The sequence below is a fragment of the Cyprinodon tularosa genome, unplaced genomic scaffold (genome assembly GCF_016077235.1).
Source record: "Cyprinodon tularosa strain WSP-4 unplaced genomic scaffold, ASM1607723v1 ctg585, whole genome shotgun sequence".
Lineage (NCBI taxonomy): Eukaryota > Metazoa > Chordata > Actinopteri > Cyprinodontiformes > Cyprinodontidae > Cyprinodon > Cyprinodon tularosa.
The window spans coordinates 56635-200179 of NW_024039324.1; the positions used below are offsets into that span (position 1 = coordinate 56635).

Genomic DNA, 143545 nt, shown 5'->3' on the forward strand with positions numbered 1-143545 from the left:
AGAGGCAAAAGAAGTTTCTTGGGATTGGCAGAGAACATTTTTAAGCAGCAAGGCAAAAGAAGTTTCTTGGGATTGGCAGAGAACATTTTTAAGCAGCAAAGTCCATGTTCTATACTCTGCAGCTCAACAAATAGATACATCTTCATTTAAAAAGGGCACCATTTAAGAAAAAACAACAAATCTTCCAAAAATACCATATTTACCTTAAAAAATGAAAAATTCATAGAAAATATATATATATATATATTTCAACCTAAATAGACAGTCCTTAGTTTATGTAATTATAAATAAAATAATTTCTACATTAATTTACAGTTGTTGTTGGTTCGAAGACCTGGTGCTTCCTATTGCATGGTAGCCTAGCCTCTACTAATCTACCAAAGGACAAGGGTCCATGGATAAGGCACTATACAAGGCAAATTAACATTTAACTATAGTTTAATTCTCTGAGATGCTTTCCATTTTTGGTGTTACATACATCATAAAAGCCAATATATCACTAACATTTTCACTGATTCTGCACCCCTGAAATCAAACCCAAGTGGCTTATATTTTTGAAAAAATATATTCTTGAAGTGTAAGACATACAAATAGCTAGATCTAATCTTTGAATAGTTTTTTTGTGCCATGTGATGCAGAAACATGTTGTCTTTTAGGCAACTTTGTTCACAATCAAAGCTGAGCAAAGGTTGTATGCGGCTATAATGTGATGCCCTATTAATGTTGGGTACAGCACTGCCATTAATAGCTTTTCCATAAATATCCAATGGAATTAGAGACAGGGAGTCAAGTTTAATCAGCTGCACTTAAAAGCAATCACAGATAACTAGTTATTATTAAAGGACATGTATTTTTGAGCAAACTGATCTCAAACATAAAGAAAAGATTATGTTAGTTCCTTAGATTGGAATTGTGCTAAAACAGTAATCAACAATTAGGATTATTCTTTGCGCTATTAAGAATTAAACCTTCCCAAATCTATACATCTTTTGTTTGAATAAAAGAAAATATCTTTCCTTTTTGGTCATTTACACATTTTCTTGTTGTCAATAAACAAAAATAACAATATTTTGTATATGCTTTGTTCCAATGGGAAATACAAAACTAGCTTAATTCAACAGATCTCTTAAGTCTGAATGCTAGCAATGCAAAAAAAAAAAAAAAAAAATCTGCAAACTGTCACAACGACTGCTGCAGTATGCCTGTTTTTCCCAATATATCATGATTTGAAAATGCTAACTGGAATGATTGTTTTATTTTGCAGAGATTGATGCATAAAAAATCACATACAGTAAACAGTGGCTGAAAGAAATTATGAAGTAATAGATATGCTTTAATGTATTAGAACACCCATGTCAGAAATGGATTTAATACAAAATGTAAGATAGCCTGTCTTCTCTCTTAAAAGGCAGTATTTGTGAGCATTACGGCCTTTCAAAGTCTTTGGCTCTTTTCACACACTTGCATGTCAATCATGTAAGTGTCAGGCTAATGCAAATCAAAGCGTGAATAAATGTTAAAAGTCAGGTCAAGTTTCCAGCTTGACTGTGAACTGTTGTCAAACCACCTAAAGGGATGGCCTCGTCGTCTGCTGTGTCACACGGATTGAACAAATTCTTCAGTGAGGCTAAAATGCTGCTGACGTCTCAATCCTGGTGTGAATTCTACTTTAGTGTCACGACAAGGCATCCAAGCATCTTGGTTTTATTTCGTCCAACTATGCTTGATCCAAATAGGTCTACCAAAATGAAGGAAATAAGTTGGATTTATTTTAAATACATGAAATATATATATATTCCAAAGATTGTCATTGAGAAACTAATCTGAAGTCTTTATTTGCAAAATATTCTAAATAAATGAAAATAGAAAAAGGATACACACTTATATAACTTAATATATATTGCTTGAGTGAGTGATATTAAAAGCTATGATGATCCCGCTAAAGCAGAGACATAGTGTGTTAAAAACCAGCAGCAGGTGTACTCTGGGCCTAATCCCTCATGGGCATTTCAGGCTATAGAGAGATTAACCTGAGGTGGTCCGGTTCAGCTCCTTTAAAAAAGAACAAGCCCCTAGTCTGTCTTAACTTAATACGGGAAGGTGACGACTAATGTGAAGGTCAACCATCTGCCAGGGGTCTGCAATCAACTTCCAGTCTCCTAAAACCATCTAATAAACCCATGATAATCATCACAGGGTGTTGACCAGTTCATGGATGAATACGAACACCGCTCGAACATTCAGACAGCGCCAGAGCCATCTAAGAAAACAGATGATGTGCTGGCTGAGATGAGCAGCAATAACAGTCTATGATTGGAAGGGCGTTTTATTGGATGCCGCCTTAATTCTGCTCCAGCCGAGGCTCATCATATTGATTGTTTAAAGCTTCTAATGCAGCAGCATAGAGAGGAGATTAACAGGTTAACCTGATAGTTTAGCTGAACAGTTTATGGAACATCTCAGGAAAATGGATTAAGGCTTTTTTGGTCACAGAATCAGCTTTGTTTGTTTGTCCTTTTAATACATGACATGTATGATCATGTTTTTGCATTGGGGACATGAAAATCTCTTTGTTCATCACTGTTTTCTTATGAACCTTTGAGGCCTTTTCAGAAGAGCTGCTTTTTTTCCTGAGATGATATAACAAAATGATGGTCTCTGTTTATATTTTACTTAATCATTTTACTTCCACTTACGCACTATTCTGCTATTTTTAAACATAAAACCCCAAGAAGTTTGAGGCTCTGAAATGGTAAAATTTAAGACAAAGATAGACAAATATTTTTTTTTTCTTTTACAAAGCACTGTATCCATTGCACAACTCAAACAAGCTTATTGTTGATTCCCCCAAGGTGCTGTGAATTGGAACAACCTTAAGCAAATCATCTAAAACTGAACATGAATTCACCTTCATTTAAAACTGGAATTTCAATACTTTAATATGTTTTTCTAGAAAAAAAGGAAAATATGTAAACTTAAGCTTTGAATCAAATCTTCAGAGACTCCAACTTCTTTGTTTTAAATACTTTAGAGTTTTTCTTAATTATTAGCTATGTCTCTGTTGATTATATCTATAAATAATATTGAAATCTTAGAGCTTTAATTCACAGTAACTATTAAACAAAAGCTCCAAGCTTATCTTGGAAGAATTTAAAGCTAATTGTAAGCAGAAGAGGATAAATAAGATTTCAATGGTATTATGAAAGGACAAACATCCTTTCATATTGGAGAAAATGTTTCCGTTAAGCATTTTTCATAAGTTATTTTTGCTGAAAACTCAATATCTTTAAAATTGTCCATGATGCATTTCGCAAAAGAAAACGGCCGGTGTAGTTTTCCAACATGTGTTCACAACCTGAAGCGATTTTTTTTGGTTTAACACAAACCCGGCAATGAAAAGAAGAAAGAGAAATGAAAGACAAAGCTACTTCTAAGCAAAGAGAAACCACTTGGCCAAAAAAGGGAGCTGGAGCTACATTTCATCTTTTGTGTGCCAGATTGATGGCCTGTGAGATGGATGGTGTTCTGTAGTGATGTGTGGCATTGTCTTATTCCAAGCCCGCACAAAGAGTCAGAACACTTATCATCTCGGGCTTATGTATGAAGAGAGGGACAAGGGGGTGTGGGGAGCTGAAGAGGGTCCAGGAAAGCAGGGGGTGGCGGAGCACCCTCTGATAAAGCTTGATGGAGATGAGCTTCTTGACAGAGGAGGCAGATGGGGAGAGTCATCTCCCATGGCAACACTGCAAGAAACAACCAAAATATATCATATTCATAGTTTGTGTTGGCGTTCTTGTAAAGATGCATGTTAACTTTTAATAAAACAGTACTTTAATGTGATGATGCTTCTTTTATTTTTGCCTCTTTGCTTTAGCTGCAGTGCAGTTTCCAAACAGGTGGCCTGTATGTTTGTAGAACTTAGTTTAAGATTACTCTTTAGAACATTGTTTTGGTGGGAAGGGGACTTTGAATACAAAGGGTTTAGTGAAAAGGGCCGGTTCACCCACTGTGAGTTTGTATTTGTGTAAAGGAGTGGGGGGTAATCTGAAGTTGATGGATTGGATTGATAAGAAAAATAAAACATTAACAGTTTTTATTTATTAAAAAAAAAAAAAACAAATTGAAATGAATAAAATGCATGCAAATCGGGACAAAAATATAACAAAAGAGAGAAAAAAAATAAAGATTTTCTAAATTCTGCAAATCGAACATGCCTTCTCCTTATTCACCAGTTTAAAGCAACCAAAATCATCTCAATGCCTTGAACCATGTGCCGCCATTAGGGACTCACAAAGGGAGAACTCACAAACGACCATTTTAATGCCCCTCTCTTTGACTTTAATGAATTTATACGTTATCTGGGCCTAATGGACGCTGCGGTGGACGGGGCTGGCGCGATGCCATTACAAATGAAAAGCACTGATTAGTGTAGAATGAGGCGAGAGAAAAAAACGCCATTCATCTTGGTTAGCATCCTCCTGTGCGCCTTTATGGGTCGCTGTTACGTAGAGTCGGGGGTGCTCTGCCCCATTAGAGGGGCAGGCCTATAAAGGAGGTCCGCTGAGTGGTCAGCGGGGCCGGGGCGCTGACGGGGCGTCTGGCCGCTCTGCGCAGCGGCTCTGTGAATACCTCAGCCGGGCTTGACTCCTGAATAACCTTCTGAGGTGCCGGGAGCTTCACCCCGGGATGACCCCTCACTCTGAAAAGGGGTTTGAGGAGGGAGTGGGGGGGCTGCGGGGGGTATCCAGACCAGGACTCACACTAGCAATTAGGTAAACACAGGAGGAATCCCCCACGCCCCCAGGGGCGGAGCTAGATGGGGGGCCAGAGGTGGCCACGGCCGCCCTTAGCCAATCATTGGCCACCCCCACCATTGTTTCCCCCCCCTATAATACAGATGGTGGCAGCAGTAATACTCTCAAGGAGAATATTTAAACTTATAAAACATTTTAATTTTTCATTTATTAGCAATTATTTAAACTAAAACACATCAAAATACTAACATTAAAGTTGATATATAGAGAATTCATAATCTTTTCAGAACTACATTTTGTGTTGTATGGGATAAAGAGAAAATTATGTGCCTCTAGAAGTCATCTAGGAGTCTTCAGTGAAATCATAGATAAGTAATTACTTTAATAGTAACTTAATATAGATATTAGGCCATGTAAATATTAATTTTATGCAGAACAATATTTGATAATAGTAGGTAAGTAATGACAATGGAAAAGATGTTTGCCTCAAAAATGTTGCCAACTAAACCTTTTATTTAGACAGAATTGATGTTTAAATACTGCATTTGCGTCTATTTGTTAGCAAATACTGTAGGAAAGTATAGTTATTCATATTCAGAAAATATGGATGTAGTGCTCGTTCCGTTTTAGATTGACCCTGAGGTTCTGGCGCCTATCCTTTTTCGGCCACCCCTCAGTTTAAATTGGTTTTTGATTGGCCACCCTTATAAAAATTTTCTGGCGACACCGCTGCTCACCCGAGAGGAAAAAATGCATAAACCTGCGCTTTACATTGAATTTTCTAATTAATTAAGCCCTGCACAGCATGATATTCATATTTCACTCGATTTGCATTGCTCATTAATTAGGAAACCTATGGAAGCCTGGAAGTTCAAGCAACCACATAGTCTTATATGCTAAGCTAAAGCAAAATAGGTAATATTAGTTGAAATATGTTTCCATTGTTTTTGTAGGAACCAATTATTTTTTGTTGAAAATAAATAAAGTTTTTTCTTTTTTGTGCATAATCTAGCTAACTTTATTTTACTTTATTGTTTGATATCTGTTATAAGATTATTATTATTTTTTTTTTTTGTTATTTAGTCATGTTCCTTTGTTTTTGGTTAGTTATCATTAATTTGGGTGAATTAGGTGTTATAAATATTTTTTTAAATTCTTTTACAAGGGTGGCCAGGCAATAACCAATGTACACTGAGGGGTGGCTGAATGCAGATAGGCACCAGAACCTCTGGGTCAATCTACACTATTGCAACAGGACAATTAATGACCAAAAAAAAATCCATATTTTCTAAATAAAGATAAACTATACTTTCCTACGGCCTTTGCTAACAAATAGATGCATATATTTAAACATCCATAATTTCCAGATAAAAGGTATAGTGGATAAAACTTTCAGTTTTGAGTTCTGAGGCGTAAATCTTTTCCATCGTCATTACTTACCTACCTTTATCAAAAAACATGGCCACCTCTGGCCCCCCCCATCTAGCTCCGCCCCTGCGAAAGAGAAACATGGATGAAATGTTTGACTTTTCCTGTTTGCTTGCCTGATGAGAAATAAAACTGAAAAAAAAAAATAAAGGAGTTTACCTGGAACATTTTTTATTTTGCTTGCGTAAAATGAGTCCATGGTGCATCTGTTACCTTTTTTGTGTCATCAAAGCTGGGCCAAAACAGTTTAGTTTACATTGTCTCTGTGTTTCTGTTGTTGTTGTTTTACATTTTAATAAACAAATAAAAACAAATAAATAAAAAGAATTGCAGCAGATAATTGAAACAAAGCAGGAGGAATGTTTCATGACCCACGTATGGATATCGAGCACTGCTGTCATTGGGAGAAGCCCTGCTCTGCCGCGCCCCCTCCCTAACTGGGCCCCCTGGCTGCCTTGCAGAGTTCAGTCACAGAGAGAGAGGAATGCACTGGGATGCGGAGCGGCAACAACTGTAGGAAACCGACGCAACAACTCGCTCACTATGGACAACAATGATCCATATTTACACCTCAGTAAGTAAAGGCCTGCTTCCAGCAGCGGTCCGTCTTCCTATCCACTCTGCTGTTTTGTTTTCACTCGGGAGCTTCGTTTCATGGCGTCTTTCAGCTCAGCTCAGGGAAACTGTCCGCGGACTTTAACCACTCAGTCCTGCCCGTGATATTTTGAAGTCGCTGTCTCTACTAGCAGTTTGACACCCAATCTTGAGTTGTTTTCATTGCGCAGTCAGGTGATCGGTGCTTGCGCCCCGGTCTGGCAAGGTCAGAGGTTGGCACTTTAATTGCGCTTATATAATTTATGGCGCTCGTCGCGCGTCTCTTGCTAAACTGTTTGAGACAGAAACACAATTTATTGGTCTGGGACGTTAGATCCGAAGAGCACCGCGTGTTGCAGCGCGGAGCAATGTGGGCTTTCTGCTAATAAACAAACTTAGGAGTCCCTTTGAGGCGGTGGAGAGGAGCGCGTCCCTCCAGGACGCGGCCTGGTCTGCGCTGCGCTGCGCTCTATGGGAAACATCTCTCTGGAAAACATCGTGATGTGAGTTTGCTCTGTTAAGCAACTCTTGGATCACACTTTCTGACTTTCTCCAACTAATGGCTTCCTCCCCCCTAACTAACCCTTAGTGACTTCTTTAGGATTTTGCAACATGTGGAGCTGTTACTGTATGGCCTACAGCTCTTTCTTTATAAGTTGACTGTCTATACAGTTAAAACGAGTCTCTCATAAATAACCACTGACTCTGATTGAGTCACCAACATCATGTGATGCTTTTTTTTAAAACCCAGAATGGCACACTGATTAAACTATAGCAGTGGAAATTAAAGAGAATGAAAAAGATGTCTGTTAAAGAGGAATATGCTGCATTTGAATTCCTCTGTAACACTATTCAAGTATTTCATTTGGCATTTTATAACATCACTTGATCTATTTTATGGGGATTTTTGTACAAAACACTGACACGATGTAGGCAATAAATGTAAACTGGAATGAAAATGATAACTGTCCTCTAAGGGCAGCTGCTAGTCTTTAGGGATTTGTATCCTAACCTTGAAAGACTGTAAGTTTAACTAATTATTTCCCAAAATACGCCAAACAGAGAATTTCTGTGTTGAGCTGCATTCATTCCACCACCACCATGTTTCTCCATCTGGGTGATCTCCTCAGGGTGACCTGCAGTGTAAGCATTATGCATGAAGGCAGACAACTTTTAATTTTCCCCTAATCTGACCATAGGTCCTTCATGGACTTCCTTGCTGTGTCTGTTGTATGTATGGCTTGTAGCAAAGTGACATAGGAGTTCTTGTGAACTTCTTTCACAAAGTTATTTCTTCCTTGCCACTTTTTCATATTTGTAGAGGGCACGACTAAGCGTTTCCCTGCTGACAGATTATCTCTCCTGGGCTGTGGATCTCTTAAGCTCATCCAGTGTCTTCATGGGTTTCTTTTCTGCTTATCTGCTCTCCGTGTTCAGACTATCCAAATACTGAAATGTGTATTTTTAATAAAACATGTCCTTCTGATTTTACAATTACGCACTACTTTGTGTCAACATATTGCATAAAATCCCCCCAAATACAAGACAAAATGTGAAAACGTTTAAAGGCTACCAATACCTTTTTAAAGGACTGTAAATGTTGCTCTATTGTGTTATGAGAGATATATGAGGACTACTTAGTGAGGCTGAAAATTGTTTCCATCATAACTGCAGCTCCTCTGGGAATGGCAGACATCAGGGTGGGAAACATTTAGAGAAGGAAAGCCATGAAGGAACAGACCAGTCCCCTCTTCAAGAGCGCTGTTTATTCGTTCTTGTCCGTTTCTGATCAGGAATATACCAAGAATCCCACTACTCTGCTTCAGATTTTGGTTGAATACATTTTTGATGCTTACTCTGTAATTTTCCCAAGGGAAAATTATGAACATTTCTGATGTTCGTTTTTTTTCCAATTGGTTTGATTTGCCCAATCCCACAACAGTCAAAAATCATGGTTAATTGTGTATTAAACATTTCCTCACAATATAAATAAAGTGATCCTATATTTCTAATGCATGTTATTTTGCTGAACGCAAAGAAAGCTGGAAAGCAAAACCAGCCGAGAGATAATTTCAAGCCTTTCTTTGTCTTCATCTTGGCTCACGAATGTGATTTGTGACATATTTTGTGCATCGACGGCCCACACACTCAGGCGCATAATGGAGTCATAAATTGTGCTCATTTCACGACTCCATGATGGTCAACCTTTGTAATGTGTTACAAGCGTGAAGCCGAAGGCGTGTGGAGTCAAGAAAGAAGCTGGTGATTATGTGGGGATTGTTCCATGATCTCGCTTCTCCTCAGCTTTTCCCAGACATGTTATGTTACAGCAGGTTTTCACACAGGCCTGCCCGGGGCTTAGTAGTTCTAGAATCAGCATTTTCTTCCCCCTTCTTTCTCTCTGTCTCTCTACGCTTCAGCAATTTTTACTTTTTTCCTCAGTGGAAGTGATTCTAGACAAGCTGACAAGTATCCTCTCGCTGCTTTTTGATGGTGAGAACTTATTTAGCTTGCAGATTTGGGAAGTCACTTCAGAAAGAAGAAGAGGATTAAAAGAGTGAAGGGAGCAAAATAAAAGGGAAACGGAGGCTGTGGGAGTTGGGGCGGTGAAGGAAGAAGTCATCATAGTTGATGTGAACTCTCATCACTTGCCAAGGGTCGTCAATTCACCTCTCCATGCACTCAAACTAGAAAAAAACAAAGTGATACACCCAATAGGTTTTTCTGTGCATGCGTCACCTGTGCATATTTCACTGAACGACGGTTACGGCATCACGTGACCTGAAGAATGTAGGTAGTGAGCTTTAATACTGAGACCAATGCAGATCCCAGAAAGAATAAACCAAACAGGTAGGAAAGGTGTGGCTCACTTTAAGTGTTTGCTCAAGTACTCTGTAGCTTGAGACCTGCTATGCTTCAGTGACAACATGTGTACTTGCACACAATATATACAATGGTTCTTTTTTTTTGTAGTGCTTTTCAATGGGCGTGTGCATTTGTATGTCAAAGTAAAGACTCGGATGTCTTTTTGTGTAAGTACGTGCAGATTGTGAGAAGAGAATAAGGGAAAAATAACATGGGGCGTAAGGAGGCCATTCTCTGGGCTAATTGCCAGTAATTAGTCATTAGCGAAGAAGGTCATTGCCATGATTTAATTCCAGCTTTAATCAAGCAGAGAACCTGGAAAGACCAATAGGCTGCAATAGTATTTATTTTTTTGTCCTGATAGATGTTAGCTATCTCTTTGCTAATAATACTGAACAACATCAATACACGGGTACTTTTTTTTTTAAACATTTCTCTGATCTTGTTGGAATTGAGTTTTTTAATCAGTAGAGCAGCTGTGCAGTAGCTTGATTAAATTTTTTAAATGGACGCATGTGTACATTCATGGCTGCAGCTGCAAAAGAAAAAAGTTTTTTTTAAGGGAAAGCGCCAATTAAACATACATTAGTGCAAAAATTCAATGTAAAAAAAAACAACTAAGAAAGTAGTGGAATAGATTCTGCATGATGGTAGAAACAAATAGCTGACTCTGACCTATTGGTTTCACTATGAGCTCTATCAGAATAGGCTGAAAGGCAATTAAACAAATACCTATTTTAAGTGATATTGTAAGGAAGTACAGCCCCCCCCTCCCCCCATACACTATATAAACCTGGTTTTCTTTATTTATAGTGTTACAGCAAAAAACTAAAATAACAAAAATGTACATTCTAGGTACATACTCAGGCTCCAAAACTCTTTTAGCACATCTGCTGTGTAAGTAGACTAGTTCTGTGGAGTAAGAGTAACAAGTTCAGTATTTTTTCATGTTTACAGACCTGTTCCCACTGCAATGATCTGAAAATGTTCAGGTCGTTGCAGTGGGAACAGGATAGTTATATTGTTTGGGAGAATGAGGCAAGATCAGTGTCCTTGCCACTTTGATGTATGGCATCCTGATGTGAATGCTATGTTATGTTTTTACAGACATTGGCAGGTATAAGATTCTCAGAGTACAACTTTAAGAAAAATTGAACAGTTTCATTTAGGGCTGAAACAATTAAATCGCATTAATCTTGATTAATCGACTATTGAAATAATCGTCAACTAATTCAGTAATGGATTAATCGTTAGCTGGATAAAGAGACTGTAAAACATGCTTTTAGCTGACGGAGCAACTGACTTACATAGAGCAGTAAATATATCAAAATTGTAGTCAATATGCTGTATCCAGAACTCAAGTGTAAAGCTTGAGTTTCACTTGTTTAATTTAATAAAAAGTCTACTTTAAAGAATCTTTGGCTATCCGATTATTAATCAATCAATCGAAAAAATTATCAACAGATTAATTGATTTGCATAATAATCTGTAGTTGTAGCCCAGGTTTCATTAGCCTGGCCAGCTAGACTGACTTACATGGGGCAGTAATAAGTCTGATGAGGCTCAGATTCTGGTCTAAAACAGATTGGACCAATCACAGTATGGGAGGTTTAGGAGTTTATATTTGCACCAGAATTAACCATAATGCAACAGCTGTTTTTTGTAACCATAAAAATGACAATTGCAGCTGCAACAAAGTGATGTTTTAATGATGCCCTTTATTATGTCCTCAATGAGCTGGATATATATTTACAATTTCAACAGCTGGGTGCTGTAGAAACTTTTCTTTAAAAAAAAGACATTTTTGCATCACAGCTATAGTTATCTAATTAGACTTAAACTGGTTCTGCTGAATGTGTTAGTCCGGGTATTCCTGCCTTTGACATCAAGTACTACCTGGTCCTTCTGCAGTGTATACAGTGTAAATAAGTCTCGCTGGCCAGAATACAATATCATTGCATTTAGGCAAATGTGTAAAACAAAAGCGGGGTAGCATATGCTCTATTTGCTTTTATTAAAAACAAAAACCAAGAGTTATTACCATGACTGCCAATGAAAAGTTGGAACAGCTGTTAGATTTATTTATTGTTTTTTTACTTTTTGCACCTCACTTGGAGTTTGCACTGGACTGGAGTATCCGCAATATCCATGTTGAATATAAAACTTTGATTCTTTGCTAGGTCGGATCCATTTAACATGGACGCGCTTGACGTCATATCATATAGGCTAAAGGTTTATGGATTCATCGCGCTGAACTACTGAGGTGTCATTCTGCTCATCAAACTATGGTTTAATCATATAGATCCAATTAAAAAGGGTATTTTAAAAATGTTTTTTAAAAACCTATAAGATATCGATTTAAAACATAACCTAAAAAAAATAGTTATTGCTCTCCACCTATAGCCAACCCATTCATCTGGTGAAAAGACACTTTTTCCTACATGGACATATTTTCATGTTTAATGCTTAATTTTTATGCATTTTTCCAAAGTGACTTACAAATTAGACACGTTACAGTTATAATCAATATGACAATAAGTTCTTTAGAGGAAAATCACTAGTCAGAATCAGTGGTGACAGCAAAGAGATAGAGGGAAGTACAGAAAGAGTAGTAGTCAAGTACAGAGCTATGGGTAACAGTTAGGATAGGACATACTCTTTGAAGAGGTGGGTCTTTAGGAGTTTCCTAAACATAGAAAGGGACGCTGCTGTTCTTGCAGCGCTTGGTAGTACATTCCACCATTTTGGAACAACGCATGAAGCAGTCCGGATTGTCTTAAGCGTGGTGCACTGCCAGACGACAATCCATTGATGACGGGAGTGACCGAGTTGTGACATAATCCTGTGCTAGAGGGTTCAAGTAGATGGGAGTCATACCTTTAAGCACTTTGTAGCATCAGGGACTTGGATTTGATGCGGGTAGCCAGGGGTAACCAGTGAAGATTAATAGACAAAGGGGTCATATTAGACTTTTTGGGCAGATTCATGATTTAACCGCTGAAATGCATCTTTCTATAACCTTCTTCAGGGCAGCTAAGTTGTGGTACACAGCAATATGTGGTGGAGGGCTCCTCCTTTACCACTCTATGCAGTATTTTTGGTTTCTGATTAACGCTTTAAGCCAAATGAATGGGTTTCAAATACTTCTTAAATTTTGAAAACTTTGCTACAATGACCACTTCATCATATTTTGAATACTGTTTTACAAATGCAAAATTCAAGTTGTTTTTACATGATTATTCATGTCCCCCTATAATCTTATTATTACATAAATTTACCGTAATTTCCTGTAAGTATCTCTTACAGTTTTTACTGTAATAAAAACCTTTTTACTCTTGATAGTCAAAACTTTAGAGATGTGGTTTTTGACAGATTTCTTTTTCTTTTTATGTCGATACCCCAAAAATATAAAAATACTGTTAAAGATGTTAACTTCAGCCCCAGCTTGTTAAAGGTAGTTAGAAGTCTTGCTTAAATTAGTAAAATGCTTTTAAGGTACGTCTTTAAACCCAACACTTGCAGGCTACAAAAAAACTTTTCCACATTCTATTTCAAGTTCCTTTCCCTACTTAGCCCTAAATAGAAAGTTACATTTATTTTGGTTCATACGTCCAAATTAAGATGAGTTTACAGCTAGATATCAAAATACAACCTCGTATGGATGATTTTTCATCTTCCTTTAAGGCAAACATGTTTTCTTCTGGGGATTCTTGCTGTGGTGCTTTTCACTCACTAAACCGGTTAAAGGATTCTGATTCTCTCTGAACTATATTTTTCAATTCTCTCCAATACATTTTTCCTTTTTCTTCTAAATAACTTTGTTTTTACAAAACTGAGCAATAGAAAAATATATTTGAGCTCCAAGCATCTTTTCTCATTTCAAACAAACTAAAATTGTTAACACCTGTTTGCATGTATTTATTTTGTATGTGTTTTAAAAAGTGTTTTAAAGGGTTAATTATATAATTATATTACTGTGTTTTAATTGAGCTTTTTCTATACAAGTTGTCTTTTATTAATCTTAACCAAGTAGTTGGGATTAAGCTCCAGACGAAATCACTTCGTCATGTTACATAATCATTACTTCATATTTTCAAATTCACAGCTTATGAAGGAAGAAGAGAAAGTTTGAAATCTTATAATAGAAGCTCAGTTTATACTATTTCAAACTCAGATTTAAGATTAAGGAGTGCAATCTAAATTTAGCCGTGCCAATTATCCTCCTCCCATGTCTTTGTAATCCATGTTACATCTCTGAATTCTAATTAGGGCTCTTAGGAGTTAATTTGACATGTTTTATGTGGGCCATGACACACTAACATAACACAGCATGCTTTTAAGAATAAAAAGATTATTTTAATTTCTTCCTGTGGGGTTCACTAGTTCTATAAAGTGTCTCTCCCCTGGTGTTCTCTCCTTTTCATTTACCTGACTGCTCACTGACTTTCCTGCCCAACTCTTCTTACTTCACGGATAAGTTACCAGAGTCTTTCCTTAAAGTAATGTTTGGATAGTTGAGGCAGGTTCATACAGGTGGACATTGGGGAAAAAAGTTGTTGAGTTACAGAGTAAAAGAGATGCACACCAATCAAGGAACACTTCTTTGGATTTAGAAGAGGATCGTCTGGTAGATGGGTGGGATAAATTAAAACTGAGCAGCTGCAGTTTATAATCAGTGCCAGCTTCAAATTCACTGGCTTGGGTCTGTTTTGTTAACCACAGGATGCGTTTGCATGCCACAATTATTTAAAAGTGCTTCTGAAATTGTAGACAAATGTCTGATTTTGTTTTGCCTCATTAAAACAAACTCATTTTAAACTAGTATTCAAACAAGGATCATATGTTATACTATTGGCTGTGTAATTTGTTTATGCTCTGAGGATTGGCCATGCATTGTTCCCCTCTGCTTTTGTTGTGTATTTTTGTCCCGTGTTTGCATTTAGATTCTCCCTTTGCAGCATCTTTTCTTGTCCGACGTACAGTTTTGGAAAAAGACCATACTTAACATCCTGGAATGGCATAACACTTGTTAAACACACAAACATCCCAATACAGCTCTTAGGAGGAACTCCCCATGCCATCAGTAATACCATTCAGCGCACATGCTGTCATGTTTATTGTCTGACTCGATGGGAGGTTTTAGATGCTTGGAGAAAGATGAAAGACAACATTCTTTACTTTCTGCTTCCATGTTTTCACTTTCTCAACCATGCATGTTCAAGCTGCACGGAAAAACAAGATATGTTACAAAAATGTCCTCAACATATAAAGAAATCCTCTTTGATAGCTATTGAGTTCCTCTGCAGTTACTCTCCAGACTGGAAGACTTTTACGAGCTTGTAATCTGAGTCTTCTCGTTGTTCTGAGAGCTTTTAAGTTTGACCCCCACCACCTCCTACGCTTGACACCTTGGTCATGCCGCTACAACAGGTGTCTCTGCACGGCTATAGAATTATGCACCGAGACACAGAAGCAAGTTGAGCGGCTGGTGGGAGAGCTGATTTGTGCAGCAGTCAGCCGGCAAACTGTTCCTGTGGGATTGATCTCCGTGTAAGGATAATCTGAGTAATCCTATAACTGGCGCCGGTGGACTCCGCCTCCTTTTTCTATGCAGTGCCGCACCCCCTTAGCTTTACACGCCTAAAAAACAGCTCCTCCTTCTCCACATGGAGCCTTTCCTTCCCGGCTCTCTTCTAGAAAGTGTGTGATCAGGGGGTTAACTTGAACACAACTTGAGTTTGTGTTTAAGGCATGTGGAATCCTGTTTCTTTACCAGCGACCGGAGGCAACCCTGGGAGGGAAATGGGTTATGGTCACTGTGAGTAGATTCTTCTTATTCCTATTCTTGAGCATTCTAAGTTGCATTTATTTCTTGATCTTCTTTAAAAAGTGCGCCGACTTCATGCCTACCATTTTTCTCCCAGTGCTACAACCTAATTTTTCTGGTAATAATGTACCAAAGCCTAAGTTTGTGCTTTTTGAACCATTAAATCATTTTAAGCGGTTGTGACAGCTACAAGGCTTTGCTGTTTCTAGCTAGAATTGAGAGCTTGTGATTCACTTGAGGCCTCACATGTGTTCAGCAGGGATGTCACTCAACCTTAAAGGACGCTTCCAGCTCTCTTTGCCTTGTCCTTCACTATCTGTTTAACTCTCAACACTTGTCCTTTCCTATTAGCCCCCTTTCATTCTGGTTTGGCCGTCCGCTTTCTGTCTCCACTGTCTGTCTGCCCGTTGGTGAATGAGCACCTCTCCTCATATTTCTGTCTCCTAAGGTTGGACTATGATGTGTTTTGAGGCCTACTCACTTGTTTGCACTGTTTATAAGCGTGTGTGATTACATCTGAGTAGTGTAGATAATAGAGAGCTATTGTACTCTCAAGTATCTGTTAAGAGGAGCTGGTGGATCACTCCAGTTTACAAGAGTAAACACAAGGGTGTTCATTGCAGTCTGAAGGGTTAAGGGCGTCCTTGTTGATGGTGGGAGGGCAAATTGTTCTGGTCTCATATCAGCCAGAAGCACATCTGGATGTATGACAAAGCTGTGATTACATTCATATCCTTCTGAACTTGTGCATTAGGCGGGACTTAACTGCAAAGTCTACCTCTGAGACACACACAAACACATTGAGAAAAACTAATTTTCTGTAGTATTTTTTTTAAAAATAGAATAATTTACAGTCATGTAAAATTTTCTGACATTGAATCTGACAAGTTTCATTGTCCTTTAAAACACACCATGTTTGCTGAATGTAAAGTTGGTGCAGAAAAGATGAAAAAACATCTCAAACGCCGGTCTCTCTTTTTATCCATGTGTTTTTTTAATCCATTCATTTATTCAAGATTGGTTTAGAGCGGTGGCAGGTGGAGGATGGAAAACCAGCCATCTGTGTCCTGAGTGAATCTCTGCATCCAGCTCATTCAATTCGATACAGTTTATATATATATATAAAAGGCCAATTCACTAACAATGTCATCTTAAGACATTTTACACAAACGGTTAAATCAGATCATACAGTCATATTGGTTTAAAGTTGTCTATCTAAGAAAAATAGCTGAATGCATTGACTCATTGAGTTGGCGGCGTTCCCTCACACTAAGCATGCATGTCGTAACAGTGGAGAGGACAAACTCTCCTTTAACAGGAAGAATCCTCCAGCAGAACCAGGATTTGCCAAGGCTGACTGGGGTTCAAGGAGACAGAAGCACTGATCTATTAATGCTTCATATGTTACAAAAGGTTATAGTTTGCTCCGTTATAACTAATTTGATTCATATTACCTGATGATGAAACCATTATAAGAACTTTTACTATATGAAAACATTGTGTAAAATATTACAGTAGCACAGTATTAAGTAAGAAACTAATTAAGGCTCAAATTATTCATTTAACTTGCAGGTTTAGATTTAAAGTTTTTCTTCCAAATGAGAAGTTCCTTTCTGATTGTAAAAGCGGTGAGTGGAAACCCAGCTGAATTTCTATTGAGGGAAATTGTAGTACTTCAATTTAAGCCAGCTGACAAGTTCACAATCTTACACCGGCTCACAATCCGACACAAGTTCACAATCCTGCAGCAGCTCACTAATGTAGGGTTATTGTATAGAAATAATATAACAGGACATTTTGAAGGACAACTTTTTAAAACTTTGGTATACTTAGCTTTTTACCTTGCCTAGAGTTAGACTGAAACCAGAATAATGTTTGATCGCATTTAAAGGATTATCCTATAAATATAGAATCATAAAAACATGAATCTGACATGGAAGTCAATATGAACTACATTGTACTTTGGTAACAGTGCTGCACTCTGTAAAAGTGGAAAGCACAGATCTGTGCAGTGAAAAATGAAAACATGACCTGCAATTAGAAATAACCAGGGACCTTTATAAAATGGATTGCTTGGATATCTGCATGGACAGCTGACAATATCACGTGTTATAGATGGCGGTAGCTGAGTTTTCTTTTAAACTGTACAATTATTCAAAAATGTTTGACATCCCGCTTTTCCCTAACCTCATATTTTTACTTCGCCACAATTGAACATTGACAAACACTTCTTTGTATTTTACTCTTAGTTTATATACCGTATATACGGTATATATATATATATATATATATATATATATATATATATATATATATATATCTTTTAATTATTCACCGGCAGTGTTTCCACGAAGCACAACTAAACATGCGTTTTTTCATGTCTCTGTCCATCATTCTATTGGTAAGCTGAGAACAGCTGGTATTATGTACTGTAAAACCATCAGTACATCTAACTTTGGTATTTATCTTTACGCACAGCTGTGGTGCAGCTCAGCATCTCTCAGATTGTGTTGTTTTTATTTTTGATTGGTATGACCACTCTGGTGGACTTGAGTGTAAAGCTTTATTTTTCATTACACTGTAGAAAGTAATTCATGTAATTTAACCCTTTTATGTTTTGATAAAGGAGGCTATACACTGCTAACTGGTTACACAAACTTTTATCATAAGCTTGTTGTCTGCAACTATCACATTTGTGTTTTTTTCCCCAACTCTATTAAAGAGAGTTAGAGACCGGATTGCAAAGCTGATGGTGTAATGGCTTCCGTGCACTAAAATAGGCTTTGTGACTCATCTATCTGTACAGTTTTCTGTTGTGATGCTGAACAGCTCAGCTCATCCCATGTTCCTTCAAAGCTGTTTAATCAGTTGTAGCCATCATATTTCTTCTGTCACAAGTAATCCCTGTAGGTTGTGAAGTCCAGCAGTCAAATTGCCCCGCTGAAACACGCTGGGTCACAGCATGAGCTTGTGTTCACCCTTTCGCGGCCCTCCGGTTTAACAGGCGATGACTACTTCCAGGAACTAATTGGAGTTACCTCATCAGGCAAAGCCACGAGAGCGGATGCTTTGATTTGCATGAGCCTTTTAGTACAGCTGTTTGTTTGCTTTCCAAGACTGCTTGGTCAGCCTGTTCCCTGCTAGCTCTTTGTTTAAGCTTCAAACTTTTTTATCACTTGCAAAACAATCTTTATCTTGTCCTTGTCTCAGTCCTGGCCTCGTAATCGATCAGCCGCTTCTGTTTCTGTGTAATATGTCTCCCTCTGGAAGGTCTTTGTATGTGTAATGACGCAGAATGTGGAGGGAAAAAGACTATGAAAAGTGCTTCATACATACACAATGAAATATTTATGTGCTTTTGTCGAATCTTGTTGTTGGTACTCTCTCTAAAAAGGTTTGGGTTATAGAGTTTCTTTGTAGAGGTTTAAAAAAAAAAAGAAAATGCTATTTGTTTGACTTCACCAGAGGGCAAAATCTGGGGTCAGAGAAGTTCACGGCTCAATTTCTTGTGTTTTCACAGCCGTCTGACTTTATTAAGGGGCAAAAAAACCTTTGGTTATTATATACATCGATATAAATAATGGTTACTAATATTCTATTTAGTAAGTTATGTTGTTATACTAACAGTGGGGATAATGTTTGCTTTTCTTCTTTGGATAAATCAAACTGAAATTCACTATGTATGCTTTCTGTGGTGTGTCGATCAGTGGCAGGAGTGTAGCTCTCTCCTACCAGTAGCCTAGATCCCAATACGGATGCATTGCCCAGAACAGGAGCAAATCAAAAGTGACATCCATGTTTCAAAGCGAGCGAGACAGGATCTGATTAAAAAAAAATACACCTCTTTTACTTTTTCAATATTTTAGCAAATATGACAAGATAGAAACAGTTTTCCAGCAGGCTAATGGATTTGTTGAGTTTCACACCAATATAAAAAAAATAAGAATAAGAGACTTTATAAAAGCAACTGTTAAGTTAGTGAAAAGCATCAGTCAGGAAGACTGCATCTGCTTTTAATTTTCTTTTTTTTTATACTTGTACCCATTGCTACCCCATTAGTGGCACATTCCTACTTCTAATAACACATCAGAGCAGAAATAAACATAGGCCAGCTGATGAGTTGACATTCCCACTTGAGAGATTTTAAGTTTGTGTGGGTGTGTGGAAGGGAAGTGGAACAGAGCCCTTCCCCATCCTTCCATCACACACTCCATCCGTCCATCTCAGCAGCTATTGCTTCCCTTCCTCTCTGGCTCTGTTCCACTCTTCGCCTCCCACCTTCTTGACAGCTGGCCTAGTGAGCTGTAGATACTTACTACAGGATAAGAGGATTTAGTGACACAATTACTCAAACATCAACCCCATTAAGGCAGAAAAATAAAAATCAATGGTTTCTGTGGTGCGGTTGTGTTGATGGGTGCTGAGGATTTTATAAAGCTGTTATGTATGTGCACACAGGGTGAACATGTGGGCACAATGCAGAGGGATTCAGAGGTTATTTCTTGATTACAAGCCAGCTCCATGTAATGAGCTCCGCAGGCTATCTGTCTGATTACTTTAGGAAGTTCTCTATTTTTTTTGGCTACACCACTTTCAATTACAGACCCCCCATTTTGCAAACAATCGCACACATATAGGCAGTAAATTCAGTGACTATAAGCCATTTATTAGACAAACCAATTTACACGCTGAGGATTATTTCATCCTTGTTACTAGGGCTTATCTCCTAGACCTTAAGACCAATGTTGCTGTTGAGGCACAGATTTGCTCCTTCTAACCACTGGCTCCCCCCCCCAAACACTCCCACTGTTGGTCTGCTCTGCAGACAAGAGATATTATTAGTTTGGAGGCTATGTCCTTATTGAGTTACCACACAGAAGATCACTCCATCTAGTTCCAAACCAGTAATTAACAGGGCACGGGTTAGAGAGTTTTATGGTGTATAATTTGTTTCTAAGCCTCTGATTACCAGATTGATGCAAGGCTTTTGTAATACTTGTTAATGATTGGTGTCAAATTAATATTCTTGGAGGTACAAGAGAATCTGATATGGTTTTTATACACAAGTTCACTGTAGGTTAGAATCAGACAGCAGCATTTTTTGACTGTCATGATCGGTTGCTGATTTTGTTTGTGAGTTGCATGCCTCCCTGCTGCAGTCGCTTCTGGGAATGATCATTGTGACAAGAATCCTGTAGGTTTAGAACTCCCGTGAACTTGGATTGGGAGTTTGGCAACAGGCGACCTTTGATTGGCGACGCCAGCGGTCAAAGGTGCCCTTCTCTGCTCCGTCTGTCTGTTTGCTCTCAGATAGATGCTCAAGCAGGGCAGTCAAAATGTACACACAGACAACCAGGAAACTGTGTGGCTTGGTCTGTTATGATGGTTTATTTTTTTATTGGATACCTTCCTTATGTTCCAGGTTACAATGAGTTGTTTTTGTTTTTTTCTGTGTGTGAACAGTTTGTGAAACTGAGACATTTATTCCTCTATTATTGTAATTATTTTTTAAGCTATGTCAAGATTGATAACAAATTCAATCACTTTGCATGAAAGATGACAATATTTCAGTTAATTTAGAAATGCTGCTTTCATTGAGTGCATTTACATCTGTCCTTCGGAACAGTCAGATGATGAAGGTTATTCAAGGATAAGCCTTTATGAGCGTCTGAGGGGAAATCTGTTTCTTTGAACGAACATGTTGGCCCTTCTTCCGCACACATACAGATTTACACAAATGTAAACACACGTTTGCCCTGCAAAGCATTTTCACCTCCCTGGTGATTCCCTTTCAGGCATCCTACCAGCTGGTTGGCCATGTGTTCTGGTTCCCTGGGGCACGTAGCCCAGGACTGCTGAATTTTTTAAGCTTGGAACTACAGTTTATGCATATAAAGTGTGGATCTCGTGTCGCAAAAGGACAGCAGTTGCAAACACGAAGAGGCATCCCCGCACCAAGCACTCGCTGATGCAATCGGACATTTACAAACACCGTTCTGCAGACAAACAGCTTTTTAAAACGTGTCCAAGTTTGACTCATCATGTCATGACCTGCTGCTCTGGGTTTTTGATTCTTTTTAGGTTTTTATTTTGTGTTTACCGTCGGGCTTCAATTTAGGTTGTTTTGTGTTTGCTTTTAAGAATTATATCACATTTGTCTTAAGTTTACTCCAGACCCTTCCCTTATCCTTAAATTTTCAGCTAGATCATTCTTTATTTTCTAGTACTTGGTCTTATTCCCCTTTAGCTTTATTTAAGTTTTTTCCCTAGCTTTAGTTAAGTCCTGGTTACTCTTTGTTGCCCCTTTCCCCTGCTTCTATGCCCACCTGCTCCTAATTACCTGATTACTCCATTTGTTTTGTGGAACGAGTGGAGTAATTACGAGTTAATAATGTGGAGTAATTATAAACCCCATTTATGCTATCCTTTTGAAACAGTGCCGGGATCGGTCCGAATACGGTGAGCGAGATACAGTATCTCTAGTGTAAATGGACTGAACTGGAAAGTTGTCCAAACCGCACTAAAGCTGGTACTAGTTCAACAGTAGGGCTCAGCATGGTTCAGTTTTGGCTTGGTTCTCTGGTAGCAAAGAGCGCATCAGCACACCGCGTCATCTCCTTACAGTCAGCTTCCACCTTTGTCCAGCTTAGCAATTCACAGATCTCTTCACCTGTTAACATTAGTTTCCTCTCAGTATATTAACATTAAATGGCATCAAAAGAACGTGGTGTGTCTTGGAATGATGCCGAAACCGAGGCTCTCATTAAAATTTAGGACGCTATTCAGGCACAAAAGTTCCTAAATGTTATGGGGTCCGCTGTGTTTGTTTACGTAATTCCTTGAGAGCTGTAGTATCGGGGACCGCCGATAGGAGGCAAAGAAAGGCTGAATAATAGTGTGCAGGTCTGTGCTCGCTGTTCGCAAGCCCATAGAAGGGCTGCACCCTTTTATAGTTGACACGGGTGTAGGTGCAGTACTCACAAAAACCACAAAAGTGCAGTGATCAACATAAGAGGAAAGGCAGAAAAAAGAAGAAGCAGTTGATCTCCCGAATCCAAAATGGCCGATTGCAGTATTGTTTATTTAAGAACTGATGATTAATCAAGAATAATAGCTTTTTTGCGTGGTCTGCGCTCAGGGGCAGGGGTGGCATATTGCCACAGTGGCACTTTTGCCACGTGCACCCTTGCGCCCTGTGTGATGCAAGTATAAACCAAGATTTACCAATCTTTATGCTTCTGTCACCATCTACCTCACCATTAAAGTTAAAGGAAACTGTCTCTGTCCTCCATCTATGCATTTGGGTTCTCAACCAAAATCCACTAACCTTGACAGATGAGAGTTAGGATCCAACTAACACAAAAAGCTGATATGCGTTTATTAGATTCTTCTCAGGGTGAGATTTTCAGAAAAAAACACCTCTTCACATAAGTGCTCCATTTGCAAAAACAAAAAATCCGTAAAAAGAAAGACGTAAAATTGATTTTTTTTTTATCTAACCATTTTCATTTAAAACAGAAAAATATATTGTGATAGTGGAGCTCTCTGTGGCAATAGCAAACCGATAACGTGCCTGCCCCGCTTGTCCTGAAGGCTGTAGTTTTAAAAACCCATGTATTAAGAAAGTCATGTTTTTCTATGACTTGAAATATTCCAGGCTTAAAGTCGTAGGGAAGCGGCTGTTCCAACCGTTGAATTTGCAAATTCTCTTTAGGGGAACCCGACTTTACACGAGTGAATGAAGTGAATGTGATTGGTCGTTCATCAAAGGGGCGGGATTGTTGTGGCGGAAGATTCCCAAGCAAGTTTGGTTGTGGCCGGTTTGTTGGAAGAACCTTGCTAACCAGTTAGCAACTTAGTGCTAGTAGGTTTTCAATGGAAAATTCCATTGGGACCAAGTAGCACTAAAAGATACTGTCAAGTAACGCTATGGACAGCGGAAACATGCAAGAGGAGGAGAGTTTAGTGTCAGAGGTCGTGGATGAGTCTCCTCCATCATATATTTTTTATTTAGAGGAGGAAAGCAGGAATGAAGTTGTTGTGAAAGAGGACACCGGGGCGGCAGAAGCTTGGTTTGGTGTAGAAGGCTTACAGCCGTACATGTTTGAGCCCTTGCCTCGCAACGCTGCCAGTTGTGTTAGCTCTACGCCTGCTGAAGACACAGACGTCCATCCCCGTGAACACTGGGACGGAACTCAGTGGGAAAGTAAATTTTTCTTATTTCAACCATTGCGTATATTAGCTGTGACATAAGAATCAAGATGCTGTGACTGAAAAAATTAGATTGACAGATGATCGTTGATATATGATTGGCCGAATTTAGGTGTACAAGCTGACTTATAACTAAAATAACGAAAAAACCATCACAAATTTTAAGACAGAATTTTTTTTTTTTTTATAGAAATTTTCTAAATTTTGGGACAATATAGTCTAATAAATAGTACATTCATGTATATGTTTAAGCCAGAGTGATTTGATATTCAAATATGACTTCCCTATGACTTTAATTAAAACAATCATTTTACAACCTGAAATTGTGTAAAACAAAAAAACGACTCGTAGATCTTTAAATGTTTTCTTTTTTTTTTCTTCAAAAAATTTTATATTTCTAAATATATACATTTTAGATTTATCCTACTAAATCTTAACAGCCATGCCTTTAGAGTTATACATTAGGTAAATACATTTTAAACCCTTAAGTCCAAAAACCTTGTATAAATCATACAAAATTTATCAGTTTAATGATGAAACTAAAACATCTAAAAGCAGGGTTGTTTCCTCCTTTCACGCTTGGGCAAGTTCCTCTTTGCAGACATAACAGTGCTGGCTTAGCAAAGCTGTTAAAGTGACCTTCACGCATCACTTGGAAGTGCCAATGAAAATGACAAAAGAAGCCAGTGTGCCTGCATTTTCTACTGATCTGCATGAAATTGGTCATTGGTCATTGAATAAAGGAGGAAATGTATTTAATTTTTTTGTTTTTACACATAAAATGCTTTGCTTGTAATTGCTTTATGCCATTAATAATATGTTCTGCATGTCTAAGCTTAATAAAAAAAGTTTGAGATCCCTGGAAGATTTTTCTCAGTTCCTGGAAAGTCTTGAAGTCAAATATATCCTTGAAAGTCTCCAAAATTGTGCTATAAATTGGTTGAAGTTTTGTAAATGAGCAGAAAAAACATGTGAGTGAGTAGCATTCATTCTAATAAAGCGCTTTTTATGGATTATTATGTTTGAAGGCTTCTGGTAGTTATTTAGCTTCTGTTTGTATGGAGTATATATCAGTGTTGATAATGGCAACACGCTGATAATCCTTTTATGTTTTATTCTGAGCCGTTTGGAAGCACATTTGTATTAGTTTTAGTCACAATTGAGTCATTTCATATGTGAAACTAGTCAACAAAACTCAACGAAGTCAAACTTTGGTTTAATGATGTAGGAAAAATCCATTATTTTTTGCTTGTATAGTCTATCTGTACATATAGTACACCTCCTATAAATGTCAATAAGTGAATAAAAAAGATTGTAGGCATCATATCTTGGAAAGCATACCAATAAAATTATCCGTCTCATTTGTTTAAACTCATCAGTTTGACTCAATACTAAGTAATTACTTGACTCAGCTAATGAAATGCAAAAAAATCCTTTTTTGGGGGGGAGATTCAAGTTAATATAAATGTAGAAGAAATGAACATTTAATTTGTTAATTATCTCCCCCTCCTCATCATTCACCATACATGCAGTCCTTGCCTCTCTGTCGCCTCTTACTGACTGCTTTATTTATTATATGAGGGACTCACATATGTCAAACATCGTAGACAAACTCTCCAGACCTGGAAATGTTCCCAAATCATAATGATTAATTATCAAAACCACTCCTAAATAACTCTGAAAATATACACTAAAGGTCATTGATTAAATCAAACCAATTCTATCTTAATCACAGCAATGACCAACCAGTACAACAAACATGATAGATCCACTGATTATATCACATCAGGGATGGCAACAATGTGCTGCTCCTCTGCTTTTGGTGTCATGACAGCTACTGCTGTAGTGCAACATGCTACCCGGCTTTACACAGCACATATAACCCGACTGGGTAAGCATAATCATAATGTACAGATGGAACATAAACAAGTAGGTAAACTTTGTTGAATATTACACTTTCTGTCAAGCAGAAATATTGTAACACAAACTAAACTTTAGCCTGCAGTAAACTGAATCTTACCTTTTCAGGAATATTTCTGAAAAGGAACCCAGCCTCCAGGTGCTGCTGTGTGTCTTTAGGATGGCTCATATATAAAGTATATACATATAGTATCCAACCATCAAGCTCAGTCTTTTAACATGCAGCAGCTGCTCTTAGGTGGTGGAGGGCGGGGACAAATAAGCACAAGATGAGGTACCTCACTTTAGCTTTTCACTAACAACATGACATTAACTTTGTCTACCTGACAAATCATTAACAACACTGTCATCTAGACTTCATCTTAACATAAATCCATGCACCTCCTGTCATGTTTTACTATTGGAACCGTTTTTATTTTCTTACCGTCTCATTATCGTCATGAACAAAATGTTTTCCTCATAGTTATTTTTGATGAAAACAACACTGGTATGTATAAATATAATGTGACACGGGACGATTTCTCTTATAGAGGTTTTCATAACTTTATGTAGATTCTGTAAAATAGCTTCTTGACGAGACATGCCCATATTTAGTCAGAGCTTCAGTTGAAGCAACTGGAACTGAGACACAGCTATGTGTGAACTTCCCGTTGAGTGACTTTAGCAATAATTTCAGCGTGAAATTATGCTACTACGGTTGAAAATGGTCTTCTAAAGCTTTTAACACATCTTCATCAGGGATTGGAATAATTGTGACGGGTGCTTCATGTCCCTATTTCCGCAGTGTGGTCAAAAATGAAGAAAAACAAATGGGGATTAATAATGTATTCACAACTTATCATAATCTACTGATAAATATGGCATATTATTGACTATTTATTAAATACCTGTATAAAATGGTAAAATTTAGATTTTGTAAGTACACCTCCTCGATTAAGTGTTAGAAACAAGTGACGAACATCAATGCTCTAGAAGTGGAGAGGACAGCTTGGTGCTGGCGTAAACATGAAAGCAAGAAATGATCCTGTCTTTTATTAAAACCTCAGGCGTTTGGATGAGGGAAATCTTCTTGGTACACTCAGTGCTAATTAGCCCCCCACATCCTGTCTAAGTATTATAGCTGAACATGTCCATCACTTTATGACAGCAGAGTTTTCATCTTCTGAGGGGTATTTCCAGCAAGAAAATGCACTCCATCACAAAGCTTAAATCATCTCAAACATGCATCTTAAACTTGACAATAAGTTCACTGTACTTTCTTTAGTCTCCACTGTCATCAGATCTTAATGGAATGGAAAAGCTTCAGGATGTGGTGAAACGGGACATTCCTATCATTGATGTGGCACTTGCAAATCTGCAGCAATCTGGTGATCCAACCATGCAATATCTCAGCAGTTTTTCTCATCTGGTATTATGTGAACGACGTAGAGATTTAGGAGGCTGTGAAGGGAAATCAGAGTCCAACTCAACTTCAGCGAGAATGTACAAAATTAGGGGACCATTTAGTGAAAACTTTGCCATTTTTGTCTAAATCGGTTAATTTTTAGTTCCTATAACCAGAGTTGGACAAGAAACATGTTCAAAGATTAGCTCCAGCCATCCAGCTCGATACCTTAGGGACCAATAACCTCCTTAAGTGAACAGGATAAAGTAAAACTAGGCAGGTTTTTTTTTTGTCTACACCTGGATTGTCCACCCCTGCTTATAACTATAGAACTAAAAACAAACTGCAATTTTACTTTTATTAAAGCCCCTTTTTCTGTTACACATGTATAAATATATTAACAATCTAAAGCAGATCTGCTCAGTGCCTGTTGCATTCATGCCTCACCAACCTGACCTTTTCTTATTTCTTTTCTTCCTCTTTTTTTCTCCGATTCTTTTTTTTATTTTTATGTTTGCCATGACAACTACCCTTTTGTCATATTGTCTGCATACCAGACAAAATCTTTGTGAACCCGAGGGGAATCTTCCATGCACATAAAGAGAGGGGTCAGCTCACAGTATCAGACACAGCACATTCTGTACATTGGTCCTCTATTACATAATCCTGTTGACAGGATCAACATTCACTCCCACTATTGTTTAATTCTTTAATGGTGTATATATATATATATATATATATATATATATATATATATATATATATATATATATATATATATATATGAAACGATGAAAAATATACCTTGTGCAACTTATTCTGTACTCAGACTTTTAGAGAGAAGGAAACATTGCTTAATTTTTGTCTGCAAAGCATCATTCATGTCGGAGAAAGTGTAAAAAAAAAAAAAAAAAAAGGGTGGAGACCATAGTCTCAGTGCTAAACAGGAAGTTGTGCAATACCTGTTCCTTGGCACACAGAGTAGGACTGAATGGCCAGCTGTGTTTTTTAAGTGTCCATGCAGGAAAAGTGACTTCCAGCCAAAGAGACAGACAAACATTAGGACTTTCGTCATATTACTAGCAATGTCCTTTCCTTTTAAAATTTTAGTTATTTTCTGAAATATTTAGTGGGAAATGAAAAGAGATGGGGACTGCATTGCTACCAGAGGTTAAGTATTAGGACAGGATTTCAAAATGCTTGCAAAATAACAGGAAACTTGTTGTTGGTTTTCTTTTTGGGAGTTTGGAAATGCCAGAAAACTGGATTCACATCTAACAACATTTGGGAACAACACTAAAAAAAACATTGTCACCGTCAGAAAAAAAATACTTAACTGTTTTTGGGGGTTTTCTCAGAATTGGACAAATCATCCAGTGTTTTGTGTCTGGAAAAACTTCTACCTCTGTGCAAGAAATGACTTCTTGGAGTCTGTTTTCGTTTTTTGGGTTGCAATCCCTCCAGATAAAATAAAACGGCCCATAACTTTTAAGTAGGGAAATAATAACATCTTTCCAACTATATAAGCGGATAAAGGTGCATAACTGCCAGTGGCTCAAGTTGAGGTCAGAAAACCATTTATATAAGACTTTACTTTGCTTCCAACATTGCATATGACAGAAAGCTCTTATTTATATGCTTTCCAGATCCTTGGATACACTATTTTTCTAGTCATTATTCATGCCTCAGCAGTGGTGAAAATATGATGGGTTTACCGACTAAAGTTTGGCTCAGACTTGTGCATTTAAAAGCAATAATAGTAGTAGCAATATAAAGAATTGAGAATTAATCTGGAGATTTTTGTATTAGGTGGCTACACCAAATATAAACACATTTCAGAATCAGAATCAGATTTATTGCCAAGTAGGTTTGCACTTACAAGCAATTTGACTTGTTTGATGGTGCAGACAAATTAGATACAGAATCTATAGTTATATAAAATATTAAACATACAATATGCTATATACAATATATAGTATATAGCTATATAAAATAAGTCTGGAGATGCTATGTTAGTGTATCTTCTAGGTCCTGAACTGGGGAGGTGGAGAGGCAGTGACAGTGTCACGGGGGTCTCTTGCCCTTGTTGATAAAGCTAGTAGCAGATGGGAAGAAACAGTTACTGTTCTTGTGGCATGAGGTTTTGGTCCTGATGGACCACAGCCTCCTGCCAGAGGGAGAGATGGAAGATTGCAGCCAATCCCAATTTCTATATGATGTTAAATGTGTTTAAAATATGTCATTTTACAAAAAAAAATGCTTAAAAAGTGCAAATGTTTTAGACAGGACATAATGATAAAGTGAAAGTAAAGTGATTCGGAATGTAATCTTGTAGCTTGAAATTTGGATCCTGATGACAGAAAAAGTAAAAACCCTAAATAGTCAATGCATGTTTGGGGATTTAACTTTCTAACTTGAGACATGGAAAGGGAATTTTGTTTTAGTGAAATTCCTAAAGCTCATGAGGTCTCCTGCAACTTCATAGATTGATGTTGTTATCTTGACATTATGATGATCAGAATTCCTTAGTGCGGAGGTTATTCCAAAAGTAAGATTGTCTCACAAATAATATCCTTGGTGGCTTTGACTGTTTTTTGTGCTATCACTCCACCACATTCTACAAACGAGACATAAGATATCCTACATACGTCAGGGGTCTTCAATGTTTTCCTGGCCAAGGACCTCAAAACTGATGCGAGATGGAGCGGGGACCCCCTAATTATATATGTTGTATGGAATTGTTTTATATCAAACTGTTCTACTAGTCACTCTACAGATGGAGTCATGTAACAAAAGTAATGCCTCCCTGGGATGATTTAAGTATTTCTGATTCTGATTCCTGGTTGATGGGACAGGTGTTGTGAATGAAACGGTGCCCAGCTTGAAACAGCTCCTGTATGTACCGGTAGCTGATTGTGTGTACTGATGATGGAAAGACATCTTCTGCTTTCATTTATCTGTTTACTACAGTGTGTTTAATTCATGTTAATGTGTATTCAAAGACAATTCAATGAGTGGGAAAAAATTGCAGGGGGGAATATATATATATAAAAAAAAAAAAAACAGTCTAATAAACCAAAACTTTTGCGACCCCCGTGCAGGACCCCTTGTTGAAGACCTCCGACTTACGTAGTATATATACATAACATTAACTACAACCTTTGTCAGTGCACCCATTATCATGCTCAGAATGTGTGTGTTATGATGTTTGGTGGGAGAAGGCACTGACACACAGGGAGCAGGTTCTGCAGACTGATCCAAATGTTTACATGCTTACAATAGACCCGCCATTGTTCATCCGTTACATTTTGCTCAAGGCAGCTCGATGTTATTCCTTTCAATTCTTTGAATCAACAAAATCAAACCAGATAGTTGCTGCAGCATTGGGATAGCTTGTGGCATTTGTGTATTTTTTTTCCCCATTGTTGTTGTACTTTACATGTATGTAGGCATTTGTTGAAAGTTGTGTGGCCCACATCTATAACGCATGCATGAAATTACACTACATGCCCCGTTTGCTGGCTGACTGACAGTTTTTCTAAGTAGGTCATCTATGTAAATGCCAGCCTGTCAGTTTACATCAATAGATGCAGGGGAAAGTCAGCGCCCTGTGACCAAAATCAGGTGGGCTTCACACAGTGTAGCCATACACATTGAGCACTAAAAAAACAGAAACACATGGCTTCTTTGGTCAACATAATCTTAAGCATTTTTGTCCCAGCAAACCACAACTAATATTAGGATCTCTATCATCAGTTGCTGTACTTGCGGCCTTATAAAGAAAGATTATAAACAGTAATCCTCTGTCTTAAGCTGTTATGTTTTTAGTTTTTTACAACTAACAACAGAAGTTGTTCAAAGAGCCACTGATAGTTAAGAGAACCTAAATCTTCTGGACATGCAGTACTCTCCATATTTATCGGCAGCCCTGATAATGATATATAAACGACTTTAAAACAAATTAATAATTCATTGCTTAATCATAGAGTGAAAAAAATGTCCTCAGCTTTCTATCAGCGGGATTAAGAGTTTTATGTACCCTGTTTACTGTTCTTGTAGTGGCCAGGTACGCTTGTGTCTAGGCATGAAAAATAGGTCTTATTTTTGTCATAGATCCACAAACCTGACACTTCTTTTGTACCTTAATATGTCATGGACAAATAATATTTGCTAGAACCAACCTGCTAAGCTTTCAACATCTATATGTTTTTTAGCAAAATAAAAAAAACGCAAACAACTTCATTGACTTTTAAATGTGTTATTGGAGCCCAGAATATTTATGCTTAAGACTCTTGTTTTAGAGGTTTTTTAAAAATTTGGAATATTGGGGTTAACAGCTGATTTTAAAGCGTTATGAGGAATCATGAAGACTTTTGTCACAGGAATCTTAAAAAGCTTGGTTGCATGTCCAGCTTACTTTTTGCAAACAGTGTTTTAAACCATTTTTTGTAGTCTCACTCACATTTAGAGAATAATTTATTTTCTCAGTTGAAATTAAGACATCATACCTTACTTGAATGTTAGGCTCTATTGTCTTCTCGGTTGTTAGGAGAAACAAAGATAGGCCTGCCTCTGTTCACATTAGGCCCAAAGAAAGAAAGAGAGAGAAATGAATAGAATGTTAATAAAAGGTTTATAGTGGGAAAGTTATTTCCAGCTTTTCCAGATTTGACAGGTATATTTCATTTGATATGTGTTCAGATAAGACTCTAGCGCTTTGCTAAGGGTGTAGAGCTGCTCAAGTATTCCACGACCAGGACAATTTTCCATTAAGTAAATTTAGTAAATGAAATGAAGTATTCAATTACATTATTTATTGAGATCCACCTCTATGAATAAGAATCACAATTTTAATACTAAAATAATGATCATTTATAAATAGTCTTTGAAAACAATAGACAAGAAAACTTGTCTACTTATGCAGAAGGCAAAGATTATTTGAAAAGACCTGCCTTCTCAGCTTAAAAAAAAACAAAACTAAAATGCACATCACAACCCTGTACCTGTTCCTGAGAGTAAACCCCTTTTAACACATGGGAGAGCATGCACAAGCCCATTGCCCCTCATGCATACTCTATTTTAAAGTTGCTGTTTGCATCGCTCATAGAAGCTTTCTTTCCAAAGTAACATTTGCAATTTTTCCACTACGTCAGACTCCCCACCGTTAAGTGGAAATGGGGACGAGCATGTAGGACGGCCTTACGTAGAAACATATCACCAGAATGATTGACTAGTGACTGATTAAGAGGACCACTTATTTTGATGATCCACCTGGAAAAAGAACATCCTCCACTCTACACTCTCAGCCTGCTCCTGGACGTGGAGAAGAGGAAGGAGATCATTGTCGATCATTCCATGCTGCACCAACATGTTCTGCAACAGCCTTTTTCCCACTGCCATCAGATTGCCTAATGTTGAAATAAACTCTAAATCAACTCACAGACTCTGCATCACACTGACAACACCAAACCAAAAAAGAACTTAACTCAAAAAAAGGTTTTTCTACTGCATTTTTCCCTATAAGTATTTGTCTTTGCACTGCTCTGACCTTCCATATCAATGCGTTTTGTACCATGTTTTTTCTTCCAGAATGTTTACATTTTCTGCACTTTATGAATTAGAAATGCTAATTTCCCTGCTAAGCTGCTGCTCATTTACCTGTAAATAGAGAATGCTATAATGCTATAAGGCCAACTGCAAATACGAACCCAACTACCAAGCGAGCACACATGGATACTTCAGTTAAAACAGTTCATGGAGCTAGGCTTTAGCTTTCTAGAGATGAAATACTATATCTGATGTCTGATGGTAGCACTAAAGATTTAACTCATATTGATGTGAACTCTCTGTTCTCTTCTGCTCAGTGGTTTTAGCATCTGTCAGTTTATTGTTTTGGTTGGATGTCCCTTCCATCATCTTTTGCTTTTAAAACCTCTTGTAAACCTGCAGTAGACTGACCGTTCACCCAGATAACGGATAAGCCAGCGGATTGGTAGAGCTAAAGAGAGATGTGTTCCTCGCGAGTAGGCAAAACCATAAAGGATTATAAACTATGTGTAAACAGTAGACTTTGATTCATCATTTAGTAGGTACCTGGAGTCTGAATGAGTTATGATAAATACAAAGCGTCCGGTTCAATAAGTAATTCATGAGGTCAAAGTATGTAAACTTGAGTGGGCTGCTCAGTTATCTCACTGCACTTTTATCTTATCCAGATTCGGCAGGGCCAATGAGTGCGGGCCACACTCACCCCCCCTCCATGGTTGGCATGGTGGGCCACCCCTCAGTTATCAGCACCTCCAGGCCCTTACCCTCCACTATGTCCACCTTGGGCTCTCCAATGAACGGCCTGGCATCGCCGTATCCCGTCATCACATCGTCTCTGGGATCACCCTCCGTACCCCTTCAGTCTACTCCCAACATGAACTTTGGACCAATCAGCAGTCCACAGGTGAGAACATGGGTGGGCCAGAGAAAGAAATCAATCATTGCTTTTTCAAGAGCTTCAATTTAAACAGATTCAAATGTTCTGATAAGCTGCTCTTCTACTTCTTGACTGTTTAAAGTTGTCCTTTTCTGCGAGACAGCATTTTAAAAATAGATAAGGTAGATAGAAAATGTAATATGCTTTGCATTCAATAGACTGTTGATCATGTGCTTTTCATTTGTGGGATATCTTACAGCAGATCAAAGCTTGATATATGGGTCTATCCAGTGTGGTTGGCCAGCACTTCACGGCTCTCCTCTTTCTCCTTAACCTTTCTGTTGACCTTTAAACTTCTTGCCCTAAAGGTAATCTCTGAGTCATGAATAACTGCTCTCATGCAGAGTACCAGTCACTCTATACCTCCAGAAAACAACCTGACAGCCCAGCATTACACTTCATGCATCTTTTCAGATTAAAATGGGGGTCTTAGATATGACAGGGTAGTTACATTGTTTATTCCAGATTATCTTTTATTGATTTTTTCATATTAAGAATTGAAAAATGTGAATGGCATCATTATTTTTTGTCAACCACAAGAGTAAAATAATTTAAAGTTCTCGTTTTGAAATTGCAATGGTTTTCCTTATATTTGAAATACAGATTGGATTTATTTCAGATTGGAATGTGAATATTTGTGAAGATCAAATTTCAAAGTTTTAAAACACAATTAAATAGATTCAGATCTTAATTTCAACGATTTATTTCTTAGTTGTGACTTTTTGTTTACAGTCATTATTTGCTGAAGAAAAAGCTCCTATTTTTAAACATTTAGGTAGCTGCTGAATGCTTACTTTTAGCATTCTGCTTTAATCAGCTTCCCATCAACTCTGAGTTTCTGTAGCATCCCCATAGCATGATACTACCTCCACCATTTTCACTCGGGAGTTTGTCCAGTGTACCTTTTAATTTCCTGTTCGCTATATGTTACATGCAAAGAAGTGGCCTTTCTCCCACTTCTATGTCAAGACTGATGCTCTCATACTATCACTAACCAGCTGCCCTTATGATGAGCTTATATTAAACACAAATGGCATCTGAAAAGGGCTTGTTACACTGGATATTATCAAGGGATGCACGAGTAAAACAGGTTGCTATTTGTTAAAGCCACATAATTTTTTTCTTTTGCCTTTACAGTTAACCTCTACTTTGTGCTAAACTCACAAAAACATACATATATGTGTGTTTTGTGGTATACAAAACATAAAATAGATCAAGGGGTATAAATATTTACTATTAAGTCTAAAGGGGCTGTTAATGGAGAAACCTGCTGTATTATGCGGCTGTTTGCATGAAATAAAGGCCGAACAAGAGTCAGCTGTGGATACAGAAAAACACATGTTCACACGCAGTGACGAATTGAGGCCTGCTTCTCTGGAAGCAGCAGTTGAAGTTATAAATGACTTCAGTCATGGTATGGATCTAGCCTACAGCGACAGGCTGATTAGATGTGTGTACTTTGAGGAGAAGTCTTTTCAATGCTTGTTAAAAGCAAAAGGACAAAGACAGTACATGGAGTAATTTCATGTTACGACTTGCATTTTGCATATTGGTGTGCTAAAAATTGCCTTTCCACATCATTAAAAGATGTGGAAATGTGTACGTACCGTGCTAATTACTGACTCTGCAACCCTTTTACTAGATCTGATTATTCAGGATTATATGACTTTATGTTTATTTGTATTCAAGGGGACATTTAACAGTTTATTATATTAACAATTCAAGTCAATAATTGTTTGAACGACCTCCTCAATCATGTTGTTAAAATCCAAATTTTTCCATTTGATCAACAATCATTTCTTTATACTCTTTACTTTGTTTAGTGCAATAAAAAACAGAATTTGTTTTCACCTTCATCTAGTTAGAACTGTGCTCCAAATTCAGCTGGCTAGTGATTTATGGTGAAGTTAATGAATTTGGAATTTCTTCATTATTCCACTCATGTTGTGTGACCCTCTACATGATGCTGCCACCACCATGCTCAACTGTTTTCACAGGTTTAAAATCTTCCACTTGTTCATCCAAACATTATTCTCGTCATTTGATAAAAATAAGACAGTGTATCTTGCCTGGTCATAAGACTTTAATGGTAGGGAAATGGCTTGCCCATGTATTTAGTAAGAAAACCAGCTTTTTTGTGTGCAGCGATGATGGCACGTGATGAGAATTCTTGGGTTGAGAACAAACTGACCCTTTCTTTCTTTCCTTTGTAAGTGGCAGTTTGAATCAGAGGCTTCATTCTTTTTACATAAAGTTTTAGCTGGTAAACTAAACAACTTAATGCTGCTTTTGTTCATCTCAGCGGAATTGACTGTATGAAAACATATGTAGATATATACATACATATAATTTTTTTTCCAGTTAGAATTTATATATTTAAGCTTGTGGCTTGTAGGGTTAGGAGAAAGAAACTGATACTGTATGGTGATTCCTCGTTTTTTAAACTAATAAAATATGATGATGGTCATAATGTATACTATTTATAATGACTTCCTCCTATTCCACAGATTTTTTCACAGTGTGTGTAAGACTGACCCCTTTAAAAACCACAAAAACTTTAGCCTACACGAAGCAACATGCTCGTAAATGGAAACAAAAAATATTCGGCCCTTCAATAATACATATTGAGAGCTTGTAGTTTCTATCTACAGCATTTTTTCTCTTAGTTTAAAGCAGCACCTCGTGTTAACAACAGCACTGAAAAGGTTCACTTTTCTAGTCTATGTGATATTAATTATTTGTGACAATGCTATTGCATGCTGAAGTAGAATCGCTGCTCACCACTGACTCACCGATGAGCAAACATGCAGGAACTGATGTTACATTTAGGAATGACTCTCCACCTCTGGGGCACCTACACAAGGAGGGGGTGGAAGATGCATGGAAACCCGGGCACCCTGAAAACATAACATGAAGGAAAATCCATGGTAACCTTTCAAGGATTGAAATATCCAGGTTCAGTAGCCCATCAGAGGACAAGCAGAGGCATGTTGTAAATAAGTGATGGGAAGGATGGAGGTGACTTTGTGAGGGACAATCCATATGTCAATCTGAGCTCAATGTATAAATCAGGAGCATGTCTCTTCCAGTTGTTTTGCAGATGTTTGCAAGTTGACAAATAAGAGTAGTGAGGGAAAATGTGGATGATGCAGCTTTGTCAAACAGTTCAAGGTCAGAGGGCAGGATGTTGATAAGAGGCTGAAAATATGCAGAGGTCAAAGGTGGGCTGACTTTTACTCAGTCTTGAAAATGATTATCATCTCAGAGTAATTTCCAGGGGAGCGACGTCCCTGTTAACCTTTTTAAAGTTTTATTAATATGTGATGTCTGAACCTGTTACTATCCTCATCTCAAAAAGTATTTATCCCTTTGCAGATGTAATCTATCATTGCAATATATAAATCCCTTGTTAACGTTCACATTACCTGACAAAAAAAAATTATATCAGAATAAGCAAATAAAAAACAAAAACAATTTTTACTTTAATTCCAGGGAACATATTATATTTCATTAAGGAAAAAAGCAATCCAAAGCAACCTAACTCAGTGTGAAATATAATCGCCCTCACTTGTTGAACCATCAATTAAAGCTGAAGTTCGTTTTTTTTTTTTTTTGTCACACCAGAATTTAATTACTGAGTGACAACTCGAATCAATAAATCACTTGACAATTACAGGTCTGACAACCTGAAATACACTTAAAAGCTTCATATCACTCCTTAATTTAAAGAAATTCAGACATCTGAAACACATCGGTGAGTTTCAGTGTCTATGCCTGAAAAAAATAACAATAATGGGGATCTTGATTATAGCGGTTGGTTTAATTACAAAAACATTCAACAAATTATAAATGCAGAAGCCAGAGAAACATTTAATATGTTGTTAGCATGACCTGGCTGATTTAAGTTCAGCTTAAACAGCGAGACAGGGGGCAACTAAGGCCTCCATGAGAACGATTCCCGGGTAGAAAACACTGCCATAGGAACATAAGAAACATTTTTCTGTGGACTGACAAACGGACCTTTTGGACATCTGGCATAAAGCAAAGTTTTTTCAAATCCCTACAATGCATATTTATTAGTTACAGCAAAACCCTTGAGGAAAGGACTGTTGCAAATAGTTTTAATACATAAGAAATACTTTTTTCACATACACTCTAAAAGAAATTGTAGCTCCAACGTAAATTAATTTCTTCAATTATGAATTTAATAAATTAAGTTGGACTTGTATAAATTACTTGTTGCCAATTGAAGCAGTCAGTTGGAACAGCATTTTCTTTTTGTGTAGCTGCTTTCCTTAGACAATTCAGTTTATCATTTAAAACAGCATTTTCTATTTATACATGTAATTTTTATTTTTATTTTTTGGAATAAATTATGTATATTAGTTATGTAAAACATTTATGTAAAACAAAAAGGAAGAAACTAGGAGAATCTGTCAGGGGGGAAATACTTTTTGACAGGGTTTTACTTTATTCAGATGGACTCATTAAAGATGTTGTTCAGTGTGGATAGCAAGGTTTCTATCAATAGTGTTTTTTTCATTGATTTAAATATCTTTGATTAGTCTTAAAACAGAAAAGTCTGCTTGAGTGCCCTCAGCGGTTGTTGTTGAGTACTGCAGCCCTCACTCCTGTCCTTTTTCAACAAGCGCACACAACAAACTTGTATGACAAGTCTCAAAGCACAGATTCGGTCCCTCCCCCGAGTAAGCATGTGATTGTTTGCTGAGACACTTTCACAACGTGTGTGGGTGGGGAGAGGGAAAAAAAGTGATCTAGCAGAATACAAAAAAACAAAAAAAACAAAGGGGAAGGGAGATAGTGTCATGAGACTGCTGATCTCCTTTCACTTCCTCTGTACTTCCTCCTGTGCTGTTTTGCTCAGTTCCAGCCACCCCAGCTTAAACTATTTGTTCTCTCTTTTCTCTTCCTGCCATCCTTAGATGAACTCGATGAACAGTGTTAGCAGTTCGGAGGACATCAAGCCTCCGCCGGGCCTGCAGCCTTTGGGAAACATCAACTATCAGTGTACGAGCCCCGGGGGGATGTCAAAGCACATCTGTGCTATTTGTGGGGATCGATCTTCAGGTAATATAAAAGGGGACTAAACATCCTCTTAGGTTTAGTTATACTTCTTTCAGCTGTGATCTGGGGTACGGGTTGAGTGCTGGGATATTTCTGATTGAGTCTGATTTCCTACAGGAAAGCACTACGGTGTGTACAGCTGTGAGGGCTGTAAAGGCTTCTTTAAACGCACTGTACGTAAAGATCTCACTTACACGTGTCGAGACAACAAAGAGTGCCTGATAGACAAGCGTCAGCGGAACCGCTGCCAGTACTGCCGCTATCAGAAGTGCCTGGCCATGGGCATGAAGAGAGAAGGTGAGCCTGTGGAGTCTTTTTAAAGAGGTTCTGGTTTTAGAGCTTTGATCATTTGTCTTTACTTTGATGGTCGCATAGTTTAATGATTATTAATCATTGTCAAAATATCGAAACAAACTGTCGATACATATCTCATTAGTTTTCTTCATAAAGAAAAGTTAAATTGGATTTGGTGGTTTTTATAGATTTTACCAACCACCTGTCAGTCCATCCATCCATCCATCCATCCATCCATCCATCCATCCATCCATCCATCCATCCATCCATCCATCCATCCATCCATCCATCCATCCATCCATCCATCCATCCATCTGTCCTTCCCTCCACCCATCCATCCATCTGCCTGTCAATCTACCTGTCCGTCCGTCCGTCCGTCCGTCCGTCCGTCCGTCCGTCCATCCATCCATCCATCCATCCATCCATCCATCCATCCATCCATCCATCCATCCATCTCATGTAGCCTAGATCCTTTAATCATCCTGTAGAAGAACACAGTTCTGTTGGAAAGAAAAATATTAAAACTATGAACGACCTGCTATCACCTTACAATAGGAGTGTACATCCTTCAACTAAAGCTTTGCTCTGCTACCTCATTATTCAGGTTCACCATTTGGTCTTTTTAAGCACACCAGTTATCAGTACTAGTAATTCTTTTCAAGCTGAAAAAAAGCCAATCAAGATTTTCTTCACATTTTATTTACTCAAAATTATCCATCTTCGGCTGATTATCCCTCAGGGTCATGGGGGCTGATGCCTATCTCTGGCGGGCAAAAAGGGAGCACCCCCTGTGACCAAAGAGACACAACATGCGCACACATACACACGTATGGTCAGTTTAGAGACGCCTGTTATTAAGATATTTTTACAGACCATGGAAGGAAGCCAGAGTACCCAGAGAGAACCCACACATGCAAGGGGAGAACATAAATTCTCCAGAAAGCAAGGGATGGACTTTTAGCCAAGGCAACAGTTCTTCAGGCTGTGCCACCATGCTGCCCTTATTTAAAGCCGTACTTTGAACTAATTGAGACCTCTACTGATTTTGGGTAAAAAAAATAAATTTTTTTTAGATATTTGCTGCAAAAGTTTTTCATTTACGGTGGCATTGGGAATTAAACAAACATAAATGGCATCCTGATTTGTTAAGTTTTAAACGATTGTAGAGGATTTAAACCCCAAATCAGGAAATAATTCTGACAAAAAAACTCTTGGGTTCTATCTAACTGATAGATTTAAACCGCATTGGTAAAGGTAGACTGGGCAAATTAAGACTCCTTCCTAAGCAGACCAAATAAAACGTAAAAGGTTCTTAATCACAGTTTTAATTCTAACAAGAGCATGCTTATTCAGCCTTTTTAGTTTTATTGTCATACTTAACCCTCTAACACAGAGGTCCTCAAAATTTTTACTTGACTCATGACCCAAAATATTGCATCAGTATACAAATATATATAACGATCAAATATAAAACAATTAACATCTGCAACCAAATTATTATTTTTTTTTTCCATTTTAAAGTTTTAAAAATTGTTACGAACTTAACAGAAATATGGATTCTTGTAGGTTATTCTAAGATCCCATACTAGTTAATCCAGAATCACAGCTAAAAGGGTTGGATTTATTTGTCTGGTAAACTTCCAAAAAAGTTAAAAAACAATCTGCTGGACTTTGAAGACGTTTCCCTTCCCATCCAGGAAGCTTTTTCAATTCCAATATCAGAATTAACGTTGAGTTGCTTTAAACTGTAGCCCAACACGACCCTGTTTTTGCTTAGACAACACATGTCTAGCTGTGCGGGACCTATTTCACGATAGGCGGACACGATTTTAATGGCATTGTTTTATATATTTATATTAGAAGCAAACTTTCAGCTGTTGTTTTCATTCCAATCCGATTGGATACTGTAAATTTGTATTCCTAATCAAAAGCAACTGAATAAAAGAAAAAAAATGCACAAACATGTATTCATAAAAGTAATCTTGCTTTTATGTTCTTAAACCTGATTTATTAGTTCTTGTACAATTAAAATGTGTATTGTATGTACATCACAACTTGATGTTTTATTCCTTTATATTCTTCATTCAATTTTCTATATTTTGGTTATAAAAAAAAAAAAGTAATTTCTCATAGTTAAATTTCAATCCTTTTGGTATTTTTATGTTACCTACTGTAGCTATAAAAGAAGATATTCAAAGTTGGGAGTTTGAACTTATATGGATGTCTCGTGTTTGTCCGTGTTTGGGTGTGGGTGTGTTTGCAGCCGTGCAGGAAGAGAGGCAGCGTGGGAAGGAGCGTGGCGAGAACGAGGTGGAGTCTACCAGCACTTTTAACGAAGACATGCCCGTGGAAAAGATCCTGGATGCTGAGCTGGCCGTGGAGCCCAAAACAGAGACATACAGCGACGGCAGCCCAGGGAACTCGGTAGGCATCCCAAGAGAGAGTCTTTTAATATGAGGGCAAATATAAGAACGTATAAGTGTGAGACCCATCAGTGAATAAAAAATGTGCTGTTGAAATGAAATAATGAGAATCCCAATCAGTTCATGTTAAAATAAGTTTGAAAAGGAATCTCGGAGCGTTGATATAGGATTTCACAATTAGTTAATCAAAGGTTGGTCCTACAGGTTAAGCAGCTTGTGAGACTAAATCCAATTTAGACCTAATCTGCTCCGAATGCTGATTTTGTTGTTTTGAAATGTGGAAAAAAGTCATCAGATTAAGGAACAGTAGTAAAAATCCTTGCTTTTCATGGTAATTGACTTGTTATTCCAAACTGCAAACATCTATGTATGCTTTCTAGGATTTTTTGTGAGAGATCAACACAGGATAGGTGCAAGGTTGCTAAGATTGAAAAGGTTTCTTAGTATCAACAATGTGAGAGCTGAACTTCACATTGTCGGAAGTCTTCTGCAGTCTCTTACAGGTTTTCCCATAAGATTTTACCTTTAATTAGCTTTATCCACTTAACATGAATGATTAAAAGGGTGCAAAAACTTTTACAAGTCAGAGTTTTTTATGGCTTTATTGTGCTAAGGTTTTGTCAACAAGAATCTCAAGTCATGAGGGGAAACTTCTGGTTTACAAAGTACCAAACATAGCCACAGCTGCACTTGCTCTCTGACTGTGGTCACCACGACTTTATGAGTCACCAAAGGGGCTTTTATGCTCGGGTCTTAACTATATCATTTGGGCTTCCTTCCTGTATGTTCCTCTCCAGACCAACGACCCCGTCACCAATATCTGCCAGGCGGCCGACAAGCAGCTCTTCACCTTGGTGGAGTGGGCCAAAAGGATCCCGCATTTCTCCGAACTCCCCCTGGACGACCAGGTCATCCTGCTCCGAGCAGGTAGGCGTGCAAATAGGCTGATGCACACTGAAAGAAAAACACATATAAACTCAGAAAGAGAGGCTTTCTTTTAAAAACACACTTACACACAGTCACTTCCTGTCTATTTCAAACTATTACCGGTACATTTATTTAAACCAATATAACTGGACTTTTTGTCAAGTCCCACTGGTAGAGTTTGCAGTGCTATCCATACTGCCCCCTGCTGGTGGGAGAGTTGCACACATGCCAGTTATAAAGGCAGTCAATGATAAGAGACGAGACAAAATCAACCAATTATACTGACCATACAAAATATTAATATGCTTTATTTTTTCTGTTCAGGCTGGAATGAGCTGCTCATTGCTTCTTTCTCCCATCGCTCGGTCACAGTTAAAGACGGCATCCTGTTGGCGACAGGTCTACATGTCCACAGAAGTAGCGCCCACAGTGCAGGAGTGGGATCCATCTTTGATAGGTAGGAAGTCCTCAGATATGACCGAAGAGTTATAACTACAACAACTTAGGTGTAGATCACCTCTTCTGTGGCCTCATTGTCAATCATTCTGGTGATATGTTTATGTGCTCATCCCCATTTTCACTTATTGTTAGAGAGTCTGACATAGTGGAAAAATTGCAAATCTTCCTTTGGAAAGTAAAGTTGTATGAGCGATGCAAACAGAAACTTTTAAACAGGGAGTACGCGAGAAGAAATGGGCTCTTGCACGCGATTAACAGGCATTCCCTTTTGGGAGCGGGTGCAGAGTTGTGCATGTGTGTTGTTTTGTTTTTTAAGCGGAGAGGTTGTGAAAATCTTCCACTATACTTTTAAAAATGAGGTGATTTTTAAAAACTGAGCTCTTAAATTAAATAGTGACTGTTATTTTGTTTTGTTTTTGTCAGTGATCTTTTTTATGGTTAATGCTGGGAATTGGAGCAGGGGTCTTATAAACTCTGCCTATGTTGTTTTCCAGGTCTAATTAAGGAGCCATTTGATGACATAGAACTTGAGCAGTTTTTACATGGAATAATATAAAATCACAAATCCTATATTTTTTGATCCACCGGGTTTTGTTTGTTTTGGGTTTTTTTTTTTTTTACATACCGTTAGAAAAGTCAAAAGGATAACTTCTAACTTTTTTACTACTCACGCAAATAGCACCAGAACTGTGGGTCATGAGCTGGGGTGAAATGTCTGTATTGTTAAGACATATAATCAACAATCTGCATCTAGTGCTGTGTTATCCAAACAGAGCGGGACAAAAACTTTAGTATTATTCTTTTTTAAATAACAAAATTGAATAAAAACATTTTATTGTAGATTATTCATGATATTTTAATTAATCAGAAAACATTTTAATACAATACAATACGACAAATGAATAATCTGTGTTCCAGATAGCATTTTATTATTTAAATTCTTATTTTTTTTTTCTTAAGGCCTAGCACCTTTTTTTTTTCTTCAATTAAAAGTTTTTTAAAAAATATATCCAGTTGTATCTGCCGCCTGTTTTTGTGTGCCAGATTTGTACCATCTATGGTCATTGGCCGCTCATATTAATTTTGAGGTCCACTAATATTCCCCATACCACACTGTGGACACATCTTATCTACTGTATACTTCAGCCATGATTTGACAAGTCCAAGTGTTATAGAATAACAGTGATCTATTTTAGTCTGTATACCAGAAAGTACATAAAAGAGTCTGTGCCATATTACACAAATTGGAAGCTAATTAAAGCCCTAAGATTGATTAACAGAATTTGGAAACTACATGTTAATAAAACTAAATCAAGGGTAAATCATGTTCAAGATGTTCTAAAACCTTCAGTGTTACATTTTTATTAAAACAAACTATGGTGTTCAGTCATTATAAATGTGTTGATTTTTTTTTTTATTAAACTTTTAGTTTAAAGTAAACTTTTAATACGAACCGAAGCCTTTTATCCACCTAGAATGGACATTTTTTTAATTCCTGCAGAGTTCTCACAGAGTTGGTATCCAAAATGAAAGATATGCAGATGGATAAGACGGAGCTGGGCTGTCTGCGAGCTATCGTTCTATTCAACCCAGGTCAGTTTGGACTGCGCTCCAAATGCAGCACCTTTTTACACCTGCCTTATTATCACCTTAGAACACTGCATTGAACATGTCTCTATGTGTGACTTTGTGTTGTAGATGCAAAAGGTTTGTCAAACCCATCGGAGGTGGAGGCGCTAAGAGAAAAAGTCTACGCTTCATTGGAGTCGTATACAAAACAAAAGTACCCTGACCAGCCTGGCAGGTGGGAAATGCTATACTCACTGCTCATATTATAACAATAAAGCTGAAAGTTTATCCCTTATGTGGCGAGTTTTTAGCTACTACAGCATAAAAACATTAAATGTTTCGGCCAAAGCAGAGGATGATATTAATTGACTTAGGAGTGTTTCTGTGAACAGTTAGTGATGCAGCATAGAAAGGTATTTGTTTTGTAAAATGTTTTGGTAGAGAAATTATTCCCCTTTCGAGGGACAGAGTGACCTAAAAACTATTCACATGTTTCTTTTCAACAAGCTGCATTATGACCAAACACTTTAGTTTGTTTTACCGGGGTTTAATCCCATAGATCACATTAAAATAGTGCATAAAAAATGGAAAACTATACATGTTTTTGATCATTTTAAAGTGCAAGTTGCCCCAGAGCTTTACTTCTGCCCATATGTAACATTGAGAAATATTCCGAGGAAGGTGATGCCCTGAGGACTGCAGAACATGCAAAACGACTGAGGCACACTCCTTTTTGTCCTTTCTTGATGCATTTCTATTTATTTATATTACATTCTATTTTCGAAATGAATGCTTTTCTTTCCTATAGATTGTAGGTCAAGTTACTGACACTGAACTAGTGTCAAATTATTATACTACCACGCTGGACAGAGGATTTGGACTTGTTTTTATCCAATTACTATTTTTTTTTTACTATTATGATAAGCAAAATCATGGTTTATTTAATTACTTATTCCATTATAAGAAGTCCCCTAGCAAACCACTGTGTGTAGGAGGGGTGTCTCAGCAGAGAGCAGCTGCTCAGGGTGGAGCTTCTCGTCAGTTCTCCCCTGAAGTCACATCCCTGGCTACGCTAATTGTGAGCCGGGCTCACATTCAACACAGTGCAACGACAATGTTTGGGACACAAAGAACCCAAACCAATGACATAATGACAATTTCACATTAGGGCTGAAACAATTAATCGGATTAATCGATTATTGAAATAAACATAAAGTAATTCAGTAGTTTATTAATCGTGAACTGGGGTATAGAGACTCCCCACTGGGCTGACATTGTGCGGTGCTCGGGGAGCAGTGTTGGGTTAAGGGTCTTGCTCAGGGACCCAGAGTGCAGGCTGTAGGGATCGAACCGGATACGTGCAACCTTCACAGAGCACAAGCACACTGCTCTAACCACCAGGCCAACACTCCTCCAAATATGTAAATATTTTGCATTTAAGATAAAAAAACAAACCTTTTTAATCTGTTAGTATGCTCTATGCAGAACTCCTCAAGTGGAAAAGTTTTAGTTACATGTTGTTTAATTTCATGAAAAATCTTCTTTAAGGAACCTTTGGCTATCCCAATTTTTAGTCGCTTAATCGAAAAAATAATCAACAGATGAAACGATTTGCAACATAATCATTAGTTGCAGCCCTATTTCACATTAGCCATTGTGCAGTGTTAGTGCGGACATGCTGATCGCCAAAGTGATTCCACTAAAAAGCCGACTGTCGCTGCAACAGTCATCATAAAGCTCCTGAAAAACAGCAAAAGTCCTGACATGGTCTGCAAGCTGAAATTCTTGTGGTATTTTGGTGCCTGAATCACAAAACTGCGAGAATCCATCTTGTACTGCTCAATCTTAAATCATTCAAGCCCCAACGCAAACGGGTCAGCCAATCATTTTGTAAAGTTCTGCTTTAAGACGGGACATATAGCTTTAACGAAAGCAAGAGCTGTAACCAAGATAAATCTCTGTCCTGTCTACTATTTTTTTTTTTTTTTTTTTTCTTTTTTGGTGCTGAATATTTCATGTTTTGCAAAATCTCTAAGGCTTTTACAGAACAGATGTATCTCTAGGGAGGTTAAATTAAAGAAATGCATCAACAATTTTAACCTCTTAAGAGAACTGGTTGAACTAGATTTTTTTCCAAATCAAGCTAAGGTTGCTGCAATGTATACCACCTTCCACAGTTCTGTTCTTCTTTGTGTTGGTATATATTTCTAAAGTGATGACATGTTAAAAAAAAAGGAAAATTAGTGGCAATTTTAAAGGCCTAAGGGTAATAAAATATCCGCCATGTGTGAGTATACATGTGTAAGTTAAATAAATATATGAATGCGTTTTTCATTGTGTGCAGGTTTGCCAAACTGCTGCTGCGCCTGCCAGCTCTGCGCTCCATTGGTCTCAAGTGTTTGGAACATCTATTCTTCTTTAAGTTAATCGGAGACACGCCCATCGACACCTTCCTGATGGAGATGCTGGAGGCACCACATCAGATCACATGACACCAGAACCCCCCTTCCCTTCCCCTGTAAATATTCCCTCCTTGTGACCGATGTGAAGATGGAATAATAAAAAAAAAAAAAGACTTGATTGAAACTGTAAAACAAAGTATTTTCTACCAAGTAAAACAATGCAATTAAATATACCTGTGATATTTTCCAGTGGCTGGGAAAAGTAATCCCATATGCACACGATTCTAAAAGATTTGGTAACACATTTTGTAAATAGATAATTTGTTTTTAATGCAATGCTAATTGCAGAGGAATCTTATTTCATTCTAAGAGAGAGAAAACATTTCATAAAAGAAAACGTTAAATGCTTCCAGCAGAATAAATTTATTTAAACTATAAGTGAAAAACGTGTTGTGTATTTGTTTTCTATTGACTGGTTTGTTCTTCGGTGAGTACATCTTTTGTCCAGCAGAGGGCGCCAACAAAGCGCCTCAGTATGTCACACGTGGTGTGCAGATTTGTATCTTTTTCTCTTAGATGTGTGGATGATGGACAATTTCATTTTAACTTTTTTGTTCGGATTGTGTTTTACAGTCATATTATATGAGAAGAAAGAAATGAAAAACTTTAGACAAATTGTTTAAAACTGAATCAAGCAATACGAACAAAACATTTTTTGGGAATAAAAATTAAGATAACCAATTATGGTTGGAACATGGACTCTAAAGATGGATGCAACAGGGAGGTGGGACCAAAAGTGTTTTATTGTATTATTATATTCTTACAGTGAAATTTCACAAGCATCCAACCATTCAATGGAGTCTTTTTTTATCAGGTAATAAATATTTATTTATTTATTTTTTGCTTTATTACCAATTACACATTTGTCTATACCTGTGACAAAAACCTTACAATACGTACTTGTTTACCTTTCAAGTGAATATATTTTATTTGAATATGTTTAGTGATTCATAACCTTATCTCCCAGGGTAATAAATATGACATTAAAAAGCTTCATTGTTCACTGTTGGAGAGCTGTATCAGTCCCAAATCTCTATTGCATTCATCAGAGAGGGTGTGTCAAATTCATTTTTACATTGCATAACTTAAGCTTCAACAGATCTTTAAAAGGGACAATTCAACTGTATAAACAAAATTTTTGTTTTCATATTTTTCTTTGTAAAGAGGACACTGATATGGTAACTTTACCCTTATTTTTTCAGCAGTATTAGTCACTTCTTACACTTTAAGACCAAAGGCTTCTATTTTAGAGATAGCCGATAGAGATTTCAATAAAGCCTGTTTCTGATGTTGATTGTTTTGATTCAAATACAACCAATCACCGAAATGCGCTGCATTATTTTTGTCAATTCTTAAAGCCGATATTGATTTTTTTCTTCTTCCATTTACATGATTAAAAATGACATTGAATAGATGTTACATAACCTTAATTTAAACAAAAAACAAAAATTTTTCAGCTAATCAAACAAAATGAAAACAGAATGCAAATGGAGGGGACAAGAAAACATGCACTTCCCATGATCTTAAGACATGTTTGCTGAATGCACTAATATGTGAACAGGGTGCATTGCATTTTCTGATGCAGATACATGAAGAAAAATGTTTAAATAGTCCAAACATATAGGACTGTAAAGACTATTTCTATTCTATTTTAAGACTTTATAACTTTTCTGGCCCTTAAGGGATTGATGAATTGTCATGAGGGACTTAAGAGTTTGGCCAGAGTATCACAGTACAGTATATCTAAAAGCCAATAGCTCTTTTTCAGGGTGTCAGGAGAAACAAAAACAAAACAAATATCTCAAAAGTGAATGTGAATTTTGCAGATATGTTAGGATTTAGACTGGTTTTGGGGAGGGATCCCGCACCCACTGTTTAATGTAAAGCTGTGGGCAAATCATTAAACAATAAATGTCTTTGTCCTTTTTAAAAAAGGTCTTAATGAATATGACATTGCTTCTAAAAACCTCTTTGTTCATCCAAAACCATGACCCTAAATGGTAGGACAAACATTTTGTTATTTTAACACCGTTGTTGTTTCACCTAACCTTTAATTATGCAAAGCATGCACCTAAAGCTCACAGTTTTTATATTTCATTAAACTCATTTTAAAATTGAGGGATTGATTGGAGATTTGGATGGATTATTTGTAGACGGTTGTGCTTGTTTATTAAAAAAAAAAAAAAAAGACATTTTAAAGCACTTTACCAGGTAATGGCCAGAATGCCTGCCCTGGAAATGTTAAATTACTTTTTTTTTTTTTTTTTAAGCAATGCACATGTGCAAAATAATACTGGAGCTCCAGGCTATATGCCAAGCTAAACCGTGTGTTACTTTCGGGTGAGAGAATAGGACAAATAATGCTGAAATTTTAATATTTTGGCTGATCATTGACTGGATTAGTAAAGTAAGCAGAATATGTAACATCAGTCTACATATCCTAAAACTATGCTATCTTTAGAAAATAAAATGACAAAATAGAAAAGACAACTCTGTTAAGGTGCTTTAAATGGGTTTCTGTACTTTCACATTTTAAACCTAATCCCACATGCAATTTATTTCTTTGTTTGACTCCCTATTGTGTTTTAATCTCAGTCATATAAAATAACAGCTTAATAAAACACGATATGAATATTTTTTATTGACCAAATCAAATTAAGATATTGAACTTAATGAGATTATAACACTGTCTATCTGCCCATGCATCCATCCATCCCTCTTAGAGGAATTCAGAGTAGAAAAAGTATAAAGCCGCAGGGGGAGAGAAAGGGAGAGAGGGAGGAGGGGGATACTTGGCGAGAGGTAACCTGCACCTGCACATGAAGGACGCCTCTCCAGCTCTCTGTTTCTTTCCCGTTCTTCTTTAATAGGATAATGAATAGAGTAGTGCATGCTTTTACTGGATGAGCGAGGACGCTTTCAGAGGTCAGTGAGTGGAAGACCCGGAGAGAAAGTTTGATGCGCGGCTCCGCTCCGAGCAGCAGCTGGACTCTGAGCGCCAGAGATGCTTTGACAAACACTGGGAATATCTGAGCCAAAATACTTCTTTGCCTTCGAGAAACTGAGATATTACAGGTAATTTTAAAAATATATGTAATATCGGATGTTTTATCTCAGATGTATTAGTTCTAAAATTTGATTAAACGTGTTTTCTTTCCGTTAACTTTAAGTCAAATATCTTCAGCTTTTATGACTAAATATGTGACTTTATTTCTTTTCCTAAAATTTTAAATTCATTTTGTTGATGTATCTTCTAGGCCTATGTGGCCATTGAAATTAGCAGAAAAGCATACATTTAAAGTAAAATGAAATCTAAGTGTTTATTTATGTTTGGATATTCAGAATCTCTGATTTTACATGAAACCTGCTATTTTTATTTATTTTCTTTTTCTCCCCTGCAGATATGGATCAGAAGACAGCATGTGCTGGATGCCACCGGCCGATTAGGGACAGGTTCCTGCTCAGAGTCAGTGATGGCCTCTGGCATGAGGGGTGCATGCGGTGCGCAGCGTGCGGGGAGCCGCTCAGGAACTCCTGCTTTCTGCGGGACAGCAAACTTTTCTGCAGGCGGGACTACGCTGAGTGAGTGAACTTCCTATTTTCATAGTAACCGCAACTTTCTAAAGATCCATTGCAAACTAAAGCTTTGTTCTGACCCAGTCTTGTGTGTCTTGGTGTTATTGAGCGCAAAAAAAAAAAAAAAAAAAAAAAAAAAAAAAATATATATATATATATATATATATATATATATATATATATATATATATATATATATATATATATATATATATAGTTTAAGTAATAGCTGTGTTTATTCATTTGTCTGTGATTATTTTTAACCCACTTAGAATGTACTTCAATTTTCAAGCTAACATCCTAAATAATTAGGCTTTATTGTAACACTGCAAAGTGTATGCAGGCATCCTTTGCTTTTTGGAGTTTCTCCTCTCAATTATTTCTCATTTGGATCTGATAGACCAACATATAGTCTTTGGGGGTGTGTGCCTGTATGTTTTGTATCTCCCTATCCACACTCAGGAGCTTCCCCATGCACAGCATGCTGCTGCCATACATTTATCACTAAAGGATGATGAGGGAGTCAGTAACTTAAACGGTTAGTGCTTGACCAAAGGTAGTGTTTTAATGATGGTCAAAAACTCCAGCCTTGGTGTGTTTCAACCGTTATTTGCATGTTTACTTTGTCCCTCATGGGTTCTTCCTAGTTTATGGTGTGCAGAGATTCTAGTTGTCGGGGTCAGTATTTTCTGGAACCTGGTGCTTTGGACATTTTCTTCTCCTCCAGAATTACCATGCATATTTTTGGCTACCTCATGCACTAATTATCTCCTTGCCCGTAAGTTTTATTGGTTAACCAACAATTTAGCGCATTTGCATGGTGCCATATTCTGTCCTGTTTTGGATTAAAAAGCTTGGAAATTAGTTTCATAACTTAACCTACCCCCTCTGGTGCTTCTTTGGTCGGTATTTGTTCACTAATCTGCTCTAACAAGCATGTAAGGCTGTCATAAGAGTTTATTTTACACCAAAAACTATTCAGACAATATTTGCTAATAAAAGTTAAAGTTGATAGTGTTTGATCTTATTTAGAAGATTCGGAACATTGATGACTGTGGTTCGAAAAAATGGGAAAAGGTGCAACTAGTATGAATATTTTGCAAGGCATTGTGTGTAATCTTTTATAGCAAAAAGGGGTCTTTATACCTTATTGCATATTTGCAATAATTTTTTTTTTTTTCATTTGGTTTCCATTTCCTTATGGCCCTCTGTCCAAACGCTGGCCCAACTTTTACAAAAGAACCCTTGTCCACTGCTTGACCTTGATGAAGACTATGTGTTGGTTTGTTCTTTTTTTTGCAAAAGAAATACAGAATCTTAATTATTCAAAGAAACATTTGAAATTTTTAAGACATTAAACAGACTTTAAGAGGAAGTTGGCCTGGTGAGGTGAGAGGAGGTGACTGCAGAGTGTGAGGGTGGAGAAGGAATGTAAGGAGACCATTGTTTATTGTACATCAACATAGACAACACATGCACAATAATGCCATCGCACCTTCATAAGCAACCAGGGGTGCAGCTCAGCTGACACATTGTCAAAATGTGTTAAGATGTTGAGGGCCATCGGCTTGGCAAGTGCAAGCTGGGGAAAACATATGGTGTCCTCCCCACCTTTCACACCTCACTCAAAGAAATGTTCTTTCATCCTCACATTCTTCCTTCAAGCTGCTCTCACCCAAAAAAAGAGACGGTACACCCCAAAAGGCATTAACCCAGATTATCCTGGAACAGTGTATCAATCAAGGCAACCCAAAAAAGTTAACCAAAAGAAATCATCAGCATTTTAGAGAAATATTTAAAAGAAACGCAAACCTTCATTTAAATTTGGTTGAATTTTTCAATCGGAAATTAGACACTATGTCAAATTTCCACACAGCGCCATATAATGAGAGGAGAGTTCAGAACCAAAGTGTGTTGCAAAGAGGTAATTAGTAGAGCAGAACCATATGTCAGAAGGTCTCCTGCATCCCTCACAGAAAGATGGTGAGAATGGTGTGAACTTATTTTGGGGGACAGTGCGCTCCAGGAGCCCTGGCGCTATACGCAGTGGCATCTGGAAATTTCTTCCTGCAGCAGCTCCTGCGTTGAGCAATGGGACGAGGTCCAGTCGACCGTAAGATATCTGAGCTGATCAATTAGCAGGAGGCCTGGTGCCAAGGCTTCACCTCTGAAAACACCTTCCCCTACCCTCACCCAACCTCCCTCCCCCCCGTCCTGTCTGATGACACACATGGGCACTGCTTTTGTCCTCAATGAGCGTTTCAAAACGTGTGCCAAAATGGTCTCAACCAAACAAACGGTGTCCTGCCTCTCCTCCTTTTTGAGATGCAGAGCGAGCGTGATTTTTGCATACTGAGACAACATTTGTCTCTTACCACATGCTGAATCCTCTGTCTGGATTGGGCTTGGATTTTTAATTCAGTGCATGTGGCGAGTAGCCAGAAGAGTTTGTGAGGAGTGAACCAGTGTTCTCCGTCGGAAATGTTTGAGATCTCTTCTCTTGTTTGTTTGTTTGTTTTTGATTAAACATGAACCATATTACAGGAAGTTACAGATTATGCAGAAAGATATTTCAAATTATAACTGAAGAAACAAATGTAAAGTCAACGGATGAATACATGTATACCACATAAAAGAGAGCATACGACGTCCATAATGAATTATAAAATGTTTTATTCCTTGAATTAAGATAATATAAAAACAAAAAAAACATAACTGTTATGCTCGAAGGACAGGCATGAATAATCCTAAAAAAACATTTTCGAGGGGCCGTTTTCTGTTCTTTAATTTCTTCTAAATCCTGTTATATTTCATTTTAGCGCATACATTAACGTATTTGTAATTTTTTATTTAGGGATTGAATTCGGATGTAATTGTTTGTATATATCTGACATCATCACACAAATAGCTCATGCTAGTTTACAAGATAAAGCACAGTGAGAAAATATTAAAGTTTAGATTTTATCTGTTATTGAATTCACCTCTGAAATCACATCTTTTATCCAACAAAGTACATAGTACTGTTGCCATTTAAAAAAAAAACTAATGATCTAATCAGATATAACTTAATAAAATGCAGATCTGTGCATATATGTGCACTTTTTTTTGCATTTCATGGAGGATAACATACCTAGAAATATTACTTTGGAGTCCTTCCAGCTCAATTTTAGGGCACAGATTGTTTACATTGTATGCAAATGTGTTTGGGTAAGCAATAATGAGTTAAGACCATATATATTTGTTTGTCAAGATTTAAATAAAAATATACTAACAATAATAAAATAACATTAAAAAACAGTATTAACACTTTGAGAGAATATTTTTTGTTTAAAAAAATAGTTTGAATTACTACATGCAATTTAGATAAATAAAAAGTTACTTTTTTGAATAAGATTCATTATTTCAACTAACATTTTCTGGTTTCAGACATGTAGATCTGATAGTGTAGATCCAACTGACGAACCCAGGCTGAAACAGGGTAGGGCGATCAGTACATTGTTTACAGTAACTTTTTTTTTTTAAAGTAGTACTTCCTATTGTAAATCTATGCAGTAAAGAACAATATAAGATAATTTTACACAAAGTGCCAGCAACTAAAATCATTCTATATGATTATCAATGTAAATAAGCAAATTAATAACTTTATCTCTAAAGAGCACGTCCAAACAGACATATATTATGTTATATTTAATCACTGATTAAAGCAAGATCTGTGAAATATATGTAAAACTTGTGATCTTTTTGGTTTTAAGGGCTACTTTTAATACCCCAGTTGTTTATAAAATGTATTAAGATAGTATTCTAGTCAGACAATACAAGGTCTAGTTTGGTATGGCTGCCAGGAACTATATAGATCACCTAAACGGCTCAGTGGGTATGTGGACTGGACAGAAGACGGGTCTTCAGATCTTTGTCTTGACTGTAGGTGCACTTGACCCGAAGATGCATATCTGATATGTTTTCTATGTTCCTGTATGTGTTCAGTGGAGGATCCAGGTTAACCTGATCCAGAAACAGGATCTCTGCTTGTCCAACAGAGCAGTCGTCTGTTTGCCCGACTGCCAAAGGTCAGCTCTCAGGTCATGGCAAGAACAATAAGGGAGTGTAGTTTCTTTCTTTTTTTTCTGCTGTTGTTTTTCACACAGTATATCACCCTTAAATTGCCACATAGTACAGTATCAGTACCAAGAAGTGCAATATTGTGCTGACCATCATGTCACTAATTGGTCTTAATCCAGCATGACTGAGAGTTCCCGCTCTTCCGGCTGAGTCGCTGGGCCAATCATGTCAGCGGAAACTCTGAAATATTAAACATCTTGAGCTGCTTCATAAGTATTTCAGGTACTCTTACCTTTGCATTACGGACAAGGGCTAATAGGGTGAACAGGATTTAACGCATAATGGAACGGCGGTTCTCGAAACAAGAAATTATCTCAAAACATTAATGCATGCAGTTTGCTCTCTGCTGACATCTATCATTAGCATCACAGGGAGAGATCAGCTCAGTGTATCCCAGAGACCCACAAACACTTCAGGTATTTCCTCAACCACACTTCCTTTGATATATTTGGGTGATGCCTCCTGTGTCACCACAGGAATGTGCATACCACAGATGGTATGCTGGTCGTAAGAAAGCCCACACCATCAACACTGAGGGACAGACGTCTTTGTCAGGTCAAGTAGGGAGACTGCTGAGCCTCGGGGACCTGTGTTCTCTGTTACCAGAGTGACAGAAAAAGGTCTCAGTAATGTTTGATTTCAGGACATCGGAGCTTAGAGCACTTGACATGAATCCTCTGTCAGGAGTGTTTGTTTTGTCTTTACTTTCAGTCTGTTGGTTTTTGAATATTTAGCAAAATATCTAATATTAAGTAAAAAGAATTGTTTCTCTATATATTCAAAATGAAATATTGAAAAATATTAATTAAAATGTATTCATAAAGTTTAAAGTTTCATGTGTTAATGTCTAATGTTATATATTTATCTGCATGATAAAAATAACAAACCAAATACAAAAAAATATGAACATATCTCGATGCATTGCATAAGAAATGCATGAAAAATGCATACATTAGAACCTTACCTGTTTAATATAATATATGTAAAATATATGTAAAATATTAGAATACTAATATTTTTTTAAACTTATACTTTTACAAACCCTGATATTATTATTTTTTTAAACAATTAGGGAAACCCTAATGTTCATGTCACTACTTTTCAAGCCTTTAATTCACAGCATTTAAGTAAAATCAAGGAAAACCTATGAATTTACTTTAATTTACATCTTGAAAAACAACCAGAAGAAATCAGTCCAGACATCAATTCTAAACTTCAGCAAGCCTTGTTTCTCCTTTGGTACAATTTCCAAACACTTAAAAGTCACAACATTTCACTCTACAAGCAATAATGTGCAGATATCAAGAGATGAGAATGTCTAGTCATACCACCGACAAAGCAGATGTTTGGCTTTCCTAGAAATAAATGCTTTCTGTAAATTGTGCTTTAGGGTACAACGTCAACTATGAAGTATGGTGTTAACATGATCATTGTTCGGGCTGTTTTGCCTAAGTACGGACTAAAGCACTTCACAAGTGATGGCATAATGATAAAAGAAAATTTAGCCTCTTATGAACATGCCAGTCAGATTCAACAAACGTTCTTAATGCAGTCCACCTGCGTGTAAGTAAGCACACGTTCCTGAGAAATGTAAATCTGCTTAATCACCGCCCCAATAATGACATATAAGGCTACATACAAGTGGGAAGGCTATGCATTCCCATGCCTTTGTTCATTAAAAGAAATATTCGAGGTTCTGCTGACTTAGACATGAGCAGCAAAATTTATTGGTTGCACTGTTGCGGAAGTAAAAACAAAATAACAAAATAAAAGTTATTTGATCAGAAAACATTCAATAAAGACTACTGGTGAGGCAAGTGGTGCAACATATGATGTTAATATGAATTTACCATCAACCAGCATGACAACATTCTGCTAAATCTCCTTTAATAAATACACATATGTTTACTGTACATCTCCAGACCACGTCTGTCATTATCACACTCTCCATCTCTCGTACAATGAATTATAAAAATGTAACAGTTCAGACAGACACAATCCGGAATATTCTGCATTTAGTGTAATAACAAAGCTAAGGAGCTGCTATGAAGTGAAATTAATGCGAGTTTTACTGTGTTGCTGAATCTTCCATCTATTTTCTGTTCCAGATTTTATTTCAATAGTAGCTTGATCCCACATAGAACTCACTGACTGTTCTTTTTTGATGAAGTGAATATATATAATAAATAAACCAATGTATAATAAATAAACCAATGTCCCCTGGATGTGCCAGTTGTGGGTGTAGTGACCAATAGATCTGTCATCAGTCAATAAAAATTTTATTTATAAGTGCAGAATTGCATAGTATATAATGATGTTGCCTAATAAAATGGAAAATTGCTTCTAAGCAACAACAAATGTTGTAATTTTGTGAAAAACTAGGTTTACATAATAGCTGACTGATTTTTGAAAGCTCATATGTCAAGTCTGAAGCAATCATTAAATTTGTTTGTACCTGAGGGATGATTAGAAATAGGAGAAAATGGTGAATGCGACATTTTCTTCTAAATCACTCATAAGAACAATTTAAGTATTAATTTGTTTGTACGTAACCCTAAACCTGTTGGATGAGAACCATCATTTGAAGATACTGAATGCAACATCTCAAGATGTCAGCAAAAAGTTGAAATTCAAACATAAACTTTTAAAGGGCTAAAAACTAAAAACTACAAAAAAAACTACGGAATCACTTACAAAGTTATTAAAGGACAAAACCAGTGTTTTGATATGGTCATCAGAAAGTCCTCATCTCAGTCCCGTACGTGGGTAGTGCTGAAAAGATGTGTGAGCAAGGCTGCCAACAAACATCTGTACCTGGTACATCAGTTCTGTCAGGAGGCATAGGCCAAAATTCCTGCAAACTGCTGTGATTTTGGAAGGAGATCAATAAAATACTGCCTATAAAACATACGAGCTAAACTCAGTTAAAAGTAATAAGAAAAAGAAAATGTCTTTCACTATTCTCGCCTTTAGCAAACAGAAGTTATTTTGGTTACATCTGATTTAATGTCATATTTACAGACATCTGCATGTGTTTATAGTTCATGTAAATGTCTGGTTTTACCATTATGTGAAATTTTCAAAATTTAATACAAAAATGACTGTAGTTTGATAATTGTAGAAAATCTCTTGTCATTTATCATTGAAATATTATTTGTGATCCATTTTACTTTGTCTGAGAAAAATTAGCGCTACTAAAACCACAGATGTTTTGAAGCCGTTTGACTTCTGATATCAAAAACACTTCTTTTGGTTGGGTAAGAGCAGTACTTTTAGGTGAAAACAAAAAAAGGGGAAAAGCTGTCACTTTCTCATGCCTCTTCCCTGACTGGTCTGGTGACCCAGTCAGGTCTGGAAACAAACGCCAGCTCCGGGATGATGACGCGTCATCCTGCGTGACAGACCCAAAATGTGGCCATGCCAACTGAAGGACAATGGTCCCGCTGCTCGGGGGCTGGCTCTGCCTTTGTCTGTCTCTGGTTAAGCAGACTTACAGATAATTCCACAGATAATTCTTGGGAGCAGCGGCTCAGTCTCACCCACCAGGAGATCTGATTCCCCCCCTCAGCCTGGAGCCATGGCCTGCAGAGAGCCTTTTCTCTTGATCCCCCAGGAGCACGGCCTCGGACACAGCAGTCGGAGCCAAGGCAACAGTCTCTCTGGGCTGAGCCCACCAGTCCTGGTTGCCAGGCGCTAAAATACACACCCAACACACTGAGGGTATGTGTCTAAATGGTTTAGGGTTGGAGAAGGAAGAGGAGGAGAAAAGGGTAGAAGTCAGGAACTGGTTGGGATTATGAATGACAGCCAGGTTCAGCAACATTCCCCAGGTCAAGAAAGTTTTTTATTTTTTTATTTTTCTCATAAAGTCTCATTTATTGAGGTGTAGGCAATCTTGAAAACACAAAAGCATTTATTTGACAGTTCCTCATAGTGTTGTTTATGTTCTGTCTTACACCTGCTTCTCTCCAGTCTGTTTGCAGTCCGATGTGGGGGCTGTGCAGAGGCCATCTCCCCTGCAGAGCTTGTGATGCGAGTCGGGGCAGCCGCATTCCACCTGCACTGCTTCACCTGCAAAGTTTGTTCCCGCCGCCTGCAGACTGGAGATCGCTGCGTCCTCAGGGAGGGGCAGCTTCTATGTGCTAGAGAGGACTACCATCAGTGTCTGGACAGTCCAGTATCTCCAGATGCAGGTAGGCAGTCTGAAGGCTTTGATGCTGCTTCTCTTTCACTGACTGTTAATGATATATGGGCTCTTTATACTTGCTTAAAGGGATGAAACTGGTTTGCATATCACTTTAAAGAGGTATAAATTGCACATCTTAATTAGGTTTTATGTGATATTTGAGTGTATCTAAATAGGTCAATTATTTTATATTTAAGTGATGCTAAATTTATCTTATCATGCATAAATTAATTGGATGAAAGATTCATTCTAGTTACTGATTTATTGATACAAATGTTATTTTACCTTAAGGATTGCTTATTCTAAGACAATTTGGAACACCTGTTTTTTTAATAAATAATAATAATTATAAAAAAAAAACAATTTAATCTCAAAGGCACTCAATTTTGACTACATTACATATAAGATGTATGATAAACTGACTTTCTCACCTCAGCCCTTCAGGAGGTATTAGTACGATTAGAGGGTATGTCGCCCCTCAGAAAGAGGTGTAGCTAGCAGAGAGATCCAGGCATGCGAGCTAGAAGGAAGTACTTCTCCACACAACTGTAATAATAAAGTCCTGTGGCAATGTACTTTGAGACAAGCAAGCTTTAAAAGTCATGAAAACTATAAAACTCTGGAGTGAAACAGGCTTTTTTTTTTGTGCAAGGGGAAATCAAAATAAAATCAAAATTTTGATTTTTTGTAGAAGTTTTCTAAAATATAGGTTAAAATAGGAATTATTCAAAACACTGCCAGAATTTAGATGCAAATGCATGTTGAGTTGATATTTTATAAAAATGTTTTTATTTTATTGGGGGTATAAATTTGAATAAGGGGAAAAAAGAGTCCTTCCTACCTTCCTCAAAACACAAAAATATCAACTTATATAAATGACCAAACATCCGCCAGGTGGTATTTAGTGATATATTATAGTAGTAAGAAGGACTTGAATACTATAATGCCAATAAATATTGTTTCTTGATTATTGAGAAGTCTGTAAACAGTATACTTATTGTAAAAGAATGAAAGAAACAACGTTTTTGTCAAAGTTGATACCCTTTCCCATAGAATTATTTATCTTTTAAGTGATGCAAATCTCATTTTCATCACATAGATGTTTGTAGGTAAATTTACTAGAATATTCCTGAAAAAATGTATGTATTTATGCTTCATTTGCTGATTTTAACAAATCTGTTATGCGTAAAATGGCAAGTTTCAGTTGGCATTTTAGGGCATATTGCAATTTACTGCTACTGAATAAAAAGCATTTTATTCTAATTGAGACTTATTTACGGAAGAGGATTAGGGCCAGTGGAAAAAAAAAAATATTTAACTGATTTTTAAATTTTATTTCAGATATAGTATGGGAAAAACAGTCAGAATTCTGAGAAAAAAGTCAGAATTCTGACTTTTTTCTCAGAATTCTGACCTTTTTTTATTGTCAGAATTCAGTCAGAATTCTGAGAAAAAAAGTCAGAATTCTGACAGCTACAACATTGGGCTTATTTTAATCGAGCATCTCTTTCCACATGTTTGCTTTGAGCCCTTTATAGCTAGTGTTAAACAGCACATATTATTAAATTCTTTTAACAATTACTTTTTTCTTTTGGAAGTTCTTCTCTAATGACCAAATTTTAGAATGCACCACGTTTGATTGTCATCTCAGCAGGTTATCCCATCTGAGCTGCAGATCTCTGCAGCTTCTCCATTTAATACTTTCCTCTCTCCGTCTGACATTTTATTTATAAGGACAGATAGATCACTGCTCTTGGTTATATTTAAACATTATCTTGTTTTATAGCCCCTGTCGGTTTCGATTTCATTTTTTCCTTGAACCTCACAAACAACTGTCTATTTGGTTTGTATTTAGGATTAAATTATAAAAAAGTGGCTTACACACTGCTCCCTTTTCCATGATCTATTTGGTGATTTTGAAAGCAGATGGTTGCTTTGAATGTATTTTTTTGAATATCAGTGTAAAGGTGATCAAAAGGATATTTGTGTCACTTATACCAAAGATTATGTTTGAAAAGTTTAAATGTATGCATGAATTTGAGGTGGTCATTGGAGCATGACAGAAACACATAAACGTGAAATTGGAATGGTAATTTTTCATGGCACTGCATAAAGCTGTCTGCAAACAATTGAGTGGAATTTATAATAAATTCTGAATGAAGATATAAAAGTGGAAATGTGATCTCCTGATTTGAACAGAACAACGCTTAAAATCCTCAAATGTCAATTTTTTTTCCACTGGAAGTTTTCTGCTCCTTTGCTGAAAAATTGCTTTAAAATTCTCCTTCGAATTGTATGTATTATGTCTTAAAAATCAATTCTTGATCGCAAAAGTTTGAATTCGAAAGTTTAAGCTTGAAAGAATTATCAGTTAAATCTGTAGTGAATGCTGGGGCCACATTATGCTCCTTAAACCATTCTTGGACATCTAAAAAGTATTAAACAATGGCAGTTAATGAGTCTAAATGCTACATAATTGTTTATGTCCCATTCTTGCAAATAGGATCTTAGCAATTCAAATCCATACATTGAATTGTTCGTTAAGATGTGTTTACTGGGACTAATCTATACATTATGGGCCGGATCTATCAAAGGTTTGCGTGTATTAAAACGTGAGCTATTTCACTGCGCACGCTAAAAAATGTACAAACGGATCTATCAACAGCGTGCTAAAAGGATTTGGTCTTTAAAACGTGCTAAATAGCGCCTCTTATCCATTTAGTACTTTTTCTTCTATGAATATGCAATATGGGGCGTTTACACGCAAAAGTGCGTCTTGTGGGAGGAGAACATGTAAATATATTAATTTAGCACTCGCAAAGTGATTTATCAAACCTGAAAGCAATTTTGCTAACTGTATCTGACTCTATATTTAACACGTTTCAAAAGAAGGTGCAAATGGTCTGTATGCGTAATTGCGCACACATGGCAGCGGTTATTGTCGCAAGAAGGAGACATGGAAATGAAGCAAGGAGACGCAGAGAACGCATTTTTTCACTCCGTGTGAATATTTTTGGAATGAACGAGGAAACGACCATCAAAACATATCGTTTATCCAGCATTGCCATTTTGGAGCTGTTGGGGGAACTCCGAATGGATTTGGAGCCAGGCACAAGGAGGACCCACGCAATACCAGATATCACAAAACTCCTTGCAACATTGCACTTTTTTGCATCTGGGATCTCCCAATCTCGTTTTTCAGAAGTGCTGTCCGACGTTCTAAATGCCATGTCGCCCTGACTACCGGAGAACCCCGACCTCTGCGCCTGTGGAGCAACATGCCAATGCTGCGGGGATGAATACGCGCAATAATCTCATCCACAGTCACTTCTTGTGAGCCATTTGGTATGTGCATTTTTCTACAGGCCAATACAAAACACCTGGTTTTTTTTTTTTTTTTTTTACTGCAGTGAAGTAGAAATTCAGCCACATACCACCTTAGGGAATAAAGGTTGCCAAAGTTTATATATATAATTTTTTGGAGGGGGTGGGGGTGTCACTGTAAGATAAAAATTTCTTAATGCACTAGTTTGCACAAACTACAAACTACTTTGCCGCAAACCACAAAACGCGCAAAACCATCATTTAAATAGGGCGTCTCCAACAGTTTTGCACCTGCCGCCAGTTACGCAATCGCTCTTGTTAAATCACCCGCAAACCATGGTTCAGCCCCTCGCGCAAAATTCCAGTTTGCTAGCGCAAATTACTGCACGCAAAATTGGATCTTGATAAATCCGGCCCTATGTCACTATCATGTCTGTCCAGGAGGTGAAAGTGACGATGTTGAAGAGGAGGCGTTGGAGCGAGTTGTACACACTATTTCGAAAAGGCGAGCTGGTGCAGATAATCCAGAAGGCAAACGTCCCAAAAGACCTCGAACCATTCTGACAACGCAGCAAAGACGCACCTTTAAGGCTTCCTTTGAAGTCTCATCGAAGCCTTGTCGGAAGGTAAAGAGCTGCATTGACTGTACCAAGTTATAGCTAATGAGCTGTAGATGACATTCTTCAAATGTTTTCTGCTTAATGATAAGAGCTGATATTTTAAATGAAGCCAGTGAATGTACATATTAAAAAGCAAAGAGCATTTCAAATCTAGTATTCTTACAATCTGTCTTTTGTGTTTGATTTAGCCTGGGGAGAGCCTCCAGATGTTTTAGGGGTATAGTGGAGGATGTTCTTTTTCCGGGTGGAACATCAAAATAAGTGTAGTCCTCCTAATTGTAAATTATTCTGCTGTTATGTTTACGTAAGGCTGTCTCACGTGCTCGTCCCCAGTTAGCTATCCTTTTCTACACATGCGCACTCTCAGGTGTACAGGTGCTGGTCATAAAATTAGAATATCATGAAAAAGTAGATTGATTTCAGTAATTCCATTTAAAAAGTGAAACTTGTATATTATATTCATACATTACATACAAACTCATATATTTCAGATGTTTATTTGGTTTAATTTTGATGATTACAAATGACAACAAATGAAAATCTCAAATTCATCATATCAGAAAATTAGAATATTGTGAAAAGGTTCAAAATTGATGGCCCCTGGTGCCACACTCTAATCAGCTAATTAACTCAAACCACCTGCAAAAGCCTTTAAATGGTCTTTCAGTCTAGTTCTATAGGCTACACAATCATGGGGAAGACTGCTGACTTGACAGTTGTCCAAAAGACGACCATCGACACCTTGCACAAGGAGGGCAAGACACAAAAGGTCATCGCTAAAGAGGCTGGCTGTTCACAGAGCTCAGTGTCCAAGCACATTAATAGAGAGGCGAAGGGAAGGAAAAGATGTGGTCGAAAAAAGTGTACAAGCAAGAGAGATAACCGCACCCTGGAGAGGATTGTGAAACAAAACCCATTCAAAAATGTGGGGGAGATTCACAAAGAGTGGACTGCAGCTGGAGTGAGTGCTTCAAGAACCACCACACACAGACGTATGAAAGACATGGGTTTCTGCTGTCGCATTCCTTGTGTCAAGCCACTCTTGAACCACAGACAGCGTCAGAAGCGTCTTGCCTGGGCTAAAGAGAAACAGGACTGGACTGCTGGTGAGTGGTCCAAAGTCATGTTCTCTGATGAAAGTAAATTTTGCATTTCCTTTGGAAATCAAGGTCCCAGAGTCTGGAGGAAAAGAAGAGAGGCACTTCATCCACGTTGCTTGAAGTCCAGTGTAAAGTTTCCACAGTCAGTGATGGTTTGGGGTGCCATGTCATCTGCTGGTGTTGGTCCATTGTGTTTTCTGAGGTCCAGGGTCAACGCAGCCACATACCAGGAAGTTTTAGAGCACTTCATGCTTCCTGCAGCTGACCAACTTTTTGGAGATGCAGATTTCATTTTCCAACAGGACTTGGCACCTGCACACAGTGCCAAAGCTACCAGTACCTGGTTGAAGGACCATGGTATCCCTGTTCTTAATTGGCCAGCAAACTCTCCTGACCTTAACCCCATAGAAAATCTATGGGGTATTGTGAAGAAGAAGATGCAATACACCAGACCCAACAATTCAGAAGAGCTAAAAGCCACTATTGGAGCAACCTGGGCTATCATAACACCTGAGCAGTGCCACAGACTGATCGACTCCATGCCACGCCGCATTGCTGCAGTAATACAGGCCAAAGGAGGCCCAACTAAATACTGAGTGCTGTACATGCTCATACTTTTCATGTTCATACTTTTCAGTTGGCCAACATTTCTATAAATCCTTTGTTTTTATTGGTCTTCAGTAATATTCTAATTTTCTGATATGATGAATTTGAGATTTTCATTTGTTGTCATTTGTAATCATCAAAATTAAACCAAATAAACATCTGAAATATATGAGTTTGTATGTAATGTATGAATATAATATACAAGTTTCACTTTTTAAATGGAATTACTGAAATCAATCTACTTTTTCATGATATTCTAATTTTATGACCAGCACCTGTATATCTGTGGTGTGCTACGGTTTCAGACAGTCATTAAAAGTTGACTTTCTCAGTGCGGTGAGAAATTTCAATCATTTAATACACAGATATATGCCTGGAAGTGCGCATGTGCAGAAAAATATAGCAGGACGAGCATGGCCTTACATAAACATTTCACAAAAATGATTGACAATTAGGAGGACCGCTTATTTAGATGATCCACCCAGAAATAAAAGATCGTGGATCAGTGGTGAGTCTGATGTAGTGGAAAAATAACAAATCGTCTTTTTGGAAAGTAAGCTTGTATGAGTAATGAGACCAGCAACTTTTAAACAGAGCATGCACGAGGAGAAATGGGCTTGTGCATGCTCTCACACATGCATTTAATAGGCATTTCATCTCTAGAGCGGGTACAGGGTTGTGCATGTGGATTTTTTTTTAAAGTTGAGAGGGCGGGCATTTTAAAATATTTGGGAAAATCCTCCCCTATACCTTTAACCTTCAAAAGTCTGATTATCTTTCATCTTATTTTGTACTTTTCTAACCTTTTTTCTCCTTCCCACCTAAATCTTAATCCAAGGTAAGGGAGACCTTGGCAGCGGAGACAGGCCTCAGTGTCCGGGTTGTGCAGGTCTGGTTCCAGAACCAGAGGGCTAAAGTAAGTACCCCCACCCTCACGTACACACACTCACAACCACACATACATACACAGACTCACATGCACATTTAATAAAAGCAGTCTTTCTGCACTGGGTTTGTAAGCCAGAGTGGAAATCAGCCTGGTTATCTCTTTATACAGGAAGCTGATGACATTTTGCAGAGAGATCACCAGAGATTAGAACCATTATTTCCTCACAAAGTGAAATCATGTGTGGTTTATCTCACTCAACTGTAACTGAGTGACTGTGGTCATGTGCCCAGGTGGCAGAGGACCTGAAAAAGAGCACAGTTTGTTATTATTATTGTTTCCTTCAATAAATGCGTTTGTTTAGATGAAGAAATTGGCTAGAAGACAGCAGCAGCTGGAACAGCAGAACACTCAGGAGCAGTGTGAACTCCCAACAGGTGAGTAAATGCCACATAGGAAGAATCTTAAGCAAAATTAGTTATAAAAAAAACTATAATCACGACATAAATAAATAATTCATCAGTAAACTTAATTATAGTATTTTAGTTGTGATCTCTGTTGGTGTGCTGTGCTCTACAGTGCCCTCCTGTGGCAGTTTGGCCACAGAGCCGCAGCACCTTGGGCCAGCCTTTGCCCATGTTCATATGGGGCTCACCTCTCTGGACCAGCAGGACTGGGACATGGACCCCTTCAGACAGGACCTGACTCCACCCCAGATGCCAGGGGATCATATGCACCCTTATGGTAAAAGATATCTGATAAAAGACCGTTTTACAGCACGACTAAAAATGTGAGCAATTAGGATAAAATTTCAATTATCCAATACACAAAGTTTCATATTTAATTCCAAATTTATTTTTATTCATTTAATTTTGAGTGATCTGAAGCATTTTATATAAGAATTTACAAAAACAGAGTCTGTTTCAGTCTATTTATCCAACTTGTAGCTAAATGTGGTGAAAGCAGTCCAGCCTACTGCCGGTACCTGTTCCTCCTCTGTCCGTCGTCCCCTCACCACCATCACTAATCCTTTACAACTGATCGAGGCTCTGTCCTGGCAAAAATCCACTCCTGATTAACTCATTATATCACAAGACAGTTGATGTCAAACCCCGAAGGTGGATTTGATCCTTTACAGTGTTATCAGCTGTCTTAAACAGCCGCTTTAATAAGCTGTTATGAGCAGCAAGCTGAGATTGCGCCCTTGCACTGTTACTTTAAGAAGATATTATACAAAACACTTTTTTTTTCATTTATTAGTATCAGATGCTAAAGTCTGGGATGTTTCTGGAGCCACTTTTTACTGCGGTGCGTCTGGTAGCTAAAGGAAAGTTAAGTAGATTTCTCCTAAATGTTTACTAACAGTAAATCTGACATGATTTACTGTTAAGCAATGTTTGTGAAAGGCTATATTAAATGTTTTTAGGAAAAGCTATACATAGTGAGATGTCAGAGGGATTGGTCGTAATGTCTAGTTTTAGGCTGCCATTCATGATTATGTTTGTTTTTGCTTAGAGAATCTGCAAAAAGTTGTGTTTGTAACCGGTCAAGCATTGAGTGAATTTTTTTTTTTTTACATAAGTGTTCTGTCTATCTAGTTGAATAAATTCTTTGGGGAAGCAAGTGAAACATCCTAAGTGGAAGTCATATTATTGTCAATGTGGAGGGAAATCAAGCCCATGGAAATGCATCTTTGCTTGAAGTCGAGTTCTTAGACTCAGCTTTGATTTTATTATAAAGTCTAAAAGGTAACGCTTTCTTTTACAGTACATCAATAACCATACAATAATATGGTAATAACATAGCAAGTCACGCTATTTTACTTTGTAACAAAAAAAGCTTTATTTGTTAATTACCCAAAAATTTAATAATTACTGGCATGTAATTATTATAATTGTTTAATATCGCATATAATTGTGTTACTATGTAACAACAGAGACATTTGGTGGGTAATTACCATTATGTTACCCACGGTTTCTATTATTGGCCACCACCTACCACCAGATTACAAAGTAAATTTTTATTTATGATCAGGTAAATAAAGCATTATAAAGCTGAACTGAAGTTACATATAAGAGTTTAGTTATGAAGTTTGGCTTGGTGTCTTCTAGGTTTGGTTTTCTGTTATATGCCAAGAAATAAACTGCATTTTACTACATAATAACACATTTGGTTTATTGCTGTAGATTAAATGACTATGAGTTACCTGGTATACTGCAAAAAATCTGAATCTAGATAAGTCATTTTTTCTTAAAATAAGTGAATTTGTTCTTGAATTGAGGAGGTAAAAGAGACATTTTGCCAATGGAACAAGACAATTTACACTTAAAAATAAGAAAACGCAATTGCATCGTCTAATTTCAAGTGCATATTATCTAATGATCTTATTTTAAGAGTAAAAATACTCACTCCATTGGCAAACTATCTTATTTACCTGCTCAAATTAAGGGTGAATACACTCAATTTAAGAAATTTTTACTTATTTCTAGATCGTTTTTGCAGTGATAATGCAAGTTTGAAATCTAAGAAGTCTGAGTTTACCTTTTCTGCCCAAAATTTGAAGCACAGTACTTACCAGAATTCTCCATAAAGTTCTTGTTGTTACCTAGTAATATAGTGTAACTTACTATGTTATTACAATCTTTTTACATGGTTACTGATGTACTGTAAAAGAAAGCGTTACCGTCTAAAAGACTCAACCAAATTTTAAAAAGACTGATCACCCTTTCAAAAGTGGACTTGATGTAATGGAAGACCAGAATTGTGTTATTAAGACAATGAATCAAGTATTGGACTAGTGTTTAATTTATTCCCCTCTTAGATTACAGAAACCATTCAATTCCAAAACTCTTTCACTATCAATGACAACAAGCATAACAACTATTGTCTTAGATGTTTATGTTAAGCTACTTCAAACTTCTTTTCACTTGTTAAAAGATTCACAAGTCTGAAGCTGAAAATTAGGCTACAAAGAAACAAAAAAGACCTTCAAGGTTTCATCATTAGCCACCCTAGCTCTTCATGCACATTAACAGATATGATACTTTACTCCTCACCTCTTTTTAAATCTTGGGGAGGTGGTGATCCGCTTCGGTAAAACATTTTCCTTACCCGAGAAAGTCTTAAAAAAGCTATTTTTGTACTGGAGAACAAACAGAATAGGTTTCTTGTAAGCAAAATATCAAATCTGTAGTGTTTGTGTGTGCAGCACACTAATTAAGATTTGGATTTTCACAGGTCTTCGGAGCTTGTACGGAGACACGGACAGGGAACATCTATGTCATGTTACTGACGAATGTCTATCTTTGGCTGGATCTTCTCCTCTGACTCCTATTGACTGCCTCTACTCCATGCAAGACTCTTACTTTGCTTCCTGATATTTGAGTTAGGCTCAGAAAGAAGGGGCATGGCACCCTGGAGATGATCTGATCTGCCCAGGCTAGTTAAGCCAAGGAATGTAAATTGGAGAAATGGACATGGACACACTGTGATGTTATGTTATTTATCATATTCCCTTCTAGATGAGCATTGTCACATAACTGCCTTTGATGCATATCTGCTGTTCAGCACAACTAATTAGCATATAAACCATGCAAGCATGATGCTGCTTCCCTCAACTTTTACAATTATACGTTAATGTTCCTCCCTCTATTGATGTAAATACTTACCTGGAAGTGTATTTATTCTCCCAATGTGTGTCTATGCTGTTCATTCATAATAATAAATATGTCCAGAAAGGTTACATGCAGGTCATTGCCTATCAGTCCCATCTAAATAAAGGTTCAGCGGATCTTCTTCCACTGGGCATTGGGTGGACAGTGAAATGTAAAGCTTTCACTGCGGTATGGGTCAGCGGCAGGTAAGCGTCGCATCCATGCCGTCTTTATCAACGATCACATTGTGCTTGCATTCTTCTACCTCCTCCTTCTTCTAGTGGGTGAGGGTAGAGGGTGAGGTGGTGGGACCACCCAGGCGTTGTGCCCAACTGGAATGCTTCCAATCCTTTGGATGGGAGGCTGACAAACCCTCAGAATTGACGGGGCACCAGACAACAGAGAGGCTGGGAGCTGTGTCAGGAGAGAATGCCCAGCGTGACGTGAAGATATGAAGCCCCGCTGTACGGATTGCCGTCTTGCCCCTGCCGTGAACCCTCTCCTGGACTGATCTCACATTTCCCACTATGAAATCAGACCTCGCAGAGCAGAGAGCGCAAGCCATTGGTCAGGAACAATCTAAGTGTCTGTCAGCATGGTGATCTGCTGCCAAGCAGAGAGCTATAGAAGTGTGCTGCAGAGAATATCTTTGTGTGAGTCCTTTTGTATCTGCTCCAAGTATCTGCTGGCTTTTGCATGAAGCAAATGCAACATTGTTTACCACAAATTACCTCATGAAGAGTTAACTGGAGTCTTCGGGTAAAAAGAATAAAATAGTCAAATGTCTTTTTGAGTCTTTGGTATATATACGGTGACCCATTCCTGCCAGGATGTAGATAATGTTTCTAAAAAAAAAAAAAAAGGAAAGTAATGTTATCATACAGCACAGCAGGTAGCAATAACCTCATTATTATCATTATGGTAGCCAAACACTTTCCTGTCAGTGGTAGGTTATTAATTGTACCCCTCGTGCCAACTGCAGGCCACAAACCCTCTGTCTTTTAACTGGTATAATTGGCTTCATGCTGTTGTAGCAGCAAGACAGATGCACATGTTTTCCTAAGGATATCATGAAGTCTTTTACCAGAAAAAAAAAAATTTTTTAGTAGTAAATAATATTGTAAAGGTAAAAAAACAGAGGTTTTATGTAGATCATTGTGATCTAGATGTGACTGTGTTCCATTAATCTATAGAATACATTTATATTCTGTTTTGCACTTTCTGCCAATTAAGCTATTTTTCCCAATGTGTTAAATACCACTAAAGCTAGATCATATATCAATATTTAGGGCTTTATTGATTCGAAGGAGCAATTTAGGCCCAAACCTTCACTTCCCTGAAGAAAAAACATGTACCGTAAAGTACATAATACTTCCACTCCTGCACCTCACAGCTGGGATTTTCTCATACTAGCAAGCTTTCCTATTTTTCTTTTTAAATTTAGCAATCATCTCTACGGTTAAATACACTGAGGATAAACAAAAGGTTCTTACACCATTCACATGAACTTCTAGTTGCATTATCTTCTATATTACATGAATCATTACTGAAAGCCCTTTGTGAACATAAAATAAATTTTTTGCCAATTTAAAATGCCCTTGTTTTTTTATTACAAAGTACTTAAGTAAATGAGAGTGAAGTAGTATGCTGATAGCAAGTTAAACAAATGCTGTTTTACTAAGCTTACTGCTTTGCATCAAATTTAGAAAATAAAAATTTAGAAAATAAAAGCATGGCTATGGAACAAGAGTTATTATTATTTTATACAACAGGAAGCAGTGGGTTTGTTCATCTTCTCATCTTTAGCTGCACTGAAATCTCTGGTCCTTTTGATCCGGAACACATCATTAATATGACTTCAATTATACTTAACAATTTAGTTTGAAAAAGACGTGGTTTAGTTTGATTAGTTATCTAGTCTCCTACTTGTATGAAATAATTGTAACAGCAGAGGGAGCTCCAAAACATGTGCATAAATGCAGCATTCCCCTTGAGCTTTTTGACCTTTTATCACCTTACAGCCTGTTGAAATGCATGTATTAGAAAACCCTATCACCAGAAGCACATAGTTGTTATCTGGAAGGAAAATATATATATTTTTATCTGGTTATTATATTCCTTTATCATAAATGTTTATCCTTAATAGGGAAAGAGAAGTGATCAGAATCGATACGAGGGAGAGATATATAGGTTACAGCAGGGGAGTCTGGGTGAAGACCTATATCTGTAAAAGGTTTGCAAATGGGTTGGAGACTGACTTTTCAGCAGAAGAATAACCCCAAATATATATGATTCAGATGTTTCTCTTGCACTGACTCGGCTGCTTCAACTGCTCCGTTGTTATGCAATAACATTTCATTTATTGTTTCCTGCATGAATGGAAAAGTGAACGATGTGCAATTAAATGCTGTAGTAACTTTCTTATTTAACCCAATAACTTTCAGGCAGTTATATGTTGTTCTGTAAACACAAACCCAACTGGCCGTGAGGTAGGACAAGAAATGAAAGGGTTAATCAAGCTCAAGTCATGGTCAAACGGTTAATTCGGCACACATATGTGTTACAACAATGCTTATTCAAAGTATAACAATTTGTTTAAAAATAAAATATCAAAAATTATTTCACTCATTTAGCTTTTAGTCAAAATTATTTCAGTTAAAAACTTTTGGTGGAACAAAGATTGGTTTTACTTGCTGGATTTTATGTTTGACAACCAAAGCTTATGACAAATTTTGAAAAATGACTTTTTAACTAAAATAAAACTAAATGGAATGCAATAAATCAGCTAACAATGGAAATCCAAGGTAAATAAGAAATTATTTGCAGGCCTCTGAAATTTTGATCTGAGCTTGCAGTGAGATTTTGAACCCTGACAGCAAAATCACAATATGAAATCATAAATAAACAGGCTAATTTGATACATTTTCTAACTTTTTTATCGACATTGTTTTATATGAAAATAAACAGATGCTGACCCTTAAATTGTCTCCCCTAAATACAGTCTGGTACTGGCAACACCAATACGATACTTTTTTCAAATACACCTAATGTGTTTGTTAAATGTACAAAAATAATGTAACTGCTCTATAATAATGGTTTTCAAACTCACTTCTTGGGACCCATTGTCCTGCATGGTGATTACCTGCCTTTTAGAACCAAACTTAAACCTGACATTCACCTTAGAGCATCAGTAACCGCAGCAGAAGCAAGAATTCTTTTAGGTTTAGATCAGATATGGCAGGAAAAAGTTACACCTGTAACACCTAAGGAAAACTTTCTAAAAACCGTGTAGCTCTTTAATACACATGAAAGATAAAAAAAAAAAAAATATTAAAGTCCTAATCTTTCACAAAACAATATATAATCCAACAAAATAACCAACCATATGAGCAAGCTGAGACCAGAAGATTCGCGATAAACTGCTGCACCCTAGATGCACCTAACTGTAAACTTTATCAGCAAACTCAATAAGTTGATTACATATCTGCTGCTACATGCACAGTTTTTCCTCTGGTCTTTGTTTCACAGTTTTCAATTATGCTTATACTCTTCTGTTTTTAACATGCACACTGGTTTCATATGTAATTTCTAAATTTAGTTCACCATACTCAGTTGCTAATTATTGTTATTATTTACTTGTATTTTAAACAGGGGCAATGCTTTTTGACATGCTTTTTAATAGTTAGGATTGGATCTAAAGTGATTCCCAAGTAGGTAAGTTTATTGACATTTATTTATTTCTTTTCCATTTCAAATTAATATTTTTAGGTTTTGGAATTGCATCTCTGTTTGTATAAAACATTGCAACTGTCTTTTCTGAATTTAAAGGTATAGAGGTTGATCTTTTATTTCCGGGTGGATCATCTAAATAAGTGGTCCTCCTAATTGTGAATCATTGAGGTGATATGTCTACATAAGGCAGTCCCATTGTGCTAGCTATCTTTTTATGCGCATGCACACTGTCAGGCGTATATCTCCGGTGAGCTACGGTTTCAGACAGTCATTGAACCTCACTTTTCTCACCACAGTTCTTTGAAAATGGCCGAGGGTTGTAAGAAAAAAAAATGTCTATGAAGTGTATAAGAAGAATAGAAAGGTCTCAGAAGAGGCAGATACTGTATATCCCAGAATGCTTTGCACTGAGCTTGCAAAGCATTATGGAATTTGCTGTCACAATGGCCTGCTACTAATGAAAAAGATGGCGCAGGAGCTACGTGATCAACGGAGCACAAAACAGTTATCCTCTGTCCGAACGGTCAGTAAATTGAGTTTGCTATAAAGTTAACTATATAGTCCCCGCTGTATGTGGAGACAGTAAGCTTTAATGAGCTATGAGAACAGCACATCTTAAACAGGGCATGCTCTGAAACGTGCATTTTTTTTTTAAGTGGAGAGTGCGGATGTTTTAAAAATCCTTCACAATACCTTTAATGCGAGACTGGAGCTTTGCAGCAAATCAGCAACCTTTTCAAATTCCTCCATTGACCACTTAACAGCCACCTCATTTTGGGTAAACAACATACCCAAATGGAAAAGCAAATAATTTAGGGAATGTAAGCACAAACTACATGTGCAATACATTATTTGAAAGCTAACACACTCTACTTTCTGAATATATAAATTAAAATTGAGTGAGTAAAACAGAGACCAAGCTACATTAGTTCGAACATGATTCAAAGTAGATTTTTTTATTCTTGGAAATGATATGTCTTTCTTGAATAAGTCATTCTTGAGAAAAGGCAGGTTTCATTGTATTGTTTGTTCTACATCATGTCAACCACAAATGCAGAAAATTTCAGACCTCTAGCTATAACAAATTCAGAGCTGTGAGGTTTGGAACTTTTGGTGTCAGCTTGGAGCTGCGTGCAATGGCTCCACCCGCTGGTAAAAATTTTACCGGTGGAATTTTATGCATTCTGAATTATTAACCCCACTTAAGGTGTTATAAGAGGTTAATCTTATGGCCACTTTTGCAGCACTTTTGATATAAGTGAAGAAGGCAGTATCCTCTGCATACATTATAACATTTACATCACAAACTAAGGTGAAGTCTTTGATATAAATAGACTGAAAAACAAAAGCACCAAAATGGGGCCATGAGGGACTCCTATGGTACAGTGTCTTGGGGGTGACAAATAGGATAGAAATCAGGCTATTACACTTTGACATTTTGTAATTTCATCATTTGTGTAAAAAGGTACAGTGATTGGCAATAGTTAAAGCCTTTTTAAGTCCAGAAAGACCACCAAATTTGAGCACTAAAATATATCCATTGGGTAGCTGAGATCTTAGGATAGGCCCTGATCAACTGCTCCATTGACAAATCAAAAAGGGGGAAAAAATATCATAAATGCATTAATCTGACACAATGAGAGAAAATGGATGACAACTAATGCTTAACACTTGGTGGATATTTTTATTTATTTTGGTGGAGCAGAAACATGAAGGTTTTTCAGCTAATACAGTTTATTTGCCTGTGCTTTGATGCAATTGCCAATAGAAGGTTTTGATATGCTGTATGTATAGCACATTAAAAGTTGGGAAAAGTTTGATGCTGAAATATATTCACAACATTTCATACTTAAGCAGTTTATGTCATGATTCTGCACATTTTGGTTCTGTTGAGGTTCTCTTTTTGGGTTTTCAGTTATACTTTGATTCATGTCTTTCTGGGTTTTCTAGTTTATTGGTTCTGTTTACATTTTGTGTTCTAGTTGTGAATGGTTTAATTTTTTGAATTGAATGTATTTCTTGTTTTCCTTTTGTTGCCTGTGTCAGTCTCCTTCCCATAGCTCCCTTCTTGATTCCTCTGTCCACACCTGCTCCCAATCTGCTGATTAAACTGGTCTTTGTTCAGTCTCCCATTTATACATCTCCTGTTCAGTTACTGTTCCTGGTTTCTCGTCGTTTTTTGGCTTCTTATGTGAGTTTTCCCTGATGTCTCGTGGATTTAGTTTTTCTGTATTTTGTTTGTGGATTTTTTCTTCAGTTGCCACCTTTTGTTATTAAATCTGCAAGAAACAACCTTACGTTTCCGTTTCTGCATTTGGGTCTAATTCAAACCTCCAACCAACCTGACAGTTTCTTGGTGGAGAACCGATACATGCGTAGGAAAAACATGCAAACTTGCATGCAAACATGCAAAAATAAGTTAGGGTGTTGTTTTACCGTTGCAATAGCAATAGCCCTATTTGTGGAAAATTGAAAATGAAACCATGTTGCACAAAATACTGTGAAAGGTATTATCATTAAGCTGGAAAAACTGCAGCAAATAAGAAAAAGTTGATTAATATTTTAGTCAGTCTTTAGCTAAATGAGGATGATAACCTATTGCACTCAATGTCTAAGGATGGGTTCTGCAATTCTGCATTGTTTTTTTTATTGAACGTTAAATTGCTAAGAATGCTTTAGAAATATCCAAATGATTAAAAAAGATACGTTTTCCAAAATGGAAATTTAGACTTTAGCCTTAATCTAACTTAAGCAATGGCCTTAAACACAAGGTATGAAAGGTGTGAAGCGCTACAACCCAACATAAAATGGTAATGAAATACATAAAGTATAATAACAAATTCCAAAAGAATCAGAGAAACAACAAAAATTCATCACAAAAAAAAACATCTGTATTGTAAATGAATAAACATGGAATCCTTTTTTGCATGTTTATTTCTGATTATCTAATTTTAGTCCATGTTTGTGTGCTACAGCACAATTAATTATATTTGTCAGCATTTAAAGTCTCTGTCAGGGATTGGTGAGAGAGTAGTAGAGGTGTATAAATATAACACATATATATATATATATATATATATAGCATGCTCATACTTCCTAAGCTCACTGCCTAAGTTCAGGTCCGCTACCAAAGGCCGTTGAGCTTGACAGTTCATCACAGTACTTTTGCTGTTTCTAGGACTGTGCTCTTCTTAACTGAGATGTCTGATGTGTGAAATGAGATGTTTCAGAGTTCTTTTATGTTCTTTTTTTCCTGATTTGTACATCATTTGGGATAGCCACATGGATGTGCTGCTTATTAATGGACTCACTATTGTAGTTGGCCACTACCATTTTGTCTGTTTATATCCGGGCGTCCCACAGAACCTTATCTCTGTCATTCTCCATCGTCTTTGGAAGTGGCTCCTATTTTGACCTAGGCTCTCCAGTTCGTATTCTGCACAGATGTTTCTGTACACTATGCCACTTGGTTATGACATTCCATGTATTCCTTTCCTGCCACTATCTTATACGCCTCTGTGAGATGCTGTTTTTATTTCGGGGCCTCTTTGCAGAGCCAGCACTTGGGATCTTGCCTCTAGTGCTCAATACCAGCTCCTGTACTCCCACAATCAGTGCTTCTCTGCTGTCCTTTAGCCTGGCCCTCTCTAGCCATTGAAGATATATCTGTCCGTGATACATCCTATGCACGGGTTTTCCTTCCTGTTCCTCCTTTTTCATCTTCTGATGTCTAAGATAATCACTGAGTGCTTAATCCCTTGGCGCTGTCTTTCTGATGTATTCTTGGAGCTTCAATGTTTCATCTTCAATAGTGGCTCTGATGCTAACTTGGCCTCTGTCTCCTTCCTGGCATGTAGTGTATAGGCTGTGGATACTGGATTTGCTGTGGGATCCACCATGCATGGCGAGAGGCTTTTTTATTTTAACATCAGTGTCCTGAATTTCCTCCTTTGGCCAACTTATTACCCCAGCGGGGTATATGATAAGGTGTAGCTGTTGATAGCCAGGACTTTGTTCTTGCCATTGAGCTGACTTCTCAGAACTCGCCCTACTCACTTCAGATATTTGGCTGTTGCTGCTTTTCTTATGACCTGTTCGTGGTTGGCACTTACCTGTGGTATGTAAATTCTACATCTGGGACGCTAATGCTGTACTGTATATCAGCTCAGTGGTTTCTGTAATGGTCACTGTAGCAAACTTAGTACTGTATTCACTAAGAGATCCTCTGGAGGCACCTAACTTCAAGAGCTGATGTCTTTGAATTTAGCCATGATCTTATTTCTTAGGTCAGCCATTCTGGAATTCGGTTGTCTTGCTTAATTAGGGCTTGGTACCGATTCTCACGGGGGTAGATGTTACGCAAGTACCCAATCTGACCTTGTATCTTGCCATGGCCTTTATGTGTTATATCTTATGGTTCTCTAGTTGTGATGTGACTGTTTAAGCTGTACTAAAACCTACTGTGGGCTTCAAAGCATCCCTGTTTACCACAGGTTTTTCATGTAGCCCTACCTAGGGTTACTGAATTAGTAGCATTCAAACAGTGCCTTATTGTCTTGTATCCATGTCCTGCATGTTCCTGTAGACTATTTGTTGCCACTGTGCAATAGATACACAACAGTTGACACAATGTTTATGGTCCCATGAATTTTTCATTCAGTATAGTATTTCTTTCCAATTATATGTAATATACAAAGTATTTATTTACTCTATAATGTAAAATCATAATTTTATTTTATTTTTTTATCTTTATTAATGCTCTCTAATCCCTTATTCTAAAAAAATAGTAGCACTGACTATACATGTTTGGAATTAGAATTTGTTATTTTATTTTTAACAATAATAGTCAGTTTAGTTAGTCCAAAAGAAAATGTTCCTACATCAAAGATCTTTACTTTCACAGGAGCCTGTGGAGATCTGACTAGTCAAATACATGTTTCAGTTTTAACCAATAGAATTGTGTGTTGCTTGACGCCTAACCTATCAGATTGAAGTATGCACTTGTATGGCAAATGAATATAAACTGAGCTGCCTACTTCCATTCATTGCTTTTCTCTTTCACCAGACTCTTAGCTGTCTGTGGAGAAAACATTGTACCTTCTCATCCTCCAGCGAAACCCTCAACTTCAGGAAACATGGTGAGTATGAATAATAAGGCATCACTGTTCAGCTGAAATGGTAATATTCTGGGAATTTTATCTAAAAAAAAAAGGGCACATTAACAGATCAATGTTTAGTCATTTATGTGTTTATGCATCTTTCAAGTTCAACATTCCTTTCCTCTTAGCACAAAATATTAGGAGTTCCATGAAAACTGAAACTTTGTGTGGTTTTTACGAAACTTGCTTAATAAGCCTTATGGCCCTCTCATTTCAACAGAGAAACTGCTTATCTTTAATCAGCCATACTTGTGTTCTGTCCAGCTACTGAAATTTATTTACATGGAATTCTGCGCACACAAGGGGTTCTATTATCTGACTTTTTAACTGGAAACTTATTTGTGTTTTAATTTCCAAGCTTCTACTTTGACTAGTCAAATGACTTTAGTCATCAGATGCTGTTATCTGTTAACAAAAGCACCCTTATCCTTTGCTCTGGTAGGTAAAGAGCAGCTAAGCCATGTGATTTATGGGCCTTAGATTTATTTTGAGGAATAACTTAGGACTGGCCAGACTTGGCTTTTTTATTTCAAAGTTTTCTTGATTATAACAACAGGTCATTAATACTGTTACTTTTTCTTTCCCTTTGCATCAACAGCGTGAGTGCATCTCTGTACACATAGGACAAGCTGGTGCCCAGATTGGTAATGCCTGCTGGGAACTCTACTGTCTGGAACATGGGATACAGCCGGATGGACAGATGCCCAGTGACAAGACCATTGGAGGAGGAGATTATTCTTTCAACACGTTTTTCAGTGAGACTGGAGCTGGAAAGCATGTCCCCAGGGCTGTTTTTGTAGACCTCGAGCCCACTGTCATTGGTAAGAATGATCACTGAATATGTTGGGGAATAAAAAGTACCAGTATTCTAAAACCTGATTGTCCTAACTTTAGATGAAGTGCGCACTGGAAACTACCGTCAGCTGTTTCACCCTGAGCAGCTAATCACTGGTAAGGAGGATGCTGCCAACAACTATGCCCGTGGACACTACACCATTGGAAAAGAGATTATCGACCTTGTTATGGACAGGATCCGCAGACTGGTGACCATTACTGCAATCACATTTGTGCATATTCTAAAAGATTTAACTACATTTTACATGTGTTTTCCTTTGTTCCCCAGTCTGATCAGTGTACAGGCCTTCAGGGCTTCCTGGTTTTCCATAGCTTTGGTGGAGGAACTGGCTCTGGATTTACTTCCCTGCTTATGGAACGTCTCTCTATGGACTATGGCAAGAAGTCCAAATTAGAGTTTTCTATCTACCCAGCCCCTCAGGTGTCAACTGCTGTGGTGGAGCCGTACAACTCTGTCTTGACCACCCACACCACCTTGGAGCACTCTGACTGTGCCTTTATGGTGGACAATGAGGCAATCTATGATATCTGCCGCAGAAACCTTGACATCGGGCGCCCCACTTACACCAATCTGAATAGGCTTATTAGCCAGGTTGTGTCCTCCATTACAGCCTCTCTTCGTTTTGAAGGATCCCTGAATGTAGATCTGACAGAGTTTCAGACCAACTTGGTGCCGTATCCTCGCATCCACTTCCCTCTGGCCACATATGCCCCAGTGATCTCTGCCGAGAAGGCGTATCACGAGCAGCTCACTGTGGCTGAGATCTCAAACTCTTGCTTTGAGCCTGCCAACCAGATGGTGAAATGTGACCCCCGCCTTGGCAAGTACATGGCTTGCTGTCTTCTGTACCGCGGTGACGTTGTGCCCAAAGATGTAAATGCGGCCATTGCCTCAATTAAAACCAAGCGATCTATCCAGTTTGTTGACTGGTGTCCAACTGGTTTCAAGGTGGGTATCAACTACCAGCCACCCACTGAGGTTCCTGGGGGAGATCTGGCCAAGATGCAGAGGGCTGTGTGCATGCTGAGCAACACCACGGCTATAGCAGAGGCCTGGGCTCGACTTGACCACAAGTTTGACCTGATGTACACCAAGCGGGCCTTTGTTCACTGGTATGTGGGAGAAGGGATGGAAGAGGGTGAATTTTCTGAAGCCAGGGAGGATATGGCTGCTCTGGAGAGGGATTATGAGGAGGTTGGAGCTGATAGCTTTGAAGAGGAAGATGAAGGGGAAGAATATTAAACAGACATGCAGACTTTGCTTAATGTTTTGGCCTTTATTGCACAACTCTACTTTACTTGAATAAGTTATTAAATAAAGACCACCATTTGTCATAACACAGGCAGAATAAAATCTAATATTACTTTAATCTAACCAAGACATTTGTTGTCCATTTAAGAAAAGGACAATTTCTAGAAGAAGAGTCTGACTTTTTTTCATTTAACTTTTTTCTTTTAGTTATTTTGTTGTTTGTCAAAAAAGAAGGAAATTGTTGATGAAACCTGAAACCTTCAAATGTTTTAAAAAGTAGCCAGTAGTTGTTTGACCTCTTTAAGATTATCAGCATGATATTACATTTACCTATTTGTTTTAGTGATTTAAATAAAGGAATCTGTGGAAAAAATGGGAAATGTAAACATTTTAAAAGTTTGAAATAAAAAGTTCCCTAAAGACCCTCCTGTATTCATCCTTAATTTAGTCTACATTTAAGCCATTTTAATACTTTGACCTTTGAATAATCAATAGATAATGACTTACTATTATAATATTAATACAATCAAACAAGACAACTTATTTGTATGTCTTCTCTGTTTTGTTTTGGATGATTTTGTTTCATGATAAGTCTCTGAGGTTGAGGAATTTGTCTTGCCAACCCTTAATCTTAAGCTCCTCCCACTGAATCTCCTTCAAATGCAAAACAACACACTGGCTGGGTCATCCAAAAACATTGCAATCACCTCAAGTCAGAAAAACATTTTGATAACAATGAAATATGGTTGAGAATCTAATAAAACAGTTTGAATTAATTGATTAAATTATGTGTGGTGTCTCAATATTTCAGGACAATGATTTCAAGAAAATTAAATGGCAGGACCGATATCTATATGGAAGTTTTGATTTGAGGACCAAAGAAAAAGCAATCTAAAATAACATTTGTAGTCTGCCTCAAATATGAAGTGTTTTGGCTTATATTTAGAATTCTATATTGAAAATAGCACCAAACATGACTGTGAAAGAAAAACCTAAACCCTGTGGTGCACATAAACTGAATAAAGTCCAATTTTGCAAGAAAACCAGTCAGATATTCAATGAGGAAATTATCCTAAACATGACTCCAAAGCGAGAATAATTTAGATCAAAAATATTTGTTGAAATTCTCTGTTTTCTCTAAAAATTGGTTGAACATTTTATATTGCTTTTCATATTGCTGATTATCTAATCTATATTTCTAATTTGCCTTAAATTTATCTATGCTAATAAACTCAATCTCTTTGTAAGTGATTTTCCTGGTGGGAAATTTATCTTTTTATAAAAAGGTGAGGTATCCTCCCATACTACAATTTTTCTGTCCTGTTTTACTCTACTAAGTACAGCTTTACATCTTTATTGCCCTTTGACATGTCTTGCTTGCTGACATTGATATATGGAATACTCACCTAGTGTGGCAGTGTGGTTCTTTAGCTTTTCACTTTGAGTGACGATGCATTGTGGCTACTTGGCCATAAATATTCGAATGATAAGTAACTTTGACATGACTTTCACAAAGGGGTCTATGGGATCAAATACCGTCTAGACCTTCTGCTGCATATCTTTCCCCACTAGCATGATGTAGCATTTTTAGACCATTTATTTTATATATATATATATATCTATATATATGTAATAAATAAGAATGGCTTGATTTTAAATTTTATTACTTCTCTCTAGCTACTCTATTTCCTCTTAAAAAGGAATCCTTTGGCATATACCTAATGATATAAAACATTTATTAATTTTTTAACAAATATAGTGCTATTTTGTACAAGATATTAAATGATTATGCACATAAACTGAAACATTTATTCATACAGAGCGCTTGACACTGAACACACACAAGTACATGGGTGGCATACTAATATATTTTCTTAGGATGTAAGTGAATTTCTGCTGGTTGTTTCTCCATTAGCATCATCGGAAGGACCTGGTTCATCTTCAGGCTGCCTAGAGATAACAGGTACACAATGTTTTTTAGGTTGTTTGAATACCAAGCAGAGTAATTGGTAGAGATGTTTTAAACAAGTCTATTACTTCAACACTGATCTTTCTTGAGCAAGTTTCTTCCCTGTGAGAAGAAGAAAACAGGCACAGAAATAAGTTATACTACAAGTTTTCACAAGACCTGTTATTTTAGAAAAAAATGAAAGGAGAAACACTAACTTCTTCTGTAGTTCATGCAGCAGAAACAGATGCAAACGAGTGAAGAGAGGGCCCCACACCCTGCTACAGCCAGAAGAGCCTTTTTATAGCCTGGAGGAAAAGTATTTTAGATTTTTTTTGCCTTCAAGTATAAAATCATTTTTTTTCTAATACTAATTTCTAATACTGCAAAATATTTGAACTGCAAACAATTACTTTCACAAATGGGTCTTGGTCCGGTCCAGTCTCCATTAGCTGCACAGGTCACAGTCGATGAGCCAATCATGAAGAAACCCAGATGGCATTTAAAGTGGCAGGTTGAGTTAAATATCTGGCTTTCTGTGGAGCAGCTATGGCTGCCATTAGCCGGCTGAGAGAGGGGGGGACACTTTACAGCTGAGGGTGCAAAAAAAATAGAAAATTCAGCACAGATGCAGTTATGTTATATCTCTTATAAAGATGTTTTGCACTGAAAATATCTGCTTAAAAACATAAAATAAAAATGTGCAAACAAAGAGTTTTTGTTGATGCAATCCCTGTAGGGAGAAATAGCAGAAATAGGCCTTTATTGTTATTTTAAGCATTGATAATAATGCTGCATTAGTCTAAAACTGCACATTCACCCGAGCAAACAGGTTGAGGATCACTCCAGATCCTGTTGGTCTCGCAGGTCACATCAGATGAGCCATTTATGATGAATCCCGGATGGCATTTAAAGTGACACGTTGTGTTGAATTTGTGCGCCATGCCTCCTGAGCAGTTAAAGTCACCATTTTCAGGTGCAGACAGAGGGGGGCATTCCACACCTGGGAGCAATTGCGGGTCAAACACAAAACTGTTATATAATACTCCAAACATCGGATAGTTCTTCGAATGTTCAATGTTTTTGAAAGGAAATAGTTGACGATGTGTGTATATTTTGTTAATTAAGTATGCCTAAGGAAACAAAGGAAACAGATATTGGGTCTAATGTTCTGAAAACATGCAGGGTGAGTAAAAAAACAATATTAATGACAGAGTGTGCAACAGATAACAAACAGGTCAGCTGTCTAAACTGTTATCAATAAAGGGATCTGCTTTATTCTGGCATTTTGTACTTCCTGAGCTGTGATAGATTGAATGTGACCTTCTAGAACAGAGCTTTTGAAAACTTGCTATTTTTGCACAAATTATCTTGAGCCAATCTTTACGCTGTACTGGGAAATTCTTGTAATTTTCTTCTCACCTGTTTGACACTTGTCTCCCTCATAGCCAGGATAACACAGGCAGGTTGTGCTGTTTATGGTCTCCCAGCACATGCCGTTTACACATGATGTTTGGTTACACTGAGCTGTTGAGAAGAGTTTGACTTTGTTGCTTCTGATGCCATATTACAACAATTTTATTTTACTGTTAACTTAATTTATGAAAGTAACAATTTGTACTCACCTTTGTAGCAAACTGCATATTTTTTGTTGGCACATTTCTCATCATTCCACTTCCCATGTTTATTGCCACTTTTTACATACATCTCAACACAGAACTCTGCTATTAAGTTGTTGTTTGGCTCATTTTCAGCCCATGACGTGTTACCGACCCATGTGCTGTTATTCCCAACCCAACTCCAGGTTTCATTTATTTGTTTTTTGGTGATACCAATCCAATAATATGGAGAGCTATCTTTTGTGGGTAGTATGGAAGCAATATATGCATTCTCTTTATCACTCTGGATCACCACTAAGTCTGTGAAATGTGTCTGGCACCACTTTCTAGCTTCAGTCCAGTTCATTGTATCTGTTGAGTAGTGATACGTCCATCCCAAGTTAACATCAGCAAAGGACCAACCTAAAAACAGATTATATTTAAATTAAAGGATTGCTAATACTAAATCAACACCTCAATGTATTATAACCAAAACCCACCTAAGATGCTAAACAGAAACCACTTCATCCTCAGTTAGCAGCTATTATCTGTTTGAAAAAAATAAGGTGAAAAGTGAAGAGCTTTGGAAAGTCATTCGGTAACAAAATAAGATCTCACTTACCCAGAACTGCTGATGTAAGTGGCAGCTTGATTTTTAGTAAATTTTCCGAGTTATGTTTAACCTCAAACCACAGCCATTAGTTTGGTGCAGCTTCAAGTCAGAGAAAGACTTTTATACTTTCTCTCTGCCAGTTTGGCTGGCATCATCGTTGAATAGCTGGATGTTTACAATACGAACTGAATGGAGGTGCCGAAGGATTTATCAGACTAGTTAAACTTGAATTAATCTTTTGGGGAATTCCACTCATTTTCTGATTCTAGGGTCGATTTTCTTGTTTTTAAGTACAAGGAAATAAATATTATTCAGGCTCTCTGTTTCTGAGTTATATAACCCTGTCTTAGTCTGTCAGGTTGTTTTAGTATGAGTTTTTTTTTTCTTTGATAGAATAGAGATGGATTTTTTTTCCTCTAGATTTACTCTGGTGCCGCTGATTACCGGCATGATCGCGTAATCCCCAAACTCATTGTTGACTCCTGATTTGACTGCTTTCAATCCCAGGAACCAGGAAAACATTTTTATCACAGTCATCTGTAAATCATTCGACTTCCTATGCTGTTCTTTATGTCTGCATAGATGTCTTTGTTATTTTTTATTTGATCATTTTAGAAAATGATCTCCACAACGCATGGGATAACTTAAAATGGGATTTATTTAACAAAAAAATCATAACTGGTTGGAGAGGAGAGGGAAAGGGACAGAAAGAATGAGCTAGCTTCGTGAGAAAGAATGGTGCATCTTCATCTGGATCTGATTTTATCCTGGCCAACTGCCTCCACTTCCAATCAGCACCAATTAGAAGCTGTAAAACAAGGATTTTAAAGACCCAAAGGAAAGACTTCGGGCCGTAATAACCAGTGATCTTTGGTTGATTGATTGGTTGACTTTATTGATCTCACAGTGGAGAAATTTACTCGTTACATCAGCTCAAATAGTCAAAAAGAGAAGAAGAAAGTGCCAAAGGAAGAAAAAGGTGCATGGGAAATATACAGTATAAGCAGTGCGTCCATATATTACAGCTAAGTCTTTTTTTCTTTATTCACTTTTTAATGGGGATCTTTATGGCCAATGCAACCCTTGGCTTTGCTGCTCTCCGGTTTTTCTGCCACATTAATAAGATTAATAAGATTACTTAATAAGATTATTTACAACCTGTTGCAGACATGTGGCAATTGCTTAAATAGCTTTAAAGGAATTAATCCGTATTGCATTTAAGTATTTTTTATCAGAATATCTTCTGCTTAAAAAGTCTAACTATTGTTACAGATTTAATGGGATCTGAGATGCTTTGAAAATTTTCATGATATAAAAATACAGAAATTTCAACCATCAATACCTTACTGCGCAATAAGCCGTTTTTGTTCTGTTTCTGTAAATGAATCTGTCTCTCACAACATACCAATAAAGAGTGAAGCTTTTAGGTTTCTCAGATAAAATTAATGCTCAATCAGACACAAAAATAAAATATATTTTTTTCTTTTTCTTTGGGTATCAGATTAAGATATTGCAATTTATAAGATAGTACCACATTGATTGCATAATTTATAATTAACAAAGGTAAACATGCCTGTCTGCCTGAACTTCTACTACTGAAGTGACGGATTGTGACCCTCAAGGAAAACACATTCTGTGAAATAAGTTGTGTTAAAGCAAAGCCATTGAGCTGACCAAGACACAGTAATCTGAAATAGATGTTGTTGATGTCGTGGAGACAGAGACTTATGCGGTCAAGGTCACGTTAAACAATAGGCCAGGTTTGGTCTAGTTGAAGAAGTGAAAGTTTTTGCTATGGGACTTTGACTTATAACCCTTTGGTCATTCTCCCTAACTGCTGACAAATGACAACCTCTCTGCAGAGAATGCTGATCATTTGTGAAACAGACAATTGGAGAAGTTCATTTTACTTCCTGGGGATTTTACCCGTATTATTTTTCTACCCCTTTGAAACAGAGGTCAGTTCAGAGGCAGAAACAGGATGACTGTCATTGATCAGAGTGTGGGAAAAGTTTGAGACAGACATAATTGCTGAGCAAGCATACATGGTAGGACTTTTTGTTGATAGCTAAACCTTAATGCTTAATATGGAAACAGAACTGGTCTAATATAGGACACGGTGATGTGTGATATATAATGAATACATTTTCAGTTTTTAACACATTTATTAGGTTTAATTGCATATAAAAATGTGCCCAAGCATGTACAGACGCAGCTGACCTTAAGAGCTATGATTATTTTTACATTAAATATGTAGAAATACAGATCCTATAAATACATACTGTATAGAAAAAAAAAAAAAGAAAAAAAATATATATATATAAGAAAGTTATTTCACAATTTCACCCACAATCTTGTGCAACATTCACAAAAAGGCCAAAATAAAATAGATTTCCAGCATACTGATGTGTAGTAGAACAATATGTTCTATATTAAACTCCCATTGGGAGAAAATTCATACTTCTAACTTTAATCCTTTTTGGTTAAATTTATTTTTAAGTGTTGTTTTTTTTTTTTTAAGTTGATGCTTAGATGAGACTGTCGATGCTGTTTTTGTAGACCTGGAGTGGTGCCTCCACCTCGGAGCTGCTGTGAGGAACAACATGAGAAGAAAACAAGATGAGTTTATTGATTCTTAACATTTCTGATTTGACCTGTTAAAAAACGACATTTACCTGTTCAGCTCAAACTTGGAGGCTCTCTGCTTCAGTTTTTTCATAACCCACATAGCCAGAGACAGACCGGATACTAAGGCGGTGCCCCCTGCTGCAACCCCACCAGTAACAACAGTGGCAGAAACTGGAGCAGCTGTGGAAACACCACCGAATGTGAATAATCTGACCCAGGATCAACTCAGTTTTATATTTAGAACATTGACTTTTTTTCTCTTATGGGAACCTCTTTTTAATCTTCTGTTTTATTTACCTCGACAAGTGGGTTTCTTTTCGGTCCAAGTGCCACGACGATTACAAGTCAGGATCTCGTGTCCATCTAATAGGAAATCTGGATTGCATCTGAAGGAACATGTAGAGTTGAAAGCCTGCAGGCTGTCTGTGCAATTCATACGACCATTTTCAGGCTCTTCAAGAAGAGGGCACTTGACAGCTGGGGAATAAGGAGGAATCATGTTATAAAATGGAACACAACAAATCAAGCTTACAATTGAGTGCACATGTAGGCAAGAAATATTTTCCTTTTTTTTTGGAGTGCTTACTCAAAGGTAACTCTCACCTTCACAGTGTGGCACCTGCTCACTCCATTCAGCTGCTGCTGTGCATGTGACCCTGCTTGGTCCCACCAGGTGATAGCCAGGAGAACATCTAAAGCTGCAGGACTTTGTAAAGCTGAAACTTCTGTCCTCGCAGCTCATAAAACCATTTTCTGGATCCTGAAGAGCAGGACACTGGACAGCTGCAAAACATTTCAATTACAATAAGCTTTTTAATACATTTTCAATCTTGAAAACACAGGTTTACAAAACAGTCTTAATGGAAATTGAAGCTGTTAAACTATGAAAGGTGTGTTAAAAAAAAAGAGATAATAGTCTCAGCATATTGCTGATGCTGTATATAAGATAAGTAATCCATACCTTCACAGGAAGGTGTGGCATCGCTCCACTCTCCATCTTCAGAACATTTAATGCTTTGCGCCCCCTGGAGTTTAAAGCCTGGTGCACAGATGAAGCTACAGATCTTTCTGTAGCTGAATTTCATCTCAGTTTTATCTTCACAGTTTAGAACACCGTTTTCTAAATCCTGGAGGGCGGGACACTGGACAGCTGCAGGACACAGTAACACATTTAACTTAATATGTGGAAAAACTGAAAATATCCCAGAGAAGAAAAAATATATAAAGATTTTATATACAGAAAACATTACCGAAGCAAAACACTATTCAACCATACCTTTGCAGGTGGGCGTGGCATGACTCCACTGACCATCCTCAGAACACTGAATGCTTTTCTCTCCCTGCAGTTTAAAGCCTGGTTCGCAGCTGAAGCTACAGGAAGAGTTGACTCTCAGTGATTCACTGCACTGAGGGATCAGATTATCTCCTGTTCCCGGATTTTGACAAGTTATGGCTGTCATTGGGGAAAAAAAAAAAAAAAAAGATTGTTATAGAATATATTGTTATGCAAGACTTTTCTGCTTTTTCTTAAAGCTGTGCAGATTTGATTAATGTGTCACCAGGAAACCAGAGGCTTAAGGTCTTTTTAAAACGGATTACATACTCAAAGGTAACTCTCACCTTCACAGTGTGGCACCTGCTCACTCCATTCAGCTGCTGCTGTGCATGTGACCCTGCTTGGTCCCACCAGGTGATAGCCAGGGGAACATCTGAAGCTGCAGGACTTTGTAAAGCTGAAACTTCTGTCCTCGCAGCTCATAAAACCATTGTCTGGATCCTGAAGAGCAGGACACTGGACAGCTGCAAAACATTTCAGTTACAATAAGTTTTCTTTAATACCATTTCAGTTTTGAAAACACAGGTTTACAAAATAGTTTTATTGAAAAGTGAAGCTGTTAAACTTTGCAAGGTGTATGAAAAAGTATAATAATCCCAGCATATTTCTGATGCTGTATATAAGATAAGGAATCCATACCTTCACAGGAAGGTGTGGCAAAGCTCCACTCTCCATCTTCAGAACATTTAATGCTTTGCGCCCCCTGGAGTTTAAAGCCTGGCGCACAGATGAAGCTACAGGTCTTTCTGTAGCTGAATTTCATCTCAGTTTCATCTTCACAGTTTAGAACTCCGTTTACTAAATCCTGGAGGGCGGGACACTGGACAGCTGCAGGACACAGTAACAGATTTAATTTGATAAGTGGAAAAACTGAAGATTTTATATACAGAAAACTTTACAGAAACAAAACACTAAATGATTGAATAATCATACCTTTGCAGGTGGGCGTAGCATGACTCCACTGACCATCCTCAGAACACTGAATGCTTTTCTCTCCCTGCAGTTTAAAGCCTGGTTCGCAGATGAAATTACAGGAAGAGTTGACTCTCAGTGATTCAATGCACTGAAGGATCAGATTATCTCCTGTTCCCGGATTCTGACAAGTTATGGCTGTCATTGGGAAAGGAAAAAAAAAAAATTCAGTTATAGAATTTTTATGCAAGACCTTTCTGCTTATTCTTAAAGCGGCTTCAGGTCTTTTTCTAAGGAGCGCATATTTAAAGGTAACTCTCACCTTCACAGTGTGGCACCTGCTCACTCCATTCGGCTGCTGCTGTGCATGTGACCCTGCTTGGTCCCACAAGGCGATAGCCAGGGGAACATCTGAAGCTGCAGGACTTTGTATAGCTGAAAGTCATGTCTTCACAGCTCATAAAACCATTGTCTGGATCCTGAAGAGCAGGACACTGAACAGCTGTAAAAAAAAATTTGAATTGAAATAAGCTTTTGAAATATTTTTCAATTCTTGAAAACACAAGTTTACAAAATAGCCTCAATTTAAAGTGAGTACAGAGCACTGGACAGCAGCAAACGATTTTACAACATGTCAAATAAACCTTTTTCAGTTTGTCTAAAAGACAGAAATGTGATCTTTATTGTTAAAAGTTTTTCTAATTGTGGAAAATCAGCAGCCGTACCGACACACGATGGCTTTGATGTGTTCCATTTCCCCGATGATTCACATTGTAGAGTAAAGAAGGAGGAATCATCCAGTTGGTATCCTTCCTCACAGGTAAAGCTGCAGCTTGAAAGATAGCTGAATTTTTCCAGGGGGTCAGAACAATTGACTGATCCTCTTGCAGGAGCAGAGAGTTCCTGACACCGAACCACTGCAAGCGGCAGGACAAAAAATGAATACCAACCTTTATTACTAACTCAGAAAAGGTTGAAATGCTTCCTCCTGTGTTGCTTTCTGTTACAGTTAGACTTACATTCACACGTAGGAGCCTGACTGGACCAGTCCTTTGTTGCAAGGCATCTCTGAGGTTCTGACAGAGTTGGTTGGTATCCTTCCTCACAGGAATACTGGCACAGCGAGTCATAGGAGAAGTTCCCGTACTTATGGATGCAATCAACCCTTCCTTTTTGGGGGGGGATCACTGCATCTTTGTCACATTCTACAACTACAAATAGAACATAATACATTTAGTCAAATGCATTTAAAGGTAAATACCAACGTGAACCAAAACTGGAAAAAAATAAAAAAAACTAAGTACATTTTCTCACCTTGCTCACACTTGTCTCCATAAAAACCTGGATTGCATTTGCACATGTGGCTGTTGATGGTCTCCACACATTCACCATGGAGGCATGAATCCGTTTTACAGGACGCTGCCAAAAAACACGTATTTTAAATTCTTTGGATTTTAAGCTTTAATGACGTTTTCAACTTAAGATCAGGAAAACTGATCTTAAATGAAGAGCTCACCTGTATAACACAACGCAGTTTTACTTTTTGAGCACATCTCATCATTCCACTTTCCTTCATCCACCTCCCTTTTAATGTACATCTCAACACAATCCTCCGCTTGGCTCGATGTTTGCAGCCTGTCCCCATTTGGTTCATTGGTTGCCCAGTTTTCTGCCTCTTTTGTCAGTGGTTTGTTGGTTCCAACCCAGGTCCAGACATTATTAACCTTGCGAATCCCAATCCAGTAGTAGCCTCTCCTCCTGGGCAGCAGAGTTTTCAGGTGCTCAATCTCCTCTTGGTTCTGAATTGCCACCATGTCAGTAAAATGTTCCCTGCACCATTTTCTGGCTGATTCCCAGTTCATTGTGTCGTTCGACGCGTGGTAAGACCAGCAGTATACAGTAGACCACATGGACAGCACTGATGACAGAGACCAGAGACAGGTGTTAGACTATGGGTCAAAGAGGATGTAACAAAAATATATTTAAAATGGTTGAAATTCTGTTTGAGCTACATTTGCATACCTAAAGAAAAGCAGACCAACTGCATCAGCGAGGTAGACATCTTATATCACTCTCCTGTAATAATCAAAAAATGAATTTCTGTCAAAATAAAAGAAAAAAATTATTAATAAAAAGCAATGCCAAACTATCAATAACTGACTTGTTTAGAGCAAAAAGGAAAAGAAATCCACTGAACTCACAATTTTAGGTGTGTTGACTGAAGAGATGAAATAGTCTCGTGCTTCTCCTGAGCTCTGAGCTTCATGTGTTGAGGAGCCTGTTTTTATACCCTATACTCTGATGCAGTCCAGGTTTCCTGGAAGCTATTTTCATTTCCTTGGAATTTCCCCTACCTCACGTCTCCTTTCACTTCTGAATATTTAGGAAACCTGACTAACCCATTGCCTCTTTATTTTTGTTTTTTGTGAGAAAAGATATTAAGCCTTAAGTAAAGATTTTATATGTCACATTTTCACAAGTTTATTTTACTGTGTTTTTGATTTATACCTAAACTTGCTCACAAATACCATCCTACTGCATTATCCTCTACTTCAAGACTTTTACACCATAAAATTGGTCTTTAAAGTTGCAAGTATTGAGATAAAACTAATTTAAATCAGATTATGTAATATATGGAGATGTCTATTGATACATTATTAACCATTATTAAATGCAGAAATGCTGCTTTTGAATAAGACATACAGCATCTGGCCCTTTAAACTGCACAGTAAACTATTAAGGATGATGAAACACATAAAATATCATCAAACTTAAATTTTCTTTTTATCCTGAACAGTTGATGCTCTAACTCTCAGACTTTAAATGTTGTTCAGTAATAAAAATTTTCCCATTCAGAGATTGAATTTAGACTTTAAGGTTTCCTTGTTTATACATTTCTTAAATGTTCTGAAGTTTTCAAGCACATTTTTGAACCCAGATATTTATTGTCCTAAAAGGGAAACTTGGATTAGCACTTTTCTGGCTAAAAGAAATAAAGATACTAACTAACTAAAATAACCATACAAAAAAACTTAAGCATGGTCTCATGTTCAGGGCAGCTGTGGCCATTTGCTCTACAGAAGGTGAGGATAGGTAGAGGTTCCCAATGGTCGTTTGGTACAGCCAAATTGTCTTGCATAATTAGGGTAGAAATGTTTGCTTCAATCAACTTTGTTAGATTAGTCATGGTAATACAAATAAAAGGAAGGCTGGGCAAAGGATGCATTAAAGTTTTGACCAGTCTGAAAGTTTTGGCACAATAATTAAGATGAATTAACAAGAAAACTGTTTTGTACAGAAGCAGCAAAAGCTGGAGGTCCACATAAAGTTCTTTCCATTCATGGATTTTTGATAATGACAGCGGAACATTGGGTAGCATTGCTGCCTTGCAGCAAGAAGGTTCCGGGTTGGATTCCTGGCCCAAGAGCTTTCTGTATGGAGTTTGCATGTTCTCCCTGTTCTCCCTGTGCATGAGTGGGTTCTCTCCAGGTACTCTGGCTTCCTCTCACAGTCCAAAAACATGACTGTTAGGTAAATTAGCTTCTCTAAATTCTCCTTTAGTGTGAATGTGTGCATGAATGGTTGTTTGTCTTGTTTGTGTCTGTGTTGCCCTACGATGGACTGGTCACCTGTCCAGGGTGTACCCTGCCTCTTGCCCATAGACAACTGGAGATAGGCACTAGCACCCTTCGTGACCCCAGCATGGATAAGCGTGATAGAAAATGGATGGATGGACTTATTTTCTGGAGGCTTATTCTGTGTTGCCTGACAGTAACATCCTTATTCAACAGAATCAAGGTTATTTAAACTTTCTGCAGTCTAGGTTTTTATAGTCCTGTGCTTTTTGCTCTTTGGTTTTGCTGACTTTAGGGTGGGGACAATTGTCCTCGCACAACAGTTTGAACCATTCAGCAGTTTCATTAAAATCTTTAAGTGGGGAAGTGCTTGTCAAAGGTTGATGCTGGCTTTTATCCAGTGTTTACAAACGCAATCTATTCAAACATCCTCATGTTTGCTATACTAACCAGTGTGCTGGTTAGTATAGCTGACATGTTTGTGCATAGCTGCAAAACTTACAGACTTTTGGGAAGAAAGTCAATTTTATGTCACTGAGATAGTCTTTCAAACTATTTTGATTGCAATCCTTTTGTTTCCCTTGGATGTAAAAGACTGTTAAATTGCTCACTTCATTTTAATATTCTAAACCACTTCATAGATCGAACAATAAAAAATAAATTTCAGCATCAGCATAGATTCACAAATTATCATTGGATCAAGATGATGTTTAAAAACAAAACAATACATATTTAGAAAGGCAAAAACAAGTATTTTAAAAGCAACACAAATATAAAGTTTTAAATACGGTAGCATAGAAACTGTACAGGCTGTTTTCCTGTCTATAAAACCCTTTGAGACTTAGGATTTAGAATTTCCTAGCAAGGATTTTTTTAAGAAACTGTACTTGAAGATTCAAGAAGCATGAAAATTGTGAGGAATTTTCTTTTTATCAAAGTCCTTAGAAGAACATTTCAGCAGTTTTATCTAACCTAAAACAGGGATATTCTTTCTTCAATTTTTTTGGGGGGGTCTGTGTCACAGTTGAGACAATAATTTGCTCCTCGATCTTTATCTGAGTAGGATGGAAATATTTATATTCACATTCATGAAATATAATGCTGCTCTGAGACAGACTGTCGACCTGTACCCCACCTCTCGTCCATAGCTGCTGGAGATAGGCACCGTCCCAACCATGACCCTGATGGGAAAAGCAGAAGATGGATGAAAAATTGCATTGGACCATCCTTGTTTTCCTTTTCTGCTCATTGCATTGTTTGGGTAATGTGCATGAAAAAGAAGAAATTAAAGAAAACAAGGCCGGTCTAATATGTTTTTTCAATGACTGTAGATTTAACCTAGGTTAATACCTGTCTAAATGTAGATATAATTATTGGAGGCTCCTGTGATTAAGAAAAAATCCTTCTTCATACAGGAAGAATACATGTTGGTCTGATTGTGAAAATGTACAAAAAAAGGATATAAAAAAACATTCTACATATATATATATATATATATATATATATATATATATATATATATATATATATATATATATATATATATATACTAAACCCATTTTACCCATTGATTTAAGTCCTTTCATTTGTACTAATTGCTGTAAAAAAAGGTATTCCAACAGACAATACATGACCTGTAACATAGGTTTCACGATTCAAAATGAATTGGAATTTCCAGTATGAGAATATCATGCAAAAAGGTATGTAGACTCTTTAAAAGATTCCCAGGATCTTTTAAAGAGTAGGAGGATAGAGTAGGAGGATAGAAGAGCCGCAGTTTAATGTGAGGCGCCTACAGGCTGACTTTTTTCCTCCTGGTGACAGCTCACATCCTTCCTCTCTGGCTCAAGGTGCTGGACATTAGCCATTGCTCCTTGACACCTCGCAACCCTAACCTCTTTACCGGAAAAACATTAACAAGGCTTTGATTAACTCACATAGGACTGCACTTTGGACAGATACTAAGCTTTAGTTTAACTGAACACAATGGACCTTTTTACAAATTTGCTTGAGGTATCAAACCATTTCCCAGTGCCGGCTTAATCCTTTCAGGGTGGAAGGGGAGCTGGATCTAAATCCAGCAAACAAGGGGGGAGAGGACGGAGACACCCTGGAAATGTTTTCAAGGCTGTCACAGAGACAAAACATATACCTTAACCATGTACCTACTTAAAAGAAATTGAGAGCCTTCAGTTAACCAAGCATGCATTGTTTTATCTGCTGTTGTTTTTTGTCTGTGAGAACCAAAATAAACTAAACACTCATTTTGGAAAACACCACACACATTTCTTTTATATACCGGTATTTGAAGGATCTTCTTTTGGCAAAGAAAAGGAGCAAAAGAAAAAAAAACAAAAAAAAACAGAAAAACTGCTGAATTCTAGCTGTAATTTGGAATGGACGGGATTATTTGTATCCCTATTGGTAATTACAACTTCCGTATTGAAAATGGCATCCACTTATGCAGGAACATTAAACAAAGTGTACAGATGCTCAGTAACAACACATACAATGCTGCTTGGCGATAAGTTTCCTAAAGTAAATTCAAAATGTTTATTTAAAGACAATAGCTCATCTTGGATCCAACTTGATAGTAGATTAGTGGCTTCCTCAGAAAACTTTTTCCGTAATTGGCTCAAATCCTAAAGCTGCAAGATTTATTTGAATTCTTGGCAAGATTGTTCAGGAACAGGTTTAACATGCAATAGTCAAATATTTTGCTCTCTGTATAAATGATCATACCATAACTGCACAACCATAAACTTTTCACTTCAACAAAATCCCAAAAGCTTTGTCAGAAAATTACAACACAAAACTAGCACTAACAATCTCTAACAGTAAAACTGCAGCTATCAGAATCAGATATAAAATTTCTAACAGCAGCCAATATGCAAAACATATTGTGCATATAGAACTTATAAAAACGTTTGCCAAACAAGTTGTGAGCAGCCCTGAGAAGCTACCAAAACCACGAGCATATAAGTCTAAGACTGGATGAGTGAGAGTGCCGACTCAGATTAAAAATATATTTGTTTTTACATTCTCTTGTACAAATAGGGATCTGAAAGTGTTGAAAACTGTTATTAGTGCACCAATTCAACCTTTTTGAAAGCGTGAGAAGAGGAAGCATTGCTAAAAGAATGTTTTAACTTGTATGTATAATGCTAACAACCTGAACAAAATCCTCCTCCCTGTGAAACATTGTGGTAGCAGCAACGTGAAATGACTTTACACAGAGACAGGGGACTGGGTCATACAGTAGTTCCAGGAACAATGAATGGAGACATCATGACAAAAACCTAAAGAGAGACAACCTAAACAATTTGAATGTCATGATAAAGATCATTTATATGTTTAGAATGGGAACCTAACGACACATATAACAGTTCAACCATTGTATATCAAAGCTGAATTTATTTAAACACAACTCAGAAAATATTACATAAAAAGTTCTGTATAGGAAAAATTGCATTCCACCCGAGAATAGATCTTTTAGTTTTTCCCATTTTATTCTGCCAATCCGAGGGCTACCAGACAGATTAAAGCAGTATCATCCAGGTTTAGATGGTTTAAAAGGTCTAGATGCAGGTCACTGTATTTTAAAATGCTTTTGAACCAAAAACTACATCATGAACTTGTATTTGTGTCATAGCCTGGTAGCCTGGTTCTAACTTGAGCTACTGTAGGTCATAAATGTTCTAGTTGCAACTGACAAATGGAAATTAAGGTTTATAAATCTAGGTCCTGAATAAAGCCCCAGTCTCTCTCTTTCTCTCCTTTGCTCTGGGAGTCTGTATTTCAACATAGGGGAATACTTTTTGTTGTGTATTACATATGTAAATTTTTCTTTATTGTATCTGTGCTTACCACTTTTTAGGCAGGCTAAACACATCACCCATCATTGAAGTAATATATTCTTTACATCACTCACACTGAGCCTGGTTCTGCTGGATCTTGCTTCCTGTTAGAAGGAAGCTTTTCCTCTCATCTATCACTGCATGCATGCTTGGTGTGACGGATTGCTGAAGAGTCATCAACAAAATGCAAGCAAATGTCTGATGATAGAATCCTGCAAGTATGGTTTCCCTTATTTTAGAAATCTGAAAGTATGATCTGGATTTCTCTAGTGCCTTGAGATAATATGTTGTGAATTTTCAATATATAAATTAATAGATTTGATATTGAAAGGAACTTCACAGTAAATCTTGTTTGTTAAATACATAAAATGGAATGGGTTGAGCTTTTGCTGTGGAGTCTCCCATTTTTATTACCAATAATGGTTCAAATTCATGACATGTTTTGATCAACAAAGACCAGAAATCCAATCAGAAACAGCAAATCAAAACTAAAGAGGCAGTGGAACAAAGCAATCAGTCATTGAAATTGTTTCTAAGATTAGGTGATATCAATTTCCCTAAGGCCTAATGGCAAAAGTGCACAAATGGCCAAGAGTGATTTACCAACGTGTGAAGCATGCTGCACGTGTACAACTGTCTCTGTTTATTTTAGTCTCTGAGGTTTGTGAGAAAAACATAGAGAACAAACGGCATTAAAACATAATGAAAAGACAATGGAAAACACCAGACAGGTCAGACATTAAAAACTGATACAAACCTCTGTGAGGTTTGCTTTTGGTCAGAATAACTGAAAGATAAGGTAAATCTGCAATAAAAGTCTTCAGATTAAAGCACATCCATGCATAGGAAAAGTCCAGTCAAAGCCAAACATGAATCTCATTAAGAATCTGTAACGAGGTTTCAAAAATTTGTTTTTAGAAACTCTATGTTTAATCTGACTTTGATTCAGCGACTGTGGGGGGAAATAATATGCAGAAATTTCAGTCACTAGATACATAAAGCTGGTAGACATGTACCTAAGATAACTTGCAGGTTTCTTTGCAGCAAAAAATGCATTTTTAGCGGAGCTGACTCAGGGTACTTAATAAAAATGTACACCCCTTTAGATATTTTTAAGTAGAAATGGTTAAAATAAACAACAACAACAACAACAAAAAAACCATAAAGACATAAATAAATGTTTTTGTTTTCCTTTGCAATTCACAATTACAAAACTTTAAGATGGCCTCTTTAATACAGCATAAATTTAATATTTAAGTGCGAATGTAATGCTTCTTATTTCCGCCACATGGGGTCACAGACGTGCATTCACGACAACGGTGCCAAACGGTGCCCTGTCCCTTTAAGAGCGGAAATAGACGCGGTGGTCCAAATTAACCCAACGGATCATGCTCTGTGCTCTCTGCAGATCTGTGATCAGTTGGAGGTTAACTGGTAGCTTTTATAGAGCAGCAGCCACAATGGCAGAGGCTCTTGCAAAAATTCCCGACGTTGAGATTGATCACGAAGGGACCTTTAAATACATACTGCTTAGAGTGAAAGTAAAAGATGGCGATGCGCAGAAAAACGTAGTGCGAGGCACTAAGAGTGCAGAGTACCACAGTAAGTTCATAAAGGGCAGGTTTGCTGCTGGAGTAGTGTCAAATTGCTCAAAACACTGACTAATTGGAACGATTTCCGAAAGAATAAAGCAGACTATGACTTTAATACTCAACAAATACACAAAAGAAAGCATATTTCACATGCTGCTTATTTTGCTTTAGTGTTTAAACATGTATATATATTTGTTTTCTTAACAGATCACATATTTGAGAAGGTCAATCCAGCTCTGGAGGCCTTAGGAATGGAGTGCAAATGCCTTGGAGGAGGGAAGATAGAGCACGACAACAAAAACAAGAAGATCAGGGTGTTTGGAGAATCAACTGTGAGTTCATTTCAGTTCAGAGATGTTTAAATGATTTCCTTCTCTGTTGTTTTCATACTGATACTTTCATTCTTCTTTGCAGGCATTTGGGAAAGCAGACCACTCTGTGTCTGTGGAGAAGCTGAAAACTGTCTTCGGTGACTACGAGGTCACTTGGTCTGATGACAAAAAATAACTCCTCTTCTCCTGTAGAGATGGCTACCTTCATCTATGACTCCAAACCATGTGTTCCGTTATCATCCAATTTAAATTCAGCATTAAACTCGCAGCGAAAGCCCATACTTATACAAAGCACTCTTAATTTCTGTTAAATTAAACATTTCTTTCAACTCATGTTTTTTGATCTTATATTATGTTCCGTCTTTGTCTTGGCATCACTTCATATGATTTGGAGTTTGTTTGCCAAGGGTAAAGTCCATACAGGAAGGTATGAGCAAGCTGCAATCACTGCCACATCCTGTTACGCTTAGGGAAAGTTTGCTTGACGGGCTAGAGGCAGATAATGAGTTTTTCTTTCAATTTTGTTTGCAACCTTTCATGTCTGGGAGATGCTGATTAACCTCCTGATGAAATCAAAGTATATAACCTCGGTGTATTTTTATAATCTCAACAGATTTTAGCAGGTCATAATAATTTATATCAACATATATCTTCAAACTTGCATCAACTTTATAAACCTCACCATGTATAAAGGTGTATGTCTGAGGTTTGATAGAGATTAAGTGCACCTAGCATGTTGCAGAGCGGTCAAGAAGTTAGAATCAAGATTGGATTAAAGAACTGTAGTAACCCAAACTTTGAACAGCTAATATCACTCTGCTCAATATATCACTCAAAAATCAAACTTTCCAAGTGATGATTGTCAGTATAAACCTGCAGGCAAGGAGAGCAGCAGCTGGGAGGTCCATTTGGTGATGCCAGGGAGGCTACAGAGAGCCACAGCTCAGTTGTAATAAATTATGAGTAGGAAAACTAGTCCTGCACTCAATTAATTCTGTTTACATGGAAGAAATGTATGTTGTTTTCTGAAATTTTTTGGGCTAAAAGAAAAAGCTATAAATAAATAACTTTATGCATCAACATGACCTGCTATCGCCATAATTAAACATGGTGGTGGAAGCATAATGCTTTGATCTTTTTCCTTTTTTTCTTAGTAGGGACAGAGAAAAATGTATGGAGCTAGAGCAGAGGTTTACCTTCCAAAAGAAAATTAGGCAAAGGTTTAGTTAAAAAAAAACCCAAAGGCCAAAACTTAAATTTAACCAAGAATATGTGATGAGTGATAAATTACTCGGGGTAGGGGGGGTGTATAGCCACACTTTACAGATTTTAATGTTCAACTGATGCTTTTAGAGGACACTCCTAATACAGGGGTGGGTCGGGGGGATCTACTTCCCAGATGATTGGTTTGTCGCATTACCAGATCAATCCTGTTCATTTGCTGGTGCTATAGAGGTGGAAAGAGTGCAAAACACAAAGAATTCACTTCAGTAAGAATTCTCTAACTTAGATAAAATTCTTGTCACATACAAATAAAGTTACTAGTGCAAAATGTTACTGAAAGTAAGCCTGGTAAGAATTGGAAAACAAATTTATGCTCATGTCTGTGTCCTAAGATTACCTTGCTCATCTCTGGCCCCCCTAACAAAAAAGTCCTACTCTGTCACATACCTATATTGCAAAACTGCATACATTAGCGACAATTTGTAGGTGAAAGGATTTTAAATTATGTCTGCTGAAAATGGAAATCATAGGGACATTACAGACTCTACCACAGCGTTGTAGACGCCTGTTGTATGAATATATAATTTATCTGTGATTGGTCAAAAAGCATACTGAATTTTTTGCTCTTTTGAAAATTTCATAATGATAAAAAAAGCTTTTGTTTAACTTTTAACTTTAACTTTAACTTTTTTGTTCAGCTGTTCCTTTTTGTTTGGGTTCAAAGGCCTGCCTCATACAGAAGCATTTATTACAATCCCAGGTTGCTGGCTCAGGGATTTCCCCTATGTGAAATTAAATACAGTAAAAGAAAACATTTTGAACACACTGGCATGTTAAACCTCTCCAGAATAGGACAAATTTAGCTCCTCTTGCCAAACAGCCATTAACTCTGCTCTGTTGCACTTGACCTTCATCAGGACACTCAAAGTAAACACTTTCTTGGCTGTGTTCTACCAGCCAGTGTGTAAAAAAAAAAATGAAAGAATAACAGAGATCTTCCTCCCACTTTGTATCCAATTCCTGAGTCAGTTTCCTACCAAGCGATAACCTTTACACAATCTGGTCAGAGTTGAAGGCTGCATTCTTGAGCCATTCAGAACCCAGCCGTTTCCTAGAAAATAGCTTAATTATCATAAAGACTAAGTTGACAAATTTTTTTACGTAATGTTAAAAAAACAAAAAACATAACAAGAAAGGAACCATAAAAAGGATTGGTCATGTCTGGAACAGAACATATCTCAGGGCGTTTATGATACATTCATTATTCTGTTACATCACACATTCATTTTCATTTATATTCTATTTTTACTGTAAGAAAACGCTAGCAAATTTGCACAAACAGCTTTTTTACAGATCTCAAGCTGATTTATGTTATGTCCTGCTCTCCTTACAGGGACTTTCAATTGACTTCTTTTCATTTCCTATGCATTGGTATGGCCTATCTTTGAATCTTACCCTAATCTTAACCAAAACATGCCTATCCCTTAATTTCTATTTAGGGTTAGGCATGTTTTACACATTTTACAATAACTACATTTAAACCTGAGTCCTTAATAGTAGTGGCTGGTAAAAAAAAAAAAAAATAATCCCTCACATGAAGAGAAAAGACAATTAGAAGAAATTTATTGACACAACTACTCTGTGGCACTCAGACCTCGGCAGGAAACACAAAGCTTATTTTTTTTATCGATATGGATGAGCAGGAGCAAAGAATAGGGCTGTTCCCCCCCCCCAGGCCTTAAAGTGGTGGTGGAGTGGAGATGGATGAAGTTGGTCAGTCTGTAGACTGCTGGTTAAGGAGACTGTATGGTGAGCTTTATGGGGAGATCCAGTGGACTGCATGGGCTAATACTAGAGCTTACTCAGGGACCTGGAAGATGGAAGTCCAGCTTGGATAACACAGGTTCAGAGAACCTGTCCATGATGAGCGACAGTGGAGAGGAAAAATTCCTGGTTGGGAAGAAACCTCTGGCAGAACCAGGCTCAACATGGCGGTCTTCTGCCGGACCGGTTAAGATGAGATGCGGAATGCAGTAAGAGTCCTGGAATAATGAAACCCGATGAAGCTTTAGCTGCATTGGTGGAGGAGGGGCTGTTTGTGTTTCTAAGGTTCTAATATGATAAATGATCATCTAGTGAAGGATAGGATTTTACTGTGGTATTTAGAGCTGAATCTAGATAGATAGATGATAGACAGACAGACAGACAGACAGACAGACAGACAGACAGACAGACAGACAGACAGATAGATAGATAGATAGATAGATAGATAGATTGATTGATTTAGCAAGGATAAAAATCTTCTGTGGTGTGGGAAGTCATCTAGCTGGAAATGCTAGTAAAATAACCTTCCGTTGTACTATATTAAGAAAATGTATCTGATTTTGCTAAGTTGCACAATGCCATGCTCTGTGGGCCATAATCCCCCACTAAAACTGCAGATAGTACCACTGACGCCTCAGGAGTCAACTTGTCCAATCAAAGAGTAAGTCTCTTCCTGGAGCTTGCTGCTCACACCTCTGGCTGCTAGAAGGGAAGCCATATCAATGCGTAGCATAGTTTATTTCCGTGCTCTAGATTTTATCTGCAGAACAATAGCTGGCATTGTTTCACAAGGTCACTGTAGTCAGATTCCAGACTTAAAAGTAAAATCAATACCTTTGCCTTGCTTAATTTCCCAAAAAGTATTTCTTTATTTGACCTACATGGTCCTACTTAGTAAATCTTTTTATGCAGTCCCATTATTAACCTTTTTTGAATGAATATTCCACAAAAACAACATAAGATTTATGGTGGTTAATACACACATGCAAGACGGAAGTTCTGCTATACAATATCCACTTAAGAAATGGAAACTATTTTGAGAGGCAGTGTAACATACCTAACTGAACAACAGACAAAAGTATATCTGCCTAAACATCATAAATTTAAGCGTTATCAATAATTTACATCAAACCATGTAACTACTATTTATGTGTTGTATTTCCTGCTTAATTAATAAGAAGGTGTTCTTTGTTTGGTCCTGCATAAAACATGAGAATAATACTACATGTGGGAAAAGTCCCTCATAGGGAATGAATTAAGTAAAAATAACATTTTGAAAACATTATTTTCTTGTCTGGCTAAGAGCTCACTGGTATCTTTAACAAGTCTAGTACTGATGTGCACCTTGTCTTTGATCTCAGGTGAGCTGATATTTACATTAAACAAGATAAATCCTATGGAGGTTAATATAGTAGCTTATAAACTTTCAAACTGCTTTTTAAATTCCTCTTATTCAAGGAATGAATGCATTAATCAGAACTGGGGAGTTTCCTTGTTTTGTAGAAATGTTTTATGCTGAATTAAGTTGAATTTATTGAGAAAACAGTTAAGTTTTTAACAAATAAGCAGTTTTTTTAAATAAATTAAAATAGATATAGTGTAAAACAACTACTCAGTACCATGAATGATCTGTGTTGTTTTTTCCAATAGCCTAACCTTGTTTCTTTGCATGGCAAAACAAACATTGTAAGAAATATTTTTAAGGCCCACTCAGAGGGTTAGTAATTATATAAAAATTGTAAAAACAAAATATATAAATGTTTTGCATTTGCATATGCAGTTGTGCACCTTGTCTTTGATCTCAGGTGAGCTGATATTTACATTAAACAAGATAAATCCTATGGAGGTTAATATAGTAGCTTATAAACTTTTAAAATGCTTTTTAAATTCCTCTTATTCAAGTAATGAATGCATTAATCAGAACTGGGGAGTTTCCTTGTTTTGTAGAAATGTTTTATGCTGAATTAAGCTGAATTTATTGAGAAAACAGTTAAGTTTTTAACAAATAAGCTGTTTTTTTTAAATAAATTAAAATAGATTCAGCGTAAAACAACTACTCACTACCATGAATGATCTGTGTTGTTTTTTCCAATAGCCTAACCTTGTTTCTTTGCATGGCAAAACAAACATTGTAAAAAACATTTTTAAGACCCACTCAGAGGGTTAGTAATTATATAAAAATTGTAAAAACAAAATATCTAAATGTTTTGCATTTAAGATAAACAATCTTTTTTGTCTGTCAATATGCCTTATCCAGAACTCCTCATGTGGAAAGTTTCTATTTTACCTGGTTTAATTTAATTTAAAAAATCTTTGTTAAGGAAACTTGCTATCAGAATCGAAAAAATTATCGGCAGATTTATCAATTTGCAAAATAATCATAATGCTGGGTGAGCTTGATATATGCACATAGGAGCAATGACCTCAGATTGTTAAAAAAAGAATGTTTTTTAGATCTCTCTTCACATGCTTCAGGTGCAGTGATATTAAAGAGAACCACATGCTGTGCTTCTGGGGAAAGTCAGGTATGGACAGATGTAGACTTAAAAGGCTGTAAAAAACAGGTTTATGTACATGTATGACAGAGAAAACGTTTTAAATATAAAGGTTACTTACAAACATGAAATATAACACTTTATAAGAATTAATAATTTTTTGCTATATTTTTAATGTGCAGAAGATAAAGCATTTAATCATTTTATTTTTTCCCAGCATTTTTTATTGTAATTACACTTTCTCAAGTACAGAGCAATGAAATTAACTCACTACCCCTTGGGGAGCAGTGGACTGAGGAGGACCCCCCGCCCCCCCCCCCAGATAGAATACAAACTCCGGCTTGACACCACTTGTGGATTGGCACAGGAGATTCTCAATGTGGGGCTTGAACACATGACCCTGTGATCAAGAGTCTCATGCTCTACCGACTGAGCATTTATTCTAAATATGTGCCACAAAATATCTTATGCAGTTATAATATTAGTGGCGTAAGTGGTAAAACTACTGTTCTCCCATTCAAACACTAAAGGTCATTGGCCTGTTCAAAAGTAATAATATTTAAGAATTGTTATAAATAAATAGATAAATAAATAAGTATATCACATAATTTGCTTTTCTCTTCCTCTCTGCTTTTGAAACTTTTTAGAAAAATAAATAGATAAGAAAAAATCTATACATCAAAACTGACAGGAGTGTCAAGTGTGTGTGTGAGTTTATATTGCATAAAAATAATTTATATAAAATATGGTATATACAAATTTGTCATTCTCATTTACTATCAGAATAAAACAAATCTAATCTAAGCAGGGCAGTGTATATATATATCCTTTTAAAAAAAGGGTATATATATATATATATATATAGATATATATATATATATATATATATATCTATATATATATATTGAGATGTTCATGTTCCATCAAAAAAATAAAAAAAGGGTATATATATATATATATATACTGTTTTTTTGTTTTGTTTTTTTTCTTTGTTTTTTTTGTGGTTTTTTTTAGGGGTGAGAAAACAGTATATATATATATATATATATATACCCTTTTTTATTTTTTTGATGGAACATGAACATCTCAATATATTTAAATATGATAGTATTCTATTAAGCTTTTTCATTATTTGAAAGAAAATATAAAGCTCCCATATTTCATGCATACCAAGTGCTTTGTGCTTTGATTGATTATCTACTTATTGCAAGTAATTCCAAAATTCTTTTTTATTTTCTTAAATAAAACCAATTAACTATATATTAATCTAATGAATAGTGTATGCAACTGTAGCACTTAATGTTTTTTTTTTAAGGCCTACATAAATAAATGTGTCACTTTATCTTGGCCAAGACATCTTTTTTTTTTTTTTTTTTTTTTACACTGGATGAATACTAATTTACCTTAAGAACCATAGTTTAAGTGCACGAATCTACTTTTAGACAAATTATTGTTCTCATCTTGGCATGTTGCTTTTATCATCGGTGTAAACGCTTTCACTTTTCTAATTGGTTTATTCATCTGATTCCAACCAATCGGCACAATATGTGGTGAGCTGCGTCACTTCCAAACGTCATATCCGGGTTAATAAGATGCGCGCGGGCTGTTTGTGCAAAATAAACGGTTCAATTTTTGTACTTTGACTTTTTTAAAAATTATTATTAATTAAATGTAATTTAACGGCATTTTGTATCCAAGGTGCAACGTAAGGAGAAACCAATATACAGGAACTAAAACTTAATCTACGTCCAGACGAGTCCCACCCTTACAGTAAGCTAACTTTAATTTTTCCATTTACTTTAAATTGAAACGTTACCAACGTTAGCAGCAACTAGCCTTTCGCTAGTTGAAGCTCTGAATAATGTACTTTTAACAACTCCAGGTTCGTCTGAGGACATGTTGATAGATCTAAACCTCCGTTAGTGACTCCCCCGCGGCGTTTACCAACACCGGTGGATTTCCCATCATCATGTCCCAGAGCAACACGTCTTTACTGGATGAGGTGGTGCAGTGGAGTCAGGAAACCTGTCGCCAGGAGCTCAAGTCTGTCCTCCCAAAGCTTACAATATCCTCCCAGACCTCATTTAATCCTCAGGCCAGTTGTGTTTCCTCTGATGATGACTCAGTGACTCGTCCAAACACCACATTGTGTACGCTTCTGTTGATGAGAGTATAAACTTGAACTGAAACTTAGAATAGATTAACTTTGTAAAAAATACCCTTAAAGTTGTTTTTGTGCTTTATTTTAATCTATATTGACCAGCAGCCCTGACATATATGGAGAAATACCACCCATGTCTTCTTAAAACACATTTGATTGGTGAAGCTTGACCCTATTTTTATTTGATCTAATATTATTTTTATCTTCTGTTAATTACTTTTAAAGTATTAATTATTTTACTTACTGTTGCTTTTAATTGTATGCACAGCACTTTGATGACCTTTGTAATTTTATAAGTGCTTTTTATATAAAAGGGTATGATATAAAAAAAAAAATCAGTACAAGTATATAATACGTATTTCAGTATTGATGATTTCATAAAAAAAATTTAAGTGGTGCTGTGCACATCAAATACACACCTAACATTTCATTATTTAAAATCTGCACAGCATAGGATCCTACACATGACTGATCTTCCTTATTAGAGTTGTTAGATGGGTAATAGTGGCCTACAAAATAAATTCCTAATATGATGTAATAGGGGATAATTAAATTATACTATATGCTTTAAAAATGAAATTAATTCAGATTGGAAAAAAAAAATTTTTCAATCCAGATTCTCAATATAAATAGCTATATGTTTTTTTAATGTATGCATTTCCAGTATGTATTTTCACATGATATCATTTTAGAGTGAATACAGCTTTTAATAATGAGCTTTTTCTTGACTGTTTCTACTCCTTGCATTATGAGTCAGATAGCTGGAATGATCATCTACGTGAGTAGTATTCTTTTTTCTACGTTTTTTACATTTGCTATTATGTCCATTCTTCTTTGTACCATGAACCGCCTGTAATGTTAAATAAACCTCCACACAGGCATACTGAAGATAATTACAGAGATTTTCTTGCCACACATTGGTCTACCGCAGCTCGAAGAGGACTGCTTTTCCAAGATCCTACCAAAGGTAAATTAAATGTCTATATTTGCCATAGATTTAGTATCAAAACTAATTTAAACAATTAAATCAATATAATCTGTTTGCTATAGACAGGAGGCCAAATATTTATGTTATTATATTGTTTGAAATTAATGCCACTAAATGCTATGAATTAGCCATTTAGTTTACCATTATGTTAACTGGCTAAGTTAACAGATGATTTCATATGAGCTTTAGCTGACTTGGCCGATAGGCATGGCAGAATCTTTTTCTCCTGGACATTTTTTTTAAATGTCTTCTCATTGTATCAGGCTGTTTTGAATAGACTTGTCTTATCCTCCAATTTATTAACAATACATCTCAAAAAGTGTAACGATCGTGTTTGTTTTGAGTTATGTTCTCTTGTTGTCTTACACAAATGTTTGCAGGCAGTGATGATGTACGACACTATGATAAAGGAAATTATGAATCAAGTTGGCGAGCTTTCAAGTCAAAACACTGAGCTGTGTGCTTTTTTCAGGAACATTCTACAGGTAAAGATACACTGTCTGATTCAAAATCATGTTTTAACCTCATGCTTTCTATACAATGTCCTAATTCGGACTTGGGAAGCATCTATATGTTTTTCTCCTGTTAAATACTTTTTTTTTTTTAAGACCTGACCTACCGATTCAGACTGATTTAGTTTTTTTTTTAATATCACTTCTAAGATAATGTGCCACACTTTCTATGATGGATGTTGTAGTTTTGATTAGGGCTGCAACTAACGATTATTTAAAAAATCGATGAATCGGCCGATTATTTTTTCGATTAATCGATGAATCGGACAAAAAATATTTTTTATATTAACCTCTTTATTCCAAAATAAACATTTTAGACAGAACAAACAAGCACACAAGTACAGGTTGCTCATTAACTGTACTGGTGCAATATGAAAAATAAATGTTTGTGTTAAAACTACGCAAACTTACATGAGAAATGTAGCTGTACATCCACAAAATATAGGGTACTTTGTTTCATAAAGCGCAAAAAAGACAGGTAGTTTTGTTTTTAAAAGCCCCTAAGGGGTTCAAACAATAGGTCCCCCCATTTCAACAAATTAGTATTTTTTAGTTCTGCCTTTTAAGACAGGAAAGTATAGCAGTTAAAGTTGCAGTAAAAGTATAGCAGTTAAAGTTGAGAAAATACTTAACCATAGAGATAAAAAATAACCCTGTGATTCAAATTATAAATTGTATTTGGAATAAAAATGAGAGAACTAGGGGTGCTAAAAAACACATTCTCCAAAGACAGATATTTACATGGAAATGTGGTAATAATTAATTGACATATTACTGATCTTGCTGGATTTTATTCTGCTTTACTTCCATAAATTGCAGGATCTTCTTTACTTTATCTTTGCCAGAAGATTTAAACTTTAAAAGCCTTGCCCTCATAAATTGCAAGTTTATTTTATTATAAAGAAAATATAAACGCTGCTTAAGCTAATTCAAATGAAATTGAAAGTAAAATAAGTAGCCAACCTTATCACTGTCTGTAACCTACTAACAAGGTAAGGAAAGCATCAGATGAGCTTCCTGAGAAACTAACGTTACATTTCCCCACTTTAAAACGAAACAAACATGGTCGCTCACCCTGCTGATCAGCTCTCTTCACTGCCATCAAAGGCTCCAGCATGTTTTCTTTTCAGGTGCTGCGTCATAACAGTGGTGCTTCCGTGCCATGTTCATTTGTCTTTACAAAAGTTGCATGTTACGACTTTTTTCGCTTTACAAAGCGCAGGCTATTTTAATTATTGTGATCAATTTGTGCCGTCAATCCCGGCGCATGCGCGCTTCATTTGCAATCCTGCGGCTCTGACTGCAGCGCTGAGAGGGACTCCTGCGGGAGCGCCGCGGGAGAACAGGGTTGGGATGGGGGAGGCGCCCCACGGCAATGACGACGGCGGCGGATGACGCATTAATCGCGCGACACAACTAATCGATGATGAAATTCGTTGCCAACGCTTTTAAAAGTCGATTTTTATCGATTTTATCGATTCGTTGTTGCAGCCCTAGTTTTGATTCCAAAGTAAAAAGACAAGATTATAAGCTGTTCATTATTTATGCCTTCCTTAACTTATGTGATTTTAATTAAACCAAAAAGAGTGTGCTAAAGTCAAATTAGCATTTTCTTTTAATAAAACATGATTGGAATTAAAATGTACCTTCTTAGTATTTGGACTTCTGATGGGGCAGAATGCTGATCTGATTGCAATCAGGTTGTTTGGTGCATCTGTCATCTTACTAACCTTTCCTAAGCCTGATACTTTAACAAAGGTCATCTGTTTCAGGCAATGATGCAAGTGATCGATGTACTTTCCGTTTGCGTTCGCCATGTCGGCTCATTTGAAGAAGGTCCCTGTCTGGATGCTATCCGTTCGCTACCAACTTGCATACTTAAAGTCCTCAGAGAAACATTTCAGCACTGCAAGGTTTGCTTATTCATCTCATTGTGTCTATAAGAGCAGACGGATGTAAAACATGCCCGTTGAGTGTAAAGGATTGTTTGTTTGTTATAGTTCAAATAAGCTTGTGTGCAGGGGGTTCATTTCAAGAAGCAGGTTTAACAAAACATCTAAACTGATCTAGCCTAAGGTTGGGAGCTCTTGAGCAACAGGAAGTTGCCTGTCATCATGGATTTTAATGGAGAAATGGAAAAAAAATGGATTTGTTTAAGGTGTTTAAAAAGTTTATGTGAGTGTGTTTAAAAGACAAAGAAACAGAGCTAGAGCTTCAAAGGTGTGTAAAATGGGGAAGGAGAAGATTGCTGCTCGAGTTAATCCATAGGTTTATATGAAGTGGTCTATGGCAGGCCATTTTAACATATATTAAAAGCACTCTCCTCTGTGTTGTTCCATTTGTAGATCTCTAAAAGATTCTTCCTGGTTAAAATTACATTTGTTTGTTTGTTTTATTTGGTTTCCAATCACCTTCAGCATAAGCTAAAAGCTATTCTTCGTGGGGTTCACCAATTTTCCATTTGACCATACAATTTATTACATCACTTTACACACTATACACACAAGAAATTTACACAAAAAATACATTTAATGCCATTGATCACTAAAATAACAATAAGAATATAAATAAATTATATATATTTAAAATAAAATACTGGTACTCCAAATAGATCTATATCAAAGAAAAACCTAACAAGAACCCTACAACAGTATCTCCTTAATTAAATTAGCATTGAGTATTTCAATTTCTTTGAAGGTTATATTTCTTAAGTGAAGTTTTGAAACCATGGAGAGTATTCTGTTGTTTGATAGTATTTTGGGAGTGAATTCCATTTTGTTGTCAGAATTGTAATAATATAGGTTTTAAATTCTATTTTTGCAGCAGAAATTGAATTTCAGAAAACAAGAAAACAAAATTGTACCAGTAACAATTAAGTTTTATACACCTAGAAATGTTTACACATTTTAGGTGGCCATTCTGACTATTATCAGCTTGACTGAATATTTATTTCTTCATAGTTAAAATAATTCAAATACTGACCAGTAACAATAGGAATATGGAGATCTATAGTTAATTTCTAGACATGTAGAATGTTTATTCTAGATGTGAAGGATGGCATTTTGTTTTGAAATGGTCATTTTGATAAGGGAAAACTTGTTTTTCCAAGATATCAGAAATACATAATCAGTCACACTAATAAATATTAGAACGGCTTGCCATAGATGTAGTGACCAGGATAACATTACAGGTTTATTTCTTGAATTGTCGTGGATCAATGTTTTCTATTTAGAGGAAATCACCTGGCAGCTGGTGAAAATGAAGTCTAAAAACGTTATTCTCATAGAAACGACCTGTGCATCATCTCACGTTGCTACTCCTTAATTTAATTATTTCTTCCATCACACAGTAAATGCTAAGGGGCTGTTTGCAGCTGCTTCGGATGTTATCTTCCCAATAAATGGTCGTTATTAGCGGTTATCAATCCCATAGAATGGTTTCAAATTGTGCTAGTAGGCTCAGTAGGTTGTTATGACAGAGTGAATCCTAATCCTAAAGTAATTCTTGTTCCCCCACGGAATTACTTGAATCTATTTATGTATAATCTTAAAGTCATTTCAATTGTTATTGATGTATCGTACAAATAAAAAACTATCAGCATTTTGCTTATATTAAACAAACCATAAACAAATAAATCTCTTACCCTTTCAACTGAGTTGTCGAGGAATCCTCTACCTGTCAATATTTAATTCTCTTTGAAATAATGCAGATCATTCAGTAAAATAAGATCCTCTTAAAACGAACATAATGTTTGTTTTCAAAACCTAACGTTCCTAACGGATCTAGTTAATGATATTTCTTTATTCTATGTAGTTGTATGTAAACTGCAAAACTACAACAAAAATCTCCTGACTGAATCAGTAAATAAAACAATGTGACTGGCTCAAAGGAGACATAGGACACTCCGAGTTTACTGCAGAAAACCTGCTTCCGACCAGGTTAGCTCTGGGGAGAATCTTACTACAGCAGCTGAAATGGAGGTTGAGTAAACTCTCTTTGTGAAACTGAACACTCAAAGACCATAATTCAGGTTTAGGAGTTTACTGAAAACTCCTAGTTTTCAGTAAACCTGCTTCTTGAAACAGACGCCAGAACAGTTTCAGTTATGAATAACCTTTTGCCATAAAAAGTTTTTAAACTACTTTGGGTCCCATGAAAACAAATCAGTGGCAAACCGAAAGTAATGTTTTAATCCTCTGGCAGGGAAATAAATCAGTAATGCCTTCTGATGAAAATGTTGTTTATGGGGCAAAGCCAAATATGCAGGAAAAGATATTGGACTTTCCTTTTCCTGTTAAAAATGCTGGGAGAGAGATAAAGATGGGAGGCTCAATGTTTTCTCTGTAAATGTGATAACGCACAATGCATCCCAATAACCTTTGCATAGTTTCATTTGCATATTTCTATGCAAATGAAACTATTATTTATATATATATATATATATATATATATATATATAGCCAGCTTATGACTTCTGTTTAAAATTATACATATTTTTTGTAGAGAGTTGTTAAATATCTTTTAGATTTTCTCAAAAAGTTAGTGTAAACATGAGGAATAAAATAAGCTCCACATGCTGACTGTCAGCTGTCCACAGGATAGTGAGATGGTTTACTGTGGCCGACTGTCTCTGGTGGCTGATCTGCTGCAAGGACTCTTTAAAGAGGCCTATTCCCTGCAGAAGGGACTTCTGGAGGTCCTGGATAGGATTTCCCTGGAGAGTAACGCATCCGACGAGGAGGTCTCCAACATCGTTACAGGTGTGTAGAAGTTTGCGTTTTTTGTTTGTAGTTGTTTTGGAGTTTGATGCTCACTGAGAATATTATTTTACAGTGATTCACAGTCTTCTGGACATCTGCTCCATTATATCCAACCTAGACATAGCGCTGCATGCAAATACATGGAAGTTTCTCATCAAGTAAGTCCTTTATTGCTGTGATCAGTAAAGAGCACTCTGGTCTTAAAGCTTCTTTACACTATGCTTCATTACAGACACATACTTGTGTTTTTTGCTTGTTTTATGTATTTTTCTATTGTGGTTGTGACATACGAACTTAAAATAAATCACTATTGTAAAGGGGGATGACTATGCATACAAATATTTTGGAAATAAACACTTTTGGGCATGCATTTTAATCATTAGAACAATAGCTGCAATTACAGTTCAGATTTCTTTCTGGAGACTGAAATTTATTCCCATCATTCTTTGCAAAATAGCTCAAGCTCAGTCTTATTAGATGAAGAGTGTCTAACAACATCATTTTCTTCTACTGATTCTTTTTTTTTTGGGCCATTTCAACACGATTGTGATTTAATTTGAACCGTCAGATTGTTCCTCTGGCTGTATGTTTAAAGTTGTTTTGCAGCTTGAAGGTTTCAACTCTATAGTGTTCAACAGGTGCTGTGGCCCTGTGTCTAGTATAAGCCATGTTCTCATCAACTGCAACCAGCTTTATGGTCCTAGCTAATGAAGAATGTCATTAAGCTCTGACTGGCTAACATGTTTTGATTTATTTGTTGATGGGGGTCCACTATACTGCCTTAAAATGATAGTTTTCTCCCACATACCAGACATACTTTTCTGTTTGCTGCGTCTCCTACATGAATTGCTACCAACTTTTAATGGGACCATAAATGACTTTCTTTCAACAACAGCTTTTTCCTTGTTCTTTTGACAAAGGTCAGATGTAGTAGTAGCCCTCTTATGGAAAACCATTAGCCATTTTTTTTCACTTATGTTATATTTTATTTTGGTCTGTCAGCTAGAATCCCCCCAAAATACAATGGTGTTTTTGATTAAACCATGTCCTAAAGTGAAGAAGGGTAATGGACATGTTGTGCATGATAATGGTGATATCTTCATCTAAATTTGTTTGGAAAATGTGAAATTTTCATGTTCAGACAGAGTCTGAAGTACCAGTCGTTGTTGGAGGAACATCTGCATCATGAGGATATCGTCAACAGCCTGTCAGACAACTTGCTGGCTTCCTTCCATAGCTGTGTGGAGATGGCTGAACAGATCAAGCTGGCAGGTTTGCAGGTTCGAAAGATCTACTTTAAATATTTTGAAACCTCAAACTAGCTATTTCTAAATTGAGTGTTTTTACTTTGACCATATTTAGTTGTGCTGTACAGTACAGACCAAAAGTTTGGACACACCTTCTCATTCAAAGAGTTTTCTTTATTTTCATGTTTACTTGGATTTATCATTACTTGGATTTATCACTTAACTTGGATTTTCATTTTATTTGGATTTAGTTTTTACATATGCATAGATATACGTACAGATATATATACAGAAGAGCTATATTTGTATATATTTTATCACTTTTTATTCTTATTTTTTATCTTTATTATATTGTATAGTTGGATGTGTGTATATATTATATAAAACTGTAACTGGAGCGTGTAACAAAAGTAATTTCCCTCTGGGATTATTAAAGTATTTCTGATTCTGATGAATATGAAAATTGTAGATTCACACTGAAGGCATCAAAACTATTAATTAACACACGTGGAATTATATACTTAACAAAAAAGTGTGAAACAACTGAAAATATGTCTTATATTCTAGGTTCTTCAAAGTAGCCATCTTTTGCTTTGATTACTGCTTCGGACACTCTTGGCATTCTCTTGATGAGCTTCAAGAGGTAGTCACCTGAAATGTTTTTCACTTCACAGATGTCCCCTGTCAGGTTTTATAAGTGGGATTTCTTGCCTTATAAATGGGGTTGGTATCATCAGTTGTGTTGTGCAGAAGTCAGGTGGATACACAGCTGATCGTCCTACTGAATAGACTGTTAGAATTTGTATTATGGCAAGAAAAAAGCTGCTAAATAAAGAAAAATGAGTGGCCATCATTAGTTTAAGAAATGAAGTCAGTCTGACAAATTGGCAAAACTTTGAAAGTGTCCCCAAGTGCAGTCGCAAAAACCATCAAGCGCTACAAAGAAACTGGCTCACATGAGGACCGCCCCAGGAAAGGAAGACCAAGAGTCACCTCTGCTGTGGAGGAGAAGTTCCTTCGAGTCACCAGCCTCAGATATCGCAGGTTAACAGCAGCTCAGATTAGAGACCAGGTCAATGCCAGGTCAGTGGGGGCTGTTTGCTGGTGACACTGTTGGAGATTTATTCAAAATTGAAGGCATACTGAACCAGCGGGGCTACCACAGCATCTTGCAGCGGCATGCTATTCCATCAGATTTGCGTTTAGTTGGACCATCATTCATTTTTCAACAGGACACCAAACACACCCCCAGGCTGTGTAAGGGCTATTTGACCAAGAAGGAGAGTGATAGGGTGCTGCAGATGACCTGGCCTCCACAATCACCGACCTGAATATCTTGGAACTCTTTTAAGGCTGTTGGAAGACCGTTTCAGGTGGTTTCTATTGAAGCTCATCAAGAGAATGCCAAGAGTGAACGAAGCAGTAATCAAAGCAAAAGGTGGTTACTTTAAGGAACCTAGAATATAAGACATATTTTCAGTTGTTTCACACTTTTTTTTAAGTATATAATTCCAAATGTGTTAATTCATAGTTCTGATGCCTTCAGTGTAAACCTTCAATTTTCATAGTCATGAAAATAAAGAAAACTCTTTGAATGAGAAGGTGTGTCCAAACTTTTGATTTGTACTGCATGTAAAAGCACAACTAAATAAAAGTATTTATCATAAGTTAGGGCATTCGTACACTGTCCTTAATTTAAAGCTCCAACTTGTGCAACATGGCCACTTTTGCATCATTTTTTTTGCTTAATAGAAGTGCTACAGTAGTTGCTAAGAATGAGGTTCTTAAGTCACTAATTAACGCCAAACATGGTTTTAGAAACAAAAGCAGGGTTTCAAAAAATGTTGAGTGAGTTGCCAAAATGATGCCTGGGACATGTAGACAGCACTCTAAGACATCTATTTATACATTTTACCAGCATGAAAACTTGATTTGAGGGTAAGTAGTCCTTTAAACAAGCAAACGTATACAAATCTTATCTAGAGATGGAAAAAAAAAAGTATTTTTCAGTCCCTTAGCACAAAAACTTGACACAGATACAAGATGTCTCTTTTTCTTAACCACAGTAGTTGTGACTAGAAATCATGTCAGCTCATCTGTCATCTGTAGTCACTGGTATTATTTTATACTTTATATGTCAAAAGTATTTGGTCACCCATCTAAATTATTGGAATCAGGTTTTCCAATCGATGAAATGGCCACAGGTGTATAGAATTAAGCACATAGGCATGCGAACCGTTTTAGCAAAACATTGTAAAAATAATGGGTATCTGTCAGGAGCTCAGGGAATTCCAGCATGTAGCTGTGATAGGATACCACCTGAGCAACAAATCCAGCCCTGAAATCTCCTCGCTCCTAAATATTCCACAGTCAGCCACCAGCTGTATCATAAGAAAATGGGGGTGCTTGGGGATAATAGAAACTGCTACAAAGTGAAAGGCCACATGAACTGTAGAGCAGGATTGATTGATGTCGAAGCTCATATTGCGAAGAGTTTACCAACTTTCTACAGAGTCAATCACTACACGCGTCCAAACCTCATGTGATGAGCTTAAGAGCGGTGTGCAAAGAGCTTCATAGAATGGGGTTTCTTGGTCGAGCAGCTGTTTCCAAGCCATACATAACCAGGTTTAACCAAAGTTTTGGATGCAGTGGAGTAGAGAACACTACCACTGAACTCCAGAGCAATGGAGACGCTTGCTGAAGTTACAAATCACACTTCTCCATTTGGATATCTGATGGAGCAGCCTGGGTTTGGTGTTGCCTGGTCAACGGTATTTGTCAGGCTGTGTTGTTCCAAGTGTGGTGGAGGCGGAATTGTGTTGTAGGGTTGTTTTTCAGAAGGTGGTCTTGGGCTCTTAGTTTCAGTTAAAGAAACTGAATGCTTCAGCATACCAAGGCATTTCAGCTCCCAAATTGATGGAAACAGTTTGGAGCTGGCCCTTTTCTCCTCCAAAATGACTTTGCACCAGAGCACAGAGCAAGGCCCATACAGACATGGATGGCATAGTTCGATGATGATGAATTGATTTTCATGTACATTCCTGACCTCTACCTGATGGAACAAGTTTGAGGTGAATTAGAGCAGACACTCTGAGCGAGGCCTTCTTGTCCGACATCAGTGAGTGACCTGACAAATGGAAGAATGGTCAAACATTTCTATAAACAGACTCCTAAGCCTTGTGGACAGCCTTAAAACTGTTCTAATGGTTAAGGGTGGATCAATGTCATTTTAAAACCCTATGGATTAGGAATGGGATGTCACTGAAGCTCATATGCAAGTCAAGGCAGGTGAGGGAATACTTTTGGCAATATAGTATATCGTTAGGAATTTGACATCATCAATAATGTATACCATTTCCATATGATTAAACTGTCAATTAAAGAGCCAATAGACTCCAGCACCATCTTAAATAAATAAAAAATCTTATTATATAAAGTTTCTGTCTGCAGAGAAAGTACTTAACTAATTCTGAGTAGTATTGTCTTAAAGATATGCCTCTTTTTGTGTATTTTTAACATCTGCCTGCTTTGGATTATAGGAGTCTGTCCAGAGTACAGAGTACAAGCTTTTCCAGAAAACTGCAAAGATGTCCAGATTCTTTGCTAACACGTTGGTTCATTACATAAAGGTACAACTGATCTTTTCGTAACCCTTTGTAAGATTTTTACTACTTAGAAATTCATTTTGTGGCACTAATGAAATTTTTGTTGATCTTCTTTATGTGGTTTACAGGAATTTAAATATTTTCTGACAAAAAAATCCAGCTGTTTTCACCAACTTTACCTCCAGATAATCAGGTAAAAATGGTTTCAGTCTCAACTTAAAAGTGAGATTTATCTTTTAAACATTCTCCATTTGATTCCTTTTTTATTTGTTCTTATGATGAGCTTTGTGTGTTTCAGTAAGCTCCCTCCAAGTTTATGTGCTCCGTCTCTGCCAGCAGCTCTAGCTGGTGAAATATCTGCATCAGTTCTGATTCCTATGGATGCTTTCGTACTCCAGCTGTTACCTCTAAGGCCTTTTGCTGAAGTAGTACTGCAGCCAGACCTGTGTAAGTTTGGATTTCAGGAAGTGCCATTTTTAAAGAACATTCAGTTTTATCCCTTAAAGCCTGAACCAGGAAATAATTGTCAGAAGATTCTAATTTTCCAAAATTAGAATTGTTATTGAACTTTGTGATAAATGAAAAAACTATATAACTTTTGTAAAAAAATTAAATTACATCATTTATTTGCATCAATTTTAATATATTACGCATTTCTATATCATCTTTTATATGTTTTGTGTTCAATACATGTGTCTGATTATGTAAGTCAGGGTTTCAAGAACAAAAACATGACACTGATGATGCAGAGGTTTCAAAATCTCCTGTATCAAATAAAATACACTTGGCTTTAAAGGGTTAAACCCCAATAGCAAAACATTGAAAATTAAAAAAAGTCAGTTTCCCCAAAAAGGGCAAATTTGGGAAAGGACTTTTTTTATTTAAGACATCATTGTTTGACTGAATTGACACTTTAATCTTAATGTGTACCATATATTTGATTTACCTGAACTCAAATAATTTCCAAGTGGACTTATTACTTATTCTATTAGTAAAGGTGCAATAGGCAACTTTTCACTTTTCAGGCAACAATCGAGGTCCTTTTCCTCCTCTTTGTAACCTTACCGTCCTTTTGTTGAAATATACTGCCTCTGGTCAAAAAACCCCAATAAGAGTCAGGATTGTCATTGTGCTGCAGCTGTGTGTCAGTATGAAGCACAACATTGATGTTTGTTTACTACCACTGAATAGCTGTTGATCTTCCATCATCAGTAGAACTATTTATGTTTCGGTGTGTTCACACCTGATTCGTATGTCGGGGAGGAACTGTGGAGCGAGTGCTTTAGTCCTGCAGAGAACAAGGAGACCTATATGGACTGCTTGTTCATATTCTCGAGCTACGACCCTTTTTCTAAACACTCCCTACTGCTGCTTCAATAGGTGAATCTACAGTTTCCCATTCTTTTTAAAAAATACTGTAAATCAACTTCCAGTTCATTGCCATCATTTTGGAAGGTAAAGTGGTAAGTTGGTGGTGAAGTCATTAAGACGTTACAGCTCATTTTTTTCAGTGGTGAAGCCTGACTGGAAGCAACTTTTTCAGTAAATCTTTTCTATTACTCAATGAAGTGGAGTCTAAGTCTAAACTAGAAGTAGAGAGACGTTAAGTTTTCTGTTGTTTATTCAGTTCATAATGCATTAATGTTTGTGAATGAAATTCATAAATATTTTGGTAATACTGTAGCCAATACAACACAACTGTACGCTGTAGGGTCCCCTCACTTTTCCTGTACTGGTTTAAACGGAATCAGTTTGTTTTCAGTAGTATTAGTTTTTCCAGTTCTTTATTTTAAGTGTGTATTAAGCCGTCCTCAGAAATGTGGAGCATGCATGCACTCCAGCAGCTGATCTCTACATAATAACATGCAACTCCTTTCATGCAGGTCTGAGTCCTGAACATGAACTTCCTCATTTACTCCTGCTCGTGAACATAATGGGACAGCTGCTCAGCCAGCCAGAAGAAGTGATGCAGCTTTGGCACCCTGGAAGTCTGTTCCCAGAAGACACACCAAGGTACCTGGAAATAAATTATTTTTCGTACGGATTCAGAGTAACTGATGATTCATGAGTTTTTATTGGTATTATTTAAGCATTTTACTGTTATAATTTAAATTCTACTTTTGCAGTTTTGTCTGATTATGTTTCTAGTGAATTTTCCTAAATGAAGCATTCAGACCATTTTCCTTGGAATTCTCCCTCCTTTCCAGACTCCCTCTCTACCAGGCTATCTTTATCAGCTTCCGACAATGCTATACTGAGCGTAAAATACCAGTGCTGTTACCAGGGGTGATGCTAAAGGGGCAGGCCCAGGTCGAGGTCACTTTGCACCACCACATCTGTGTACAGCTCTGTGCCAGTGTGGCTGTGCTCTCTCCAGTCTACTTTCCTGTATTGGTAAGACCAGTATACCCAACCACCAATACATGAGAACGATGAACATAACTAGAGCTGCTCCATTTTTGTTGCCCAAATGCCCCACATCTTAGATTGTGCTGAAACAAGTAACACTGTGGCTGGTCCGTTGAGTTACAAAAAAAAAAAAATCTTTCTTAAATTAGGCAAACAGAATATATGAGCGTTTTCATGGAGTTACTAATACTCTATGTAGGGTATTAGATGGAACTGTCCTTTCTATTTGCATGCTGGGACTTTGAAATCAACTTTAAGCTGCTAAATGCTTGCCAAGAGATGTGTTAAATGTAAAGAACAAATTAAAATAATGGAATAAGGTGATTATTATGAAGGGAAACATAAAACAGGTGTTTTCTTCCTGGGAAGAAAATACTGGGCTTTATATTAAACATTTACTACCATGCAATCTGTCCAGTGATTAACAAAGAGTATTGATCTTAAACAAAATCTTGGCTTGTCACTGGTTTCCACTTAGAAATTTACTTTGGCTATCCATGATCCAGCTTTGTTTTATTTCACACTGGCAAGTTTTCCTTTTAGTTTATTTTCACACAACTTTATATTTTTTAATCTCCTCGATGAGTGTTAGTTGTGTTTTCTTTTATCTAATTTCCTATGTTTTTATCTTGCTCCTTCAGGAACGTTGTTTGGTAGATTCTGTGCTGCAGGCTGATACTCCAACAGCGTTGTTGGCAGCAGATGTGTGGTGCTTCACAGCACGGTTAGTTGTACAACACTTCTTTGTGTCTCATATCAAAGTTAGAATAATGTCATGTCCTGCATATATTGCATGCAATCTGAGGTTTTGCCATACACCTTAATAATGATTAAAAGAAATGCTTTGTTCTTTGCTGCAAACATACCGTTTTGGTTTCTTAATTGAAATAATAAAATTAAAGCACATGCTCTCCTCTAGAAGGCTCAAACTATCAGACATGTTCCACCATAATTGTTTGCTTCTCTTGTATTAGTCTTGATTTTCCCATAAATAGCGCTTTGCATTTAACCCATATTCATATTTAACCCATTTACCAACAATTTAAGTACCCTTCAGATTTGTAATTACCACCCTTTAACAGTTGAGACTGCCTTTAAGTAATGCACTTTTTCAGGTCTTAGCAACAGTTACTGTAATTTTTTTTTTACATTTTTGGTGCTGAATTTAATGTATATTTGCAGATATGGAACAGCAGAACTCTGCCTGCATCATGTCCTCCTTATTGCTCAGATGGTAAGTAAAAACAATTTGGACACAAGCACTGAAATGTTATTTTATTCACACACAACCTTTTTTAATATTCATATTTTAAGGCTCAAGTTTTAATTTTTAAAATTGGTCTACTATTTGCAGCTTTACCGGCTTTAGTTCTTCTAAGATGACTGGCTCTGAAGGTCTTTATTTATATTTTCGTTCTGCTTAGCTTCCACTCCAAGAAATCTGTGTAGGCCAGTCAAGTTCACCCAAACATATCTCCCTCAACCAACTTTGGATTGAACTTACATTTTTTGCTGGTTAGATGTCATGTTTAATTAGAAAGGGTGCAATCCTGAAATATTCCCACATAGTCCCAATGCATATTAGTATTAAGGACCCTCTTTCACTGGAACTTGAGGTTTAGCCTCAGCTTCTGACCTTAAAAAAAGACTTTACATCTTTCACATTCCCATCACTCAAGTCCCATTTCCTTGGAAATCACCAAAAATCATCAGACTGCCAAGCAGAGAGGCAGGATTCAACAAACCATAGAACAGGCCTCCACACCACTCTAGAACTCTGTAGTGTCTTGTATCCATTTATATGTGTTCCACTAGTTGTTGCAAAGGATACTTCAAGAAAGGAATAAGCGCACAACTTGGATAACTATTGTTGTTTTATGCTTGTGAGGGTAAACCCATTATTTCTCAGGTGTATTTAGGAGCACAGCTCATGCTATGAGTTTGGATTTTATACCACTGTTTCTATGTAAATGATTGGGACACATATGCTTGGTAATTTTGAAGATATCTGAGAGTACAAAGTATGTCAGAGCAATGCGGCTGCTTCTGCTTTGTGTTGGTTTTCATATCTGTATTCTGACTCTCCATCACCTCCTAACTGCTTTTTTCCTTCCTCTAGGTGAAATCCTGCAACACAGAGTGTTACCAGTCAGTCCATCTGGGATTGCTTCTGAAACGTATGGTTTTCCTTATGACCCCAAATCATCAGGTTAGAGCCAATTAGGATCTGACATGCTAAATGGTTGGATGCTTAAAAAGAACATTAAGGTGGTGCTGTTGAATTTTCGACTTCCTGTTTGAAGCCAATCTTTTAACTATTTAGGGAAAAAAAGAGGATACATTATAGTTTAGGTAAATTAGAAAATTGTTAAACAATCTAGGCATCTCCACAAAGTTTGGTTTTGACTGCTGTTTCCATCTGCAATGCAGCCAATACCTCAGGGCATTAGATGGAGGCTAAATGATTTTTTTAGTAAAATAAACATTTGACCTATAATGTCTAAAATTAAAGCGTGGTATTTTGGTTAATCAAAAGAAGCAGTTATCCTAACAAAACAGGCTCAAGCTCTTGTTATCCAGGTTCAGTGGGAGGATTGGAACAGTTCTCACACGGCCATAGGCGTCATAATTATCTTGACATTTCTTTCATTTAAGGGGGAAAAAGTTGTAATCTGAAGAATTGGACAGCAATAAAGAAAGCACATGAAAATCAACATCCACCTTAAAATATCATTAAAAAGTGTTAAGATGTTTTATTATGAATATAAACTCACTGCAACAACAAAATAGGTATTTTATTAACATTAAATATCATATAAGCAAATAAACTGAAATCACAGCAAAGAGCTCAAGATCACATGTAATAATTTTTTTATTAAAGCAAAGAGGTTGATGGTTCATCACAAGATAATTAATCCTAATCTCATAACTGCCAACCTGAGATCTTGTATCATTGTTATATAAAATAATAAAGATGATAGCAAGAAACTACTAAGCTGAGCTGTTATTTGATAAACTGCTGTGAAGTGACAGACAGACAGACTTTATTCCGGACTCATTGTCCAATAAATATATAGATTAAAAATTAAACAATACAGGTAAAAAATTACAATACAAGTACAAGTTACAATTAGATAGATTTAAGGAGACAGGAATGCCAGTGTCTCCACAGCTTAGACTGGAATCGGATTGCAATATGTTTGGTGTCAGTAAGTAGCAAGATAATATCACTGCCAGATGCATTTAACCTACAGATAAAACTATACATTGACTTTCATAAAACAGCATGTAAGGTATTGACTCTTGCTGTGACAAACATCTCACTCACTCGTCCATCTTGGACATTTCAAAAGTACCCGCAAAGCATCATTTTAGGCCACCTGTAGCCTTTGCAGGCTGGATTTCTTTTATTTGTAGACCACAGCTGAGAAGTGTAGACAGAGGTACAATATGCCTGGTTTTGTAAAAGTTCCACTTTTACAAAACCAGTACATGCACCAAATTTAAGAGCAAGGGTATTAGCTTTTGCTTACAACATTCTACATCGTCTAGAGACGTCATCATCATAATCTGACAGATTCTCTGTGATAATGAGCCCAAGATACGTGGTTACTTAGTTACACCCGGCACAGTATTTTACAGATGAAAATCCGGAAACTGAATAGATTTATCTTTACTCCTTCAGATCATGACCACACATTTTTGATTGATTGTACTTAATGTCATGTTCCAGACCGTTCTCCGAACAGATGTTAAGTAGTTGGTGATGCATTTACTATATCGCCTATGCGCATATTTACTTGTTTAATGTCGTTGGATAACAGTGGGTGAGTTGATTTTGGTTACAGATTTGGAGCTTTTAGAAATGAACTTCACAAATTTTCACTCAAAATTATGACATTAAAAACCAAAAACAAATCCTTTATACTCATGTATCATTTATAGTCCGATGTGTGACTTAGATACTCTCATTTTGATGTCTAAAATTTTGCAATCGAAAATAAGTTGGAAATTCATGACGGCTAAACGGAGAAAAAAATGTTCAAACTTACTGTATTAATCAATTCTACTGTTGCAGTTCAGCTTTGAATTATAATTATTTGACTTCTGGACAGAAAGGAAGATATTAAGATACTATAAAGCTCAGTTTATTTATGCAGGGGAATTAAAGACAAGAAAAAAATAAACAAAGACAAAAGGAGGAAACTCAGGACAGCAAATTGCAAATCTTTTTTTTTTTTTTTTTTATTTAGGGGATACAGTTTTAAAACTTATTTAGAGATGACAGACTTGGCAATTCAAGCAAAGGATTCTGGAAGTATCCTCATACCAGGAATTGTAATGATGTCAACAGTTAACATAAATAAAGGCCACATCTGATGTTCTTCTTGGGCGGAGTCTTCATTACTTTAACCTTCTCGGTTTCTTCAATCGATATTACTAATAACAGAAAATGTTTCCACTATTTTAGCTGGAGTTTGTTGCACAGTTCCCACCATCAAAGGAGGAGAATCTTCCGGTGTGGAATCACGTCCTCCTCAGAGCTCTTTCTCAGGACGTCCGTCTCCGTGTGGCAACAGAAACCACTGGCCTGATGCAAAGGGTTCTAACAGAGTGGCAGGATGGAGGATACAAACTGGGACAAGTAGGCAAAGTGGTGAGGAGAATCTTGTGTGATACCAAAGGGGATGTACTGATTTCTTACAGTTCTCTGCCGTCAGCTGTATGCAACAAGGCACGGATAGTACCTGTGAAACCACATTCCTAGACTCCAACGGTATTGCTGTAGCCAAGCTTTTCTTTTCCTTTGCGCAAACAATATATGGTGTGTCAAAAGTGAAATATTTTGATCCTCAACAATTAGAATCTATGGAAATACTCTTTTTCTTTTCCAGACGTTAGTTTACTCATCATCTGGATTCTATGTGCTCCATTACTCATTTGAAGTCAGATTTGTGCTTCATTGACGCTGTTAATAATCCCTTGCGTCTTCACATGAGGTTGTTACCCAGCAGCTATCAGTTACGTTGTCCAAGAATGGGGAGGAAAACAATACAGGGTGGAGATGTTTGATATTAACAATGAATGTTTTATTGTTATCTTATTATGTCTGGACTGCTGCCAGAATGCAGCGCTGGGGTCTCTTCTTTCCGGGCTTCGGGGGCAGTCATCTCATGAGGAACCGTGTTTGTCTGCAGTGAAGATGATCACACAGCTGTGGTCACGGATGAGTCCCAGTCAGGTAACTAAAGCACGCATATATTCACGCTAAATCATGGGCCGACTGTAAGACTAAAATATGTGCAACAGTTGCAGGTCTACCCAGTATTGCAGCATACTTTAAAGCTGCTTTTGTCAGCAACAGCTTTTCTTGTAAAGAACATCAAGCATGAAACCATTTCTGAGGTAAAGGGATGGTATTTCTTGCTCATTAAAGAGTTATAAGGTGGATAATCTTTCTATTAACAGCTTGGTGTTGTTTTTAGGCTCTGATGTGTCTGGAAGCTGTGATTTCTGAGAAAAGTCCAGATCATCTACTGCTGGCTGCTCTGGAGTTTCTCTCCTCCCTGGGAAAGATTTTTTTTCCTCCAGACAGTCAGGTGATAAAGTACAGACACATCTCAACTATTGCTGAGCGATTGGTCCATTTTATTAATCAGTTTTTAACTAATCCAGGCTTCTATAGCTCAGAGCGACATCAGACAAAAGTGTATTTTTAACTGATAAACCATCTGCAAACATTCAGACGGTTTCTTTTTTATTATTTGTTGACTTTTTTTTTTACAAGAATGTGTAACACATTGAATTCCAATACCCTTTATGTTTAGGTCATATGTTAAGGTCATATGGTTAAATATGATATGGTTAAAAACTTTGTTTTTGAAAGCAATATTTGTCATTTTATTATGAAAGTTCATCTGATTTTGTAGGGAAAAGTCTATGATTAGATTTTTAAGCCATATCGCCATGCCTTAATCTCAACACATTACAATGTTATCTAAAGGTTACCCATTCAGTAATTTAATCATAGATATTTAAACTCTTGCATTGTTTAATTAGACACAGTAATTTGAAGTGTTTGTTAGTGGTATTTATGATGCTTTTTGCTTACAGCTAAAGAAATATTACCAAGAAATAAAACTATTTTGTGTTTTCCTACCTCAGGTCCTTACTCATAGTAGTTTAAGGGGAGCTCTTAGTCCAGTCCTTATGTAATCTAACAGGAACACCATTTTAGGTAGTTAATACTTTATTGGTTTTACCTTTTTCACGCATTTGGATCCCACAGAGCCTGATCCTTCCTAGACTGAGCAGCCTGTTTGGAGTCCTTCTGGCTAACAAGTCCTGGCTGCTACATCAGCACGCCCTAGAGGCCTTTTCTCACTTTGCAGAGGTATCACACAAACTTAACTGATACACACTTGTTTTTTAAACTTAAAACATTTTACTGGTTCAGTGTTAATAGTGGCAAAACGGATTAATGTGACGAAGAGGGTTGAGATGTGTTGCAGTTGGTTAAAGATCAAGTTCTGAAAACGTTTGCATAGTGTTGTAAGTCCACAAAGTGTGATCTGCTAACATACATGTAATGACTTCAGGTGTTATCTTTGCTTAGCATCAGAAAGGCAAGGATGTGGTTACCTTTGGCAGTGAATATAGACGCTGACACCTTTATTTAACCAAGAATTTAACTTTATTCTTTCCCTCTTGTGCTTCAGAATACAAACCATGAAGAGGTAATTTCCCAAAGTTTGTGTGTGGAAGAAACAAAGACCAAACTGGTCGCCTACCTGAGAAAGGTTGGGGATATAAACATTGAATGGAATGAGGATTTATTCAAACAGATTGTCTTTTATTAAAAGGTGTTTCCTTTTTTCCCCCAAGACGCTGAATTCACAAGAAGATGTAGAGTTGCGGCTTCAGAGGCTGAAACAGGAAAAACCTGTGATCAAGAAGCATATCGAGGAGCTGGAGAGCGAAAACATTGGCTCTAACATACGGACAGCTGAAGACTCTGAGGTTAGCAGCATAATTTAGGTCAGATTGATTGATTCTGAATATGCAAAAGCTTCTTTTTATATGTATATTCAGTTAGTTTGTAGTGGGTTAAATGTAATACATTCAACAACAGGATCTAAAGGTATAGTGAAGGATGTTCTTTTTTCCAGGTGGCTCATTAAAATCCTCCTAATTGTCCATCATTCTGGTGATGTGTTTAAGTAAGGCCATCCTATACGCTTGTCCCCATTTTCACCTAACCCTATGCCAAGTAATATCAGACTTTTTAAATTAGAGAAGGCGGGTCTTTAAAAATAAAATGTGAAAATCTTCCACTATACCTTTAAGTTGACATGCATTAGTTTGACACAAGTCACTTGTTAACCTTTGCTCTACTTGTTTAGTACCTTATTTAACCTTGAAAATTTGTTGTGAATGTTTAGGCTCTGATGAGAGTTGATTTTACAAAGCAACCTATTCAGAAAGCGTTATAAAAGTCATTAGGTTTTATTCAAATAAGTTTTTAAGCCACATATTGCTGAATGTGGGTTGCAAAATAAGTTTTCTACCACATCTGGAGTACAACTTTGCTAGCAGACTCCCCAAAAACTACTGCTGCTTAAAATAATGCTTTAATTTTTCAACACTGTCCTTGATATCCCGTCACCCATTTAAAAATGAATGGAAATATCCCAGAATGGTTCACCTCAGGCCAAATCCACCCCTTGTCGGACTATGGACATGTAGCTACTCAGATGAACATTCAGACTGTCCTTTGGTAAAGTTTGCAAACAAAACAGCAGTAGTGGGTTGAACTCACAGATTGTGATATGAGGTTATCAGCTGCCCTTTTTTGATGCAGGAAATTGGTATGAGGACAAGAAACCACATATATCCTGCTTTGTTCACTGCTTAGGCAGCCAAGGAAATAGTATGGCTCTTATTTTAAGTGGACCGCAAATAAATACCTCCAATATAGAGAAGGTGGCCTATTTTTCTGGGCTACTATTGAACGACTGAACACTGGGTGGGTTGAACACTCACATTCTCCCTCACCACTGGGTTTGAGAAGTAGGAAATGGTCAGTTATTCTAAAAGGTACCTGCAGCAGATGTTTGCATAAAGAAACAGCTTTCTGACTAATTAAGATCCACCTCTAGCTCTGTCGAACATATATTCTTATTGATGGTATGGTTCTGTTCTTCATTTTATTAGTTGCCTTTTTCATAATTATATTCGTTCAACAATGCCTTACTGTAATATTTCTTCTTATGTACATATGTCAAGGCTTTAATCATTATTTTACAGTTGATCGAGCTGAATATGCGTTTTGTGTCTTTACAGTCTTGACACAGACATTGTTAAAAGGAGAAGCTTGAATGTTTACCTAAACAAGACAGCTTTACCACTGGCTTTATTTTGCAGAAAAGTCTGATAGTGTGATAAATTCCTTCAGACAGCACTGTTTGCTCCATACATTTTTAGCCTTGTAGCTTTCCAACCGTGTAATAACATGATTATTAATTAGCTAAATTCTCTGTAATGTAGCTTTTTCTGTAGATTTTCTATTTAAGATTGTTCTTAAATAGAAAATCTAAACATCCTTAAGACTATTAAGACACTAAACTTAACTGCTGCATCTGTTGCGTATTTGTCATATAGCCTGTACTGTAATTATATCCATATCTGTATGGTGTTTAAAGTATGATTTGAAAAAAACAATCAAAATATTTCAAACAATTTCCTGTTACTTCATTCCTTCCAGCCAAACCCCAAGAGAGCGCGACAAGAGACGAGTGCAGAGGAGGAATATGACCGCTACATCCAGACGGCTCAGACCTCTTTAAAAGCCCTCCAAGCTCTCATAGAGGGAAAGACTGACACAACAGCGACTCCTCCATCATGGCTGGATGCCAAACTTCAGGATCTGATGACCCTCATAACAGAAATCACATCAGCCAGACAAAAAAGCTAGAAATGTCACCTTTTTTTTTAAATCTTAAGAGTTTGTTCCTGTACAGTTAACAGATCTTTGCGAATGCTGAATTATTTTGTTGTGGATGTGTGTGAGCGGTATACATGTCTTTCGCATTTGTGATATAGTCTGCTATGTTTAGAAGGACACTGAAATATTTTATGCTGTAAAGTGTTTATTTCAACACAAACCAAAAAGCCCAAATAAATTATAGATTTTCTATTTCACATTTATTCAAAGTGCAAGCCTCTAGGAAGCAACCATTTGTCCTGCTAAAGCTTCTATCTTGAGCTTAGATTTGGTACATAAAAACAAAACATGAAAGCAATGCTATATACCTCTAATTAGGATCTTTAACCTTATTGAGGCAACATAACATCAACAGGCAAAGAATAACAAATGGCATCATCTGTCCAGATTTAGCACAATCGAGCAGTCTGTATGTCCTTCGCCATTATGCCGTACATTCCCATTATAAACCATAAACCTTTTTACTCCATCATCTGATCATGAGAAGCTTCACGTTTACTGCTTTGCTGGGTAACTCCAGATGCAGTTCATGGATCAAAGATCTCCAAAGGTTGGAAGGTTTGGCTCCAGATAAAGGTTTTGTTAAACATCACCAGGCATTCTCATCCTCCCAGTTAAGGTCATCTCCGTCTCCCCAGCCATCCGCTTCAGCCTTAAAGGGACCAAAACCGGAATAGGTGAATGACGATCATTAAGAGGTAACTTTGGAATAAATCAGTTACTTGTTAATGCCCAACATAACCTAATGACTACTAGATATCCACATTATTTAGTTTTTTTTTTACTTAAAAATGTCTCCATTGTTATTTGACCATAAATATAAGCAATGAAATTGGAAAAACTTACCTCAGAAGGGTTAGCTGCTGCAAACTTGGCAGTAAGTGTTACGGTATCAATGCATGAGTCGACCTCTAGTGTTTTCTCTGAAAGGTCTACAGAAGGTCCTGCGACACTTTTCTCTAGAAGCAGTAGGGTGGTAGAAGATAACTTGATGTCCGGAACCATGTCTGCAAACAGATCCATCTCTGGGTCCTGCTCCATCTTCTTCTTAACCTTAATGGTGAACTCATCCCCCAGACCTGTCCTCTCACCCTTTATTGGCACTCCAGATTTGGACACTGGGACTGATGGGTTGACAGTTTTCTGGAAGTCCTGTTGACTCCAGTCATTGTTCCATGAGTCAGAGTTCTTGCTCTCTGTCATCTGACGAGGCGCTGAAGTCAGTTTTAGGGGTCTAGAAGATTTCAGAGGCAATGCTTCAGGAGTTTGATCTGCAGCTGTAGAGGTGCTTCCTCTGGAAGGTGCAAGAATTTCTGAATCTGCAGAAGGAGCCGTAGGGGAGAAATCTGAGGCAGGTTCAGGGTCCTCTATGTCATCCCAAGGTTCTTCCTCTGCATTTTCAGTGGGTAATCTGTTGCTAACGCCATCGACTCCCTTTGATGCCTGAATCTGAATGTGGACAGACTGCGTGTTTCTATTTCCCCCCACCTCATTTTCACTCCAGTCTGGCCATTCGTCCACAGCGCCCTCTAGTCTGTTAGCCTGCTCTGGGCCCAGGAACATTTCCTTTCTTTTATTATCCTGATGAAAGCCATTTAATGGTAAAGACAGGTTTCGACTTGAATCTGAAAAAAGAAAGTAGCTAGTAAATTTCAGTTACAAAACACTAAACCCCCCCCCTTTTTTTTTTTTTTTTACGTTTAAAGGGTCTTACAAGATGATGGGGCAATTCTTGGCTTCTCTTGTGTGTCTGTCAAGTTTCCCATTTGACTGAGGACTGAGCCTTCGGTCCCCAATGTTTTGGGAAACATATTTAAAACTTTGGAAGGTTGAATCATCTGAGATTTGGAGCTTCCAACTATGTGGCTGGGTGAAGCTAAGAAATACAGTTGAAGTATGATTAGCGGGGCTGTTAATTTCAGTCAGTAATTTCAACATTAGACTTTGACTTCAAACTCACACAAAGCTGAGATTTAATCTAGAATTCAAAAAATTTTTCTTTAGAATGCAATATACAGAGGTACCATGCTATAATTCTATTATAAATTCCTACTGATGGACTACCATCAGAATAATAAACCAAACTATGGTACCATCATTCATACATTAGAAGTTGCTTACTTTCAGGTGTGACCTCTGCAGACTTGGTAAAACCGGGTGTGGTGCGTTTAAAGACCTTGGTTCTGTCTCCGCCAACAACCACTTGAGCTCCCAGCAAAGGCACCAGAACAGCCAGACTTTGCAGTGTCATGGCAACCAAGGCGTCATTGGTGTCTCTCATTCCCAACAAAACCTGCAGCCAATATGGGGGAAAAAGTAAAGACTAAATAATTTATATAGAACATCAAGAATGTGTCATTTTTTTTAAAAACTATGCTCCATCCAAAAATAAATGGCAATAACTAAATCTATAGCTTAGGTAAAACTACATTGCTTTTTAAAATTTATTTTAAATAAAAAAAAAAAAAAACTACATAGCTGCAGACATAAAAGATTTGGTGTGATATAAATTAAATTAGACCACACAATAAAAGAACCACACAAATACAAAAATCTTAATTCCATCCATATCTTAAGGAATAAAAAATATCTTTTAAGGGGTTTTGGTTCTGTGCTAATGTTATGTTTGCCTGTCAAAGGTTAAGGTGCTTGCTTTTAATTAGTGGACAAAAAGCAAGACTAAAAATAGACTGGAATTAGAGAAAAATCAATAACTTTCTTACAATCCGAAAATTAGAACAATGCTTTGACCTCTGTAAGAGCCTTCAGTGTTTCTAAAGATGAGATCAATGCTTTTGAAAGATCTGGTCTGGTGGGCTAGATCGTTTAAACAAATATAGTGAAAGAATAAACTGGACTTTTACCTGAGGTAGGATCTGGTTTTTTAGTTCATCATGGGAAAAGAACTCTGCGTAAATGTCGATGTGAGCCAAGAGCACAACCCGAATATGCTCTTCTTTCACTTTATAGAGTTTAAGCAGCAGAGGAATCACATGTTTCCGGTGAAGGGACACAGACAACAGGCAGCTCTCACCACTGTCACCACAGCTGGACTCTGTGCACACAGGTGAAGTAAAGTATTTTAAGTCATTTTAACTAAACCTTTAAGATAAAGGAGGTACCTTCAGGTTAACATCTATTTTTCTCATGTTATGTGATGCAGTGTTGAAAAACTTCCACATTACCATTTTTTGGTCTTAGCAGATGAGGGAGGAAGCTCTTGACGGCCATGGGTTCAGCAAAAACAAGAGAATGGAGAAGTTTGGGAACTAGACGTGAAGCTATCAGCTCTTCGGAAAGGTTCTGGACACGGTCGAGGAGAAACCTAACATTAAAACAGAAAATGTCAAACTACTAAGTAGAGTCAAGTGTTCAAATTTGCAATGCCTTGTTTAACTTATTCAAACTTATTGACAATGGTGAAATTACAACAACAAACCTGAAGACATTTTACAGGGTTTTAAGTGATGAAGGAAGATTGAACATAATAAAAATATGGTCTTTATTTTTATACCACTAAAATAAAATTCACTATCCTTAGAAATAAACAAACACTAGAGTCCACCAGAGTATAATTTATCCTCAGTGCAAATGTGGTTCTGTGAAGGAGTCGCAAATGGAGAACCCTGATAGGTCAGGGATGGAGCTTTGGAGAAGTTAAAAACTGAGACAAGAAGAAAGCCAATTTGAAAAGAAAAGAAAAAAACAAACGAAAAAAAAAACAGGAAAAGTCGCATCTTTAATTAACCAAGACATAAAACTATATTAGAATGACAAAAATAAATGATTACTTGAAGAATTCATTTTTTTCCTCTTCTGTCTTCAGAGTGAGGCTCTTCAGAAAATTCATCACTTCCAGGAAGTCATTCCTATTCATACAAAAAATAATAACAGTTTAAAACCAATGTTGTCAATCTGAAATGACAGAATTAGAGGTAAACAGATAAACATGAACCTGAAGAAGTCATGGTCGAGCAAGGAGCTGAGTGGGGGTCTAGCCAGGGGGTCTGAGTTCAGCAGGCCTGCCTGCAGTGTTTTTGTCAGACTGTCAGAGAGCTCCTGTGACACTGGAAACAACGGGAAGCAAAAGAGAGCAGGGTAAATTAATAAAAGGGAGTCACATTATACAATCTGCACCCGATTTTCTTCAAACATCTCTACTCACCGTAATCATTTAAGAGGGGAAGAAGAGCCTCCATCATTATACCAAAAGAATAACAGTCGCGGGCATGAGCATGTTTCTCTGGAAGGATTTTAAAGCCTTCCACCTGTCAAAAAAATTAGCCCTTGAAAGGATGTACCAGGAAATGTATGTATTTAATTAGGTTTGACCTACTGACCTGCTCTTCAGGAGGAACACAAGCGGCCTCTCTGGCACTCTGAATACTACTGAGAAACTGACACAAAAATCTAAATTAAATGACACATTTAAAACTGAAAATATTCTTTAAAATCTTAACATGTCATTACAAATACACGCAAAGACGGTCTTATGAGTATAAATGTGCTTTAGTTCCGTCTCCTACCTCTGGTGTTGCTTCAGAGAACTTGCATACGGTCTCCATTCCTCCCAGCTTCCAGTGACCATCTTCACTGACAAACACGGATGAAATGCAGACGTTGTTGTGGCTCGATTTACCCTGGTGGATGAGAGGCATCAAGGCTTAACACACAGAGCAGTTGATAGGAAACAGCAAGCAGGCAACATTGGCTACGTTCACACTGCAGCCTGAAGTGACCCAATTCCGATTTTTTTGCCCATATGTGACCTGTATCTGATCTTTTTATGACAGTCTGAACGACACAGATCGGATTTTTTCAAATGCGACCCAGGCCACTTGGATATGTGGTCCTGAATCCGATACGTATCTGATCTTTTCAAATGCGACCTGTGTCTGTACGGCCAGGTCGCATTCATCCGACCTACACGTCATTGATACTTGACAAATGTTACTAAACGTTACTAATCTGCGTCCTACTAAGCGGAGGTGGGAAAAACTAACAACCATGGCGGAAGATAACACAGAGAGCAGTCAATGGAGAGAAAGTGAGAGCTCTGTACGGACGTTGCTATTACTGCCCCACAAAACGCCATTGCAAGAAATCTGGCTCTCTTTCTTTTTGATCTTCTTAAAAAGATTTCATTCGTAATGTGCCTGCTCCTGTTGGAGAAGAACTTAAAGAACGCAATATACGCTGCAGTATTACGAGTCATGTTTACTTCCGCAAACACTGAGGACGCTTGCTACATGTGACGTCATCGCGTCCTCGAGTGCGCATGCGGGACACTTCGGTTGAACGCTTTCAGTTCACACAGTAGACCACATACAAGTCGCATATACTTGGAAGTGTGAACGGACATGCAAAAAAATCCGATTTCACAAAAAAATCGGAATTGAGCATTAAGGCCTGCAGTGTGAACGTAGCCATTAAGTCAAGCCTCTTCTTGCTTACCCTCTCATGCAGAAAGACGAGTGCCTGCAGGATGTCGTAGATGCCAGCGCAGATTTCCTCTGGGGACAGGCTGTCCAATAGCAGCTCCAGAGGCTGCACATGTTCCGTTACCAGGTGGATGCCGCCGTCCTGCACCGAGCAGGACAGGAATCGCAGCAGACACGGGTGCCTCAGTGTCTTCAGATGCTGCAGGAAATGAAGAGATGATGAAAAAGCTAAAAAATTATTTGTCAATTATATACATCTAAAATCAAATGAATTAGTTTTTTAATAACGTCTAAAGTGCAAATCAATATGATCGACTTTTTTGAGTCTACATTTTCATAGTACAGTTTGAGAGTTCTTTAAGAAGTCTTTAAGTAGTTGAGCCAAACCTTACATCACCAATAAGACAAATTTGCTTTTAAACATGCTTAATGGGTTGATATTTATCTGCTTCGGAGTTCATGCAGCTCTCTATGATTGACTGCAAAGATAAAAGTGAATGTGTAGTGAGGTATTTTAACCTGATGCAACAACAAGGCATAATTCATCGCTTAGTTTTATTAGAGTATACTAATGTAGGGATTAAAGTATTCCAGCCCCATGCCGGATTTCCGGCTCGTAGCGATTGCCCCTGGGTTAGGGTGACCAGAAGTCCCCGATTTCCAGGTACAGTCCCTGTTTTGGAACACCTGTCCCCAGCTAAAGCTGTCCCCGGAAATATCCTTGATTTTATTGTTTTATGAATGAGGGGAAATGTTGCTTATAAACTGTTATGGTAGAAAAAGCACGCGAGCATGCTGCACACAGAAACAGCTGTTAACGTATAGATGAGTAACAGAGTGCACCAGTTTTAAAACAGACGAGGAAATTCTTTATCACAGCCGGCTGGACGCAGCTACCCTGTTACCCCGAAATCCCATATCCTCTGTCACCGCCCCGCTCTGCTCTAGACCTCCTGCACAAAGCAAAGCCTACAGCCTCCACTATTCCTCCCGTCTTGCTGCGTTGCGACTTCCTTGGAGATCGAGGAGAGCATTGGCTATATTATTAAATTCATAGGAGCAAAACATGTGGAAATGAACACTTAATTTAAAATGACATATTATAAAACTCCCCGTCAGCATCCAACCTATGTGCAGTTTCTGCCACAATACTTTCTTTTTGTTGTGGATTTTTGTAACAGGAATAACTAGTATCATATAATCTTTACATTTACATCCTAGCAAGAAATAACAGCATATTTAAAACAAAAAGCACAACTGTATCTATGTAAACCTGAAAGGAAAATAGGTAATAGATTTCACTATAACTTTATTAAAGGAAAAATAATTTTTATCCTGGCCCTGAGAGCTTGTTTTTCATTCATCTATACATGTCTCTAATATACACTATTGATTGATTACCGGTAATATGATTTATCTTAGGAAATGGAAGAGACACATTCATGGATTTAACACTTGATTTTTGATTAATATTAATAAATATGTAAAATTGGAGAGATGTGGCGAGATGGAAAGCCATTTAGCAGCTGGTGCAGAAAGTTAGGTGAGCCAGGCGCTTGCTTCTGCACACTGTGCTTAGGGAAAGCTTAGCAGTCTGTGTCAAAAAAAAAGTTCAGGCTCAGGATTTTTTTTTTTCTTTAATGCGTGCTAATGTAAAAAGTCTAATTTTCTTAACCATTTGCTGTTTACAATAAAAATGTCTCACTAAAAACACTCAACATATAGCATTAATCTTCTGTCTTTCTCTAGGTGTGGCTCCATTTTCTTACAAGAATTTGTTTGCTAACTTATCCACAGACCAATTACTTTGAGGAAAATAAATATTTGAACACCCTCCTATTTTGCAAGTTCTCACACTCAAAAATCATGGAGGGGCCTGAAATTGTCATTGTGGGTGCATGTCCACTGTGTGACAAATAATATATTTATATAAAAAATCCAAAAATCACAATGTATGATATTTTAATTACATGTTTGTATGATACAGCTGCAAATGATTATTTCAACACCTGTCTATCAGCTAGAATACTGATCTTCAAAGAACTGTTAGTTTGCCTTCAAAATGTCCACCTCCACTCCATTTATCATCCTAAATTAGATGCACCTGTGTCAGGTTGTTAGTTGCATAAAGACACCTGTCGACCCCATACAGTCAGTAAGAATCCAATTACTAACATGGTCAAGACCAAAGAGCTGTCCAAAAACACTAGAGACTAAATTGTACATCTCCACAAAGCTGGAAAGAGCTAAAGGGAAATTTCCAAGCAGCTTAGAGAAAAAATGTCCACTGTTGGAGCAATAATTAGAAAATGGAAGAAGCTAAACATGAATGTCACTCAGACTGGGGCTCCATGCAAGACCTCACCTCGTGGGGACTCAATGATCCTAAGAAAGGTGAGAAATCAGCCCAGAACTACATGGGAGGAGCTGGTCAATGACCTGAAAAGAGCTAGGACCACCGTTTCCTAGGTTACTATTGGTAATACTCTAAGACAGGCATCCGCAAACTCAGTCCTCGAGTGCCGCTGTCCTGCAGGTTTTAGATGGTTCTCTGCTCCAGCACAGCTGATTTTAATTGATAGTTGATTAACAGGCTTTTGCTCTACTGCAATAATCATAATCAGCTGTGCTAAAGCAGGGAAACCTCTAAAACCTGCAGGACAGCAGCCCTCGAGGACCGAGTTTGGGGATGCCTGCTCTAAGACGTCATGGTTTGAAGAGTCATGGGAGAAAGTCATGTGGTCAGATGAGACCATAATAGAATGTTTTGGTCATTATTACACTAACCATTTTCGGAGGAAGAAGAATGATGAGTACCATCTAGGGGTGTAAATCACACCCATCATGGCGATTCGATTCAGTATCGATTTCCTGACCCAACGATTCGATTATTTTCGATACTCATCACGATGCGATTCGATTAATTTTTTATTATTTTTTTTACACCTTACAGGCTAAACAAAGTTTCAAGTTTGAAATAAATCAATGAAAGCTGTAATATTGTTATGCATTTTTTTTTTAGAAACAACAGCAAATAACAGAAGTAGAAAAGTTGCATCAAAAAATACTGCAAAAAATTAGTGCAATGAGTGCAATTCAATACCTCTGCTCCAGACGTCACCGCCCCCTTGAGAGACGCTCCGCTGCACCTCTCCCAAATTGTAGCTGACCGCAAACAGTGCCGCAGACAGGAGGCCAGCTTGTTTTGTTTTTATGACGAAAATTGTGGAAAACAACTCGTGAAGTTTGACCCGCTAGAAGAGTGAGGTGCACGAGAACGCTGGGACCCTTTTTCCACCTGGATCTCCGCTGTTTTTGGCCCTCATGTCCCTCCGTCGTCGGACTAAACTCGCCCCCACTTCCTCGCCGCCTCGGCCATATCTAGACCCACAGTGTGTAGCACAGACCACGCTGTAATATTGAGCATAATTTAAAAATGTCTGTGTCAAGCTTACTGCAACACACTGCTGTAAGAGTATAACCAGGAAGCGAGGTAGGAGGGCAAAATGGGTTTAGCGCCACCGCAGCACGGGAGGGAGAATTACACCCAGGAGCAAATGGATAAAAATAGACCGGAGAAACAAAAAAAAACATGAATCGATTATCTTGCGGAAGTGTCGATGCATCGGATCGTCGGCTGTTGGATCGATGCATCGATACAAAATGATTATTATTTACACCCCTACTACCATCCCAAGAACACCATTCCTACTGTGAAGTATGGAGGTGGTAGCATCATGCTTTGGGGGTGTTTTTCTGCACATGGAACAGGGTGACTGCACTGTATTAAGGAGAGGATGGCCGGGGCCATGTATTGCAAGATTTTGGGGATCAATCTCCTTCCCTTAGTTTGAGCATTGAAGATGAGTACCGGTAACACCACAATGACCCGAAAAACATAGCCAAGAAAACCAAGAAGTGGCTCTAGAAAAAAACATATCATGGTTCTGGCATGGCATGGTCAGTCACCAGACCTAAACCCAATAGAGAATTTTTGGAGGGAGCTCAACTTTTGTGTTTCTCATTGAAAGCCCAGAGAGCTGACTTATTTAGAAACGATCTGTGTGAAGGAGTGGGCCAAAATCCCTCCTGCAGTGTGTGCAAATTTGGTGAAAAACTAAAGGAAATGTATGACCTTTGAAATTACAAACAAAGGCTACTGTTCCAAATATTAACACTTTTTTTTCAGGTGTTCAAATATTTATCTGGAGCTGTATCATACAAATAATATAAAAAAAAAACACACCATATAATGTGATTTCTGGATTTTTACTTCTAGATTATGTCTCTTAGGGGGACATGCACTGACAATAATTTCAGACCCCTCCATGATTTCTAAGTGGGATAACTTGCAAAATGGTAGGGTGTTCAAATACTTATTTTCCTCAATGTAAATTTAACAAACGAGTATGCTATAAATTATTTGTGGAATAAGACAGCAGTGAAGCATGTTTCTCAGCAGCATTTTGGGGCAACATAAGCTTTATATTTATAATTACAAAACATATCAATGTTCTCCATCACATAGAGATCTTATTGTTCAGATATTCTTGAAAGAACACTTTGCTCTCAGAATGCAGGTTTACTCATCCTCATAGTTGTTCTAGACAGAGGACTTAACAAATTTTACTAATAACCAGAACATTAGACTCTAACACAATGTGAAACAACCAAATGGAAGACAGAATCAAAACAAAACTGTGAGTTAATCATCTGCATGTTCTTGATTTTCTCCTCATTTAAAACATCTTGATCAAATGAATGGTTCCTTACCAAATTGCAACAAAATGAGATGCCATATAAGGAGGTATTTGGAGAAGGAACCAACCAAAGAAAAAAAAAAACTCACACACACACACAACATGCAGTGCACTAAGTCTTAAATGCCGCAAGTTAACGTTTGCTGAATCCTCTTTGATAAATAATTTCATAGATGTAAAGCGTCTTTGCAGTTATAAGTAGTCTAAGGAATTGGGTAAACTGGATGCAACCTTATTAGCTGCAATTAAAATAAAAAAAAAGGAGACATCAGCTGTCAGATATATATTGATACACTGTATATCAGAACCAGAATCAGATTCTGGTACATACTGTATATACCCCCATGCACCTTTTCTTCATTTATTCTTTTTGACTATTTGAGCTTATGTAACAAGTACATTTCTCCACCTTTGAGATCATTAAAGTCAATCAATCAATATCTTCACCTTTTAAGTGTAAAGCATTGATGACACACTTTGATTCATTACATTTTACACTGGGTTCATAATAACAGGACTAGTCACTGGAGTAGTTAGCAGGTCATTTTGTGGTAGGACTAAAAACATCCTGCAAATTAATGTTTGATTATTATTTTTGCAGTTCCCTGCACTTTAATGCAAACTTATGAGCAATTTAGTCCTATGATATAAGCAGTAAAGTTGGTAAAAATAAAGACTTCTGAAAATCACAAACTTTCATATGTTCCTCTGTATCAGGCTTTGTGTTTTAAATGCATTTTTGTAGCTGATATTATAATCTTAAACAGATAAAGACAAACATTAAAATTAATATTATATATTGTTTTGCAGGTGAGTCAGTGCTAGCACTATAATGGAGTAAGGAAGGCAAATGTTGCAGAAACTCCCCAGATGAATGTCTAGTGCTTTGCCCACCTTAGCAGCTTTGTTGACATTGTCTTCATTACCCATCTTATGGACAAACACAGAGGCAGGTTTCCCGTCTTGGAGAACCGCGGAGTACATGGTGGGTCCGGACGGCAGAGTCAGCAGCGGCTCCTCCAGCAGAGTGCAGCTCCGCACCGCACTGCTCTCCGCACCCATGACCCCGCTTCCTCCTGCCACAATACAGAGCCATAAACCGGTATGACTGAGTGTTTTATCCACGTACACCTACTTGAAGGGTGAGGCGGACATACCTAACTTCCTGGACTGGATGGACCAGGTAGCCGCTCTGTTCAATTAGCAGCTGCTGCTACTGTCGTCTCGCGCGTTAACCTCGTAGCAACGTTAGCCAACATGGCCAGAGCTCTCAATCCTCCAAATCGTGATTTTCACCAAGGGTTGCTGCTAATACAAACACGCACTTTAGCATGTTATTCGTCTGTAGAAACATATAAAACAACTTCCATTTAATCTTCGTTAAACCACTGCTCCCGCAGCTACAACCCTGGGCAGCTGTAAACACAGAAACTTCCGGGAACGACCAAACAACCAGGTAGGGGAGAACAGGAAGACAAAATAAAATATAGGTTATTATACAGGAGGGGAAAATTGAAATTGATGGTTAAATCATTTAGAAAATATTAATAGCTGACATTTTAATTTATATAAAACATAAAATCTGAGAAATTTCACAATGAGCTAGTTTTAATTACTCCACACATATACATCTGACACCCTACATTTTTACTAAATGGTTGCAACCGAGTGGTGCGAGATAAAGCAGATGACTACCACATGGTGCAGAGAAACGGGAAAAAGAAACTAATATTTGAAAAAAAAACTAACTAACTAACTAAAAAACTAACTAAACTAACTAAGCGACGTTTTGTTTGAATAAACGTTTAGATAATAATTTTTTGTTATTAAAAAAACACCACAACAGTATTTATTTCACTGTGTCTACATGTTTGTAAACTACATGCACAGATATTGTGCATGTAAGTTACACTTTTAAGATGGATAGTTTAGGACATTTTATTCCCTAATTCCAGTTTATGTGTTTGTACGGAAGAGGATTAGGGCTACTGAAAAAATAAAAAAAGTTAACTGGTTTAAAAATTTTATTTCATTGGAAAAAAGTCAGAATTCTGAGGGGAAAAAAGTCAGAATCCTGAGATTGAAGTAAGAATTCTAAGACTTTTTTCCCATATAAAACTTTTCATATGGGAAAAAAGTCAGAATTCTGAGATTAAAGTCAGAAATCTGACTTTTTTTCCTATATGAAACTGAAATAAAATGTAAAAATCTGTTAACTTTAAAAAAAAAAAAATGGCCCTAACCATCTTCCGTATGTTTGACATGTGCTACTGCTGTTTAAAATTTTAAGAATAATTCTGGTTCAAAACATGGGTTGGGACCCTTTTTTTCACGAATTTTGTTGTTTGGGTTTTGGAAGCATTTCCAGAAAGCATTAAAACACTTTTGTTGCTGTTTTTAGCTGTAAGAGAGAGAAAAATCAATGATTAAAAAACATAGCTGTGGCTTTCATTTCAATCTGATTTCAGTTTGATTTGATTTCTATATGATATATATAGTTTTATTTATAGATTTATAGATTTGATTTATATATAATTTGATTTGATTTTTATAATATATAATTTATACGGGTTAGGGTTAGGCATAGAGCTTGGAATCCTGGGGTTGTGAGTTTGAAACCCACTCCCACAGACTGCCACCCTGGGTCTCTGAGCAAGACCCTTATAGCCCGATTGCTCCCCGGGTGCCCCATGATGGCAGTCCACTGCTCCCCAAGGGGATGGGTTGATTGCAGAGTTAAATTTCCCAATGTGAGATAAATAAAGTACAATTAAATTATTTTTAAATGACCTTATTGACTGGTAATTTCAATGTTGGTATAAAGCTTTTGAAAAATAAATTAAAAAGCAATGACTGTCTAACACATCTAGACTTAGACTCAACTTTATTTATTCCTAGGGATTACTCCTACTATTATATTGCGGATATCCAGTAAGTTGATTAGTCAGTCTCTTCTTTTGGATGGGATTCAGATAATAAAGTGAAAAATCTTGGTTAATTTTGATCAGGATTTGTAATTTAATTCCTATATAAAAGAGGTTTCTAGAATTTCCTTCTTTCATCTAAGGAATATTGCAAAAATTACAAATATCCTGTCCAGGGGTGATGCTGAGAAACTAGTCCATGCATTTGTTATTTCAAGGCTTGGCTATTGTCATTCTTTACTATCAGGAAGTCCAGAGTTCTTATGAAAATTAAAAAGAGAGATCTTATCTCTCCTATCCTAGCGTCTCTTCATTGGCTTCCTGTTAAATCCAGAATAGAATTTAAAATCCTCCCTCTCACACATAAAGCCTTAAATGGCCAAGCTCCGTCTTAAAACAGAGTTATAATTGTTCCTTATGTTCCTAACAGAGCACTTCATTCTTAGTTTACTAGTGGTTACTAGAATTTCTAAAATAGAATGGGAGGCAGATATTTTAGTTATCAGGCTCCTCTCCTGTGGAACCAACTTACAGTTTTAGTCCGTGAGGCAGACACCCTGTCTACTTTTAAGGCTAGGCTTAAAACTTTCCTTATTGATAAAGCTTATAGTTAGAGTGGCTCAGGTTATCCTGAGCTATCTCTATAGTTATTCTGCTATAGGCTTAGACTGCTGGAGGACATATGGACCCCCTTGTCATCATTCTTCTTCAGTCTATCTCTATTCTCCCACTCTGCAGAATTAGTTAGTTCAATCTCTAATTGTGCTCTCTCTGTTTTTTCTCATACTAGGTTCATGTGGTCTGTTCCTGTTTGGCTGTGACATCATCCTGGAGAGAAGTATCAGCTGAGCTGCTGCCATTAACACCTTTGTTTGTAGATGTTCGGGCCTGTTTTTCTGAGTGGTCCTGTTTCTCTGGCTGATCCTAGTTAGATGTACTCTCTTCCTTGGCTAACATGGGAGCTGGCTCGTAGCTCGTCTGTCTGGCTGTGTATTTCCTGGACCGGGAAGCCTGTGGAGCTGTTTGAGAGTTGCCTTTTGTATCTCTGTTTCTGTCTGTAGGTCTGCTTCTGTCTCCCTGAACCCCAGTCGGCCTCGGCAAATAGCCGCTCACACTGAGCCTGGTTCTGCTGGAGATTACTTTCTGTTAAAATTGAGTTTTTCTCTCCACTGTCGCTACAAGCATGCTTGGGGTGAGGGATTGCCTTTGAATCAATAAGTCGATGCAATTAACTGGTTTTCCTTAGATAGAAAACTTTGAAAAAGTTTGACTGTATGATCTGGTTGAATTGTAAAGTGCCTTGAGATGACGTGTTGTGAATTGACGCTATATAAATAACCTGAAATGAATTGAATTATATAGGGTACAAAGAGTTAAAGCAAGATGCCATTACAGATAAAAAGACAAAAGTAATCATGAATTATGAATTAACATGTCTGAACTAAATAGAAATATATTTAATTACCTGTAAATGGGGTCCTACAGGTCGATTTTTAACCAGTAAACTCCATAAAAATAGCGAATAATTTCTGCTTTAGAAATCTTGTCCTATTTTTACAGAATTACCTAAACAATAAAAGTTATTATTTACTTAATCATAAAAAATAATATGGCAATCAAATAACTCATCTCATCATTGCAGTATTTTATGGCAACTGATATTTTAATAAGAACAAGGCCAGGTCTGTTAATTATGGCTCCATCTGTAACATGGCATACCGCATGTAGCCAGATGGTGATTTAGTAGCTCTTGTCCAGATATGGATAGTAGATGCTAAAAGGGGCCAAATGTGGCTGAGGTTATGTTTCCTGTAGCATGCAGGTGCTTCGTCTATACTTCAAATTGTACATTTTCTATGCTTTTGCTACCATTATTGACATTTTCCACACTTAAAAAAGTTATCGTTCTATCTGCAAGTTATCATGGGCCATTACTGCTTTCTATATGTAGACTTGAGGTGATTAATTTTTTTTGCAGAAGAACTTAAATGTTTTGCAATTATTTATAACCCTTTAGAAATGGAGAGCCATATGACGGTGTAA

At 37.2% G+C, this 143545-nt stretch overlaps 8 protein-coding genes and 1 long non-coding RNA gene across 15 annotated transcripts; 6 read left to right on the forward strand and 3 right to left on the reverse strand.

The window, feature by feature from the left end:
* Positions 1-6607: 6607 nt before the first annotated feature.
* On the forward strand, positions 6608-47064 carry rxrgb (retinoid X receptor, gamma b). Of its 4 annotated transcripts, none has more exons than XM_038306566.1 (10): positions 6608-6756; positions 33199-33434; positions 38411-38555; positions 38670-38849; positions 41092-41270; positions 42067-42196; positions 42521-42653; positions 44157-44248; positions 44354-44459; positions 46569-47064. In XM_038306566.1, the coding sequence occupies exons 1-10, from the start codon at positions 6726-6728 to the stop codon at positions 46714-46716; spliced, it is 1380 nt and encodes a 459-aa protein (XP_038162494.1). In that variant the 5' UTR covers positions 6608-6725; the 3' UTR covers positions 46717-47064. The 4 variants fall into 4 exon arrangements, with proteins under 4 accessions (XP_038162494.1, XP_038162495.1, XP_038162492.1 ...); XM_038306567.1 differs by lacking the exon at positions 6608-6756 and adding an exon at positions 7007-7279; XM_038306564.1 differs by lacking the exon at positions 6608-6756 and adding an exon at positions 15306-15459.
* Positions 47065-49438: 2374 nt separating this feature from the next.
* On the forward strand, positions 49439-69983 carry lmx1a (LIM homeobox transcription factor 1, alpha). The gene is made up of 8 exons (XM_038306556.1): positions 49439-49761; positions 50088-50268; positions 58354-58574; positions 62333-62517; positions 65056-65133; positions 65468-65540; positions 65683-65847; positions 68341-69983. The coding sequence occupies exons 2-8, from the start codon at positions 50090-50092 to the stop codon at positions 68478-68480; spliced, it is 1041 nt and encodes a 346-aa protein (XP_038162484.1). The 5' UTR covers positions 49439-49761; positions 50088-50089; the 3' UTR covers positions 68481-69983.
* Positions 69984-77517: 7534 nt separating this feature from the next.
* On the forward strand, positions 77518-80533 carry LOC119797472 (tubulin alpha-1C chain-like). The gene is made up of 4 exons (XM_038306552.1): positions 77518-77626; positions 78246-78468; positions 78542-78690; positions 78771-80533. Exons 1-4 carry the CDS (start codon positions 77624-77626, stop codon positions 79743-79745), a joined length of 1350 nt encoding a protein of 449 aa, XP_038162480.1. The 5' UTR covers positions 77518-77623; the 3' UTR covers positions 79746-80533.
* Positions 80534-81553: 1020 nt separating this feature from the next.
* LOC119797473 (E-selectin-like) lies at positions 81554-85748 on the reverse strand. The gene is made up of 9 exons (XM_038306553.1): positions 85641-85748; positions 83801-83852; positions 83328-83723; positions 83125-83229; positions 82523-82705; positions 82116-82295; positions 81921-82010; positions 81792-81825; positions 81554-81704 (listed from the first exon to the last, which is right to left on the reverse strand). The coding sequence occupies exons 2-9, from the start codon at positions 83826-83828 to the stop codon at positions 81629-81631; spliced, it is 1092 nt and encodes a 363-aa protein (XP_038162481.1). The 5' UTR covers positions 83829-83852; positions 85641-85748; the 3' UTR covers positions 81554-81628.
* A 683-nt stretch (positions 85749-86431) lies between these two features.
* LOC119797471 (E-selectin-like) lies at positions 86432-91073 on the reverse strand. 3 transcript variants are annotated; one of them, XM_038306549.1, is made up of 16 exons: positions 90991-91073; positions 90812-90889; positions 90306-90707; positions 90104-90208; positions 89809-90000; positions 89515-89706; positions 89112-89291; positions 88811-88987; positions 88517-88705; positions 88162-88341; positions 87818-87994; positions 87503-87691; positions 87145-87324; positions 86839-87018; positions 86589-86721; positions 86432-86502 (listed from the first exon to the last, which is right to left on the reverse strand). In XM_038306549.1, the coding sequence occupies exons 2-16, from the start codon at positions 90849-90851 to the stop codon at positions 86442-86444; spliced, it is 2577 nt and encodes an 858-aa protein (XP_038162477.1). In that variant the 5' UTR covers positions 90852-90889; positions 90991-91073; the 3' UTR covers positions 86432-86441. The 3 variants fall into 3 exon arrangements, with proteins under 3 accessions (XP_038162477.1, XP_038162478.1, XP_038162479.1); XM_038306550.1 differs by having other exon boundaries at positions 90812-90865; positions 90991-91056; XM_038306551.1 differs by lacking the exons at positions 87818-87994; positions 88162-88341; positions 88517-88705.
* A 6501-nt stretch (positions 91074-97574) lies between these two features.
* On the forward strand, positions 97575-98478 carry si:dkey-51e6.1 (uncharacterized protein LOC558617 homolog). The gene is made up of 3 exons (XM_038306555.1): positions 97575-97823; positions 98021-98145; positions 98228-98478. The coding sequence occupies exons 1-3, from the start codon at positions 97610-97612 to the stop codon at positions 98318-98320; spliced, it is 432 nt and encodes a 143-aa protein (XP_038162483.1). The 5' UTR covers positions 97575-97609; the 3' UTR covers positions 98321-98478.
* A 6777-nt stretch (positions 98479-105255) lies between these two features.
* Positions 105256-128592, forward strand: cunh1orf112 (chromosome unknown C1orf112 homolog). Of its 2 annotated transcripts, XM_038306557.1 has the most exons (25): positions 105256-105458; positions 105571-105753; positions 106588-106627; positions 106728-106816; positions 107218-107322; positions 109122-109262; positions 111947-112109; positions 112183-112267; positions 113251-113389; positions 116899-116988; positions 117093-117157; positions 117263-117411; positions 118848-118977; positions 119172-119358; positions 120015-120097; positions 120556-120607; positions 121493-121582; positions 123845-124030; positions 124499-124615; positions 124684-124779; positions 124860-124973; positions 125663-125767; positions 126093-126173; positions 126259-126393; positions 128138-128592. In XM_038306557.1, exons 2-25 carry the CDS (start codon positions 105658-105660, stop codon positions 128345-128347), a joined length of 2748 nt encoding a protein of 915 aa, XP_038162485.1. In that variant the 5' UTR covers positions 105256-105458; positions 105571-105657; the 3' UTR covers positions 128348-128592. The 2 variants fall into 2 exon arrangements, with proteins under 2 accessions (XP_038162485.1, XP_038162486.1); XM_038306558.1 differs by lacking the exons at positions 105256-105458; positions 105571-105753; positions 106588-106627; positions 106728-106816; positions 107218-107322 and having other exon boundaries at positions 109128-109262; positions 111937-112109.
* On the reverse strand, positions 128510-140017 carry scyl3 (SCY1-like, kinase-like 3). The gene is made up of 14 exons (XM_038306560.1): positions 139736-140017; positions 139473-139654; positions 133832-134017; positions 132904-133017; positions 132718-132774; positions 132543-132645; positions 132333-132444; positions 132169-132246; positions 131563-131702; positions 131242-131432; positions 130499-130670; positions 130092-130253; positions 129224-130002; positions 128510-129029 (listed from the first exon to the last, which is right to left on the reverse strand). Exons 2-14 carry the CDS (start codon positions 139638-139640, stop codon positions 128967-128969), a joined length of 2325 nt encoding a protein of 774 aa, XP_038162488.1. The 5' UTR covers positions 139641-139654; positions 139736-140017; the 3' UTR covers positions 128510-128966.
* On the forward strand, positions 130914-132088 carry LOC119797481. Its single transcript, XR_005282595.1, has 2 exons — positions 130914-131444; positions 131582-132088. It is a non-coding gene; the product is annotated as an uncharacterized LOC119797481 (long non-coding RNA).
* Positions 140018-143545: the final 3528 nt, after the last annotated feature.

Coding starts and splice junctions, on each gene's coding strand:
- rxrgb (XM_038306564.1), top strand. CDS start 15,393: ATGTGGAATCCTGTTTCTTTACCAGCGACCGGAGGCAACCCTGGGAGG. Junction 38,556..38,669: donor TTGTGGGGATCGATCTTCAG/GTAATATAAAAG, acceptor GATTTCCTACAG/GAAAGCACTACGGTGTGTAC. Junction 42,654..44,156: donor GTGGGATCCATCTTTGATAG/GTAGGAAGTCCT, acceptor TAATTCCTGCAG/AGTTCTCACAGAGTTGGTAT.
- lmx1a (XM_038306556.1), top strand. CDS start 50,090: ATGGATCAGAAGACAGCATGTGCTGGATGCCACCGGCCGATTAGGGAC. Junction 50,269..58,353: donor TGCAGGCGGGACTACGCTGA/GTGAGTGAACTT, acceptor GCTTCTCTCCAG/TCTGTTTGCAGTCCGATGTG. Junction 58,575..62,332: donor TCCAGTATCTCCAGATGCAG/GTAGGCAGTCTG, acceptor ATGTCTGTCCAG/GAGGTGAAAGTGACGATGTT.
- LOC119797472 (XM_038306552.1), top strand. Junction 78,469..78,541: donor CCTCGAGCCCACTGTCATTG/GTAAGAATGATC, acceptor TCCTAACTTTAG/ATGAAGTGCGCACTGGAAAC. Junction 78,691..78,770: donor TGGACAGGATCCGCAGACTG/GTGACCATTACT, acceptor TTTGTTCCCCAG/TCTGATCAGTGTACAGGCCT.
- LOC119797473 (XM_038306553.1), bottom strand. CDS start 83,828: ATGAAGTGGTTTCTGTTTAGCATCTTAG. Junction 83,230..83,327: donor ATATGCAGTTTGCTACAAAG/GTGAGTACAAAT, acceptor TCTTCTCAACAG/CTCAGTGTAACCAAACATCA. Junction 82,296..82,522: donor TCCTCAACCTGTTTGCTCGG/GTGAATGTGCAG, acceptor TTGCACCCTCAG/CTGTAAAGTGTCCCCCCCTC.
- LOC119797471 (XM_038306549.1), bottom strand. CDS start 90,851: ATGTCTACCTCGCTGATGCAGTTGGTCTGCTTTTCTTTAG. Junction 90,708..90,811: donor GTTGGTCTGCTTTTCTTTAG/GTATGCAAATGT, acceptor CTCTGTCATCAG/TGCTGTCCATGTGGTCTACT. Junction 88,342..88,516: donor TGCCACACCTTCCTGTGAAG/GTATGGATTCCT, acceptor AATGTTTTGCAG/CTGTCCAGTGTCCTGCTCTT.
- si:dkey-51e6.1 (XM_038306555.1), top strand. CDS start 97,610: ATGCTCTGTGCTCTCTGCAGATCTGTGATCAGTTGGAGGTTAACTGGT. Junction 97,824..98,020: donor TAAGAGTGCAGAGTACCACA/GTAAGTTCATAA, acceptor TTTTCTTAACAG/ATCACATATTTGAGAAGGTC. Junction 98,146..98,227: donor GGGTGTTTGGAGAATCAACT/GTGAGTTCATTT, acceptor TCTTCTTTGCAG/GCATTTGGGAAAGCAGACCA.
- cunh1orf112 (XM_038306557.1), top strand. CDS start 105,658: ATGTCCCAGAGCAACACGTCTTTACTGGATGAGGTGGTGCAGTGGAGT. Junction 106,628..106,727: donor TAGCTGGAATGATCATCTAC/GTGAGTAGTATT, acceptor ACCTCCACACAG/GCATACTGAAGATAATTACA. Junction 120,098..120,555: donor GTGTGGTGCTTCACAGCACG/GTTAGTTGTACA, acceptor GTATATTTGCAG/ATATGGAACAGCAGAACTCT.
- scyl3 (XM_038306560.1), bottom strand. CDS start 139,640: ATGGGTGCGGAGAGCAGTGCGGTGCGGAGCTGCACTCTGCTGGAGGAG. Junction 132,445..132,542: donor TCCCCTCTTAAATGATTACG/GTGAGTAGAGAT, acceptor CGTTGTTTCCAG/TGTCACAGGAGCTCTCTGAC. Junction 131,703..132,168: donor GAAAAAAATGAATTCTTCAA/GTAATCATTTAT, acceptor TTTTAATGTTAG/GTTTCTCCTCGACCGTGTCC.